This window comes from Tauraco erythrolophus, chromosome 6 (genome assembly GCF_009769465.1).
Source record: "Tauraco erythrolophus isolate bTauEry1 chromosome 6, bTauEry1.pri, whole genome shotgun sequence".
NCBI lineage: Eukaryota > Metazoa > Chordata > Aves > Musophagiformes > Musophagidae > Tauraco > Tauraco erythrolophus.
This window is the reverse complement of record NC_141470.1, coordinates 60052364-60183868: the sequence shown is the minus strand read 5'-3', so window position 1 is coordinate 60183868 and position 131505 is coordinate 60052364. Positions and strand designations below refer to the sequence as shown.

General features: G+C 40.8%; 3 protein-coding genes and 1 non-coding gene across 5 annotated transcripts; 1 reads left to right on the top strand and 3 right to left on the bottom strand.

The window, feature by feature from the left end:
* Nucleotides 1–9991: 9991 nt before the first annotated feature.
* On the bottom strand, nt 9992–75696 carry WDR25 (WD repeat domain 25). Of its 2 annotated transcripts, XM_086613362.1 has the most exons (7): nt 75668–75696; nt 74243–75018; nt 37369–37516; nt 27066–27196; nt 13094–13264; nt 10614–10754; nt 9992–10227 (listed from the first exon to the last, which is right to left on the bottom strand). In XM_086613362.1, the coding sequence occupies exons 2-7, from the start codon at nt 74957–74959 to the stop codon at nt 10006–10008; spliced, it is 1530 nt and encodes a 509-aa protein (XP_086469488.1). In that variant the 5' UTR covers nt 74960–75018; nt 75668–75696; the 3' UTR covers nt 9992–10005. The 2 variants fall into 2 exon arrangements, with proteins under 2 accessions (XP_086469488.1, XP_086469487.1); XM_086613361.1 differs by lacking the exon at nt 75668–75696 and having other exon boundaries at nt 74243–75109.
* Nucleotides 75697–81413: 5717 nt separating this feature from the next.
* On the top strand, nt 81414–107296 carry WARS1 (tryptophanyl-tRNA synthetase 1). Its single transcript, XM_009989042.2, has 11 exons — nt 81414–81465; nt 84244–84461; nt 85584–85791; nt 95109–95217; nt 96081–96200; nt 96812–96994; nt 98281–98381; nt 99577–99689; nt 100767–100940; nt 103939–104079; nt 106112–107296. Exons 2-11 carry the CDS (start codon nt 84348–84350, stop codon nt 106268–106270), a joined length of 1422 nt encoding a protein of 473 aa, XP_009987344.1. The 5' UTR covers nt 81414–81465; nt 84244–84347; the 3' UTR covers nt 106271–107296.
* A 4959-nt stretch (nt 107297–112255) lies between these two features.
* Nucleotides 112256–124978, bottom strand: SLC25A47 (solute carrier family 25 member 47). The gene is made up of 6 exons (XM_009989043.2): nt 124951–124978; nt 115520–115563; nt 115156–115227; nt 114701–114883; nt 113386–113659; nt 112256–112542 (listed from the first exon to the last, which is right to left on the bottom strand). Exons 1-6 carry the CDS (start codon nt 124976–124978, stop codon nt 112256–112258), a joined length of 888 nt encoding a protein of 295 aa, XP_009987345.2.
* LOC147528631 (5S ribosomal RNA) lies at nt 121317–121435 on the bottom strand. Its single transcript, XR_015222245.1, has one exon. It is a non-coding gene; the product is annotated as a 5S ribosomal RNA (ribosomal RNA).
* Nucleotides 124979–131505: the final 6527 nt, after the last annotated feature.

Below are 131505 nucleotides of genomic sequence, written 5' to 3'. Positions count from 1 at the left end.
CAGAATTGAGTCTCGGACTATAAGATTTTAGTCACTTGGAATTAGTCTTTATGATTTGAGATATACAAATGGTACCTGATTAAAAAAAAAAAAAAGAAAAAAAGCAGAAATTTCTGTATATATTCAGATCTGTGCATACCATGCATCCTATGGAGAATATGCAATGACTGAGATATCTTTTTACATTAGGGTGTGATTCACCTGAGTGCTCACCAACAGCCATTTAGTTTCTGAGGCGTTAACAATTAGAAAGAACCCAAACCGAAGAGAGCTTGAGATTAGTACCAGTGAACTGAACAGAGGTTTACTTCCTTTGTACTTGTAGAAGGAACCCATGTCTCTTTCCCTCACCGCTATTACAATCTCCTGGGAAATTAAAAAAAAAAAAAAACATAACTACTCTTATGTTTTATGTTTGAGAAAAGTAAAGATTTGTAGATGAGTTTTTGGATATGATTAAGATTTCACTTCATTGTTTTTGCCCAGAGTCAGAGGCCACATATTTGGTCAAAATACTATCTGTTTAAGGATATAACAAAAAGAACAACAACAAAAATTAGTTCATATCATGTCTACAGTTCACAGATTGCATGTTTCATATTAATGGCATAATATGAAATGATCACTGCATTTTAAATAATTGTATGTATTAAAAAAAAAACAGTAAAGATGTGCAAAGTAACCATCCAGACTGGCTGGGGCTAATCGATCTTTTATCCTTGGAAACAAGAAGAGCTTGCCTTAGCAAGGAACAAACAAAGCAAGGAAAGGGAAGGAATCAAAATATCTCATTTGCTCTATAAGGTATGATATTCTTTACCTAATATTCAACTTCAATCATTTCCTATGGACTATGAGGTGGAACGGTTCTGGAATTTACTTGTATCACTTAATGGGAAGGTAACAAAGGAGGTGGTTATGCAGTAAAACATAAAAAATTACATAGTTCACAAGTGAAGATATATCTAAATGATATTCTGAGGCAATTCTTTGCTGCTTGCTTATAAGAGAGTGGTAACAATCTGAACACGAGAAAATTGCTTTCTCAAGGTAACCAGGTCTGTACCAGGGATGGTGCAATTACTCACAAGTTGTTACATAAATTGTTCTTCTAAGGACACACTTCAAACAATTTGTTAGCATAAATCTTACTCACACTAGAAACGTTACATGAGTTTAGTGGCCCTTCTGATGAAAACTGGAGACAAATGGGTCTAGCTGAAGCTATCTGGACTGTAACTTCAGGCATTTTCGACCTTGATGAACTTGAGCCTTCTCTGAAGAGTTCCTTAAAGAGTTTTTAGATTGATTTTAAGAGGCACTTATCCAAAATCGTGAAAGTGCAGTGAGAATTTTATTTGGATGAAGTTTTATCATTTCTGTGCTGTACCTAGGTACTTTCTGGTAGGCTTCTAAATAAGCTTGTTCAGAAGGATATCCAGGGACTGGGAAAGGGAGGTGAAAACCTCATTGAGAGCCCTACTCCCATCTAGAGACTCACCATTCCCATTACAGATTAGGCTGCTCTGGCCCCACTTGGAGTTTTTCCGCACATGCAGCAGAATTCAGCAAGCTCTGGGCAGGGGACAGGCTGTCTTACCACTGGAGATCAGGTGCTTCTAAAATTGTTTTCTTTTTCCTTCATAAATTCATAGAACCATAGAATTATAGAATGGTTTGGGTTGGAATGGACCTCAAAGATCATCTAATTCCAACCCTCCTGCTGTGGGCAGGGACATCTTCCACTAGATCAGGTTGCTCAAAGCCTCATCCAATCTGGCCTTGAAAACTTCTAGGAATTGGGTATCCACAACTTCTCTGGGCAACCTGTTCCAGTGCCTCACCATCCTCAGAGTGAAGAAGTTCCTCCTTATCTCTAGTTGAAATCTACCCTCTTTCAGTTTAAATCCATTGCCCCTTGTCCTATAACTACACACCCTTGTCAAAAGCCCCTCTCCAGCTTTCTTGTAGCCCCCCTTTAAGTACTGGAAGGCTGCTATAAGATGTCCCCAGAGCCTTCTCTTCTCCAAGCTGAACAACCCCAACTCTCTCAGCCTGTCTTCATAGGAGAGGTGCTCCAGCCCTCGGATCATCTTCGTGGCACTCCTCTGGACTTGCTCCAGCAGCTCCATGTCCTTTTATACTGGAGACCCCAGAGCTGAACGCAGCTCCAACTTAGAGACAAGGATGTTGTGTCGGACAGTGTCAAATGCTTTGCAGAAGTCCAGGTAGATGACATCAGTTGCTCTTCCCTTATCCTCCAATGCTGCAACCTCATCATAGAAGGCCACCAAATTAGTCAGGCAGGATTTGCCCTTAGTGAAGCCATGTTGGCTGTCACCAACCACCTCCTTTTTATCCATGTGCCTTAGCATAGTTTCCAGGAGGATCTGCTCCATGATCTTGCTAGGTACAGAGGCGAGACTGACTGGCCTGTAGTTCCCTGGGTCTTCCTTTTTTCCTTTTTTAAAAATGGGGGCTATGTTTCCCCTTTTTCCAGTCAGTGGGAACTTCACTGGACTGCCACAACTTCTCAAATATGATGGATAGCGGCTCAGCAACTTCATCTGCCAGTTCCCTCATGACCCTTAGATGCACCTCATCAGGTCCCATGGACTTGTCCACCTTCAGGTTCCTTACATGGTCTCCAACCTGATCGTCTCCTACAGTGGGCAGTTCTTCATTCTCCCAGTCCCTGCCTTTGCCTTATGCACCTCAGGCAGTGCAGCTGGAGCTCTTGCCAGTGAAGACTGAGTCAAAAAAGTCATGGAGTACCTCAGCCTTCTCCATGTCCCTTCTTCATGTAACGAGGTCTCCCGTCTCCTTCTGGAGAGGGCTCACATTTTCCCTAGTCCTCTTTTTATCACTGACGTACCTATAGAAGCTTTTCTTGTTTTTCTTGTTAATTAAATTAATTTAATTTCCTGCATTTCCAGTCTTTGAAGTGTGAAAACATCAGACGTATGACCACTCTGCACAGAGTGGTGAGTCATGAAGAGACAGGTGAGAGACTTATTAAAGAAAAGGGAAAGTGCCAAAGACTCTTTGAAACTCCTGAGGCTATGTTTACGTTAGCAAGTAGTAAGGCCCAACAAGAGTAAATTTGTAGAGTTTGTCTCACTTCTGAAAATGCAGTATCTAACCTACATGCATTTGACGGGTAGAGGATGATCTGAACTATCTCCAACTAGTCCCACTAGTTGGGACACGTTAAGTATGCTCTTTGAGCACATTGTCTCATTTAGTTTCACTTGAAAGAAGCACAATTTGTGCACTCTGTGAACCAAAGCATTGTACGCGGCAGTAACTGGGAGATTTTTTGGTTATTATTATTTATTTCCCAGACAGTTTCCTGACAAACTAAAACATTGATGTAAGTACACCTTGTAGGAGCAGCTATAATAGGAAGGATCAGCAAGACAGTAAAGCAGTAATCAAAGGTAGAAGAAAGAGAAGCAGATAGAAGAGAGGCTAAGAAAGAGGGGAGAATCTCTGAAAGTAATAAGCTTCATTAAAACTGGAAAACTGAGAAAGGCATGAACAGAATGCAAAGTGCTGTGAGATTTCTGGCTATCTTTCTAATGACAGCTGGAATGAAAGCCTGAAAGCCACACGTCAGAGCACAGTAAAATGAAATTTATTGAAGAGAAGATGAACATAGTGTAAGCATATAGACATACATCTAAATGCAGAAGACATGGTGCTGAAACAAGGGCAGAAAAAGTGAAAATGAAATGGTGAAGATGTGGGCAGCGGCTAGGAGGAGATGGGATTAAGAGAATAAGATGGTTAGCTGAAGAAAGCAGAGCAAATATTTTCAGTTGAATGCAGTCCAAGCCCATATATCAGGATAATGGGAAATTTGAGATCCCCTGATTTGTTCCATTCTGTCATAGTCTTGTAGCTTTACATTTGACTGTCCCCTATGGAAAGAGTCACCCCGTTGTAATGCCATACCTTATTTTCACGATTTGGGCTATAGTTGAAATATAGAGTGACTCACCAACAGTATTTCAGCCGAGTGAACACAATGATTCTAATAACTGTCTGCTAATTAGCAGGTTTTTGAAATAGAGAGAGTTGAATAGCCTGCATCCTCTGACACCCCAAATTAATAACGCTCCAGTAGCAAATAATAAAGTGGTAGAGACTGGCATTATTACTTTTTGGTACAGTACAAAATAGATGAAAATTAATCTGGCTTGTTTATCTACATGGCCTAGACCGTTTCAAAATGTTGAAGATCTCTGCCTTGGCTTTAATATACAACACCCTAGAGAGCTCTTTATAAAGCTAGAGGAACTGCTCCTAAAGCAAGATTCAAACATTTCTAGATTACAATTTTATGAATAAAATTAATTAACCAACAATTCATTACATTCTAAAAGCTTCATCTGACCATAATAATCCTTGTTTGCAGCCCAAACAGTATTTGGTAATTGCAGAATGATGGAGCAATGTGGGTATTTTTTGATTACAGTTCATTACATAAGATTACAAGGAAGAATTTGTCTTTGAATCATAATGAAAACTTAATTGACATCACTACGCTAAAATATTTCCAATGATTACGTTTCAGTCTGTGTCTTAATTAGTTTTATATTAGAAAGAGATTTTAACAAGATAATGCTGTGAACATAATTTCATTGCATTGTAAAACCTTTGGCTGGATCTCACAAGTAATTAAAGCTCCAGCCATCTTGGAAATTTGACGCAAAGGCAATTCCAATTTTAATATTCTTTAAGATCATACAGTGTCAAGTTTCTTTTATTTTTCTCTACTGCCTGTAATCAAATTTAAGCTTTTCCCTCCTCCCCCTATAAATAGTCTAAAATTTATACTTGCAAGATAATTTCAGGAGGGATAAATGTCAGACACCAGAATCATGCCTCAGGACATAAGTTAAACTTAAGCAAAAACACGGGTAATATTACAAAATGCAGTTACTTTTCTATGCAATGATTCCCAAAGACTGCTCTCTTGGATCTTTCACTCTAGCCAGAGGTGCTCACTGCTGAGGCTGAACGTGCTTAGAGCTCATTCACATACAGAGCAGTCTTCACGTAGGCTGCAGCCTCGTCCAATACGGCATTTCTACCATGAGCTCACATTTATTTCAGAGGCCTTTCTCACCACTGCACTTCATAAAATAACAGACAGATACTCTCTTGTGGAGATAACAGGATGTATCGCATGGCTACTGTGCAATAGCACGTTTTGAATTAAAACACCCGGAGGGAAGGACATAGAGCCACTCTCTCAGAAAACGCCGTGCAGTTGTGATTCAACCTGCCCAATGATAAACAACTACTACTCCACTTTCAGCTGAACTCCTTCTGACATTTATGAAGATCAGCTTGAATCACCAGTAACTCATCAAATCACTGAACTGGTTGTCATTTAAAGGGTCCAGCTGGCTTCTATGCTAGAGGGACAGTCAACAGAAGTGCAAAATTCAGGCTCCTGTTGAACAGCTAATTCCCAAACAAGGAAGCAAGAAATTAAGAATGGTCTGAGGGAAAAAAAAAAAAAAGTTACTTGCATTACATTGCATGGTTCACTAAAATTTAATGTCTTGTGTTAAAACCCATCATAATTGTTGATAAAATGATTAAAACCATGCAGCCACAATATTTTGATCCAGATTTCAAACAATATAACTGTGGATTCACAATCTTGGTACAGGCTTATTTCTTACTACAAGCAATAAGAAACACAAACTACAAACCAATGGAATACATTTTGCTCATTACCTCATTAAAATCTGCCATTTGCAAGAGTGTTCTGAAATTTTTTCTCTGAAAAAGCTGTTTTAACTGAGTTCGTGAAAAATGGTTAAAAAACCCTTGCATTTGTGCCAATAAGGAAAAATCAGAAGAATAAAAAGATACTGCAGAGGAAAAGTTGCTATTCTACATGACTTCTGGATTCCACAACAGAGACAATTTTCTGAACACAATTATCCTGTGTGTGCTAAAATACTTTTATAGACTTATCAGACTAAACAGAAGGCAAGCTCACAGCACTCCCTGCAAGGCCGCACATACTTATATGGAGTTAAGGTTGGGAATACATATGGTTTATGTGACACATAGATTTTATGTGATATAAAATATATATATATAAAAATATATATTTTATCATTTTACATATGGTAAATTTTTTTCCTATTGTACATATATGTATACACACACACACATAAAATGGATCTTACAATAATTTCTAGAATCAAGAAATACAGGGAATGCAAATTTAAAACGTATTTACAAGAAATCTATACATATGTAAACAGAGTTATGGCCTAATGAATTTTCTCTTTGCTGCAGAACAGCCCAGCTCCTGTCTGAATGTCAAAGAACATCCCCTGCACTGAATAGCATGATGACAATTTTCTGTGTCTACGTGACATCAAGAAGTATGGAGAAATGCATGTGTGTTGGCAATAAATTAGGGTAGCGTATTAATTGTTTTTCCTCCCAACTATCAATTGCATGAGAGTCTTGAATACTAACTTGTTGAGGATAACAGGAATAAAACAGTGAAATACAGACACCATGTATATTAAAAAGTTTATTTTTTTCATTAAAAATATTTACACATAGTTTTGTTTATGTATAGTCATAAATGTAAGTTTAAAACTCAAGTTTAAACATCGGGATTTCAAGAACACAAATTTATTGACTTCAAAATTAGCATCAAATTACCTAGCTCACCTTTCCCTGAAACTCTCAGAAGTCATTTTACAATAAGCCGAGCTGATAACAGCTACGCATTTCCAACAGAAGCAGTCCCACCTGCACGGGGCTCTTCCTCCGTCTTCCATGTGGAAGCTGTTTTGCCTTGAACTACACTACTGCTTGTCTAACCCTTCAGTCACCAGGCCAGGGCGCTGAACTAGTGAAAACCGGTGTTGTGGCTTAGCCCAGCCCGCAGCCAAGCTCCCATGCAGCCACTCACTTACTCTTCCCCTACGGTGGGGTGGAGAGGAGAAAAATGAAACAAAAGGCCTGAGGGTGGAGATAAAAACAGGAAGAGATCACCCACCAGATCTTAAAAACACCTTTTAGTGGTTAGGGAGACCCCAGGGAATGGGGTTGCAGGTCAGTTTGTCAGACCTTGTTTCTGCTGCTCCTTCTTCCTCAAGGAGAGGACTCCTCGCACTCCTCCCCTGCTCCAACGTGGGGCCCTTTCCCACAGAAGGCAGCTCTCCATGAACTTCTCTGACGTGAGTCTTTCCTGCAGGATGCAATCCTTACCCATCAGACTGCTCCAGTGCGGGCTTTTCCCACAGAGTCACAGCTTCTTAGGGCACAGACGCCTGCGCCAGCGTGGACCCCCTTCCCATGGACTGCAGATCCATTTCTCCTCCACTGTCAATTTCCAGCAGTGTGGGGTCTTTTCCCATGGCAGACAGTCCTCTACAAACTCTTTTGGGCACAGGCATCTGTGCTCCAGCGTGGGGTCCTCCATGGGCTGCAGGTGGGTCTCTGCTTCACCGTTCATCTCCACGGGTAGCAGGGGGGCCGCTGCCATCTCACCACAGGCTGCAGGGGAATCCCAGCTCCAGCGCACCTCCTCCTGCTTCACCTTCACTGACCTTGCTGTCTGTATAGTCATTTCTCTCAGGTCTTGGTCCTCTCTCTATGGGCCCAATGAACCTCAGCAGTCCCGGCAGGACAAACTCCAGCAGGTGCCCTGGGAGCAGGGCATTTCAGAGCTCTTCAAGCCGCGACGCTGTGGCCATCTCCAGACCAGTGGTGGTGGCCCAGAGCGGGCAGCTGCCTGCACAGGAGGCTGCGCGGTCCCAGCTCCCCGCCTCCCACCTCTCTTCACTGCAGGGCTTGCCTGGCTCCGGTTCCTTTGTCCCTGTCTTAAATAGAGCATTCACAGAGGTGCTGGTTGGCTTGGCCCTGGCCAGAGTGGAGAGGGGTCCAACCCAGCCAGAGAGCGGTCCGACTGGTTTTGGAGCAGGGGAAGCCTCTCACAGCTCTCTACAGGGGCTACTCCTATAGCCCCTCCTCTGCTACCAACGCCCCATCACATAAACCCAGCACAATCTGGTTCAGGAGAGCTGCATTCAAAAGCCACAGAAAAAGAGCAATTATTTTCATAGAATCATAGAATCATAGAATGGTTAGGGCTGGAAGGGACCTTCAAAGGTCATCTAGTCCAACCCCCCTGCAAGGAACAGGGATATCTCCAACTAGATCAGGTTGCTCAGGGCCTTGTCCAACCTGGCCTTGAACGTCTCCAGGGATGGAGCATCCACCACCTCTCTGGGCAACCTGTTCCAGTGTTCTACCACTCTCATGGTAAAAAATTTTTTCCTAATATCCAACCTGAACCTACCTCCCTCTATTTTAAAACCGTTACCCCTTGTCCTATCATAACTGGCCCTCCTGAACAGCCTCTCCCCATCTTTCCTGTAGGCCCCCTTGAGGTACTGGAAGACCGCTATAAGGTCACCCCGGAGCCTCCTCTTCTCCAGGCTGAACAGCCCCAACTCTTTCAGCCTGTCCTCATAGGAAAGGTGCTCCAGCCCTCTTATCATCTTCGTGGCCCTCCTCTGGACCCTCTCCAACTGGTCCATGTCCTTCTTATGTTGGGGACTCCAGAACTGGACGCAGTACTCCAAGTGAGGTCTCACGAGGGCAGAGTAGAGGGGGAGAATCACCTCCCTCGACCTGCTGGCCACGCTCCTCTTGATGCAGCCCAGGACGCGGTTGGCCTTCTGGGCCGCAAGAGCACATTGCCGGCTCATATTGAGCTTCTCGTCCACCAGTACTCCCAAGTCCTTCTCCTCAGGGCTGCTGTCGATCCATTCACCACCCAGTCTGTATTTATGCCTGGGATTGCCACGACCCAGATGTAGGACCTTGCATTTGGCCTGGTTAAACTTCATGAGGTTGGTACGGGCCCACCTCTCCAGCCTGTCGAGGTCCCTCTGGATGGCATCCCTCCCTTCCAGCGTGTCGACGGCACCACACAGCTTGGTGTCATCGGCGAACTTGCTGAGGGTGCACTCCATGCCACTGTCCACGTCACCGACAAAGATGTTAAAGAGGGCCGGGCCCAACACGGACCCCTGAGGGACGCCACTCGTGACCGGTCTCCACTTGGACATTGAGCCGTTGACCACTACTCTCTGAGTGCGGCCATTGAGCCAATTCCTTATCCACCGAGTGGTCCATCCATCAAACCCATGACTCTCTAGTTTAGAGAGAAGAATGTCGTGCGGGACAGTGTCAAAAGCTTTGCACAAGTCCAAGTAGATGACATCCGTTGGTCGACCCTTGTCCACCGATGTTGTCACCCCATCGTAAAAGGCCACCAAGTTGGTCAGGCACGATCTGCCTTTGGTGAAGCCATGTTGGCTGTCACCCACCACCTCCTTGCTCTCCATGTGCCTTAGCATGGTTCCCAGGAGAATCTGCTCCATGACCTTGCCAGGCACAGAGGTGAGGCTGACCGGTCTGTAGTTGCCCGGGTCCTCCTTGTTCCCCTTTTTAAAAATGGGGGTTATGTTCCCTCTCTTCCAGTCATCGGGGACCTCGCCAGACCGCCACGACTTCTCGAATACAATAGCCAGTGGCTTGGCAACTTCATCCGCCAGTTCCTTCAGGACCCGCGGATGGATCTCATCAGGTCCCATGGACTTGTGCACCTTCAAGTTCCTCAGATGTTCTCGAACCTGTTTTTTTTTTTTTTCTTCAAGTTTAGCTACTCAAACTAGGGTGGGGCTAGATGAGCACCAGAAGATTGACACAAAAGGGGCAGAAATTTGTCACCAGGGCCGAGAGAAAGACCACTTCTTTGCTCAGCAGCCAACCATAAGACCATCTTAACTGCATGATGAAAGCATATGTTTAGAGGTCATAGAAGAAAAGACAACAGTCTTTCCTGCTTACAACACATCACAACAAAATTTCACATTGCATACCATGGTTTATTTCCTATGCCTTTGACAGAGTAACAGGAGACATCCTGAAAAGTTACTCTTTTTGTTATTGCCAGATCTTGATTTCTCCAGCCCAACTACATGTTGCAAGGAGCGATGGCAAGACTGGGTGAAATACTGCACTCACACAAGCTTCTTTATGTGCAGACAAAGTGCGAATAATCCCAGCAGTATGATAGTTGTAGAAAAACACTTTGCCATCTGAACTTCCTGTCACCAGAAGTGTTCCATCTGGAGAAAATTCACAGCCCACTGCAAAACCTTCCACCTGCAAAAATCAATAACAGTGTCACTCCTGATGCTGATTAGAAAAGTTCATTGTGATATACTAAGAATGAATACAGTACACACGAAAAAAAGTATCTTTAAATAAATATACACTAAGGACTTCTCCAGGTGTTTATTAAGACACAGCTATAACACAAACTTATTTAATCAAGCTATTAAGTATTCATAAAGTCTTCTAATAACTATTTTCTACAAAGTGCATATGATTCAAAATAGACTGGCACATGGGAAAGCAAATTAAGCCAATTAATATCTATCACTGATTTATAATCAAACACTATTAGCAGATATATTAAAAAGCACAAGTACTTTGCTAGCTATCTTTGTTCTAGACTTGGATACTAAGCTCCCGGTGAAGAAGGATACCTTGTGTCCTTCATATCTTTTCTTTTTGTTGATTCTGTAAGGTCGCTGGGCAGAAAACAAAGCCATGTAGTTCCCATTTGTCTGAGCAATGAACACAGATTCTTTTGGGTGCAGAGCCAGACTTGGACAAGTGTAACGCTCCTGAAAATAATTTTAAAGAAAGCTCTGTTGTATAAAACACTAGATTTATTCAAATGAATCAGGTTATCTTTTGACATATTTGAAAGACCATAAAAAGCAAGGTATACGTAAGTCATCTCCATAGTATACATTATATAAAGATACTTAACTCATTACAATCCGCTGAAAGTCTTACACCAAGACAAATACCAAATCAAATCTCTACTCCAATTTCTTAGATACTGACCAAAATCCCATCTCTCTCTGATCCATAATTACACTGCAGAACAACTGCAGAAAGGTAACTCCAACCTAATGGTACTCAATCATCCTCCTCCTGCCCAAGTAAACCTGAAGTTTGAATGTGAAAGTGCATCCTCTTCTCCCATATCCCTTCCTCCATAGCCATACCGTGCCTTCCTTCTACTTTGTACAGTTCTCAAATCCTCCCCCTCTCAGTTCTGGCCACAGTGACAGGAACAGAAATTAACCCATGTAAACAGACACCTTCCCCCACCCCTCTCTTATAAAAAAAAAAAAAGGGGGAAAAAAAAGGATCATTATTAGCCTAGTAAGTCAGAAGTTCCTTATGACAGTGATTTGCCATGTAGACTGCTGCTGACTGTAAATTCATACGCAAAAATTAATAACACTGGGCTTTACTCTAGTGTCCCTATTTAAGACTGAAATAAGATCACTTTCAAAACTCTGCATGGTGATTGCATCCGAAATCAACCACTCTCGCAAGGTTTCCACCAGGTCCAAACCTCTTCTAGCTTCAGCCTAACCTAAAGACACAGTGCTGAATTTTGATGCCATGAATACAAATTAAGAGAGATTTGGCTGTAGGATGCATAGGATGCATCTGCATGTGAAGGGCACCAGGCTGACATTGACCACTGGACACCACGGGCTATGTGGTAGTATGGGAATGGCTCAGGCTGTTTTTGTTACGTGGATTGAAAGTGACAAACTAGGAGAGAAGTTCTGAGTGTTGTAAGGTATCGGGCACAGAAACGAAAACAGGGTTAGGCAGTGTGCCTGATTAGGAGTGTGTGCCGTGGCAGAGCACTGGTTGTTTCTGGGGAGAAACTGGGTCTAACAGTAAGGGATCAGAAAGCACAATGCAATCTGCAGGAGCACTGTGCTGTTATGCTGGGTATACTGTAGCAATGCATTATTTTAGAGCTCTTAATTATTCATTTGTTAATGCATACAAGCAATAGATCAAGTCCTGGTGGGACCTAATCTGTTTGGAGAGTTCAGTGGTTCTCTTCCACCTTAAAGGGTTCAAAAGGGAGATTCAGAAAAGTGAAGCACAGTTTCCAAAATCACTAAGTTTTGTTCACTTGCAGTGCAGAAGAGGGGGAAAACTGCTCATTTCAGAGATGTTGAAGTGGTCCAAGGAGGTAGGCTGTGTGGGTTTTTTGTTTGTTTATATGGTGGGGGATAAGGAGAAAAAAGCTGTTTGTTTTTCACTCCTTGATACTGAATCTGACTAGTCTGTACTTTATATATTCACAGTTTGTTTTTTTTCTCTATTGCCTATCCAAGATGTTGATAGATCCAATAGTGGACAGGGAGAAAACTATCAAAATCAAACATGAAACAATCCCATTAGATCATCAACGACATATCCTTGTTAGTAGAGAACTGTTCATTTCAGCCAAAAAGCATCTGTATACAATCCAATCATATTATATTACAAAGCATATTAGACTTGGGTTTTCAAAAAAGACCCAGGGAGTTGGAATTTTCTATTAACTTCCTTGGTAATCTCCTTTGAAGCTGTCAGCCTTTCTAGACAATTTAGTCCATTAAACATCTTGCCTGGATAGATTACTGAAAGAAATACTGCACCTGCACTGACAAAAGCAAATTTTGTCTCAGTGATTATGCCGTACTAGATATCTATATGCATGTATCAGGTTGCTATAACTATGCAAATATTAAACTCAATTTGTCAATAGCCCTCATTGCAGCTGATGAAAAATGTATCATTTTGCTGTCCTAGGAAAAGTGTGGGAAAAGAAACGTGGCACTCTAGCAACTACTTCCATGCACCATTGGCAAGCTAGAATGACACTGCAGTGGCCCGGCCTAAATATAGCCTAGATGTCAGTGAATGAGCACTGAAATGTAAATCCTTTTAACACAAGGAGACCTATCAGTCTTCAAGGTCATTTTTAAGAATAAGTAAGTGTTTATAAAATATAAAAATAAAGAAAACCCTCAACTTACATTAAGAGCATTTTATACACCACACTGATCTTACAGAAAATCAAAAGCTTTTTTTTTGCAACATTGACAAGCATGAAATACTAAATCATGACCCAAAAAATACTAGTTGTTAATCTTACGTGAAAAATCTGATTGGAGATTTTCGCAGCACTTTGGAAGTCCCATGCAATAATTGTACGATCAGCTGAGTCCCGGCTTACTGCATCTGTGCTCGTAAGAAATTCTCTTCCTTCAGGGAGAAAGAGTATATCCAATGTCTGTTGTACTGCAGCTTTGTACACCCTTAACACCTAGTGGATAAAAAAGTTTGTTATTTTTTTAACAGATTAGAAGAACATGATAATCTGTTTTCTCTCCAACAACTATCTCCAACAAATTATATATTATTTTTAAACGTGAAAAAGTAACTGATTTTTAAATGTTGAAGTACTAGTGCATTAGATAGCTTGTTAATGTATGTAAAGAGTCCACACACGGGAAAATTAAACAAGATTTTAAAAAGCATCAGTTTGCACAATTTACATATTATATTTATACACACATAAGATTCTGTTATAAATTCCCAAGGAATTAGAGTTAGATCCAAAAAGAGCTTTAGACCACACAATGTTGTGGAGCTGGGTCTACACAAACTCCCTTCTGTTTTATGAACTCAGAGCACTCTGAGGATCAGTCTGAAGATATCTCCTTCCTCCTTCCAGGAAACTTCAGAAGTGTAAGTTTTTGGTCTGTTCTCAAAATCTTCAGCTAGTTACAGAGGCAGGGAAAGGAAAGTAAGTAGGCTAGTGGGGATTTGGGACTTACAGGTACGAAAAGGACATGACAGGAAGCGAATATTCTTGTTGATCATTCTGGACTTAATTATAAATCACTGTTTATGATTGGGGATGACTAAACTGGATAATTCAAGGCTCTCCTGGTCCCATGTTGCTGCATGACATTGCTTAACTTGCAAGTGGTGAGACCCCAGTGTCAGGGGACCACTGCAAGGGAGCAAAGTTTGCATGCTCAGACAGAAATTGCCTCCAGGCCAATGTGGACACCCTCAGCACAAGAGTGCCCCATTCAACCTGCAGAAGATACCTCAGTCCCATCAAGGATGCAGTCTGACACTCTCTCCTGAAAAAAGAAACCCAAGCAGAGTTTGATCTTTTGAAGTGCTGCCAGAAAGCAGGGGATAGAGGTGACAGGAGTGCTGCTGTCAAACAGTTCAGTGCTTTAAGGACTCAGCCAGGATCCTGCCTTTGTCTACGGAGATTCAATCCCATGACCTCCCAACCCATCTGCCTACAGACTGTCCTGGCAAGAGGTAGTCTCTGCTGCTTCTGTTGAAGCAGAAACTTTTTAAAACTGTTACTCTGCTGAAAATGCAGGGAAGCAGGGAAAGAAAGTCATCAATACTTCCAAGTACATAAATAAAAAGGAAATACCAAAGTTCCCAAATTTTCTTCCAAAATCAGAACGACCAGGGTTCCCAAATCTAGATCCTCTTTCAGCTCTTATACCACAGTGGGCTGGATCCATGCAGAAATGGGTCCTCAGCCACAGGATTCTGAATATTTTAGCAGCCTGGGAGTTGGATCTTAAAAAGTAAGAGATTTTGAACTATTCTTGAACTATTCTGAGGAATATATGAATAATTTGAATTTCCTTTTTTTTCCACTTTCTTCGTGAAATTCTGCATCTATATTGTCTACTTTAAATTTTGCAAATCAATACCTTTGCTTTCTTTTTCTCTGACTTGCCTTCAGTGAAGAGAAACCTCAAGGCAAGTGGCCAGATCAAAGCAATTTGTCTCTCTGAATATGGTGATCCTTAAAACTAGGACACTGGAAGACTCCGAGATACTAATATCTAAATCTCTCTCTCCAAGATAGCTAAAACATAGCAGCCTGCATTTCCTACAGAGTGTTCAGAGGTTAGTCCGTCTTCTAACCTCACTAGAAAAACCAACAGAGCAGAGAGAGTGGCTTGAAATATTATACTGAAACGGTTCCCAACTTTTAGGCATTTCAGTGTCTACCTTATACTCCTAACATAGCATATAACTATTGACTTCAGAGCTCAGATCTTTTACAGATACTGTAAGCACATGAATTTTTTAAAAAAAATAATTTTCAGGTGTCGCAGTGAAATATTCCAGATTATACCTCTGTTTTATACTTCAATCAATAAAATCAAAATCATTTCAAATATCACACACAACATGAGAACGTCTTGATTTCTTGCCTCAAGCTCAAAAATCTATGACTGTTTGGAAGTGTTCAGAACTAGCTGATCCTGCTTTAGGGTAGAGATATACTAGATGATCTCCTGAGGTCCCTTCCAGCTCTGCCTCCTGTGATCTCGGCATGTAGAAGGACGGCAGCAGCAGCTGCTCCGATTGCTTTTCACAGGCTCTGCAAAATGCACAGTTCAGAAACGTGATATTTGCATTCAGTGAAGAACATCGGTCATGCAAGCATCCTACACATCCTGTAATAACACCAAGATCTAAACCTGCAGACTCAAAAAAACCTGGCACACTTTCCAGCAAACTGACTGCATTTTTAAGATAGTGAACACATAAATGTGTTACTTGCTCTCATCAGATTTTTCAGCCTAAGACTCTGCATAATATACAAAACAATTAAACTTTGTAAAGCCAAAAGTGATATTTGCATATTTATAGCCTCCACTTTGTCTATGGAGGAATCACCATGCATAGCTATTTCTTCTCAGAGTTAGAAAAGGAAGCCCATAGCTCACTAGTAATGTAGAAAATTAATCTATTTTGTAGGAGCAAAAATAAAACAAAAATCCCAATCTAAAAAAACCACCCACAAAATACAATAGCTGTCTGGAATGAGAAATGGAAAACCACACAGAAACCTGACAGTTGTAGGAACTGCAGGAGAACTGAAATAAAGTTAAACTGAGAGGAGGGGACATAAAAAGCTCTACCACCCCGACAGACTGAAGGAGGCTGCTACTTAGCAACAGGCACCTTCACAGAAGTGACAAGTCCCAACCAGAGAGTCAGGAAGATCAGAGAAGCACAAACATGTAGAAACAGGGACAGAGAAGCAGAAATAAAGGCCAGTTACTGCCAGGAAATGAAGAACAACATATAGAGCAATAAAAGATAATGAATTCCCAAAGCATGATTCAAGGGAGTGATTCTTTAATATTTTCTTATTTTAAAGATGAAACAAACTCAGACATACTCAGCTTCTAAAAAAACCTTGTGAAATATATGTACATAGGTATCCATCCATACGTTGTGTCCAGCATTGTTAATTGGTTAGGTTTAGGTCTGAGACTTGGTTTTAACACGTTTTTGGAGCAACAGACATCTCTCAGTAAGGAAAAATCAGAGAGTGTGAAGTTAGTAATGTGAACATACTTTTAATTTTTGCTGAAATCCCATTGGGCTTTTACATAAACTGACACTATAAATTTAAACATTGCCACTGTTAATCATTAAATATATTTGCTTGTCTTATTTAGAGGATATCTAACTAAATTACTTGTGTATCTTAGTCCTGCAACAGGAAACTGTCTTTATAAAAATTAGTACAAAAGACCATCTTTTTATATATGTTTGATTCATACCTCAGAAAAACTATGCTGTTTAATCTTCAAACCACATAGTAAGAACTGACTCAGAGAACAATAAATTAACATTTTGAATAGCAGCTGGGAACTTGATATACATAGTATTTAAATTCCCCCATAAAGATAGCTTTCAAAAATAACTAATTGCAACACCCCTGCTCAGAAAACTACTCATAATTAAACCTGCTTTGTTCTACCTTGGACGATTAATTCATGACATGCCTGAGGAACTTGGTTAGGGAGAGCACCAGTTTCCCTACCCTGTTGCCTTTAGTTTGTTAATAACAGCTTTTGCTCTTTTTCTATTTGCAGATTTACTACCCATAAGCATTGGAAAACCACAGTCCACTTCTTCAATCTCAGCATTTTCTGGACATAAAAGAAATCATTTCAAAGGAAGGCATAAGAGGTGTCAACACAATCCAACATAATAATAAAGCGTCTTCACTCAGGCAAGAGTTCATGGCTGCAGGCATTCGACAAGAAAGGTAATTTAAGCAAATTAAATCAGTTTCAAACAGATTCTTATGGTTCTGGTGATTTGAAAAGCATGCTGTGATGCTGAATGCAAGGTATATATTTCAGATGGGTGTTCTATAATACTTCTGTGCATAAAGCACATGCAATTTCATTATTTGTTTGTCAAGAAAGCTCAAAGCCTCCACACAAGCAATTCAGAAAATGCTACTCACCCCAGCTCTGTGCTGGTCACCAGCAACCTGCAGGTGCAGTGCACTCTCCTAAAATCCCCTCAAGCTTTATGCAACCGATGTCAAAGAAATGTGCTTTTATAGTCATTGTCCTGAGCATTAGGAGATAAGATCTCATAACAAATCTAATAGGACTACAGGCAATCTGGATGGTCATGAAATAAACCCTTGATCAGTCAGTGCTGTGGTTTCCAACCTGTAAAATGGCCGGGTTTTTTCTTCCACTTCTTGCCTTACATTTTAGATTGAGTGCTTTGGCATGAAACTGCTTCTTCCTACTAGCATGTTGGGTAGCTAATGCAATAGGAGACTGATTTAAGTTTCCTCTGTGAAACAGTACTACACCTATACTAGTAATAAAAAGTGTGTTTCAACATAAAAGAAAGCTTATTTTGCACAAAACAGAAGCATTTTTATCTACTGCAGTGCAAGCCATTTGTGTTGATCTATTCTACAGGGTAAGGTGTTGAGGCAGATGACTACTATTTGCTTTTTAGCTACATGTTCACAACCACATGAAAAATCCAATTAATGTCTCTGATCTCCATCTGAAAGCTATAATGGCAGTTTTAATCAAAACACATGACAATATCATAGACAGGAAGGTCAGACATGCTACAGTTTTATGTTCTTTTAAATCATTTTAACATATGATTGCTGTATTTCTCTATGTTATTGGAAAAAAATTGCTTTTCTATTAAAGTTTTTTCCTGTTAGTAATTGCTCTATTTTCAGACACAGCTCAAGATTACTGAGGGGTCCTGTGAAAAGGAAAGGGAGACTGACTAAAATTAGTCAGCTGTTGAGTTTAATCTGGCGTTGATCTATAAGACTTCAGGTATGAAGAATGTACACTGTTTTTTTTAAAAGTCCCTTTCAGATTGCTTGAGAAGACACAAGAATCTTGTGAAGGAAAGCATCAACCATTTATTAGAAAGGAAAAAAATATTTTTGCATCGGATTTTTTTGTTTAAAATTACCTCCCCATCTCAAATAGGATAAGAAGTGAAATCTGTATATAGGAAACAAACAAGGAATATTGAGATAAAGAATGGCTCTTCTATGAGGAGCAATAATCAAGCAAGCAGTAAGTCCAGAAATAAGACTACCAAGGGAAATTTGAAAGAACTGGGAATAAAGTCCAATCAGCATAGAGAACGTGAGTGGTTTCCTCCATTATAAGAATTTAGACTCCAAACTAGCAGAAGGCAGCTTCAAGACATAGGGAGATGCTTCTTCACACGAGGCATATTTCAGTTGATGAATTCCTTACTACAGGTTGTTACAGATGTAAAAGAAAATAAATCAAGAACCGATTCCACAGCGTGAAAACTCAGAGAGAGCCATGAAAGACAAAGACGTCATCTGTGGTGCGGGAAGTCCCCAAATTGCAAGCCTGGGTAACCATTGCTGGGAATTGTGATAAAGTTTGCCGTGCTTTCATACTCGTGTTTTATAAATGCATCCTGGTCGCTGCTGGGGGTGTAAAATTTGTCTAGGAATGGGCTGAAACAGGAACCGCTATTCACCAACAGCTTCTCACTCGAATACTCACACTCCAGAAGGAGGCATGTTTTGTTCCTGGCTCATTTCAGTCTCTCCAGGAGCAGTTGCTACCAGAGAGACTGTATGCACGGACAGGTCTGTGCTTCTCCTCTGTGATACTACCATATGAGGTTTCCAAATAAACACAGCAGGACTGCTCACGTGTCTGTTACAGCCACATAAAATGTGCCTTCACACTCAGAAAGGATCCTTGAACGTTATTTTTTTTTTTTTAAAAAAAGCCATTACACAAGTACAAATGTACCCTCACCAGATTTCTTTGAACTTTTTGTCCATAGATTCAGTAAGGATTTCTCTGACTGTGAAAAGAATAACTTTAGTTTTCTAAAGCACTGAATAAATCATCTTATTTTAATTACATTGTTCTTCCTAATACCACCAGTACATGACAATGTATTGGCTGTTTCTTTAGAAACCAGAAGTGCAAGTAGCTCCACCAATTTCTACAGCCTTTTTTAATATTTATATGCTATCCAGAGACAAATTCATTAGATCTCCTAAACACATGCTACTTAAAATGACTGCATCTCATCTGAAAGAAATTGCAATAGAATGTTTCCAAGGAAACAAATGCACTGCACTTGCACTCTAAATTTATTAATTTTTTTTAACTGTGCTTTAATGGCTTAGGCTTATTTCTGTATAAACTCAAGTATGGAGAAATAGCTGAACAACATAAAGAGTATCTTTTTTTGTTTTAAGCATAAAGCTGTAAATGATAGTTGCAATTTTGTAGCTAAACAATGTTCAATAAAGAGTAATAAACAAAGACGGGGGAAAAAAACTATTGTTACTCTGCCTTGGCCTCCGTTTGTAATAAAGATTCTGCAGTGCATTTCTAGACTAATTTTAAAAGCTCAAAATAACTGCTTCCACTATTTTTCTAGTTAATTTGCTCTATAGCTTAAGACCACAATTTAAAAAATGGAAAAATTCTGTAAATCTTCAAATCTAAGTTTTCCTTAAATTTGCCTATCACTCCAACAGATTGACTTTGTAATCATCTTTTTTGAAACCTTCCTCATGTCCTGACAAAATTTTGATATTAATCCCAAAAGGCTGGAACTTTGTATTCATTTTTACTCTTCATTGATTGTGCTAGCACCATACTTTTTGTAAAAAACATTTTTCAAAAATAAAATGTTAAATGTTGTCTCCATTTGGAGCTGTTCCTGAAGCACTTCACTAAATTCCTCCCAGTTAGTCTCCCTTCTTGAGATTTCATCTTTACCTAGTTTTCTCATTTTACAACTCTTAGGTTAGTCCCCGCCTTCTGCAGCTTCTCTATCAAAGTCCAAAATCATAGAGCGACATTCAGTAGGCTTCACACAATGAACCTTTGCTTAACTCCTATTATTTATTTTTTTATAATGTCATTTATTCATATATCTCTAACTAATCTGTGGGAAAATGACTGAAATTGGAGGGGAATGGGAGAATATTGTTCCCCAGAATTCAGCTAATATTAGAGCAGCTCTGACATGAAGCACAGCTGCTGCTCCCAGGAACAAAAAAGGTCTCAATATCCTTGAAATGGGGAGTAGAGTGATACGAAGGTATCATGGCTCATCCCTGTTATCGGGGACAAGAAACAACGAACAAGGCCCACGCAGTACCCTTGAAATGGGGAGCAGAGTGGTACGGAGGTATCACGGCTCATCCCTGTTATCAGGGATGAGAGGCGCCTGGTAAAGATAACCATAAAAATGCCATCAAGGGAAGTGAATCACAACCGCTGCCTCAGCAGTGATGGCGAAATTGTGTCCTTCAGCTACTAAGTCACACCTCCATCCTCCTTCGAGCTGCGACCACCCCTCAAACAAGCAATTTACACCAATCCTAATTTGTGAACACCCGTCACGAGAGAAATTTACATCAATCCTAATAAAAGTTATGTATGACTAGAGTCACTCGAGCTCCACCTAAAAGATATGAAAAAAGTATAAAATGGCAGCAAACAAAGGGGATGTTAGGGAGAAGCCCCCCTGATCGGAACGTCTGGGATCAGTCGACGGGCTGAACCTCTCTTCTCCCCCCCCATAGGGACGCCTACTGGGTAAGAACTCTGTGTTATGTGCACTTACTTAATTACTTACTAACATCTTGCTAGCTATTTAATATTATCACTGATCAGTAATAGTCTTATATTATCACTGCAGTATTTCAATTAAAGTTGTTTTTGTAGTCAGTCACTATCACCGGCTATCCTCGAACCTGTATTCTGTCACAAATAAAATATATATGTATGTTTCTGGAAACTTTTGAATTATTATAAGGAGTTGGCCCATAGCACTACTAGTGACGATCTCTAATAAGTGGGCGAATCACCCTCCGATTCACTGAGCTGCCAAGAGAAGGCAGGGGGAGTCGGATCCAAGGGTCTCCCCTAACTTGGGAGCTGGCATACTGGCCAAATTACCTCCTATTCGTCTATTAGTGACGGGTCCCACGATAAGCCAGACGAACCACCCTCCGATTCACTGGGCTGCCAAGGGAAGGCAAGGGGAGTCGGAGCCAAGGGTCTCATCTGACTTGCGACGCTGACAGACTGGTCTTTTGACCTCAAAACGTGACACTAATATTTCCTTAAAGGTCTGTTCTATGGGTGTGTCAGGTCATACTACTGGGTCTCCACTGCCTGATGCTCTTCCTCTCTCTTCCTCCTTGTTCAATATAAGCAGTGGATTTGCATTTATGGAGGTCTAAGAGCTTCAAATATTGCTTAAAGATCAGAGCCACAGTCCTGCCCCCTTCCACTTAGTCCTTCTCCAGACTACTGCATGGTGCTTCGTCAGGACTCGCTGTTCTCACAGCTATAGCAGACAGCTCTTGCCAAAGCTCCAGCAGGCCTCAGTGGTTTATAAGACAGAATACATGAACATCAACAGACAAGAGATCGAAAACAGAGTACATCCAACAGCTGAATAAATTATTCCTCTATTTTTAACAGAGTCCAAAAAAATGTTAGTTATCTCCCTACCGTTAGAGTTCCTTGCATTTCTGAATGCATATGATAAAGAACCAGTTCCTGAATGCTTACAAAATGTTAAAGAGTTTCATCAAAGCAGAACGTAAATAAAAGGTAAAATATGCAAAACTCAAAAATAATTGTATGGATACATTTAGAAAATTTAAATTAATACATACAGACGCAAGTTCTTGAGAGTTGCATGTCCTTTCAGCAAAGCTAACAGCATCCCTTGCTGACATGTAAATAAATCTTTTCAATTCAGTTTGACAATTCACTCACAATATAGGGAACTTTAGCTCCTTTAAAAGTATTATCAGTACAAGACAGTTACAGTTGTAGTCTTGCTCTGATACTACAACTATGTAATCTTAGAAGCTCAAATTAAAAAGAATTAGCGGTAGTCATATTTTCTTCTGTCAATATAATCAAGTCTTTATTGCTGAGCTAAAGGATACAACTCTCAACCTTTTGTTCTCTCTGGTGTTTCAAGGAACATTAAAATTTCATGTAGAATAAGTAGTTGGAACAAATATTGTCTCCTGTCTGAAAAGCTAATGTAGATCAGTCAATACAAAGAATGACTGTGATTCAACTGGCTTGTGCCGAACATCTTAAGAAATTCTTCCACTGCTCAGAGAAAGGAAATACTTCTAAAATACATAATACTTTAAGGTCTCAGTGTTACTGCACAATTCTTTTTACAGAGCATTTTGCAGGGTTTTTCTAGGTTCAGCTCTGAGGTCCAAAGACCCCATGGAGGCTGTTCAACACGATGCTCTCTCCTTGGTCGACACTGCAGAGATTTCTTTTTTTTTTTTTTTCCTTAACATAGCAGCTCACTTCCAAGTTTTCTGGTCTTTTCATAAAGTCTCTAGAAACATTCTCCAAATGTTTCATAAATTTAATCAATCTGTTATACAGCAATATAAGATCTCCAGAATAATGTCTTTGCCAGAGAGACAAAACTAGGTTTAACACAAACAGAAAGAAATGCCACTATAATAAATCTCTACATGCTATTCAACGGCCTCTTTTATTCTTTTTTTTTCAGGCTTTGATTACTTGTCTCTGTAATTTTGAGATGCCTGTATACTTTACATTTCACTGAGCAGTTAACAAGCTGTTCTATCCACTCATTTCTCTGAAGTATATTGCTTAGCTTTATCTTGAAGATTTTAACTTCCTTATTGTTCTTTCATTCTTTATCTCGCGCAATACCCAATGCTACATTTGAAATCATTTTGCCTATTTGCTCAACAGAATAGGGATAGCAATAAATGTCTTTCAACATTCATCTTTTTTTTTATATCTGCCTCTCTGATTAATAGCCTACTGTACATTTCTCAATGTTTTAGCATCTGAAAGTCTGCCTCAACCTATGTTCATACATTTTCTCTGGGACTTAGAAATACAATTTTTATACCACATTCAATACATGAATAAATATTAGTAATTTATGCTCATACATTTATGCTCCTGTTAAAAATTAGTTGCCCATCAAAAACAAAGTGAGATTTCAGAAGTACTAATTTGGAAAAATACCATTATCAACTATTCTATGTCATTTTCCATCAGCAGAAAGCACCAATGTGGCACGCTGGCATAAAGCAGCCCATTTCAACCACTGCATATGTATGTGTAATTGGACAATATTTTTGTTATTAGTCATTCTCTCTGTCTCTGTGAGGCTTCATGCTTTGCTCTGAATTTCCACCAAAAATTCCCTCATTTCCTGATATAAATTATCATTTTGCCTCACATAGTTAAATTTAAGATGTACAAGTGAGTAGCCTGTTAAAACATAGGAGTACATCCTAAAGAATGACCTCTTGAAATTGAATTACCAGTGAATGCTGAAATTGAGTTTTCAATGTGCAATGAGTAACAAGATTCAAGCTCTTGATTTAGGGTGCTCACTCTATTGACATAAATACACTGCAAAGCCTGAAAAGGCTATCAGGAGTATGATGATGGGAACAAAAAGAATCATTAGTTCACCTACACATGTTTCCAAGCTGAATGATAGGTTAACACACTTGAAAGAATAGGAAAAAGAGGAAAAATCTTCCAATGAATTAGGATGAAAGGACTTGAAATATATTAAGATTGTTTGCATCAAAACTGAAATGAAGTGGCAAGAGGCCTCAGACATCTATTTCAGTTAAGAGCAAATGGCACTTGTTAGAACAGGACAAATTTCAAAATACTGGCCAGGACACTTTATCCAACCTTGAACATGGTCTTAACTGTGTAAGATGGAAAAGATAGAAAGCATATTGGTTTTATCTTTTGCATAAAGATAACAATATAAGATAAAAGCAGAAATACCTGAAGAATCCATTGAAATCCTCCAAACTAGGGAGGAGCAGACACGAGATACTAATGATATTGATGATTCATGCCTAACCAACGCTCTGTTCTGCGGCTGAGAGTTTGAAATGTAACTACGTTATTTTGTAATAACAATGCATAGGTGATACTCACCATTCTGCAAGAAGCAGCCATAAGCTGCCAGACATATCAATTGACAGTTTGGCTGTGGTTGAGCTGAGGTACCAGAATTTAAAACCTAACAGGAAGGAGCTGCTTTAAGAGGTGAACATATTTAGTGGCTTTATTGTTTGGAATAAAATACTGCTTGATACTTTATCTGGTACAAAGAGAAAATACTATTGACACCCTGAATTTTCACAATGGCGAAAAAAGACCAAGAACGGCATTTTCAAGCCGTTTGCCTTGGTGCAACCACAACACCGTTTAAAGATAAAACCAAAATATCAGGGATTGGCAGAGATACTGACAATAGGAGAGATCTCTCTCTGGTATCAGAATCGGTAGGAAAAAAAATTGTTCAAGTATAACCCTTGAACTGTAAATATCTGTTGTAAATTAATCTTCTGTTTCCTTGAAACTGAAGTGCCTTCTCCACTATCAATATTTGAGATTGTCTCCTACCATCTATGAAAGATTTCTAACCCTGTTCCTCCATAGCTGTATCCAACGGTGAGTTACCTTCCAGACAGACACAGTTTTGCAACACGCCGTTTCGGTCGTTTGTTACTATCGAACAGAATCAGTTACCATTTTCCATCTGTAGAGACTGGGCACCCTAGACATATGCAAGCTGGAGGTATTGCCATTTTTGGCATGAACATGCTCATCAATCACAGTTTATTTCAAATCTGGAGAAAAATCACCTTTACAGGATTCTCAGAGATCGTCACTCAAAGACACACACAGACATAAATAAATCCATCATAAAGAAACTACAGGGGGTGAAAAAAAGAACGGTTCTGCCTTTAATAACTAGACTATCATTTGACTTTGCGTATAACTGCAATATCATCTACAGGTAAGCTTATTGCACCAAGTCAGAAAACCTCAGAAAGAATGTTTTGCCACCTACATCTACCATCTTCTCCTTGACTAGGACCAAATATCTCAAATTTGACACTACAGTCAACAATCTTTAAGCCTTAAAAAGATGATGTTCATTTAGTTCCTGAAGCACTTTTTAAAGGAAGTTCAGCCTACCATGACATACAATGGCTTCTCTATGTTAAAAAGGACAGCTAAGTGTTCAATTACAGACCACACCTCCTCCCCACGATTCAGGTCTACTTTTATGAGAATCTTAAGAAAGAACAATGGTATTCCCTATTTCATTTGCATGCTATGAAACCACTGACCCTGCTGTTCAGTAGAGAAGACTTCTATTAGTCTTTCTTCTTCAGCTCCCTGCCAGAAAGAAAACAATGTTTTTGTTCTACAGTAAATTTGCAGAGTAACCTCTGATCATCTGGAATGAACACCCTTTGAACTGGTACTATTTCCTATTTGCATCACACATTTTGATGTTCTGTAAGTTGCCCACGCTAAAGACAGTATATCAAAATCACTTACTGACAACACCAGAATACTGTATACCAGTGCAAGGCAGGGAGGGGGAGGAAAGAGTACTATGGAAAATCTCCTAACTTTTAAAAAAGTTACATAGGTATTCTTTATCGTAAGTATTTACAATTTTTGCAATCTAAAACAGGAATCATCTTCCTTCATAGAACTGTGCTTTGAGTATCTCTTCATATCCTTATCAAGGAAAACCAGCCATCACACAAGCATGACAGATGGAACAAATCCCTTACAAAGGTTTTCACGCTGACACTGTAACTCTGAAACTCACAGTAAATTTCTTTTCAAAGTAGCCTCAGACTCTGCAGTCTCGAAACGTACTTACTAATGTTTCTCTTTTAAGAACTTATTCATGTGAGGGAAGCCTGTGGTATAGATCCTACAGAACCAAATTCTCTTCTCAAACATCAGTGACAAATCCAAAGGAACAACTGCAGCACAGGAATTAGATTGTTAATTGCACAATAATGCTGTGTTTCCTTAATAGAGCAACTCCCCTAACTATTTCAGAGCTCCCCTGTTAGAGCCCTCATACCTGAAATGCCTCTGCCTACATCTCTTACCTGTTATTCTTAGTACACCAAAGTCAGAGATAGAGTTTGAATCAGCAATCTTATCTTTTTCAGATCCCTTCTGTCACCCTCAAGAGCAAACAGACGGCTAACTATGATGAGTAGGATCTACCCACATAGAAATTAAAAGGAAAACAAAGAACTACTCACTTTACAGTCACTGCTGCACTTTGAGCTGCTCTGTGCATGAGGTGTTGGCTTGCCTTAAGCTTCCACTGGTAGAGTACAGCTCTGGTCTCCACTGGCAGAGCACAGCTCTGGTCTTAACTGAGCTCTGAACGGCAGCTGGGAGAACGCCGTTCTGCATGGCTCAGGATAAAGTAAAGGCAGAGGCTGCACATGCCTTTCTGTGCCCTTTCATGAATGTAAAAATTACTTCAGGCTTCTACACAGAAGGTACAGGCACACACATCCTGACCCACACTGAACAGCTTGAAGACCAACTTAGCTCTACTGCTTCCTAGTACACAACTGTCTTTTTCACAATCCTGAAATGAGCTATTGGTTTTATTTAATTCAACTATATGTTACTCATATTTACATAAACAAAAAAAATCATATTTTTTGTATACAATGTTCCTCTTGGTGCTTCAAAAATGTTACAGATGTTCATACCAACAAATGGTAATGCAATCGGTGACAAATGAAAAATACAAATGAATAACACTTCAATGAAAGACTAGCACATCCAGCAGCTTAGTAATGCACAGCACATCCAGCCTAGGTAACATCCTAAAAGAAAAGAGAAAAAGATTTCCATTACCTTAGAAGTCCTTATATCCCAAGCTTTAACTTCCGAACTGAACCCTCCACAAATGAAAATATTTGACTCTGTAGGGTGGAACTTCAGTGTGCTGATCCTAAAATCATTTTTGCTGCTAAATATCTGCTTCCCTAAAATAAAGTGAGAAGTGAAGATTAAAATTTGAGCAGAAAATGAAATATGTTATTCACTCCAACCTAGTTTCCAAACTATCAAGGTTGTCAAAGTTGAACGTTTACACTAATACATTTCAAGTATCTGGGGCTACTCTGATATAATGAAAATACAAGACTGAACTCACTAATTTCTATCCATGTGAAACTGCTGCTGCTCATGGGCCTCTGCACCACTGACTGCTTCCTACTGAAAGGAGTGAACAAGTGGTTTCCCACACTAAGGAGAGGAGCTCCACCAAGGTCCCAGTTCGGTCAACACGCAAAGACTAAACCTACAAATCTAATGGTTGCATGTTTCTCTACAGAAAAGCCATAGACTTTCTTTCAGTGGGATAAAAATAACTAGAACAAAATATTGTCTGTACAGAAATATCATTTCCCAAACTATACTACAACTCTTGAGTTGTTTACTTGTCTCTCTGTGAAGGCAGGAGTGAAGCTTCATCTTGAAAGTGGGAAATAATTTGCATACCATCATATGAAGGCAATAGCTGTTCCCATGGATACACTGTTCCCAGCATTTAATTGTGCACGCTAATCTCCACAGGATCCTGTGGTTAGTTATCAATTGGATTCTCAACACTTTCAAAGGCAACAGAACTCAGCTAGGTTAATTTACAGGACTTTTCCACAGTCCATTGCTTCCTTTCTTTCTAACAAATTCATGATATTAACCTATACTCATTGAAATATCATTTTTGGAACAGCAGCATGGACCAAGATAAATACATTTACTTAGTTTCATAATTTCAACTGTTCTTGATATTCTGCATATCACATATAAAGATCTAAGTTAAATAAAGTTACTGCTTTAAGCCACAGTGAAGAAGGCACTGCAGAAGTCAAAAAGAATCCTTAAAGTACTATGACAAAAGCTTCTTAAAATATTCATTAAGCTACATTACCAGCAAGTGAGAGTTGTTTTAAGATAGGCTTTCTTAAACAACTGAAAATACTTTGAGCTAAAAACATTAGTGATGAGTATAAATACTTATTATTAGGTGAACAATACTGAAAAACATTCATATAGATTTTTTATGCTTATTTTATGATTTGGTTAGCCAATTTACTTGATTTCATCATCAGTTCCATTTTCCCCATCTGCTGAACTCAGCTTCTACAGTCAAGAGGCTGAGGCTTGTCATATTATTTATTTCTTCATTTTAAAGAAAAGAGAGAAATTTTACTTCATTACAGGTGCTCTTCGAGCCAGCAGAGTCCGGGAAAATAGACTGCAAGGAGCATAAGGGAGAGATGAGTGTTGTTCTACATAAAAACAGTTTTTTGCAGGTTTCTTTTTGTTGTTTTTTTAATGGTTTCTCCACTGATTACCCATGCAAGATCTAAAGGGCCTCTCTGTCACTACTGAGTGAAAGATTTAATTTAGTCCATAAGTTCCTTACTCAAAAAGAGAAAAAAGTCACAAGGGCAGCAGAGGCCCTCTCTACAAGTCATTTGCAACAGTCACCATCTCTCACCGTGGGAGTTTTCAGTACCCCAACAGCTACAGAAGGGAAAAAAGACTCCACAGGGAAGGAAGAAAGTATTAAAATCATCAGTTATAGGAGCAACAAGATACCGCTTTTATGTATGGCACTACCCGGCATCACTTGCAGGCCACACGCACAGGCATCTTACCCTTGTCCTCAGCACTTGAGAAAAACACTGAATTTCCCCATGGAGGCTCACTAGTCAGTTTAATAGCACTTTGCTCCCAAGGAATCTGATTCCTACTAGTACCTAGTTTAATAAACACTCTGTGAGTACAATCAACAAGTTTTTAATGGTACTGCACTCAGAAATTAGCAAAACTGCAGCCTGCCTCTACTATTTCTGTCAAACAGCCTCACGAAGGACGCATCCAGGCAGTCATAGCTCTCCACACTAAATGGCATTACACGTATACGTAAGTGATCCAGTGGAACTCATCATCTAACCTTCCAACAAACATTAGTTGCTCAACTGACTTTACTGAGACTTGTTTTTACCTCAAGACTTCTGAAAACTGCTTCTTCTATAATGCATACATTTTTCTTGTCATTGTGCTCTCTACAAATTCTCTAAGAGCCTTAGACATCAGAAAGCCAGGTAAGACACTATGAAAAAAATGTGTGCACTAAATTTAAGATGCTTTTCATCTACTAACTACAAGATCTGTTACCTTTTACACAGAAAGAAGATTGATTTAACATAATTTGTGATTCATTAGTCCATCTTTCAATCTCATCCCCAGCTACTTCCAAGTAATTCAATCATTTGCTCAGTATTTTCTCCAGAAACTAAAATACTCTAATTCTCTACTCCATCTCCCCCTACTTTAAGATAGAAGTGAGCACTGTGTTTGCCATTTTCTTGTCTTCTAGAGTCTGTTATTTATCAAAAAGCCCTCATAGCACTGAGATCATTACAGTGTAGTTCTATGAATTCTACCTTGCAGCATAATACTAAATAAAATTAAGGCAAACGACTTGAGCATCTTATTCACCTCTATATTCTTTAACCCCTTTCCTTTTCCTGTTTTCACTTGTTTGATGCAGACATTAACCATGCTAGCTTTTTGACTGGACTGAGGAGCAATCAGGACGCATTAATCTTAAAAGCTCAGGCTTCCCAATTAGTACTGTGAAATACAACTCTCTCATTCTCTCATTCCCCCAAGTGAAAGTCAATCAAATGTTTCTTTTGCAGGGCTGAAAGGCTAAGGCACATTCTCTACACAGTTATGAAACCTCTCTCACCAGAAAGCTTTCAGAACCTCTGAAACTCAGAAAAAATATCCATGTAAGAGATGGAAAAGATCACTGCGGAAGATGATGCGGGGCAAAACAGCTCATGCAATTCACTATATTAAAACAAGTAATTCAACTCTTAGCCCCTTTCCATACAAAGCTTATTTAGTGTGCTTTACTACCATGAGCAGAATTTGCTGCTTCCCATGTTGTAACCATGCTGTGATGGAACCTAGTCCCATGCTTGGGGAAATCCAGCTTCAGTGTTTGCTGGAGATCCTGCTCCACCCTTCTGGCAGTTAAGTATACTTTTGTCTACAATTACTCAGTTTATTAACATCAAACATATTCAACTTTTCAGGCCTTATTTTATAAATTGCAAAACATTCTCTGAGCAGAAGACTCCCATATCAATAATAAAGTACAATGGGTGTAAATCAGTAAGCCCGTATGTGTCTTTTTTGTGTACATATTTATTGTATTTTAGTTCCTAAAGGCAGCATAACAAAGATTCAGCCAACTCACAGGCTATAGAAAAATCCATCTTCTGAAAATCTGTTTGGCTAATTGAGGCAAAATCCATACCACGTATCATTTTCCTGTATGAGACGTTGTTGTTACAAAGCAGAAAGCAAATGTTTCTCTCCATCTTTAACTTTCACAATTTCAGTAACAATATCAACTACATCTTTGCAGTGTGTTTTATATTCTTAAAGTGCTTTAATTCAATTCTTCATTCATTAAAGGCTCACCAGTAACACACACAGTATGAAAAAAAAAATCTTTAAAAAGATCTTGAACATATGTTTCTGCTCCATTATGCTGCAGCCTACTGTGAAACTGCTCAACTATGAAATCAGATATTTTAAAGGCTATTTAACATTGTGAAATCTTCCACAGAACATCAGCACAGTTATTGAGCACAGGATGCTTCTGTAACTGTGTTTAGTGGTCCACAGGTTCACACTCCTACCTGCATAATCCAAAAACCTTCACTTCCTTACACTAATCTGTAAAGAAAAGTGAAGCCTAAGACTTACAAGGACATGAGAGTAATGTTGCTAAGCAGAACAGATTTCCGTACTGGGTTTACAAAAAGACACGAGACAATATATTTAAAAAAAATCTCAGTACAGTCACAATCTTTCTCACACACAACAGTGAGAAGAAAATTAGATTGATCAGACATAATTTGTTCTTAACAAATCTATGTCGGCTGTTACTTATCCATTTTATCTTGTACTTAAAAATTGCTTTATTATTTTTCTAAGAACTAAAGTTATACTGACTATATGTGTTTCCTAAATATTTCCCCTATATAGTCACAAGTTTCTGGCATGCAAAGGTGTTATATTAAATCAAAGGTGAAATATTAAATCAATTTATCTTTTACCCAAAATAAACATTTTTCTCTCTTCTTATTGCAAGGACTCTTGAATAGTGAGTATAAAATGTAAAATGCTGTTACCTCCTAGCTGGAGAGTGACCACTACACTATGTTCAACATATTACTTAAAACTGCAGAATTTTGGGGGCAATCTTGTGACCTCACATCAAAGATGGATGTATGAATTCAAAAGACAAAAAAAAAGAAAATTAAAAAAAAAAAAAGAAAAATCAATCAACTGTTTTTTTTTCTGAGGCGTCATATAAAACCTTCTTGCATATTTGAGAACCTCGTGAAGTTCAACAAGGCCAAGTGCAAGGTCCTGCACGTGGGTCGGGGCAATCCCAAGCACAAGCACAGGCTGGGCGGAGAATGGTTTGAGAGCTGCCCTGAGGAAAAGGACTTGGGAGTGCTGGTGGATGAGAAGCTCAACATGAGCCAGCAATGTGCGCTGGCAGCCCAGAAAGCCAACCGTATCCTGGGCTGCATCAAAAGAAGTGTGGCCAGCAGTTCAAGGGAGGTGGTTCTGCCCCTCTGCTCTCGTGAGACCTGGAATACTGCATTCAGCTCTGGAGTCCCCCACACAAGAAGGACATGGAGCTGCTGGAGCGGGTCCAGAGGAGGGCCACGAAGATGATCCAAGGGCTGGAACACTTCTCCTATGAAGACAGGCTGAGAGAGTTTGGGTTGTTCAGCCTGGAGGAGAGAAGGCTCTGGGGTGATCTTATTGCAGCTTTCCAGTACTTAAAGGGGGCCTACAAGAAAGCTGGAGAGGGACTTTTGACAAGGGCATGTAGTGATAGGACAAGGTGTAATGGCTCTAAACTGAAAGAGGGGAGATTTAGATTAAATATAAGGAAGAAATTTTTCACTCAGAGGGTGGTGAGGTACTGGAACAGGTTGCCCAGAGAAGCTGTGGCTACCCCATCCCTGGAAGTGTTCAAGGCCAGGTTGGATGAGGCTTTGGGCAACCTGGTGTAGTGGAGGGTGTCCCTGCTCATGGCAGGGGGGTTGGAACTAGATGATCTTTGAGGTCCTTTCCAACCCAAACCATTCTATGATTCTATGATTAAAACAACATAGTGTCTACATAGGACTGGGAGAGGAGGGGATGAACAGGAGAAGAAAGTCACAGCTTTCCTGAGGCGATGTTTATGTATAAGCACTAATACTCCTATGTGAACAAATACAATTACAATAACAATAATAATGTTATATCGAAAGGACTATCAATTTAGAATATAAAAGAAAATATAGAAAAGCAAATTTAGACCATCCTCCTGAAAGTACAAAATGTTCCATTAAGAAACTCAAAATAATGCAAAATAAAACATATTAAAAAAAAAAAAAAACAAACCAGATTTAAGTGACCACATTACATATCATCTGAACTTTCCTTCAAAACCAACAGTTTAATTTCAGTATCTTCGCCACGGTAATGTGAAAACTTTCAAAATAATGGGGAATTTCAATTCCCCATTATAACTCTGAGGACGCTATATTCAAAATCAAACTCAGTCCATGAACTAAAATACAACTGCAGCATTTGGCAGCGTAGGAAATGTGCCAGAATTTCTTGGAACATTCCCTCTGTTATAATATTAAAGAAATGAAAAGTATCTACAATACGCAAATAGTATCAACTCAGCCAATGTTCTGCCTATGCTATTGCACCAATTATTTTGTGACTAATGAAAAAACCACTGATGAATAAAACTTACATTCCAAAAATAAATTTTTTATAAATAAATTTTAAAAATACAGTAAACCTTCGAAGTTGTCACAGCATGTCTGTTACATCTGGACACAGTAGAAGTTAAATGTCAAATGTACTTGACCTAGAATTGTTCTAAAAGCATTTTTTTCCCAGTGATTTCTGAATATACCACTACTTACTACTCTAAATAACAAAGTATCTGAACTATCACTAGTAGAAAATGACTGCGAGTGTGGTGTTATCAGGGAGTCTCACTGGATCAGACCGCTGCATTATTATCACATTTGTGAAACTTTTCAAAAAGCTTTATTTTTATAAAGAAATAACGTATATAAAATATGACAATATATAAAATATTAACTAGTAATCTTTACAGATAGCTCAGCTGCAGGTTTTGGATCTACTAATATTTATGAAACTCATATTACAGTACTGAACTTGCCTTGTAAAAATCGTAGCCACAGAACAACTCACATGAATGACGCATGAATAACTTTCAGTCCCTTAAACATTTTATGCATATTTTCAGTCAGATCCATACTCTTCAGAACAGGTACAACAGTTTTCAAGAAAACCATATTTCTGGAGAGTCTTAGTTTGACATCCTGCTGTTAGGACAATGGATGACCATTTAAGATAATAAAAACCGATCTATAAAAAATTAATATAGAAAAAGAAGACTTGTAAAACAGCATCTATTTTCACCAAACCAGGAACTCCTTGTACCTCAATTATTTTAATTCTTCTATTTCCCTGTTCTTCATCATAGCATCAAATCGTGTAGGTTGGACTTCCAGAAATCATCTAGTCCAAACCCCTACTCAAAGTAGGTCCAGCAGCAGCACATTACTCTGTCCACTGACGTTCTGAGTATCTCCAAGTATAGAGACTCCACAGCCTCTCTGGCAGCATGAGTTGAGCCAAAAAGTTGCCTGTGTTCCTACATTTGTCCTTCGCCTCTCAGCCTTTCACTGCACATCTCTGAGAAGAGCCTGGCATCATCTCTTCTATGTACTAGGTAAACACTTGCTAATCTGGATTGGGATGAAGTTGACCTTCTCTACTGCAAGAGAACACTACTGATTCGTACTCAGCACCAGGACTCCCAGGTACTTTTCTGCAAAGGTGCTTTTTAGCCAATTTAGCACCAGCCTGTTCTGTTGCATAGGATTACTCTATTCCAGATGCAAGACTTTGCATCTGTCCTTGTTGAACTTCACGAGGTTCCTATCAGTTCATTTTTCCTGTTTGCAGCATCTTAGATCTTCTTACATATAAGAAATTTCATTAAATCCCCTTGACAAGGAGAAGAGGTTTGATGGTGTAAAACCGCAGGATAAGATTCATGGATGCGTCTTCTACCCTTGCATCAGGGTTTCTATGTCAATACCAAGAAAAATTCTGCTTTGTGATTAATGAGATTTCAGTGTTTGCTTCTATTCTGATTTTGTTCAGATCATAAAGATTAAAAAAATGGAAATCACTCCAGAAAATGCAATATCCTAGGACTAAGGATACCAAAACTTTAGTCCAAGCCTAGAAACAAAACTTCTAGGAGAATTTGTCCGAGTACTGCTTGTTACAACAATGCTGGCACATTCCTTTGAAGAATCTCATCATTAGCTGTCATCAGACCAAGAATAAACCATTAGCTAGACTACAATTTCGATTTAACAGAGCAGAACCTATGTTCCTAACAGAAAAACAACACAAAATGACAAAAAAACACCAAACTGAGCAGCTCAATACCACGCATGTACTAAGCTGTATTTGCAACTTTTCCTAAACTTTTAAAAGTAATTATTTTCAGACTGTTAGGCTTCTTTTGGTAAAGGCCGTGTAGCAATTTTTTTTTCACAGATGTAATATATAAAATCTATACTGAAAATAAAGATAAGATCAGACTTTAGCAAAACATGACTAGAAAAATGTTGAACCAGAACCACATATACAGAGACAAGAGCGTAGAGCCTTAAAGACAGCATTATTATTTATAAAATCCCACTGACATGCATTTACTGCATTTAAACACACTGGTAGTTAGTTCAGTCTCGCAAAGGAAAGTAATTAAGATCGAAGTCTAAAAAAGTATCTGAAAGTTCTCTGTGAAGGAACAGTTCTAACATCTATCTGAAGTTAATCAAAGAAGAAACCATCTCAGCACTGATGAAGAGCGAGGAGGAATGAATGATTCAGTGAACTAATGTAAATCAAAATCTTATAGCTGCCTTAAAGTTTTTCAAATGGAAATGAGGCTTTTTATATCAAATTGATTTGGATTCCAGAAGCAAACTACTTACCCTGTTTCTCTGAAAAGAATTGACTGAAATGTATGAAAAAAAGAGTAACTTTAGAACAGGGAAGGAAACAAGAAACTGGCCTGCATGCGTAGGAAATCAGAATGAAATTCCAATCACTTGTATCACACTTTTCTAAATGAGGTGTGTGTCACTGAAAGTCAGGTCCAAACATCAACATTACAATGGCAGTTCACAGGAGCTACAAGGAATTCTGCATCCTTGAAATAAGGCAATAACGAATATCTGGTATTTTCAAGGATTATAAGCATTCATTTTGCCTTTACACATACAGTTTATTTAAGTAGTTAGAAATGCTACATAACTCACAATTCAGAAAGGAGAGAATAATTTATAAGCTTAGCTGTTCTGAAACTTGCTAAATATAATCTGTTACTGTTGTCATTGCCTAAAACACTACAAATACCTTCCCTCAAGTGACCCACTATAATCGACTTAATCCAGACTATTATCCCGTTACAGGATAGTTAAGTCAAAGAGACGTTAGAAACTAAAGTATATGATTAAAACTACCTATCTTTGGAATTTGTTCTTTGATTTTATAAAGAGATTCTCCCCACAGTGGTCCCTTCAGATGACTCAGGCACATAAAGTCTATTCTACTGCTATAAATCCTATTAACAGCAGTAGCCATTCTGTTTAGAATCTGTAAGCACTACAGTAAAAATTAAATTCACTGGATTAGTAAGATCCAGTTATGTATGAGACTGGAAATGAGAAGGTTGCTGCAATGAGACTGAAAATTAAAAAAAAGAGAAGTCGTCTAACAAAATTAATGACTTGGTATATTAACCTCATGTGCTACTACTACATCAGATACATAAAGCTCTTTTCCCCGTTACAAAACCTGAATATTCTCGAAACATCAATATGCCGTAACTGTGTCACATGTTTACAGTCCCAACAGCTCCCTGCCAGCCATCATTGAATTTAAATACTTCTAGTATGACAAACGTTGAAAAAAAAAATTCATAGAGCATGGAAAAGAATCTTCTTTTCATGTGAACAATATTCACAAATTTCCTTGGCTACTTTCCCAGTTCATCTGAATAGGACTTCTGCTCTCCAGATATTCACATACAATGTACTTCTTACTTTTACGTAAGAGAAAACCCTCCTAGACAAGAACTGTTCGTAATTTTTGTAAGGATTTCTTTTGTAATCTTACAAAAAGTACTGGATCTCTACAGGAGTTAAACATTTCAAAATAAATTAAGTGGAAAAATAAAATTGCATCTCTTCAGTTGAAAAGTTACTATTTTAGGCCTAACACTTCACTTATACACACATAGAGGTGCCCTGTTATGTACAGGCCCAGTGAATGCTGCCCTATGAATGCTGATAACACACGTAAAGGAGAGAAGAAATACAGCTGATAGAAGCACTTTAGTTTCCAAAGAAGACAACAGGAGAGACGGCATCCAGGAAATTAGTTGTTAAGGTCACAACAATCAAATCCCAAATCAAATTCACAACTGCATCAAAACAACACAGGTTCAGTCTCAAGGTTTCGTATCAGAATTTAAGTTTCTATACTCCTAGGTAAGGTCTTATTAAAAAAAAAAAAATCACCTAATTAACTTTAGGTACAAACTTAAAACCAATCCAATTGAGAATGAGGTACAAGTCTACGTTTAAATTAACCATATACATAGATGTTACTGAAGTCAGCCTTAAGAGGCTCTTTGAACACTAATGAATGATCATGACAGAGCATTAAAAATGCACGTTCATTCTGTTCATCTGTGCAGAATCTGACAACAGAAATTACATGTGATCATGAAGTCAAAGATATTTCCATTTCCTTAAATATCTCCAAATACCCTCAATTGCTGAGATTTTTTTTGTGAAGACACATTTCAAGAATTCTACAGATTTTTTCTATACTTTTAGAAGAAAGAATAAGGCTAAGAAAATCCAAAGTTATGTGTACTCAATAAAGACAGGGCTATAGTGCACCCTTACATGACCTTTACCTGTTTCTACATCTGTTAAATGCAACATGGAATCAAAGCCCCCGCTGAGGATCCTTCTTCCACAAGATGACCACCGGGCAGCTCGAACAGCACAGGAGTGACAGGAGTATGTTTGTATACAGCAGCCTGTATCTACAGCATCCCATACCTTAAAAAGAAGGATAAGGACAACTTTATCAAGAAGCACAATATTTTTTTCAATGTACTGATAAGTAACTACAGCAAATCATCGTGGCTGAAAAAGCTTTGCATTCTGAAGCCGAATCTGCTAAGCTGTGAAAGTCTGTTTGAAATAACTGCACATTTGATTAGAATTAGGGCATTTAATTAACAAGGAACAAATCAGTAATACATTTGTATTATTTCTTGAAACATCTACGTTGCTCTCAATGGTAATTCATGTTATACTCTCCTATTCATACTGCTGTCCTGCCTCCGTGCAGGGATGTATCCAAATACACTTTCCCTTTAACTCATTTTTCTTCAAAATTTTTATCTCTATCATATCTTGCTTTCCATCAAGTAAGAGGAATCCTAGCAGATTACAGCTTTCACATCTGCATACAGATAGGCTATTACCATATTTCTCACTCAGTTTGTAATTTTAAGTATAACTTTACCTTAACTTCATTGAGGAGGCAGATAAGAATATCATCATGCAGCTACACTGAGCTTTCTAAGGACTGGTCTAAGTCCTCTCAGTTTTTAGTTTCTTCTGGACAGAACTAGGTTGATGATAAGCACTTCTGAAAAGCCTATTCTAGTAGTTACCAAACTTTTTTAAAGTATGTAACAGCTAATATTTTCAGAACATAAATAGTCCTGCTCATATTTTTAAAATAATATTTAAAGAGAAAGGCAATTGTTGCCAAATAATATATTTTAGAAAGCAAAACTAGTCTGAACTATAATTTCAGTTACCAAATACAGTTCACAATAATCAAAAGCACATTCTTTTTCATGGTGCTTTTTTTCCTCATAGATTTAAGACAAAATTAGAAGTTTAGCAACAAATGATCCATATAAAGATCCAGTACACTCACTTCTGTGAGAGAAGGCTAAATATCAAAACTATTTTCCCTATGACTATTCTGCTTCAGTAAAAGCTAGATTATAAAATATCTTATGATTGCATGATTCAATATAATACCTGTGTAGTTGTCTAATAAAATGGATACCAAATGCTATAACCATACCAGTAAATCCTACATTTTATTACTTCTAATATTAGTAGTACAAATAAATCAACACTTTGACTTCATGATAAGTTTTCTTGTAGTTTCAGTAAACCCAAGGTAGTTTATTGCTTTGAAGTCACCATTTTACTTCATGGTACTTCTCTTTGCAATTAGTCATTTTCATCCTGCAAAAACTTGCAGAAGGAAAACACCACTGCCTATGAGCTTAGAAGGTTATTCTGAATTTTGTCTATTCTAATCAATTTCTCAATTCTAAGATTGTTTATATAATGCTGGGAACAGACTAGGCAATTAACAGAATACAAAAAAAAAAAAAGATTTTTTTTAAAGTGAGATCAAATTCAACCTTCAGGTATGTTGACGTTAAGAGTACTGAAGTGAGTACCAAAATAAAATTGACTGCATGTTTGTGCATTTTAAAGGATGTTAAAAACAAAACCAACTCAGTAAATCAGAAAACATAAGTAGATATTTGCTTTCTTGTGGCAACGGTATAATTTAATATGCAAGAGAATGTAAAGGGGCAGAAAAAAGCAAGACTTTTGGTAATGTATTTTTATCTTCAATTGCATTTTCTTCTTACTGGACAAAAAGGACTTGCTGACAATACCATTATTACATAGTCTATACTCAGACGACAACATTCCATTATAGAAAATTATTTCATCAAAGTATCTTCTAGCACAGTGCGCAGTTCTACAATGCAAAGCAACCAATTATCATTAATTACTTGAATAGTCAGTTACAACTGGAACCGTGATGGCCATACCCGAAATATTCTTCCTTACCCACAAGAAAAGAAATCAGACAAATTTTAATATTAAGCTGCTTTTGAAAGTAAGTTTCTCTGCCTTAATGAGTTTTAATGATCATTTCAAGCTTCACAGTATTAAAAAAGGGTTAATTGTGTCTTGAAGGGCTTTTAATATGAGGAAGCTAATGAATGAATCAAGATGAAAGGAAAAACAGGTGGCACATGCTTCAGATATTTTCCTGTCATGTTTTAGTGATTAAGTATGAAAACTCGATTTTCACAAGGATGAAGTAAAGCAAGTTCAACAGCAATTCTGAATTCTTGCTTGAATAAGAAAAAGCTTTATAAACGGAAAAAGCTCAGCCCTAAAGCTGCACAATTCTCTCCATTATGTGAAAAGGAACAAACTGTCAGCTCTCGTGGATGAGAACACTGGCCATGCGCAAGGGACAAGCCACCGAATACCACGTTTCTCTCCACCGTGACCCTTTCCATCAGCTCCTTTTGTTCAGGTAATGGTGGTGCTGCAATGCCTTCTGGAATTAGAGCTGCGTGGGCAAGACAGCTTTGACTGAGGAAATTCACTTCGTTTGTTGCCAATTAATATGAACTTTTAATCATAGATTCAAGCATTGAGGGAAAAAGACCAAGAGTGAAACAAGCACTTAGGAGAGCACCTTCCCTCTCCGAGCCCCATTTCAGCCCAGCACTTCTCCTCCCCTACTCCTTCCCCAGCTTCCTCCGTTCTCAGCAAGCATTCCGTCCAGTCCCTCCACATCCCTTTGACAAGCCCATGGCCACCGCGGGAGGCTACGGCCAGGGCCCAGAGGTTTCTTGTTGCCTCTCCTTGCGTCTTACTCTTTTTGTCCCCGGCTCTTTGCTTCTTACTGCTTTGCTGCTTCTTCTCTGTAGTTGTACATTTCTTCTCCTGTCACCTCCCATCGCCTTCTGTGTGTCCTCACATGCATCCTCATGTTTCCTCACATGTGTCTTTGTGTCCTCTGCCCTCAGCAGCTGCTTCTTTTCTTCAACATATGTGACCAGAGGCACCACACACTCCTCTGAAATCCTGGCCCACAGCGAGTGGTTTTCATCCATTTCAGAGGAAGCTGAAACGAGCTGCAGCAGTCCAGGACAGCTCCTCCCGCACAGCCCAGCCCGCAGCCCCGGCTACCAAACCCACCCCTTTATGCCCAATGCAAGCAGACAGTTCAGGCAGAAGGTTAAGACAGATCTCCATCAAGACATGGTCCAACACAAATTCACTGGAGCCCACAAATGTGCTTTTAAGTAATGCTAAGAGGTGCCACTTCTGCTGTGGCTTCACAGCTTAATGGACTGACAACTCAAACAAGGCAGCAGAAGAGGATGGCAGACCCTGTCCTGCTGTGCAGTGGCAATGCTCTGCCAGCTTCATTTGGGCATATTGAATCCCAGGTGTGGTTCTACATAACCCAACTGGGATTTTCCTTCAAGTCTCATGTCTGGTGAATTTAGCTCAGTGTAACTTTGACACATTAGTGTGTGCCCTGCTGTGAGGAGGATACTGGGCAGAGCATCCCCAGAAGAACAACTTCAGAGTTTTAAGTTTCAATATTCATCTTCCACAGGAAATGGGAAGCTCCGCTTGCTACTTTCAAGAAATTAGCTCTTCAGCAACCACATAAAAGATGCAGCCATGCCCACAGAAAGTCATAAAAGGTGAGACATTCAGTATCAGGAAACAAAATGGAGTGCAAAACTGAAAACAATGCAATTAAAGGACAAGCTATGCCCCTTACGTACAAATAGGAAATTATGAAAAGGTGGGAGCTATGAATGTTCAGCTGTAACAGAACCTGTTTGCCCCAAGTTATAAACACTGTTCTGCGTCTAGAAGTGACTGAGATGTTAACTGTGTTATGCTCACAAATGGAGAATCTCCTTGTATTTCGTTACCAAGGAAAGATGCTTCAAATCCCATCAAAGGATTGTCACAAAGTAGCCACCAAGTCTGCATTTTCTTAGAGAGTTTCTTAGGTAGTTCCCCATTCTTGTAGTATGGCACTTCTATTGCTTAATCACAATAAGGGGAAAACGTGGCTAGAGGGAGAGTTCCAACATACTCCATTCAAAGTTTCAGATGAATGTCTACTTAGTAGATGGTGCTTACTCCATACAAGCAGCCACTGTCATTAAAAAAAAAAAGGAGAGAATTGCAAAGGGATGAGTCCTTTGCATGTGAGTTTGCCTCTCTCTGCCAAACGCTCAGGTGCCAGATTCGCAGATTCTCCAAGATGAAGACATTTCAGGGTTTTTCTTTCAACTGAGATAGTCAAGTGCTTCAAGAATAACTTGTGGAAATTATTTTTTTCTAGTCTGTCTTCACTTTTCCTCATGCTGGCTCAAACCAGGATAGAACACTAAACATGAAAGACTGCATGGCTGTAACCAGCAGAGTCGATGAAATGATCTGCACCCACAAAGAGCATCCAACATGGTGCTTGAACCCAGAAGCATTTACCATGGTAAATAAAAACCAAACAGCCACCAATTAACTAGTTTAGAGCATGGCAATACTTCAAGGAATATAGAACTAGGTTACAATATAGCCACAGGACTTCAGCCTCAAAGAAAATTTTTTCAGCACCTGGTACAAAACAGGGAACAAGAGAGTCCCCCAGAAATAAAAGCCATTAAATATGTCCTATTTCAAGCGAGTGAAGTTGTTGATCATGCCTTCTCTGTCAAACAGGAACATGAACTACAGATTCTTTACCAGAATGAGGATCCCAGACTCACTCTTCTGAATGGCATCTACATATGAGCTCAGAAAAAGGATTTGTATCCAAGAACAGTCTAAGGCTGAAGGCAAAAGCCACAATGCTGTAATTTAAAAAGTCATGGTTGTAAAAACTACAGCTTTAATTTCAAAGTAATTTTTTTTAAGAAATTAAGTGTCTTTGAACTATTTAGAAAGTTGTATTTTAAATACAAAAGGCTGCTGAACTTTAAGCATATCTAGTAATACCTTTGAGTATTAACCTCAACGGTATTATTTGAGTTGATAAATACTCAAATAAATTTGAGTATTTATCAACCTTTAAAGGTTGATAAAATAAATTCATACACTTACATGAAATAAAGGCTTACATATTTAGTACCCAATAAATTATTCAAGCAGGGAGAACAGTTCACAATACATAGGCTGAGATATATATCTTCCTCACAGGCATTTAAACATGTATATCAAGTATTATAGGACTAGAAATAATCATGCATCTGTCAAAGGAAGACAGATTTATATTCAATTATTTTTACCAAGAGATCAACTGTTTTAAGTGTTGTTGCTTGACTTCAAAACTCAGCTCTTACAGACACTCAGTATTACTTCTAGATGAAATACTAAATTCTCATTAAACCTGAGGGTGCTCTTTTATCTTGTGATGTCAGATGTGATTTTAATTGCTGAGCTAAAAAGTTAAAAGCACACATTTCAGCCTGCTGCTCTGAAAATACTGCTTATTGCCACACATTCAAGCAATGTTTTACATTATAAACACTAACCAGTCCATCCTGTCCCCTTATAAAGAACTCCCAAAACAACGAAATATGTAACTGTTATTAGAAAAAAGGCACATATTACTGTATTGCCTCCCCTAAATCTAAAATTATAAACTAATGAATTCTCCAATACTTGAAAGAAATAAACAGCCAAGACTCAAAGCTTTGAAATTAGCTAGTTATTTTCAAAGAATTTCTCCAATGCCTTTCTGGCATTAAGGTATCGTGAACAATTTAATTGCATTTTTTCCAATTTTATTAAAACTGGCTTTAATGTGTCAAGCTGGTTCATATTCCACTACTAATTCATACTATTCTGTACTTCACTATTTATAACATTGCCTTTCCATTTCTTTTCCATCAACTGCTTTCATTTCATTTCCTCTCATATTATAGAGAGTATGGTGATTACATAGTTATCTGCCAGGATTAATGTATGGGGTCAAAACTGCAGGTACAAAAAGCCAAGTGACAAATTATACTAGAGATTTCTTTACAAAAGCTATTTTATTTTTACTTTCTCCAAGGCATGTTGTAATTCAATTGCTCTTTCACATTGTTCATAATATTTGGAAATAAAGGCTTTAGAAGTTGCTTGCTTTCCTGTATAGCTTAGGAACATTGTGAAAATACTGTAACTAGCATTTTAGGTGATATAACCAGACCTCCTCACCCTCAAGATCAAAAGTTCACAAACCACGTAAGCAACCAAACAATATAACAGATGAGATTTATTGTAGGTTATATGTTTCCAGATCCTATTTTCTGTCTGAAAGCTTTCAAGAAAACAGCCCCTGAAAATAAAATGCTTTGGGTGGAAGATAATGAAAACTCTCTTGGTAAGTCGCAAAAGAAAGCAGGAAAGGGTAACCATTTGATACTCAAGTAAATAGCAGCCACAGAAGAACGTTCAGGGATCTGCTATGCTATCAACTAGCTCATAGGACAGAAAATAAAGGCTTTTATCTTACTGACCATCCAAACTAGGCATTCAACCCTAGGAAAAAAAGAGTCACAGCAACACAGGCAAAGTAACCAAATTAAGGTGGGAACTCATCCAGCATAGGAAGACCGATAATTTAGGAATTGAGCACATCTATTCCATTGTCATTCTGTGATTATCTATAAAGCACTTGCCTCCAAGCAAATTAGATTGCAGAAAAAAAAAAAAATACAGCAGCCATACTTTTAGAAAGAGCAAGGTGCATCTATTCTATCAGACAGTCACTAATTGCACAGTGAACCCAAGAACAATGATTCAATTGTGATAAATTAGAGGTTGGAAGCAAGTATCAGGAATTAAGTTGTATGCATTTTGAATTTGCATGCATAAAGGAACTACAGTGGAGCCAATCAAGAATACTAAACAAGAAATTAATTTCTGGAGCATGCCTAACAAAATTAAGAACTTTTTTAACAGATTGATTCAAGTTAATTTCAACATAACATCCATACTAAAATAACAGAACTCTTCCCTCTTGATTTAACTAAGTTGTGTCATTTTTCTGTAATTACCAACTTCCTCTGTCAACAGCTCCTACTACAAGAACAGCAGCAAGAAATTGTTTCCAACTTCTTGATTAATCTAAATACAAAGATGGCATTTAAGAAACAGCTCTGTTCAAGGATAATGTGGGATAGTATGGAGTTACAGGAAGCATGAAGAATTACTATGCTTTGACTAGAACATATGCTGCTCCCTTGCAAAGCATGCTCAGGTTTCTCCGTAGAAGCTTAAGACATGACCCTCTTCTTTCCCTTTTTGGAATAACATTGCTCACTGGTGTGTCTAAAGGAGAAAAAAAAGCCACTGCATGATTGAAAAAATCTGATGTTGAAGGGGCATGTAATGTATTATGTATAAATTCCTAGAGTAACTACAGGAAGATTAAGAATGTTTCATTGTTGTTTCAATTACTGTCTCTTTAAAATAGTGAGCTAAATATTATAGTTTTAGTAGAAGGGAACATTTGTTGAAAGGAGAATTGCGAAAACAGATCACTGTCTTTGCACTCTTTTGTCTAAATGTAGTTAAACTGTGTAAAAACTAAGAGCTGAGGTCCAAGAAAAACTATGAGCTAAGGTCTAGCTTAGTGTATAACTTAATAAACCTATTTTGATACAATTACAAAGGATGTAAATAGCTGTTCAGATTGTTATATACGCTATGATTTATGACATTTTGGGCACACCAGCTTAATTTGTAAACCAAGTGTCCCAAAAAAAAGAGTTTTTCAGCAGGATTCTGTAAAGCTAGATAAAGCTAATGCATTTTCAGATGTGTTGAACACTTGCTCCAGAAATGTTTAAAAGTGTGCTAGGGAACATATTTTAAATTATATACATCTTCCTAATCTAAACACAGTTTAAGAAGTATATATCAACACTGTCATTTGAGTAAGCACTTATGATTTCCACTAACTTCTTGCAGCACATGTAACTCAAAACATTATTATCTTACTAATTCAAAGCATGGGACTAGTGGCTGATAAAAAAAAAAGGCCAACTTCATTATTGCTTTAATATCTGAATAAGAGTTTGTATTTGGATAGTTTACTACTAGACTACCCTCACTACTGCAGAAACAAGGAAAATAGAAAGTCGCAAAATATAATAAATTCAATTAGCTGAGACAGCTAGCATAAGGTCTCACTTAATCCTTTTTTCACCATAAATTTTAATATTAAAATGTTTTGAGTAAATTTATCAAATCAATGAGGTGGAAAATCTTCTCTTTTACAAATTTAACAGGACAATACATTAGATCTTAAGATAGATCTGTTTTTTCAGGGGGCTTTATTCAGGCAGAAGCATTTGAAGTTGTAATACTAGTAGTGTACTGCTAACCAAGAGCAGTACTACTAGAAACTAGTTGGTGGTATGAAAACTGATTTGCAAACATGTCAACAAGCTTTAATCCTGGTGAATCCAGCAAAGGCTGAGTTAAGTATAAGCACCACATTTAGCTTCAGGAGGCAGCAGTAACATACTAAGCATGCCTATGAAATACATTTCTAATTATTTGGTGTGTTTTATTTCAGTCTTCTCTCCCACAAACTCAGCAGCCCTTTCCATAACGAAGGCTCCATAACTGTTAATTGTGAAGCTTCATTTGGGTGGTTTTGCCATTAACAGGAAAATAAAAACCTAATTAAAAGTCTACTTTGAGCTGCCAGCATCCTATAAAATGATTTTAAGAAAACGTTAATAGACTAAGATAAAACATTGACATTTTCAGCTGGCAAAGGGAGAGACAAGAGAAGTAAAATAGAATTCTGTAAAAAGAAAACAAAAACCCCACACCGCTATGGCAAGAGCTATCCATCTGATTATATACAATAAGGGTATGTTCCTGGTATAGCTTTAATAACGAGAGATACTACACTCAACCTAAGCTTGTCTGTTGGCCATCTACTCTTGGAAATACACCTAACAATTCTATACTTCAAAACCTAACTTATAGCACAAGGAAAATCTAATCAGCCAATCAAAACTGAAAACAAATAATTTTCAAGTATACAAATTGGCTGAGGTTTTGCCAATATAAATAATGCAGCCTCCATGGAAGCCTTTCAAGTCAAAACTGGCAAAGAGAACTCTTAGGAAAGATGTAAATTATAAAAAAAAAAAAAAAGGGTAATGGTAAGAGACGGACTAAGACTGATGTAAACATTTCACAGACATTTCTATCGGAGAATTTGTAAATTACGTATTGCCATTGTATCAAAAGCTAAAGTTTTACCGAACATGCTGCATTTTTCTCAAGATGTACTAATCTCACCTGCAACTAACTTTTTATCCCTAATCCCTCGATTCTGAAATGGAAAAAGTAAACAAAACATGGACACTAGGGAATTCCTATTTCTTGGATGTTACTCATGTCTGGAATTACAGAAAGACAGACGAGATGGATAGCTGGGACAAGACATTATTTCCAGTTCGCGGTTTTCAATATTCTTCCCCTGTTAATCATATGCAGTTTCTGGACAATTCCGGGCAAAGTCAAATCTTCCAGTGTTTGCCAGCCCTCTCAGAGGGAGGCCTTTGCTTTCAGTTGTTTGATGGTACATACACACGCATATTCCACATCCAGATGAAATGTTGCTAAACATTGGCAAATCTTGCTAAACATCCACAAGCATGGATGTTGCAACATGAAGTATCAGAACAGTAATAATATATTTAAATGCTTGATTAAAGTAAATAAATGCTAGCCTATTACATCATTATTCAGAAATAGGCCCTGCTGCCTTTACAAACTGAACCTACAGATTAGAATTAGCTTGTTTATAAAGGATGTTTACCTAGAATTAACATCTCTGTGATGAGAACTGAAATAAAACTGTCAAAATATGAAGAAGCTCAGGGTGAAATCTTGGCCTGCCAGGTCATTTACATGAAAACACAGTTAAAAGTTTCAAAGTTATTCAACAGCAGTTATATCTGAATGCTTTCATGACACAGCAACTCAATGTAAAATCTTCTTTTTATTACGGCATATCTGTAGCTGTGCCTGTTGAGCTGAAGTTGTGCCAGATTTATAGTGAATTATTTTCATGCAACACCTGGGCTTCACAAAAATAACAAAGCTGAACAGGAACTTTCTTTCAGGCTGTTTGCATAGGATAACATAAGCACTGGATATGTAATAATCTACTTCATAAAACCTAGCTTCTGAGGCACACATACACATGAAATAAAGAGTGTATCATCAGAAATTCTTCTCTTGGATGGCGAATCAATTCAATATGAAGGCTATCATTATTATGCAATGCAGATAAAATGTTACAAAAATCAGACAAAATATTCAGGTGTGGAAGATATACCTAATACAACAATCAAAACCAAATCTAATACTCCCTTTATTTGATAGAATGGTAATTTAGAGGGTTTGTTATATTTAACAAACCAATGAAAAGATTAAGGAGGCCTTCAATTGTGCTGCTACAGTCCATTATGAAGTGCAATTATGAGAAGGTAAAATTATTTCAGTGCAAGTCCTCAGAGAGGCCATTAAGGTGCCATTAAAAGATCATTATAATGTCTAACTTCAACAGTAAAGCGACTTCATTACAAGTCATCCTATCATTTTAAAGAGAGGAATGCAATTCTCACCAAGAAGAGGTATTCTAATTCACAATAACTACATCATCCTCATTTTGGCTCTTTTTTTTTTCAATTTTAAACTTTGTTAACCTTGTGCTTGCTTATGGAAGAATTAAGAACCAAGTGGTCCAATTTCCAGATGTGTTGTCACAAGAGTCACACATGCCAATGGAAGTTGAGGGTGGGGCGTTAATAAACTTTAAGTTTTAGATTTAGTTTGAAAATTCAGATTTTAATCACTCAATGTTATAGCACCTACTATAACTTACTCTCTTAACTGAGGGAATGCTAACAACATTATTAATTTCTGATTAAACAATTAGCAGTTTAATACATATACTGCATAAATATGCGGTTAAGAACAATTAGACAATATATTTAGGACCACTTGATAAGCATTTGGGTCTGGAAAAATATTGCAAAATTACTTTTAAATTCATTAAATACATAGTGATTCTTCACTTTTAGGCACTGAAGATAGCTTCTCTTTTCAGTCCAGAGATTCCCTAACCTTTGCTTCACTTTCTACCAGGAAGCTCATTTCCCTCAAAATTGGAATAAATCATCCCTGCAGAAAGCTTGGGTTATTTCAGATGCACTTACAAGGCTAATCTAGCAGTTATTCCAACGCGGCTCTGCCCAGCGCAGTGACTGATGAATAGTTTCAAAGACGGGAGCTGTGTCGGAGCTGTCCGGGCCTCAGCATGCCGTGCCACCGCAGCACACGCCATGTTACGGAGCAGCACCCTCTCTCCATGCACCAGCACAGCCACCACCACGCGAGTGACTCGCTGCTGAAGGCGGACCAGACACATCTTCCTACGGATGAGCAAGGCAGAGCCTGACATAGGCACTGCTCGGGAGAGGGGTTCAGCGGAATAATAACCAGACATTTGTTACTAAATACAGTTTTAAAAGGGTACTGTTAGAGAACGTGCCATTAAGTGGTGATAATCAACACCATCTCCAAAAAAAAACCCAATAGTAAAGTGGTTTTCAATCTGTTTGAGTTTCCAGAACAGAAAGAAAATCCCAGTGGGGACACAGACCATGCAGCTACCTTAAACTGCCTGTCAAGTAACGCACTTTTCTTAATCACTTTTATGGATCCCTTAGAAGTAACCTATGTTCCTAAGGATCCAGTAATCACAGACTTAAGACATTTTACTACTAACTATTAAATGACATTGTTAGAGTATCATTACCTTACTGAAGTACTATCACTACTGTGCAAGCTTTGGCCTATCATTTGTCATAAAGGTACTTCAGCTTTGAATCTCTCACACAAAATAAATGAAAATTTATTAACTTCAGCAGTAGTTGATTTTTCAACTCTGATAATCACAGGCTGAAGGCGGGATGGGGGTGAAACTTGGAACTAGTGCATCTTCCTTGAAGAATAAATTATTCCACATCATTGAGAAGTAAAAAATTTTTCCCCAGTCAACTCAAAATACATGTTTCAGAGTCAGAGTTCTAAACATCTATATATACACACTGTTTAAACAATACATGAAATAACTAGAACCACTTATGCTCTTAAAATCAATTATTAGTTTGAATAGTAACAACAGTATAATAAAATAGCATAGACAGATCTAGATTCTAAACATGAAAGAGTATCCCACAATGTGTTGCACATGCCTGATGTTAAATACCACATTAAAGGGCAAGATAAAGCAGCATTCTATTTTTTTAAGTGTCATAATACTTTAAGGATCAATATCTGCTTTAATTCTTAACATCTTTGATCACTATTTAAACAAAAGGTTTTTAAATTTGAAATAGTCTTTCTAAAGATGTTTTTAAAATGAAATTTCAGATCAGTTTCAAATTATGAAGTATTCCTACACTCACTTGAAAATAAAACCTATCTACAGTATCTTATCTGAGGGGCTGTTGGGTGTTTTGTTTTGTTTTGGTTTTTTTAAATGGGTTTTGCAACACAATCATGGACCATCTGACTTCAGTTCATTGTTCTGAAGCATTTCCAGTAAACATCTAGTTAAGATACAGGATCGAGCTTTGAGATTTAGGGGCACAAAGTTTACTCATGTACAGTGCGTGTGGCAGAGAAGTTTATTTTTTAAGCAGGGCTGAGTGCTACAAGTTTCGAATATGCATTTATTTTTAGTATCACAGTGGAATACAAGGCACGTTTTAAAAGTGACAAAATCACTTGCAACAAATTAAATACAGTAGGAGCCATACATCTTACTTGTTTAATGAACAGTACTAGCAGCACAGGTTCCACCCCCACTAAAATAAAAAAGTATTAAAACAAACTCAGTTAAATGATCTTGCTGTTTGAAAATACTTCCAGGGAAGCGGGCAATGAAGAGAAGCCCTAACACAAATCAGTGGTCCTTAGACACCATCTGAACTTCTCTAAAGGAATGACTGCCATCCCAGGGGGGGATATCAACTAAAAATTGAGGAGAGACATGTTGAACAACCAGAAAACTATATCTTATCATCTATTTAAATGATAATCAAGGTGTGCAGGCACACAAAGTGGTGTGAAAAAGCAGCTTTGTTTCTCATAATACGTGTTAGAGCTTTAATTCCTATGTTGGTTAGAAACTATGGTACAAAACTGTCCAAAACACGATCCTTGTGCAGCTGCTAGTCTTTTTTATTGGTTAGATTTCTTTACAGCATTACAGTTGACAGAAAACTGACATGTTTATTTTTGTTACTTTTATGCATTTTTTTTCTACATTGCCAAGTGAAATCTTCACAGTTCCGGTTTCCTTCCTTTAAACCAAAACATCATTATTAGCAAAATTCTCCCGAAACCATTTTATCTTGCCTGCTCATTTAAATACTTCAGGGAAATTACACTGGTAGACTATCAAAACACATTGATTCCTTCTTGAAAAGCACATGTCTGTTTGTCAGAATGTTTTATATCTCATGTATCATTTTAAAAGACACTAGAAAACTGCAGTCATTAGCAGCATAAATTCTTCACATAATGAGATCAAGATCTCCAAATACACTGATTCTTCTTTCGCCTTTTATTTTGGCAGACAGCTAGAGTTTTTTCAGTTGTTCTTTGCTCTTAAAAAGGAGAGATTCCAAAAGAACAGAGATGCAATAGAGTTAAGAGCAGCATTCTTTCCCCTACTCCAAGATTTGGGAAAATACTTTGCTTTTCATTGATATCACACCACTCTTAGCCCTGTAGGCTAAGAGCCCTTTAAAGGCCAGCAAGACACTCGTGGCACAGCAGCGTAGCTGGCAGCAAATACCCTTGGACAGAGGTGCCAGCTCCTCAGATCAGTTCAGCATCCTCTGTATTACATCGCTGCCTCCACTGCTGGTTTCAGCATAAACTCTGGAGTACCAAGACCTCAAGCGAATCGGTCACTTTACACACAGCACTTGCTTGTCTCTAAAAGCAGGGAAGCTGCAACTTCTGAAAACTATACTAATCTAGACACATGGGGAACTGCAAAAAGTTGAACATATATTAAGGTATAGGATCCATGTTATCAGGGACTTGAAGATATTTGATTTTGGCTACATATTTTAATATCCAGATAAATAATTAATTCTGGACTGTCCACCACAGCTTGTAGTTGCATTTTACCGAAGCTGTATTACACAATTAGAAACAAGCCAGAGTGAAATTTACCTCCAGAGGAAGAAATATCAGAGCCACTTCTGGCAGCTGAGCAACTTCAACAGCTTGATTCATTCCCACAGAAATTGCCTTACCCGGCAGGAGCTCAGAAACAGGGGTGAAGAGAAGAGATGGCTGCAAGCCCACTGTTTGATTAAGTTCTTGCAGTAAAGGTCTTGAAGTAAGAGCATATTTTTTCATTTTTTCAGAGTGGAATACAGTTTGAGAAATACAAGGAGCAGTTTGATTACTTAAGTGAGAGTGAGGATAAGACTAAACTTCAGGTACAGCAGAGAGAACTTTGTACTAGAATTAGTTTAACCAGGACAACAAAAGAGCACTGAAAAAGGTAATGTATTTTGACAGCTTATTTAAAATTATACTGGATATTTTTAAACTGCTCTGAAGAATACATCTAGCCTGAAGGTTACAGGGATAAACTTTGGTTGAGGTTTTTTCAAGATTTTTCTCTGTAAAATGTTATTTAGCAGGATGGACGTACGATATAGGAGCCTCCACTTGTTCAAGTTATACCAGGATCACCCAGACAGAGAATCTTTCCTATTTTTCTTGTGGAAAACATCCTGATTTATAACAATTGTTTGTACCATTACTGAGCTATTACAATTTTCAGGCATCTCTAAGAACTAGGGAAAGTAATAGCGAAAACATACGAGGAATTTCTTGTCCAAGCGACAAAGGTACAAGATTTGGTCTCCTGCTTCCCCTGGAACAAGCTGCTATGTATATTGTGAGTGTTATGCCTTCTAACACACACATCAAATTGTTGCATGTGAATTGGAAGTATGTACCTCCAATGTAAACTAAAGAGCCTCCAGACAACATCTCTGAGCACAAAGATGCCTTCCATAATCCTCACTGACGATTCCTCTTAGGGAGATCAGCACAAGGTCCAAATCTCTCTGCCACAGGTATTCCTGCTCAGGTACGTCTCCACTGGAAGGCCAAAGGTAGATTTTATCCAGAATGAATTCTATGAAAAATACTGTTAAATACTGGAAGCTGAAGAGCATCACAGAATGAATAACATCGCGAGATACAAGTGATCATTACACTATGGATGTATGCATTTCCTGGCCACTCACAAGTGTCTCCAGTATTTGGAATCATAGGAGGAAGACAGCCTAAAGACCTTGGGATTTCTCAGAGGTTCACATTTTGGTCACAGGATATGCAGTGCCTCCTATAAGATCTGCTAACTCATAGAAAACAGGGAGGATGGCTGTCTTCCACAGAGCCTAGGTTTCCTTTAATGTGTGCAGCAGTACAGGCAAAAGGTATTCCCTCAGCATATTCTTGACATTTAAATGTAGAAGAGAATCCTGCTCTGCAGTGGCTATCTAGGAAACAAGCCAGCTGCAAAACAACCTGCCCATTTTTAAAAAAATTTTTGCAGTTTCCCTCCAAACACACCACAACTTGGATTTCTTCACTCCGTGCACGTATCACCACAAAACTTTTCCTTGGCCCACTGGTGGGGCACTGCACAGTTGCAGGGCTGGTAAGCACATTTAGAAGGTTACTGTGACCAACAGAAGTCTCACCTTCCCTTCCAGCTTCCCCCATGCTACAGACAAAAATATTTCGCTTCCACATGTGTCCCCAGCATGCTGGGACCAGTGCACTAATTCCTGCTCTTCACATCCATGTGTCTCTATGCTAAAGAGAGGGCTACATTTTGTTTTTTGTTTCCCCAGTTGGTAAAGCCCCCAGCAGCATTACTCCAACTGTCCCAGGTTAACTGAGACTTGATTAACTCACAGTAATTTTAGCACAGATGTACAACATCAACTGTGTCATCCTATTTTAAGTATATTCACTTTTCAAGTGAAGTGATTACAGCAGCTCCTCTTTTTCAAGCAATTTACACAACGTCAACATGCATCATTAGAATACTCAGACTGTATTTTTTTTTTGAGGGAACTCAAGTATCTACATATTAACAGCTTTACATAAAACAAAACTGATTAGCTTTTGTTATTTCTCCTTTGCATATCTATGCAATCCGTAAGACAGAAAGAGGCCTGGCATTCATATGACAAATAGCAGAAGATTGCAAATATGTTTAATATTCCTTTTTGTAATATAGTTCGGTTCTTATAACATCATTTAGATTGCCCTATGGAGTTTCTGTACTTTGTACTTTATAACGTTTAATCTCTCTCCTGAGAAATCTTGAAGAACAACCTATTACATAAGTCAACCCAACAGTAAGTTATTGACAATGATTTCATGAAGGCCTTTATCCCAAAGGGCACTGGTAGGTAATTTGCAAACCTAACGTACATCTAGTCAGCAGAGAGGGTTTTCTATGTTCGCTTGCATTCCCATAATGTCATACAGTGATACAGCCAACCTGAAGTTGAACAACAGATGTTTGATTGTATTTTCCAGAACAGTTCACATCAAATTTTAAGATTTGAAAAATAACAGCTAGTTATTTCTTTCATATCCTCCAAAAGACTTTGGTAAATAGCCTTTTCTTTATTAATACATCAGGGGGCTGTTTAATAATAGATTCAACATTAAACACAGCCTCAGTATTAATTTTTAAAAATATATTTATTTTTTTCTGAAGGCTGATAAGCATCTAAAAATTGCATATTTACTTTACCTGGCCATCACATGGTGAGAAAAATGACAGCAATTTATGATACAATAAGCTGTGCCTTAAAGAGGGATTATTATTATTACACAAGCACATGTAATGTGTGATGGGGTAAACAAGGAAACTATCATTGTTGAAGAATTACTTTTTTTTTTTAAGGGAAAAAACTTGAAGACAATCCTTTGACATTTCAATTAAGTTCCTACATGAAAAGCAGAGAAGATGAAAAAAAAAGATGGAAGAGGGAAGCTGGAAACTAGAACATAGGGAGAATTTTCGAGGATCTATGAGGGTTTTTTTCCTGTTGCAGTGCAAGCTATCTTGGGTTGTATAATGTTCTTTGCCAAGAAAAACCATCCTTACAGAGAGAAAAAAACATCCTAAGCATAGGTGCTCTGACTAAAAAAAAACCTTCTGGTATTATCATAAGCCATATTTCTTTAGCTGAAGATGTCAACACACCTTTGTAACACCTCATGATGTATCTAAACTGCCAGTCTAATTTGCTACTGCTTCTCTCTTATTCTGCCAAAAAAAAAAATCAACTGCTTGCTTTTTTTAAAAAAGAAACAAATATTACATACTGTGTGGTTTAGATGTTAAAAAACACTGCCCAGATGTAGCAGAGCAAAGGGAATGGAATAAGTGATTCTCCACTAAACAATGCTAGAGGTAAAAAGTACAGAGGGCCTAAGCAACAGTAACAATTTTAACAATAAGTTACACAAAATCTGTTTTTTATACTCCTAAACCTTTAGAAGCAAAGTACATTTTTCACAGTGGGTAAGAAATTCCATAAACATAAGTACTACCTTGAGTAATTATTGTTAATTAACTAGCAATGAGGCACTATTTCCAAGTGTGACATTTAAAGCACATAATGTGATTGTGAATATTCACAAAGATAATTAAGTTCATCTGCTTCAAGTCCTTGATTTCAGCACATCTGAAAACACCTCTTAAACTATCATTAGACCTGTAATCAAGTATTTTGTTGCTCAGGAAAATTGGATACCTTTGCTTACCTGCTAATATAGGGATATGTGTTCAAATGGAAGTACATGGCTTTTGTTAAGAAACTCTCCTTCAGGCAAAAGCTGAGAAAAATACCAAACCACTAACTCTGACTGTTTTCTCAGACAGTTAAAAATAAATTCCTCACACCATCAGATGGAAACAAAAACAAGACCACAAGACTGACATGAAGGATACTTGTTTGAAAGTATTCATCATCAAGCCAGGGGTACCCCTACAGTGCATACGAAGGATACTATCCATATTATGTTGTATACTTTATTCCATCATGTTTACAGCTAGGTGTCGTGGTTTTAGGCTGATCCAGCAACTAAAACTCACACAGTCTCTCCTTCTCCAGTAAAGTAGAGAGGAGAGGAAAAAAAAACAAAAAACAAAGGGACTGAGGGTTGAGACAAGAACAGAGGGAGCACCCACCAACCATGGTCCTGGGCAAAACAGGCAGAGCTTTTCTCAAAGCAAAACAGTTTATTAATGATTACTTAGAAGGACAAAGGGAAACAAAAAAAACGATTACTCGAGAGGACAGAAAGAAACAAAACCAGATCTTAAAACCGACACCTTCCCCCCCACCTTTCCTTTTCCTCCCGGCTCTACCTCCTCCCCCCAGCAGCACAGGGGGCAGGGACTGGGGGAGTGCAGGTCAGTTCATTCCGTGCTGTTACTGCTGCTTCTTTCTTAAAGGAGAAGGAGTCCTTACACCCTTTTCCCCTGCTCCAATGGATCCCCTACCCATGAGGAAAAATCCACAAACTTCTCCAGCGTGAGTCCAGCCCACTGGAAACAATCCTTCCCCACAGATTGCTCCGGTGTGGGCTTTACCACAGTCTCGGGTACTTAGGGAGCTGTAGCCACTCGCTCCGGCGTGGGTCGTCACGCAGACTCCAGATGCCTCTCTGCCTTGTCGTGCACCCCAACACGACCATCCTCAGGCTCAGGCATCTTCTCCCCACGGGCTGCGAGTGGGTCTCTGCTCCACCGAGGCCGTCCTGGTTGCAGGGGGGCCGCCTGCTATCTCACCATCAGCCGCAGGGGAAACTCGGCTCCGGCACACCTCCTCTCGCTCCATCCTCACTGACCTGCTGTCGATGCGGCTGTTTCTCTCAGATCTCAGTCCTCTCCAGGTGAACTCAGCCCAGTGGGCACCCCGGGAGTGGGGTGCCCCCGAGTTCCCCAGCTGGCTCCGCCGCCGCCATTCTCCGTGGGCGGCGCCGGCCCGATGCAGGCAGCTGCCTGGCCGGGAGCCAGGGAGCGGGGGCAGTGCCCTCCTCCCTTCTCTGCTCAATCCTGGGCGAAGCACCTTTTCCGGTTCCTTTGTCCTGACTTAAATAGGGCAATTCGCAGAGGCGCCCTATTGGCCCAATCCCGAGGGGGATGGCAGTCTGATCTGGTGGCCAGAACTAAGCCTAACCCGGTTCCAAAACCGGGGAGGTCACAGGGAGCAAAACCCCTCTCCTGCCACCAGAAGCACCCCCCCTCCACATCAAACCATGACACTAGGTCAAATTCGCTACAAAAAGAAAAATTCAATCAAATTACAGGGATGAAATACAATGTATAATGCAAAAATGTGAAAAAGCAGAAAATGCATTGACATGATTCTGCTGGGAAAAAAGTTAAAACTACCGCTGTCTTCAGAGAAGGAAGGAGGCTTTGATCATCACCACTGATGTGGGTCTTGATCAAGACTTCTTGGAGAAATAAACCCTGAAAACAGGGAAAAACTGACCCTAAGAACAGGGTGTCAAAACAGTCATGCCTTGGTATTTTATCCTTTATTCTTTTAAGAGTAAAGAAAGCCTCTTTCCACTAGAAAAGAGATTAATGAATAATGTGCTCCAGGATGGAGAAGAAACATTTAGGCAGCATCCTAAGGTAGAATAGATTGTTACTCTATTGCTCTCCAATTATTTGACACAGAGGATTTTTAATCAGTCAAAATAACAGTGTGAATAATTGTATGTTATAAGGACACCCTACTGGTCTGTATCTCTCCACCCAGTTTCACTAGCAGTTTTATTCTACACCTGAAGAGTCTCTCTTAATGAGTTTTGTCAAGAATTATGTTTGGAGAGAAAAATAAGGTGAAATTTTTCTAAAAAAAGAAAAATCAAATGTTCTGAAAAAGTGAGCAGTTCCAAGAAACTCCTGACCTTATCTAAAAGACAGTTCCTGCTGCTGTCTACCTGCCTAAGTGCACATTTAGTGTTCTGCTTCAAAGGTGCATAGTGAGGACTGGCAATACCAACTGCCCAGAGACCAGAGAAAGGCATGAGACACTCCATGCTGCAGGTCATTAACCCCCGAGTCTGTCCCCTGTTTATAACAGAAGCCAGCCAGACTTTGCTCAGGAGGATGTCTTCCTCCAAGAAAGCGTTTGTCCTCTTCTCATCAGTGAAAGGACAGTATGTGACCCCAAGCAGCACATACATCTCAGACTCCCAGTTCCAACTTTGGGAAGAACTTCCTCAAGAGATCTGTGTGCTACCTATCTTGCCTAACACCTGTTTCCTTAACCTGTAAATGGACTGAGAAAGCAAGAAAAAAAGCGTTTATCAAGTCTCTGGAGATGAACAGCGAGAATCAAGACCATGTTGCTGCACTCCTACTAAAGACACAAGTTCAGATAAAAATGAGCTTCAACAAAACTAGTCAATCAAATCACAACTGTAGTTTTCCAACAAGTGCTCACGGCATGTTTCAGAAAAAAAAAACAACAACCTACTCAGGTTAATCCAAAAAAAGAAATACAGTGGAGGAGTAAAACTTAGTATATATCTTCCTTGTCCCTCCCTCTATTCTGTGTAAGAACACCAAAAATACTGTTGCAATGCTTTCTTACAGTCAAAATTCAGTAATAGTCACTTCTGAAAAGTTTTGTGAGAACTACTTTTGTTCCCATATCAAGTGGTCAGCAGAATAAAATGGACAGAGGAAGGTTTCCTTACACTAACTTTACCAAATGTAAAAGGTGAGCCTTACAGCACACCAGGTCCACCTAACAGGCATTAACTGAAGGTCAACTGCTGTGGTCCATGTCCTCAAAGCTGCTGCAGGCTTTAACCCTCCCAGAGCAGCAGGGCATTCTTCAAGGGGTACTGCTTTTTAGAGCAATACAACCAGGGAATAGAAGGAATAATTAAGAATCAAAACTATGTTGCTAGTATTGTTCTCCTATTTGTGTGCAAGTATGACAAGATAACGCCTTTTGATGTTTCAGGGAATAAATGTGTGTATGTTTCTGATGCTCATCCCTGAATTTACAGCAAATTAAGAGGAAAGCAATATTTAAAAACATCTCTCAACTGAATTTGTGTGCTCTACAGAGATAGCATGATGGTATTAGACCACATACATCATAACTCAACACGTAGATTACACATGCTATTTTCTTGAACCATTTTAAAATCCAAATTAAGTATTCTTTTAATTACTGCAGAGATTTGTACTAAAGGAGCCTAGAATTTAACACCTTGTGTATTAGGCAGTCTAAACGAAACATCAGAAACTCTCAGCCAAAATATCAAATAAGAGTTACAAGAACAGTTGAGGCAAAGCAGACAAAACAGTAAGATTCATATAATCAGAGACTTCATCTGATATTTTAGTCATCTGTATCAATCTTTTTTTAGCTAATTCCCACTATTTGCAAAAGAGGCATGCTTACCAAATGCTGAATAATAAGGCAAGCTGCCAAGGGAAGGAAAAAAAGAAAAACAAAGAAAAACAAAAAGAGAATCACCTATAAAAAAAAAATATTTTTCACTCTGAAGACAGCAACATTTACATTATAATCTTTTAATGTAGCGTGTTCTTTTTTGCACAGAAAGATTCTGGGATAATGACACCTGGAGCAAATCACAATTCTCCATAAACCATTGGCTCTAAGGAACATGCTCATACAGATCGCATTTTCAGCCAGCTAAAACTTATGAGCGTGACTAGGTTTTTTGTACCTACAAAATAGTAATTGTACATTCAAGCTGGACAGACAGTGGAAGAGAAGTTACTTCCCACACATACGAAAATAAAGGGAAAAATTCTCACCTATTTTGCAGTTAACCTATAAATGTTTAGTGACTAATCATTGCAATATGGCTAACCTTGTGGATGTACCGCAAATGGTAAGTTCCTGGAAAATGAAGACATTAAAAGAAGTTAAAACATACTCATAAATCAGTATGTGATTTAAGCTATGGTTTGTTGTACAAAACGAAGAAACAGAATTATTTTAGCAGAAGGCGAAGCCAAGTATGGCAAAGATGCTTAAATCCCCACTGCAGTTGTACACTAGACATACTAAAATTTTGGGTTGAGAAAAAGAATACACAGAAATTTACTTCAGATAGATTATCTACTTCATACACAGTATTAGGCATACTTGGGATGACATGGTTAAAGCAGAGCAGTTTGATGCACGTATTCAAGTAATTCAAGAGAAACCAATATATAATGACAAGTAGTTATTAAGAATTACTCTAAAACCACTAAATTTTCTACTGCTGAACTTATACGGGAGAAGAACAACATGGCATAAATTTGGCAGTTTCTTATCAACTTCACAGTGCAATCGTAGTGTGTTAAGAATGATATAACCGTGTCCAGAACACCTAAAAGCACAGTCACAGTAGTGATTACTAGTAGTTGGCATTCGTGCCTGAAAAACGCTTAGGCAATCAATATCCTACCAGCAGGCAAAGGAGGGAAACTTCAAATGTATCAACTCCCCAGGAGATAATTAGCTAAATTACTATAGCCATTTATTAAATAATCTGATTTTCCCTTCACCTCTATGTATCATATTCATTAGCATCAATCACTTCCCCAGGTCACTTACATTTATGCTCTATTAAATGTAGAGGTTCCTCATCGAAGTGTTTAACACTTCAGAGGCCAATTGTTAAGCGTCCTCAACTACGACAGGTAACTAAGGATCGGATAGATTCCTTCTCAAAAACGTATCCCACAGATACTTGCATCCCACAGATTTTGAACATCCACTACTAGAGTAAGAAACACTGTTCTATACAGAACATAAGTACAGTCTTAGCAACTGTACGCCCCAGCTTCTGAAACACTCTGTATCTATTTGCCATTGACCTACGACTTATTTCTGAAAACACGAGGGAGAAAACCAACGCTGACCAACTCTTTTAAGATGCCTGAGGTTTCTTCCCTTAATCTTCAGCTAAACAGCGGCTATAAAAATTCAAACCATACCTATTTGTACTGCACTTCAATATTATAATATTTTTAATATAAAATTGTTCATCAGCCAAGGCCACTCGTGCTTTACAGCTTTATACTGATATATGTACATACGGAAAATCAGATAACCATCTCTTCTATTAATAGTCAATAAAACGAACAAGCACAAACACAATGAATTAAAAGGAGCAATTTAAGCTGTCTCATCCTGGCGCATTGTCCACTGGGAGAACTCAGCACAGCAGGGACAACGGCTACAGAAAAGCTCTGCCGACCCCACCGTCAGATGTGTGGTGGCTGTTCTGTAGCACAACGCAGCGGACACGGCATAAGCAGGTGCACAATTAGCAGCACTTGTGCCACGGCACGGAGTAACACGCTGCTGCCACCGTTCTAGAAATAATGGTAAACAGCTGTACGTAAGGACAAAATCCTATCTGTAAGAAATAACCTAATCCAAATTGATGGACAAATTCTGCCCCATTCCCAACATTAATCAGGTGTCTGTCTTATTTTAAGAAGCAGTCATTGCAGCCTTATTGCCTACACTGATTTGAAGTAGTATCTAACTATAAGGGGCAGTGTACAGTTAGTGATTTAGAGCAGCTTTCTGAAAATCTGAGCTTTAATGAATCTTGTATTCATTTATCCGTAAGCCTGGACAAGTAACATTTTCTTTACAATTCTTCATTCTTTCAACCAAAAAATAAATTATTATTCCCAAGTCTATTGAGAATGCTAGTAACTGGGGGGGGGTGGGGGAAGGATGAAAAATCCTAGGCTGTGGAAAATACAGATGCAATCCTAAACCCACTGATGTCAGTGACATAACCCAGTCTTAAACATGAGCAGAACTAGGTATTTAATTATGAAAATAAACTATTAATTATGTCAAGCAGCTATGTGTTTTGCTGGCGACAAGGACATTCATAACTAGTACTATTTCAGTAGTAGCAAGCAGAGTAAGATTGAACTACCTAACTAATTTTCATTTCTTTTGCATTGCTAACATAGTGCTAGCTGTAACGTATTCATCAAGCTTTAACATGTTTATAATGACTAGTCATCCCTAACCACCTGCATCCCTAACTGCCATACTTTCTATAGAGAACCAGCTGTGTCCCTTACTCAGTACATAACAATATACAATTCCAGCTGCTAGTCACAATGTTAAGAATGAGAAAATTCCTTTTCATGAGAAAAGTATAATCTGCAAAAATAGAAGATGACTAGAGAACAGGACGAATTCCAAAATTGGACTTCAGAAAGCGAGGTGTCACATAGTTGGCACGTGCAGTCTTTACTACCTGTCATGCCCATTATCTCTAATCCATTAACCAACTGAAACATTTGAGAAAGGTGGAAATTTTGATAACTACATTTTCAGATATGCCTTAGAAGAAAATCAGCAGTTTCATTTAAATTTAAAAATAAAGAAAGGGCCTCCACAAGCACATTGAACGTAAAGCTCAGTCATAATACCCTAACTAGCCGGGCAACCAGCACGTACATACTGGAAGACAAATCAAACGCAGTTCCAGACTAGCCACAGAATGCTTTTTCTTTGAAGAGAGATGATTACTGCAATGAAACATGATATGTATGATAAAGGACGACAAGTCATCAGTTCCATAGTGGTGAAGCAACTTCTCTAAAGAAAAAATGTTTTTTAAATATTTCTTTCCTCTTTAATCTAAAGGGAATTTATAACTAAGTTGTCTTTATAGCATAAATATATAGCAAAATGTCATTAAAGTTCTTTCAGGCTTCATCTAAAGATCAAATGTCAACAATCTTTGGTACATTCACTGCTATTATGACATTAAAGATGCAGCTATTTCACACATGCTAAAAACAAAATCTGCTTTAAAAAAGCAAGGTCATGAACATACGGAAAGAATACAAACTTCAGGCAAATTATTTCTACTCCTGATGCTGGATAAATCCTACAGAAGTAATCTCTCTACAGAACCTGAAAAAGTAGAGCAAAGCTTCTCAAAAATTTGTTTCCTTGACAACATCGACAGACCAAGAGAGGTAAGGAATCGAAGCCATAAGATGCCTTGTAGCTTTGTTAGCAGATATATATATAAAAAAAAAAAGCAGTATGTGAGATGCCTCTATAAAGCTAGACTTCTAGAAAAGCAGCAAAGTTAGACTGGTGTTATTTATATTTTTAAACAGCAAAAATATTCAGAATTTCTCAACTGTTAAAGAAAAACTGAGATACTCCCATAATGTATTACAGTCACTTAAGAACTTTAAAACTTCTCTAGCTCAATTTTTTCCAAGCACCAAAAGCTTGACTTTTTCACCAGCAATCTTACTGAAGCTCCCAGAAGGGGGATAACACCACCATACCTTTCTCCCATCTCAGACATTAGACTGCACAGCAGCTGCCCACAAAGGTCCTATGCAAAATTGGAGGGCTTCATTTATGATATTATCAGCTAAGGTGCATTCGAGACAGTACTTTATTGACATCTCTAGCCCTGCCTCTTTCTTTCCTAGTAGGCTGATTATGCTGGGGGAAGGACAAGGTTGCTCTTTCTCTGCTACAGGCTACTTCAGAGACACCTAGTAGACGGCTGGAAGAGTTCTCAGTAGAACGAAAGTGCAGATCTCAGCCATTCAGGACAGATGGGTTTCTAAGAAAAAAGTCAGATAAACATTTAATATTCTTGACTTTTATGTAAATAAAGACACAAGTAACCAAAACTCTTTTTAGGTAACATGAGGAAATAGAATCCTTTCTTCCACATCGTTGTTAAGGATATCCAAATGTCATTCTCCATCCTTTTTGATTTCCATGAAAAGGTACGTTTGTGAAATAACACTGTCACAACAGCCATGTCCCCCATGCATCTCAGTTGTGGCCACTTTGCACCTATTGGTCAAGCAAATTTCACAGAGGTCTCAGTACTCTTCCCCTCAAAACTTAATCAAGCTAAGTAGCTGAATAAAAAGGGAAAGACACTGCAGAAGCCCCAAAGGAGAGACAAACTGAAGAGGATCTACAGCCAGCCTCGAGATACAGCCAGGCTCCATTAACTCTACTGCTCTTGGAAAAACTTTATTTTCTGAATTTTTCTTTAAATAATTCCCAATTTGGGGGGGAATCACAGGCCTATTAGCTGTGCCACGAAACATCCATCATTCTCCGGCTCATCTGCCCCATAGCCACCTCCTCCAACATGGCCATAAAGCAGTCAAAAAAGTTTTGCAAGACCACTTGAGGTACTACACTAGCATTCTTTAAGGAGATCCTAGTTCAGGAGACATTTCCAAGTGCAAATTAAAACTAATGTCCTCACAGAACTGAAAACCTAACCCAGAAGCTGAGAGGTTCACTGACTATGCTAAGGCACACAGGTGATTGGTGACAGCCAGCATGGCTTCACTAAGGGCAAATCCCACTTGACTAATTTGGTGGCCTTCTATGATGAGGTTACAGCATTGATGGATAGGGGAAGAGCAACTGATGTCATCTACCTGGACTTATCCAAAGCATTTGATACTGTCCCACATGACATCCTTGTCTCTAAACTGGAAAGACATGGTTTTGATGGGTGGACCACTCGGTGGATAAGGAATTGGCTGGATGGTTGCGCTCAAAGAGTTGTGGTCAATGGTTCAATGTCCACATGGAGGCCAGTGACGAGTGGTGTTCCCCAGGGGTCAGTACTGGGGCCAGTGCTATTTAACATCTTTGTTGAAGACATCGACAGTGGGATTGACTGCACCCTCAGCAAGTTTGCTGTTGACACCAAGCTGTGTGGTGTTGTGGACGTGCTGGAGGGAAGGGATGCCATCCAGAGGGACCTTGACAGGCTGGAGAGATGGGCCTGTGAGAACCTCATGAATTTCAACAAAGCCAAGTGCAAGGTCCTGCAAGTGGGTTGGGGCAATCCCAAGCACAAGTACAGGCTGGGCGGAGAATGCATTGAGAGCAGCCCGGAGGAAAAGGACTTGGGAGTGCTGGTGGATGAGAAGCTCAACATGAGCCGGCAATGTGCGCTGGCAGCCCAGAAAGCCAACTGTATCCTGGGCTGCATCAAAAGAAGCGTGGCCAGCAGGTCGAGGGAAGTGATTCTGCCCCTCTACTCTGCTCTTGTGAGACTCCACCTGGAATACTGCGTTCAACTCTGGAGTCCCCAACTGTCATGGTTTGAAGTGGGGGGGGAGGTCCGGGTGGCAGAAGCTGCCCATCACACCGGACTCCCGTCCCCCTCGGGGCTTGAGCCAATCGGCGCCTCTGCGCATTGCCCTATTTACGTCGGGACAAAGGAACCGGAAAGGTGTGCCTTTGCCCAGGAGCGAAGAGAAGGGAGGGCAGCACAACCCCCGGTCCCTGGTGCCCAGCCGGGCGGCGGTCCATGCCGGGCCAGGGCCATCCGCTGGGAATGGTCCCGACTGAGCCACTTGGGGAACTCGGGGAGAGCTCCGCTCCCGGGGTGCCCACTGGGCCGAGTTCACCCAGAAAAGACTGAGATCTGAGACAAACGGCCACACAGATAAGAGGTCAGTGAAGATAGAACGGAACAACGTGTGCCACAGCTGAGTCCCCCTTGCAAGAGGCCCCTTGCAACCAGTCCTTGGTGGAGCAAGCAGAGACCCACCTGCAGCCCGTGAAGGATCCACGTCGAGAAGAGATGCCAGAGCCCGAGTACGGTACGCATCTAGAGTCTGTGGGATGACCCCCGCCGATGGGGAAGTGCTTTGTTAAAGGAGATGCCTGAGCCTGAGACTGTTGTGAATCATGGGCACAGGTCGAGGCGCATTTACGCATCTAAGTCTGTACGGAGACGCATTTAAGGTCGATATGGCGACCCAACACCGGAGCGCATTTAAAGTCTGTGTGATGACCCACGTCAGAGTGAGTGGCTACGACTCCCTAAGAGTCCGAGACTGGTAAAGCCCGCACTTGGGGCAACCCCTCCTGCGGGTAGGGCCTCACGCTTTCCCCGTGAGTAGGGGATCCACTGGAGCAAGGGACAATGGTGTAAGGACTCCTTCTACTTTAAGAGAAGTGGCAGTAACAACTTGGAATGAACTGACCTGCACTCCCCCATTCCCTGCTCCCTGTGCCGCTGGGGGGAGGAGGTAGAGCCAGGAAGAAAAGGCAAAGGGGGGGAGTGGTGTTGTTTTTAAGATCTGGCCTTGTTTTCTTGTTGTCCTCTCAAGTAACCGTTTTTCTGTGCTTTTCTCTTTGTAGGTAGCTGTTAATAGTTTTGCTTTAAGAAAACAGCCTCTTTCGCCCGGGACCGTGGTTGGTGGGTGCTCCTCTGTTCCTGTCTCAACCCTCAGCTCTTTTATTACATTTTTCTCCTCTCCATTTTACTGGAGTGGGAGAGCTGCGTGGGGTTTAGTTGCCGGATCAGCCTAACCCACAACATCAACAGAAGAAGGACATGGAGCTGCTGGAGCGGGTACAGAGGAGGGCCACAAAGATGATCCGAGGGCTGGAACACCTCTGCTATGAAGACAGGCTGAGAGAGTTGGGATTGTTCAGCCTGGAGAAGAGAAGGTGCCGGGGTGATCTTATTGCAGTTTTCCAGTACTTAAAGGGGGCCTACAGGAAAGCTGGAGAGGGACTTTTGACAAGGGCATGTAGTGATAGGACAAGAGGCAATGGCTTTAAATCGAAAAAGGGTAGATTTAGACTAGATATAAGGAAGAATTTTTTCACTCAGAGGGTGGTGAGGCACTGGAACACGTTGCCCAGAGAAGTTGTAGATGCCCCATCCCTGGAATTGTTCAAGGCCAGGTTGGATGAGGCTTTGGGCAACCTTGTGTAGTGGAGGGATTCCCTGCCCATGGCAGGGGGGTTGGATCTAGATGATCTTTGAGGTCCCTTCCCACCCTAACCATTCTATGATTCTATGATTTTTGCCCCCCTTTCTTTTTAATGTCATTTTTCATAGCAATGTTAAGATAAATTCTAATCCAAAGCAGCACTGAATTTACCTCTTGTTAGTGAAGAAGGAAAGAAAACAATCACCTATCAAACAGCGTAGATATCAGGATGGTGCTATTTATACTCAAAGAAAAATACTGCTTTGAAAAAACCCTTTGAAGCACAAGAGTGTGTCAACTACTAAGAACATAATAAAAACTACAGAAGTCATCTCCAGCTGTGGATTCTGAGAAAGCGAACAAAGGCATTAAAAAGATTTCTGTTTCCTTGACAACAGCATTGCTAGAAACAAGTAAATAATTAAAAAAATACATCTCTACGTAACGGTGATCTCTAAACATATCTAGGTATTATTAACATACCAAACGTGGAATAACCCTTACCCACACGTACTTTTGGGATGAAGTGACCAAAATCCACCACCTTCATGAACTGCTCTTTGCTGACTTGCTTTAATGTCTTTTGCAGAACAATTGTGCGAGAGCTGGCTATTACATCCTGACCTGTATTATCACCTAAGCATAAGCACCATCAGAAGCTTCTATTGATGGTCAAGCACATTCCTTCCTGCATGATGTTCCTTTTCTTACAAAATAAGCATTATGGAGAACACTTCTTACTGAAACGTATGAAATAATTTTGTTAGAAAAAGATCAAGGTATACAAAGAAACCCTTTCAGCACTCAGAAAACTGGTATTACTATGCACATATCTATCAACTAATAAGTGTATTTCCATCTTAATAATCAGTAAGCTTAAAGTCCTTGGAAAAAATACACATATTTCTAAATACACAAGTGATGAAGGTCAGAACAAGGCATCATAAAAAAAAAGTCAGCTTCAGTATTTCAGAGTAGCCTATTTAGCAGCCTCTTCAACAAGAAAGCGACAATGGTTTTTTTCATGCATTTAGGTAAGCAGCACACAATCTCCAGAATGAGTGTTTCCTTGCCACTTCCAAGATAATGGGTGGAACTTCTTGTTATTTTTAAAAACATTTTTTAAAGTGTACCAACATCGGAGAGATCTTTTTTTAAAACAATTCAATTAAAGTGAAATTAAATAGAATGACTCCTCAAATTCCCATCTTATGCATCAGCTACAGTTAAAGGAGCATTGCCACAACTAGATTTTTAAAGTGAATCTAAGAATTGCAATACTTGGGGTACTAGCAGCATGATATCTAATACTGTTCAGTGAACAGTTTGAATCCAGCCTAGCAGTGACAGGGCTATAGTCATCTGACAGCTACATATGAGTTTATAGAAAATATGCTGGCAGTTTAAATTTATTCCTTCATAAACAGACATGCATATGACATATCAACAAGAAACACTGCCTGTTTCAAGTGAATTGTGTGCAGAATGGCTGAAAACAAAACATTAGAGTTTGTTACTCTGAGGCACTGTAACAGCAGTATCTAGGAAACCTGTATTGCTACCATCAGTGCTACATATTATATGGATGAATGCAGGCTATCACATTCCATCGCTTTCAGTCCAATGCAACAGGATCAAGAATAACAAATTCCTGGAATATACTACTATGCTATCTTTCTCCTGATGAACACACAATCACAAAAGAATAAAAAGTTTCTAAATATGAATAAAAATGTTTTTTCTTGTAGTGCTTGATATGCTCTAGGAAGCAAAATCTGTATGTTAAATTTGACCAATATGATTAATATACCACTCTAGATCTGATGATCACAAGAGAGTCTCGTAAGACTGGAAAAGAGGTAGCAAGTTACAAAGATGAACTGGTTTGGAGCTCAGAAATCCCCTGACTTGAAAACAAGCAAAGACCAGAAAAGAACTTAAAGGCATCATTAACCTTTGACTCGTTCTTTTTCTCTAGGTTCTACTCACGGACCCTACTAGAGACTGACTACTGGGCTAGACACAGCCTTGTTCTGAACCAGTATGGCTGTTCTTCTGTTTTTAATCATGAGAAGTAGGCAATACATCTGTTCCACAGGATGGCATTATTAAACTAATTTTAAAACTTTTACTTTCCTACAAGGAAAGTAAAATGGAGATACAGTTCAACTAAATGGAGATACAGTTCAACTAGGCAAGTAGGGAACAAAATGCTTAAGAAAATCTTCCAGCACTGTGTTACAATACAAGTCATCCCATCAGAGATATATTAATATACATTTTGCATACCAAAGAATCACAGTACTTTCTTTCCGTAATCCTGTTCATCAATGGAGGGGTGAAAGTGCTGAAAATGAAGAAATACTTTGCAACAAATAGAATACCTGCTGTGATGCTCTAAATAAAAAAGCAAGAACACAGAATTAAAATTTTACAGATTATTATATAAAGATGTTATAGAATCATAGAATGGTTTGGGTTGGAAGGGACCTCAAAGATCATCTAGATCCAACCCCCCTGCCATGGGCAGGGAATCCCTCCACTACACAAGGTTGCCCAAAGCCTCATCCAACCTGGCCTTGAACAATTCCAGGGATGGGACATCCACAACTTCTCTGGGCAACCTGTTCCAGTGCCTCATCACCCTCAACGTAAAAAAAATTCTTCCTTATATCTGATCTAAATCTACCCCTATCTTGAGTTAATTTTAAGACAAAATACGAAATACAGAATAATGGTATGGGAGGCTTGAAGTTATGAACAATTGTTAAAAAGCTAAATCCAGCATCAGTAACTAGTGAAAACATTTACATCTCTGTGGCTCTATGCAATTACAAAGTCTTCCAAATAAAAGACATTAATGATGTGAATGCAGTACAGTGGTTTCTGCAATTGGTAAAAATGTCTTTCAAGAGACAACTCTATCTACTCCGCTACCTAAGGCAAACAGCTGTATTCAATGGTAACTTGTGGTTTTGGATTCTATATTTGGGGTTCTAAACCAGAAATACCTAAACAAGGCTTGATGTTCAGAAAGTGTTGAATATGTCCACTATGGAAACTAGGCACCTTTAATAACAGTGCCAAGTCTCAAAATTTATGCAAAAAATATAGACGAGAGACTAAAATCACAAACACTATTTCAGTGTTTAAGTAGGCAAAACTGAAAATGGCAGTAGTAGCCTAAATTTCATTTACAGTAGCTTTTTAAACAGAAGGTAGAGAAGAAGTGTTATGCAAGGAAAACAAATTTAATCAGTTCAGACAATCATGTCTGATTGCCACAGCATTGCCACAGTAAGAGCTCCCGACAGTACTTTCCCTAACTTGAATCAGGTTTCCTGTCCCCTTCTCCAGCTACCTAGGCTGGAAGTACTATCAGTAAATTCTAAAAAAAAAAAAATAGAAGGTAAGAGACTTGCCAAAGTCTTTTAAATCATCCAAGCTTTTTTTTTTTCCCCTTTCATTCCTTACAGATTTAAAATTTAGCATGAAACACTCTTCTATTAAAGCTCCAGATTTGAAGAACCGTGGGTAACTAACCTGCAATACATGTCACTTCCTGTATGAAGTTCCATCTCACTTTCAGGTCTCTATGAAGTTTTCTTATACGTTTTGCAACACACGCATAAACTTTTAATTTTGGTCTTTCAACGCACAACATGGGTGCAAACGCTAAAGCCTCCCAGTCTTCAGAGGCTCAGTTTAGTTACTGTCCCTTTCTAAGATGCTGAGGAGCCCCATCTGCTGGTAGAAGTCTTACTCCAGGGAATTACACCCCTAAGATCACTGATTTTTATCAAGTGGTACAGTTGAAAAAAAATCAGTTAACTGTTTGGAGGTTTTTTTTTTTTTTAAACGCAGCCATACACAAAAAGTTAAGAGCAAATTGTTTCCATGAAAAATATAAAATCTTCTAAAACAGTGCATTCCTTCTTAAATATGTAAGATATGTATACAAGCTGCTTCAGATGATCTTTCCTGACAATAGGCTTTTCTTCAGTTAACACAAACTGAAAACATCAACTCACCTATAGCAAACATTTTAGTACAACATTCACTGAGTCACAGAGAAGATGGTAAAGTGCATGTTGGTTAATCTGAGAGAACATAAATGGAAGACTGTTCTTTTATCCTGATTCGAACAGGATACGCACACACACTTAAAACGTAAGAAACCACATAAACAGTTCTATATATACACATTTTAGATGCAACCCTGCGTGATATAGACGATTTAGTCATAGTAATTTAGATGAGAATAAAGAAATTAAGATTGTTAAAAAAAGATACCCAAACCAAGTATTTCCTTCTTCTCCATAACAAAAGAAAGAAAAAAAAAAAAAATCTTTTCCCAGAAAGGGAAATTCTTAGTTTGTGCCGAAAAATTTAAGAGGAAAATACTTAAGCACATAAGAACAGATATAAAATGCAAACCTGTTTGGCTGAATACTGAAAAAACTGCACACAACTTTAGATCTTTTGATTTAAGCATAACTTAAACTTCCACAGTCAGTCAGATCTGCTTAGACAGAGCTCTCAATTTTGAGAAATCTCCGCTAACATTGGACTCTTCAAAAGACGTATGTCTTAACACATCAGCTGAACATAAGGGCTAAATCCAAGATATTTACACATAAAAATATTCACAGCTATTCACATGACTAACTGAAAGCACAGAGTTCTAAGGCTCTGGATTGCCTACTCTCTCTGATCATACAAGGATTTTAGGCTTCTAACTTTGCTTTGAGTTTTATCCGAATCAGCTGTTGAAAGTAAACAGTGCAAACATCCTGAGTCTCTGTGTATTCCCATTACAGGGAAAGAAGATGCGCTTCCACTGCCTGGATTTACACGAGCAATTCGAGGCAGGTGTTTTTGGAAGAAAACAACAGAAAAGGTAAGTTGTGGGAAGACACAGGATCAGAGAAAAAAAGAAATAGTATATCTGCATTTTCAACCCGTTGTTTTATGCCTATACCTCAAAATGGAGAACTTCAGGCAATGGTAGACAGGTAAAAATCCCCAGAAAATAAACTCCTGCTGTCATAGACATTAGAGGTTTAGGGGCTTGTGACCCTAGAAAGATAGTGAAATTAGTTTCATGACATCAAGTCAATACTTAATCTAATTGTGCCCTCTACTGGCCTGGAAGGTCCTTGTGTAAAATTGCAAACTTCAAAGATGCTACTGCTCACACCATTACAGTCTTCGATTTCATCAAGAAATAACTGTAAGAAGCATTCATAGGTATTTCTCTACAGGCTACCTTCCAAAATATAGAAGTATGTTTTAATATACATTGTAACAGTGACATTATTATTTTATTAAATGTTTTAAACTCACATGCCCTGAAGTGTTGCCAGCATGAACGTATTCTACTTATATTGAATTTCCATGGTTTTGGGCACCTAAAGCAATTAGATTTCTTCAAAAAACAGCTTTACTGTTAAAGATTGCTTCCAATCAGAGGTGGTAACACTACTTTACAAAAATAAAGTAATCTTTCTTTCTGCTTAGAAGACAAAACCCAGAGGCTACTATTTCCATTTTTTAATAATTTTACATTGCAATAACAACTTTGATTTTGATTGTTTTACCAAACTTAACACATTCATAATTTCATTCATCAGTAAAATGAGGCTCTGGGATAGTAAAACAAACATTAAGCATATGGTGTGACAGTTTAAGACAAAAAAAGTCAAATTCAGATATATTGAAGTCAAAAGTGCACATAGTTTTGTACAATCCAAATTTAAATTGCTGCTTACCAAAAAGATCCATCAGCACTTTTTCCTTATCTTAGTCTTTTTCTTCTAAGTCTATCCTTCAAGTTGCAGGCAAGATTTAACTTATTCAATATATTAAAGAACACTTGCAAAGAAAAACAAAGGTACTTTTTTCCTCCGTTTAGACAAAGATGTAAAAAAAAGCTTGGGAAAGAAGATAAAGGAGGAATTACAGTTCAAAGTATTCAGTCTTTGATGGTGTGATAGGTTATGCTGACTACAGAAGCAGTGAAGTTGTTATAGGTTAAGAGAATAAAAGATAAGCAATTGAGAGGAATAAATTTTATTCATGCTATAGTTCTGGGGTTTTCTCTTCTGTGAGCATCAGTACTTTTAACAGATTTCAAGAGAAAGAGAAAAAGAAAAAAAAAAACACCACACACAAAACTCCGTCCAACACTCAAGAACATCATTGCTTCAAAGATACAGAGTCAGCACATATTTCACAAGGCCCCATGGCAAAACTGCGGAAAGAAGAAAGGAAGAAAAATTCTAAGGTAAGAAAAATCATACAAAAGCTAAACTAAATGAAACTCAATTCTCCACTACAAATTAAACAGCAAAAGAGTAAAAAAAAAAAATCTCAATTTTAATGAGAGAATTTAAGAATATTTTGTGCTACATTAAATAAGAATTTAAATTCGGTTTTAAAATTCCCTCCTCTTCTTTGGTTATAGGGGTATGCTGATACTAAGGGTGTTCTTGCCTCTTTACTTGGTAAGATTTACTTAAAGCCCTAAATTTTAGAACCAAGTTTTAAAATAACTGTACCTGCTATGGTAAATACATGTTAGAAACAATAAAGCACGCCTTCCACCAAAAAGGACACTTTCTGTGCACCCTTATGAAAACTATGTTTCTGTGTAAACCCACTTCAGAAGACTGTTACTGAACCTAAAGGTGGCATTAGCCCTGTATCTGGGAAAGCACACAGATAAAATATTTTTATTACCCACTGTTAAAACAAAAGTAAGGTTCATTGAACTGACTAAACTAACAAAGACCTGAAGCTAAATTCACTAAAGCTAGGAGGAAAACACACTAAGTATTGAACAATTAATCCCTCAGGATTAGATCAGGACACCTTTCTGGGATGCAAGACCTGCCACATAAGTTCAGATGAAAAATCCATCTGACCTGACATATCTCCTCCAGCAGTGGTCACTTAAGGCCACCAGAAAGGTAACGTTCCTCAAAACGTTCCTCAGTGTTGGCAGCTAGTTGTTTAATGACTTAAGGCAGAATTGGTATCCAGACCATAGTGCTTACAGCCATTGTGACATTAAAGTAGGAAATAATGAAAACCTAACGTTAGTACAGATTATGAGAAATTACTGTCATGGTTTAACCCCCATCTGGCAACTAAGCACCACTGGTGGGATGGGGGAGAGTATCAGAAGAGTAAAAGTGAGAAAATTCATGGGTTGGGATAAAGACAGTTTAATAGGGAAAGCAGAAGCCGCGCGCACAAGCAAAGCAAAGCAAAGCAAGGAATTCATTCATGACATCCCATCAGCAGGCAGGTGTTCAGCCATCTCCAGGAAAGCAGGGCTCCATCACACATTTAACAGTTACTTGGGAAGATAAACACCACCATTCCAAATGTTCCCCCCCTTTCCTTCTTCCCCCAGCTTTATATGCCGAGCATGATGTCATATGGTATGGAATATCCCTTTGGTCAGTTGGGGTCAGCTGTCCCAGCTGTGTCCCCTCCCAACTCCTTGTGCACCCCCAGCCTACTCTCTGGTGGGGTGAGAAGCAGAAAAAGCCTTGACTCTGTGTAAGCACTGCTCAGCAATAAGGAAAACATCCCTGTGTTATCAACACTGTTTCCAGCATAAATCCAAAACACAGCCCATACTGGCTACTATGAAGAAAATTAACTCCACCCCAGACAGAACCAGCACAATGACCTAGTAGAGGTCTAACTTCTTAAGATCTAAAACACTAACACGTCTAATACAAAAAAAAAAAAATCCAAAATATTGGAACTGACTGTAGGTATAGTGAAGGATTAGGCTGAAAGTTCATAATAGGGTCTTGTACTTCAAATCATCTCCTCAAATTCTGAATACATTGGAACTCTTTAGCACGCACAAACAAGGATGTTATTCCCAGAAGATCATTATTTAATACGGTATTATTAAGTTTGATGATTGGTCCACAAAGCATCTTGTTTTACATTACCTTGACTGTTTTGTCCATAGAAGCTGAGAGAAGCATGTGACTTTGTTCTCGTACAGGACACCACTGGATTTCATTGACAGGGCCGCTGTGTTGAGGCATGTAAAATATTAAGTTTTTGGGGACTTCAGTTAACTTATATTTTGATCCCAAATATGGCTTAATTAATTCAGAGATCTTTCTCGAAGTTTGTGAAGTTAAGCTAGGCATATCAGGAGAGCAATCAGAGCTCTCTCTCTGATCTGATTCTTTTTTTTCAGGCATACTGGAATTTTCTTTACGCAATCTTTTAGGGATATATGGTCTAATTCCTTTTATGGCAGTAGTACTGTCTTTATGTATTCTTTTCTGGGAAATGCCATTTCCAGAGTTTGTTGAAGAGCTTGATGCCTGTTCATAGTTTTTGTAGGATGTACATAATGCAGTATGGCCAGAGTATGCTTTCCTACAATAAGGTGATGTCAAATCATTGTTATTATTCTGTGCATAACGCTCAGAGGGATCTTCACAAACAGTCCTTGTGCCAAAACTGTCAGCGTTCTCAGTAGGCTGAATTTCATATGTAGATTTTGTACCCAAACTACCAGGTGTAAAGTACTGAACAGGATCCACAGAAGAACTCAGAAGGCTTGTTTGTCTGCTGGAAGTACTGGGGACTTCAGTCTTTTCAGGTTCTGCCTCAGAGTCTGAATCATCATAAGCAACCAGTGACAAACTCATTATGGCTAGACACAGCAGACTCCAGAAATCTCAGTACTGGAATCCTCCAAAATGACGATCTACAAAAAAGAATTGATTATTCAGAGCACAATTTATTATAGAGTCTACAATCTGAGTAACTTCAGGATATAAATGTGCTTTTCTTTAAAAAAAAAAATCCATAATTTTTATTCCTGTTTATTAATGAAATTTGTTCCTCTATTATAACACATCTGTACATTCAATTATGCAACACCGTTTGCCTCCAAGCACTTTCCATACATTTTTAATGCACTGCAGAGATGCATTCACATACCACAAAACAACAAAAATGAGCATGAAAAGGAAAACAGAATTGCGACATAAGTACTGCAAGTCACTTTAACCTTACTTGCAGTAGCACTTCCCCCCTACACACACACACACGAAAGAGGGCAATTAGTTATGCAGTGTTTTGGTATGTACATTTATAGGAATATAAATACTATCACTATTTTTGAGTCAGTCTAACAAAATATATTTATTAACAGTATAGGTGACTTGAAAGACTTATGAAGCGGTTCAACTGGCAACTAAAAAAGTAAATGCACTTTTGACCCTCTCAATAGTCTTGCAATATGACGAAATTTTGCAACTATACCCACAAGAGCAAGTTCCACACGGCCTTTACTTTTACAGAACAGGCTTATGCCAGAAGCTACAACGAATTCACTATTTGCATTTACTTACAGAAAAATAAGAGCACGGATGCCTTGTTTACTGTGGAATACTTTTTCAAACTGACTGTGAGAAAGAAATCTCATGCTGAGTCTGCATATGAAAACATGCTGAATAACTCACCACAACAATCCCACTAAGCTTCTTCCAAAAATCTGGACAGAGCATGTGGGCTACAGGGTTCAAACAATTGATGTATCTGCAAATACAATCTTTCAACCGTTGCTGTTTACAGTCAAAAAGTACTGCTACCCTTCAATTGCCAAGATTGACTAAATGGGGCATTTTATTTCTGCTTTATTTCCTTGCCCAGCTGTTAGCACTCATCATGCTAAAGTGGTTTAACCCACAACACTTTCAGATCAGCTGCAGAAATTCTGGGTTTAGGTCAGTGAAGAAGCTGCCCTCATAAGCACCTGGATCAAAAAGAGAATGCTGCAGGAAAGTCAGTAGCTATAAAAGCATTTGCAGAATTGATGACACAAAGGTAGGTCCTACAAATACTACTGCAGGAGTACTACACTGGAACTTGTAAAGATTATTCATTTAACTTCAGAATTAGATCTCTTTGAATTCAAACAAGCATGTTTCATGTAATCTACAGAAGCGTTACATCACAGGCTATGGCCTGTAATGAAAATTCCAAGATCCAGAAGATATGTTCCTATTAAGATATACACATTCACCATCACAGATCCTTTCCAAGATAAGTGATCAAGACATTTAACTGGAACAAGGACTTAACATTTTAGCACACAAAAGCATCAACATCTCCCTCTAGAGGGCATTTTGCTTTTTCTGAAGCTTACGACAGCTATAACTGACAGCAACTAAGAACAAGGAAAAATTCTTTTTTTAATAATACAGCTTCGTTTATTAAAACAGCATTTCACTTGAACAGTGTCAAGAAAATAATTAAGTAGTGTTTCAGGAGAAAAACTAAAAATTCAATTCAAAAACAGTAAATTGAAGCATTTAGCAGTAAACTGAAACCTCTTATCAAATAAATAACTTTAAAGGACTGCACTTCATTGCATCAAGTTACTATCCGTATTGCAGTGCTGGAAACAGACCCCAGTCAAAATGCATCATGTTTAAAGAACAAACACAGTAAGAAGCTGGTCTCTGGCTGAAAGCTATAAACGAAGACACACAAGTGGACTGGGTTAGACTTTCAAAGTTACTTTACTGTCTTTTAATACACATTAAAAAAAAAAAAAAAGAAGCTGAGATTCTGAGGTAAGTGCAGGACAGTGCCTTGCACACCCCAGGTTAAAAAAAGTTCCCTATGGGATATTGGAAAGAAACTGTCCCATTACATTTGGTCAGCATAAATCCATCCTGCCACACACATCACCCGGAAGCCTCACCGCTTTTGTAAAAGCAAAGCATCTGTGTCATCTTAAGACCTCCCCCCTTCAACTTCTGTTTTTAAAGAAACACCACCTCAAAGTTTCTCATGCCGTAACTAAAGAAAAACGGAGGAGGAAACGGAACATACTTCATTGGAAAGGAACTGTAACGAGATTACGAACTTATTAACGATGCGATTTACAGCGTACTAAGCTAACGGGGAAACTTACAGAACTTTTGCTTTTCTTTCGTTTTCACACGGCAGATTTACCTGCGGCCATTACACCAAGGAGCACGGAATTTGACTCGCACCACACGGCCCGCCCGCCCAGTGACAGTCAGCGTCAATCACGGTGCCACACAAACGCTGAGAGGGGTCTCCGGAGGGCCCTGACACCGAGGCCGCCGCCCTCCCCAGTCCCCCGGCACCGCAGCCGCTCCCCACACGCGCGTACCCTCCACCCCCTCCCCGGGCACCGAGGCCACTCGCGGGGCCACCTCCACCGCCACCTCCGCCCCGGCGCCGCCGCCGCCGCCTTCCCCTCCCGGAGCCTCCCGCCAGCGCCGCCCCCGCCCCCGCCCCGCCCCACGGGTACCTGCGCCGCGCAGCCCCCACCGGCAGCGCAGCCCGGAGCTCACCGGCCGGCCCGCGGCGGCTCCGGCTTTAAAAGCGCGCCGGGTGGAAACAAAACTCCGTGCAGGAACGGTTCCGTGCGCCACCGTCCTCCCGCAGGGACGGCGTGTTGGGAAGGGCAGGGTCGGGCGGCAGCTCGCTGGAGCCCTTCTCCCACCGCTGCCGACGGTGGGGAGAGCTTCGCTGGGCTGGTGGTTGTGGGCGGAGGGAGGACAGGGGGAAGCGATGGTTCCGAGTGTTTGCGTTTCCCAGCCGGGAGTCGGGAGTGCCGTACCGGGTGGGGGGTGATGCAATGGCAGCGGCAGAGCAGTAGTGAGGAGAGTTGAGGTGAGCTGGGTTGGCCGGGGTAGGGTCTCGGCGGGCGGGTGAGGGTCGGGATGGGGGATCGTGCCCCGGTGAGAGGCTTCGGTGGTGGGAGAGGGGATCTCTGGGCAGTCATTGCTGCTGCTGCTGCTGCCGCTGCCGCCGGGAGCGCGGGTCTCCGCGGGGCGCGTTTCCTCCGTCCCTTCGCGAGACGTCGATGCTCTTCAGGCTTTTTCCTTCACTTCTTGCGGGTCTGGAGCCTCTGTGGCTACATCGCTAACGCGTCGGGAGAGAAAGCCCTTTTCCCTGGGCAATGGTGGAGGCGGGGGAGTCCTGGCCTCTGGAAAATGCGGCCCAGCCCAGGGCGGGCAGAGCTGGCGAGTGGCAGGGAAGTGTCGCAGGGCGCCAGGGCTGGAAGCATTAGCTCGCAGGTTAATTTCAGGCATAACCGTGATACCTGAAAAGGAAACTGAACTTTCCAAGACTTGTTTTAAAGTTTTAGAAAGCAGGTATTCTTTATTGCAGCGCTGGGTGCACGGGGGATTTCTCCTCCTAGCGTGCACACCGGCTTCTGGACAGAAAATTAGTTATACACTACAGTCATGCATAATTCATAACATGTTTACATATTCTGAAACAATTGGTTAATTTTCTCTCGCTTTTCATGTAAATTACTTCGCATGCTCAGTTTTCCTCCTCCGCCCCTTTCTTTTGGGTCTGGGGTGTAATTAGGGTAGGTGGTCTGTGAGTCAGTGGTCGTGATCTCCCCCTGCCAGAATTACCTTTTCCCCCAAGTCACTGCATGTTCACAGTTTAGAAAAACATGATAACAAAGTTTCTGCAGTTTCTGGGATGTTCCCTCCAAGGGCAGACAGTTCTTGATAAAGAGTCTCTGTTTTAATCACTCCTGGCAGCTTCAAGGATGGACGTCTTGTTAGTTTCTTTAGGTATGTGTAAATCACCTACTGCCACTGAACCCTTCATGAAACTGTTACACAAAACTTTAACCCCTTTATTGTTGGGTAACAACCGTTCCTGCACAGGAGCTTAGCTCTTAGCAGCTGTCGTGTAGTAAAGATCCATGTTGGACTTTCTTCAGGTGAGCATGGTTGAGTGGTCATGTTGTCATCTCGGGGAATCATCTTGCATGCTTTTATTGTATTTTCATAGATAAGTTGGTTACCGTGACGGGGAAGGCAAGTCTGCTATAAAATGCAGCCTGTGTTGGAGAACTTCTCAAGCCATGTTTCACCTGGCCTCTGTGTGCATACTACCTGCTTTAATTTCACTTCTCATTTTTTGTTTTATTTCCAGGAGACAAAACAGGAACATAAGTGCTGTTATTTTTAAATCCACATTCTTTCATTCATTCATTCATGAACATTTTTTCAGGACTTTTGTGTTGGTGTTGGCTTTGGAGATCTTGATGTACCTTCATGCAATGCTTGTCATGAAAGAGCTCTTCTTAACATAATGTGAAACCCTGTTCTTTGATTCTCAGGTCTCTAACTTAGCAAATCAGATAGCAAATAGTGAAAATGCTCGTAAATCTGTGATTGCCATCCAACTGGAAAGAGAGGAGAATGCGGTTGTTTTCTGATACATACGCCAAGGATTATTTTTGAGCTTTGTCTCATGACGATTTAGTTTTCTGAGTCAGTCACAAGAGCAGTACCCATTACAAGTTACCATGCATTGCATAGATAGAAAAGGCACACAATTCTTGGCTTTCAAGTTCACGCTGTGAAACTGAGGCTTTTAAGTTCACCTTATGCTCTGATCCTAGATGTCCTAGTAGTCCTTTCTCAAGTTCCCATGTATCATTTTTGTCCTCCAAATCTGTTCACATAACAGTCCCTAATGTGTCTGGGACTGTTAGTTTTCATAATGCTAATAACAAAGCAAGAAAAAAGACCTGATAATATCTAGAATATCCAGTCATTTATTTTAAACAGTTCACAATTGCATTTATTAATTTCAAAAGATAAAGACTTGTGTTCCATATTATTGAATTCTTGGCTTCAATTCCACCAGCAAATAAGAACAATACTGAGATAGAGATATGTTTTAGGTAACAGTTGATATCTTTTGCATTTTATAATTGTAATATCATAGAATCATAGAATGGTTAGGGTTGGAAGGGACCTTAAAGATCATCTAGCTCCAACCCCCCTGCCATGGGCAGGGACACCCTCCACTACACCAGGTTGCACAAAGCCTCATCCAGCCTGGCCTTGAACACTTCCAGGGATGGAGCATCCTCAACTTTAGGAAACCTGTTCCAGTGTTTCACCACCCTCATTGTAAGAAATGTCTTCCTTATATCTAATCTAAATCTGCCCTCTTTCAGTTTAAATCCATTACCCCTTGTCTTATAACTACATGCCCTCGTAAAAAGTCCCTCTCCAGCTTTCCTGTAGGCCCCCTTTAGGTACTGGAAGGCTGCTAGATGATCACCCCAGAGCCTTCTCTCCTTCAGGCTGAGCAACCCCAACTCTCAGTCTGTCTTTATAGCAGAGGTGTTCCGGCCCTTGGATCATCTTCGTGGCCCTCCTCTGGGCTTGTTCTTCAGCTCCATGTCCTTCTTGTGTTGGGGACTCCAGAGCTGAACGCAGTATTCCAGGTGGGGTCTCGCGAGAGCAGAGTAGAGGGGCAGAATCACCTCCCTCGACCCGCTGGCCACGCTTCTTTGGATGCAGCCCAGGATACAGTTGGCTTTCTGGGCTGCCAGCGCACATTGCCGGCTCATGTTGAGCTTCTCATCCACCAGCACTCCCAAGTCCTTTTCCTCAGGGCTGCTCTCAATGCATGCTCCGCCCAGCCTGTACTTGTGCTTGGGATTGCCCTGACCCACATGCAGGACCTTGCACTTGGCCTTGTTGAACTTCATGAGGTTCTCACAGGCCCATCTCTCCAGCCTGTCAAGGTCCCTCTGGATGGCATCCCTTCCCTCCAGCATGTCAACCACTCCACACAGCTTGGTGTCGACAGCAAACTTGCTGAGGGTGCAGTCAATCCCACTGTCGATGTCTTCAACAAAGATGTTAAACAGCACCAGCCCCAACACCGAACCCTGAGAGTCTCCTCATCTCTTGTTGCAGTGACTAGATTACTTTTGCTACTTCTTAATGAGAATGCACCTTCATTTGGGATTCTTTGCTCAGCTTAAATCCATAACATTTCAAATTTTTTAGAATCTTTCTGTTTCACAGCTCTACAGTATATGTTGTCAGTCTCAGCTGTGGCATTTCAGCCTTTCTGAATGAAGGCAATCTGTCAGTGAGAACCTACGTTCAGGAATTCAGTTAAAGCACCGAGTCACTCTACACCAAAGAATAATTCCTGTTTACCTTTTTCTGTTTTGTAAAATTTGAAGCCAGTAAGTATAACTGGCATATTTCTACAGAAAGGCGGTGTGTTAATCTTCATAAACATTTTCTAATATGAATTACTTTCTTTTCCAGTTAAATATCTTGTGCCCATGAAAAAGAGGAAAATGCTAGTATCCAAATAAAAGAATGTAATTGTAGGAATACATCAGAGAATTATTTGAAATGGTTCAAATTACTTCTTCAAAATAACACTGTCAAACTGCAAATAATCAAGCTTGAAAGGATCAAACAGGTTAAAAACCCAAGTATTACTGATAATACGTTAGTCTTATTTTTTAGTCAATTATGTAATCTAAGTATGGAATCAGTGTTAATAGATTAAGAGAATTAAATTAGCAAGTGAATGCATAAACTTCTCAGCTTTCTCAGGATATTCAGCTGAAGCTGAAATCTGGGAATATTGCAGCTGTCTGACAAACAAAGCCCTAATGATAGATACGTTTTGGCAACCAGCAAGTTACCAAAGCAACCTTCCTAAGTTTTCTAGGCAGGTGAAGGCTTTTTACAGTGACAGTTTAAATATATACTATGTAAGTATAACCAAGGTTGTGATTAGGCTCATTGTTTTGTAGAAGGCTTTGAAATACCGCTGAACAGCTAATGCAATTATTATATGCTTTTCTTCTTTTTTACTTCTGGAAAGGGAACCAAATGAACATGGTTTCTCTATTAACAGCTTTTATTCCTTGAGTTACACTTGTAACGCTTCAGTTACATATGTGTCTTGTAATCTCAATCTTTTCATGTTCCACGCATAGCAATGGATCATTAAGGTTGGTTGTAGTGAGTCTCTCTGGAGAGACATAATCCTTTGCAAGTCAGTAGGATTTTACATGGGCACAGAGTTCTTCCTTTGTGGACATGGGCACAGCATGACAGAGAATGCTTAGGGTGAATGCTGTGTTTCCAACACACCACTGTTTGCAACTCAGTACCAAGTAAATTTACTCTTTCAACCTGCGTTGCATTTGTCACTGTCACATCTGACTACAGGGCGTGTAAAATAAGCGTCAGTTTATGAATTAAGATGACATCACTTTCCTCAAGGGAAAAAGCTGTGTAATAGCTTGGGTGACTGCATAAAGCGACCACATCAGATTGTGAGGCACCACTTCACAACCCTGGCCGAGTTGCAATGATAGTTTTCATGAAAAATTTACTTTTCCGTCAGTTCACTTTTGTTATTAGGATCCGCACTGTTTTCTCATTTTAACAGCTTCAGGTTTTATGACATTCTTTTTTAATTCTCTATATTTTTCTCTGAGTACCTTGTTGTTGTGGTATGTTCAGCCCAAATGGATTTGAGATAGTTGCAGTTTCACTTACAATGTTGTTTTTCTGACAGATGATGTCCTCACCCATTTTTAATACTTATTTTTGTCTATGTAAATACGGCAAGCTCACTATAACCAGAACCATAATGGTTTTAAAACTCTCTCCCCATGTCAAGTTAATGCTTGTTTATTCTCAGCTCTGAATATTTAAACAGCATGATGCTTGAATTTTTACCCAAAAAAAAGTGATTGAGAGCACATGTACTTCTAAAGACCTAATCGTTTTATACAGAGAGCTGCTAAGCATGAATAATTTCTGAAAAAAAGGATTTCTTAAAATAAGGAATTCTGCCTTTGCGATTGAAATTTTTCACTCATAGCAGGTTGATAACAGATTCACCATATTTCTTAGACATAAATAAAACTCTTATCAGAGATTATCTGAAGGCAATTTATAAAATAATTTTAGAAAAATGAGAGGAAGAAATTGCTGGAATACTATGAATTTCTATGCCACCTTTTATGGGAGGAATATGTAGTAAAGTATGAGTTAATTCAGTGCAGTCCATGTAACAGGAGTTTCCTGTTTGGGAACTTAATAAGATGTATTCAATGTGTTCATTAAAATTAAGTACAGCAGAACTTGATTATGATGAGACAAAGATCAAGATACTTCTGATGTAGAGTGAAAATTATTTTAATGCATTTGATAATAGAAACTCTATGCTTACTTAACATTTTAACAGCATTGTATAACTTTCTGTACTTTCTGTGTTGGTGTACTGTAAACTATGCAGTTGTAGATTTCCAAAATCTTAGTTGCTGTTAATTAATAGACTGCTAAGAAACTTTCAGATGATGTTGTTAATATATGCAACGTTATAGATGTTAGCCTGGGAGAGAAGCCCATTTGTGGAAGCGTGGGAGCATGTGCTAGGAAGCTCCAGTGATCAAGGTGTATGTTGGACATAGGAAGACTGCTGTGTTATCATTCTCGGCCATGTCATCATCTTAAGCCATCTCCTAGGGTTATTTTTACTAAGTACTGCTGAGAAACAAATAATTCCTTAAATTTACAGCCTGTTGCTTACCCAAGGATTGATTGTTTTTTAGAAAGCAGCATTTCTGACTAATCATCAATGTGTTTTGTAACCTCTGGACGAAAGCAGTAAAGATTACTAAGCTTTTCCCTTGTATATCTTTCTTTGTGCTGAAGTACTGTATTACATATATTAAGACAAAATTCCATATGATAGTTATAAAAATCTCATTGAGAATTTGACAGGGTATCAAATAGTACAAGAACATGAACTAATCGGGAAGTAGTTCTGAGATGGTCTGAATCATATGTATATGTGATTATTTTTACTTTTGTCAGAAGTTTGACTTTGAAAAGGTGTTCTAGTGTTAAATATGTAGACAAACAATGTTAAGAGTGATTCTCAATTTATTTGGTACTCGTCAATCTCAGTTCATTTCTGTATGAAACTGACACTCACTGTCTTCATATTTGTCAATCTGAAATGAATAGAATTAGGTATTGTATCAGTATAGTTTTTATATTCTTATTCTTTTCATCTAATCTTCAAGATATACATGAAAGAATAAAACACACTATTTTTTGCCCTACAGTTCTTGTTGTTGCTGCTGTTTTGAATCTACAAGTCGAAGAATTGGAAGACGTTAAATTTAGTTGAATAACATCTGAATAAACAGATCTTTTGCAGTCCGGGAAAATGGCTGATAATCCGAACTGTGATTTGAAATCTCTGAGTCCACTTCAGCTGTTTGAAAGAGTAACTGAACAAGGAGAGAAAGTCAGAGCACTGAAAGCAGGAAAAGCACCAAAGGTATTTCTATTTCGTGTTTTGAACCCATCCTTCTTCAAATTAGGTCTGTCTTTAAGAGTGCTGAAGAATATGGTTGTTCTGAGATGTATTTTGTATTGTAGTAAGAAAAAAATCTTGTTAAAAAATATTTGTGTCCATTTTGTGAACTGTGAACATGCCTGAAGCAAGGTAGTCACTAGCAAGAGCAAAGCTGTTACTCGTGAAGTAAGAACAGAAAGTCGTAGGCCTAGAAGCCTGCTTCAGCTGGTTGCCATGCTGTGCATTGGGATCCAAGGTATTTGGTTTTCAAGTGAAATTTATATCACTTTTATTCTGCCCTGGTTTTAGATTCTTTGTTAAAATCTCTTCATGCATTATTGTACAGCATTAACAGATATGTCTTCCTGTAACTGTACTGGCAGTCCTTGCTTCATCTCCCTTAAAAAATTAGTAGAATCGTTGAATCATGATAATTTGCCATTAATTCCAAGTTCCCTATTCTGTCATCACTATGTTGGCAAAGAGAGCTCAGTTTTAATATGGGCTCTCTTAGCTTATTGTCTACAGGAGTAATCCCTGAAAACTGGGAGTCGAAATGTTGATCTATTTATTACTTGCATAAGATATTACAATAGCTTTGTATTAAAAAGGTCATAGCAATGAAAGCTGTGAAGAACTACTTGTTCTAGTTTGTCTTCAAGTCTGTCAATGAATAGTAATGAATAAATTATTTTAAGGTGGGCCACTCAAAGCATTGTAAAGTAAATTAGATAATAATTTATGTTGTATTTATATATCTCAGAAATTTGTGCTTAAAAACGTTAAGCTTGCTATACCTCTGAAAAGCAGGCAAGCTTCTTTTTTTTTCTCTCAGGGAGAAATTGAAAAGTGAGACAGAGGTGCTTTAGGTATCTCAGCAATGGTGATGCTCTAAATTCTGCCAGTTAGGAAACAGTCACCTGCTATTTGCTTTTCTTTTACCTTTGGCAGTGATGGTGCAAACATGTAAATAAAGGCTTAGAGTTTATGAATAATGCAGTTCAAGTCAAAGCATGGATGACGGATTTTGAAAGATTGGGACATTAATGTAATTGTTTGTCTTAAGTATGTGAAGTCAAACAGCTCTTTTTTTCCTTTATTCAGGATGAAATCGATGCCGCAGTGAGGATGCTATTATCATTAAAACTGTCATATAAAACAACAACAGGGCAAGATTATCAGGCAGGCTTGCCTCCAAAAGATCTTTTATTAATAAACAACGGTACGACTAAAGAAGAGGACGAGGATTTTGTGGACCCCTGGACTGTGCAGACATCAAATGCTAAAGGCGTGGATTATGACAAACTCATAGGTATAACTCTTTCTTGACTGCTACTAAGAAATTTATGTCCAGTGATCCTAGTGACCACAAAAACAGCAAGGGATCATAACAAATCCTTATGAAAACCATCATAGGTGTCATTTAATTTATACCTAATCTTAGCATTCACATGTCTAAAGAATTTGCTGTAGGAATTTAAAATGTCCCAGGCAGGGATCTCCTATGGAAGACTGAAATATTTTGCAAAGAACTTTTCAGTTTAAAATAAAAGTTTTTACTTGTAGCTTGTTTTTTGGCATAAGAACTCTTACTAGAAGTTATGTTAATGAAGATGTGTCTGAATATCTGCATCTACTTTGGCTGTGATGCAGAGCAGCTAGAGCCTAGAGCATTCTGACCAGGCTGTAGGATTCTGCATCCCATCTCTCCACATCCGCCTTGACTTCCAAATTAGGGAGAGCAGGGATGATCCAAAACTAATGCAGAAATCTGTAAGTGTAATGACTCCTTCGCAAGACACACTATCAAGCAGCCAAGTGCTGGCTGGGATGAAAAGATGCAGCTTGTTCAAAAAATGTGCGTGTAATGGAAGATATTTTAGACAGGGATGTTACAAAACTTGCTATGTTTTGTAATTTAAGAAACAGGGGTTTAGTTAGTTTCCTTGTTTGTTTTACAGTCCACTTTTCATAGCTTGCTTGAGTCTAACAGAAACAGGTGAGAGAACTGTTCTTTAATTTTTACCATTTTTTCTTTTTTAAGTTATTGCCAAGCTTCAATCCGTATTTAGTACCTCAGTGAACGTTCTTTTGGCAGTTGTACATTGCTGACGTCTGCTTAGCAGCTTGTTTCTCACAATAGAGCGTACACCCTTATGTGTCAGTAACCGTATATTTGCTTTTGGGAGATCAGTTGCTAGCGTCAGTGTTCTTTTGGTTCAGTATGATGTGATGGTAAGATCATATCCAATGTATGTGCATGTTGGCTTAGTCTGCAGAAAGTAGTAGGAGAAAATGTTGGAATGGGAGAAGTGTGCAAAGAGATATGTTAGCAAGGGAGAAGGAATAAAGATAATTATCAAAATCTAGAAATGCACAAGATCTCTCATGATCTTGTTACTTTGTGTAGGAGGTATGGAGAAGTTTTTTTGTTTTCTTCAACAGGGGGTTCTAAGTCTTGTAGAAAAGTGGTAAGAGTAGAATACTTATGTTGGCACAATCTCAAGGTCTTTCTGAGAATGACTAGCATGACTTCACTGTAAATCAATTTTCTAAAGCCATGGTAAAGCCTAACAGTAATGTCCTTTTTTCCAGTTACTGCTTGTGTATGTGTGTATATGTATGGCCTTTTGATCTACCCTACAGTGGTGGGTTAGCCTGAAGGGTTTTTACTTATTTATGCTGCTAGCAGATTGGGGAATTTGGTGGATGAGTCATTTTGCTTGTTCTAAGTGATGTTAGAGATTTTCCAAGAAGAATGCTAGCCTAGTCACTTCAGGAAGTGAAAAAGTTACTGCTTGTTATTGATGAACTTCCTCCTCTTCCTCCCTCTTTTAAAAATAATAATAAAAAGTATTGTCCAAGAACTTGACATCTGATAGCTCTTACCATAAAGGAAATAATGAAAGTGTCAAAAGCACTATGTAGTTGAAAGAGATATTCTCAAACAGCTGTCGTGCACTTAAGTGTATGATTACACAACGAAACAGGCTGAAGATATTCTGGGAAGAAAGGTTCTGTTAGCTAAGTACTAGCTGTGAACAGCTCTAGAGAAATTTTTTTTTTGAGCATGAGCAAGGAGCAGAGGGATGAGTGAGAAAGAGCTTCTTTATGAAGTATCAACTATGCTGATACTTCAGTGAGCTGAATATTGCAAGTGATACAAAATGGTTGACGTTGGCGAGGATCTTTGGAGATCATCTAGTCAACCCTCTTACTCAAAGCAGAGTCAACTAGAGCAGGTTGCTCAGGATCTTGTCCAGTAAGATTATTATTATCTCTGAGGATGGAGATCCCATGACCTCCTTGGGCAACTTGTTCCAATATTTGACCCTGTGCACAATATGAAGGTTTTTCTTATGTTTAAATGGAATTTCCTTTATTTCAAATTATGCCTGTCGCCTCTTGGCCTTTCACGGGACATCACTGAAAGCTCTGGTGCTGTTTTCTTTACTCCTTCTCACCTCCCCTGATCAGGTATTTATACACATTGGTAAGATCCCTCCTGAGCCTTCTCTTCCCCAAGCTCAGCAATCCCAGTGCTCTCAACCTCTTCTTGTATGACAGATGCTCTAAGCCCTTCATCTTCATGGCCCTTTTCTGGATTCACTTTAGTATGTCCATGTCCTACTTACACTGGAGCCCAGAACTGGACCGAGTGCTTCAGATGAGCCTCATCAGTGCTGAGTAGAGGGGAAGGATCACCATCCTCGATATCCTGGCAGTGCTGTTCCCAATGCAGCCCATAAGGCTGTTGACCTTCCAATGCCACAGAAATGCATTGCTGGCTTGTGTTCAATTACTTGTCTACCAGGACCCTAAGACCCCAAGATCCTTCTCTGCTAAGTAGCTTTCCAGCCAGTTGGCCCCATGCCGGCTAGTGTACGGAGTTATTCCTCCCCAGATTCAGGATTTTGCGTTCCCTTTTGCTGAACTTCATGAGATTCTTGTCAGCCCGTTTCTCCAGCCTGCTGAGGTCGATTTGAATGGCAACACAACTATCTGTTGTATCAGCTACCCCTCCCAGTACTGTTTCATCTGCAAACTTGCTGAGGATGTACTCTGTCCACATTATCAATGATGATGTTGAACAGTGTTGGCCCCAGTATCAACTCCCTGGGGTGCACAAATAACATTGGGCTCCAGCCGGACTTTGTGCTGCTACTGGTCATAACCTTCTGAGCTTGGCAGTTCAGCCAGTTTCCAGTTTACCTTACTGTCTACTTATCTAGTCCAGATTTCATCAGTTGTCTATGAGAATGATGTGGGAGACGATGTCAAAAGCCTTACTAAAGTTGAGATAAATATCAACTGTTCGTGCCTCATCTGTGAGGCTAGTCATATCATCGTAGAAGGCTATTAAGTTGGTCTGACATGATTTCCCATTCATAAATCCATGCTGACTACTCGCAGTCACCTTCATGTCTTTAATAATGTTTGGGAATGGTTTCCAAGATTATTTGCTTCATCACATGCCCGGAGACTGAGTTGAGGTTGCCCATCTTGTAGTTCCACTGTTTCTTCTTGCCCTTCTTCAAGATAGGAATGGTGTTTGCTTTCTTCCAGTCCCCAGGAACCTCTCCCAATTGCCATGACTGTTCAAAGATTATTGAGACTGACCTGGTGTCATGGTTTAGCCCAGCCAGCAGCTAAGCCACCACGACCTGCTCGCTCACTCACCTCAGTGAAGTGGAGACAAGAAAAATGTAACAAAAGCCCTGAGGGTTGAGGTAGGAACAGGGAGGGACCATCAATCATGGCCCCGGGCAACACAGACTCAGCCTGGGGACAAAACAATTTAATTAGTTAATGTTTCGTTCAGAGAGAATAACAAGAAACAAAGCCAGATCTTAAAAACACTTTTCCCCCACCTCTCCCTTCTTCCCAGCTCTATCTCCTCCCCAAGCGACACAGGGGGACAGGGAATGGGGGGGGTCACATGTCAGTTCATCACACATTGTTTCTGCTGCTCCTTTCTTAAAAAAGGAGGACTCCTTACACTCTTCTTCCCCTGCTCCAATGGATGTTCTCCTCACAGGACAGTCCACAGCCTTCTTCAATGTGAGTCCTTCCCAAAGGATGCAGTCCTTACCCATCAGGTTACACCAGCGCAGGCTTCTTCCCCATAGAGTCACGGCTTATTAGGGAGCTGCCAACCACTCCGGTGTGGGGTTCTACATGGGCTTCAGATGCCTCTGTGCCTCATCATCAGTCTCCAACAGCAATTGGAGACCATTCTTTACGAATTCCTTCAGGTAAAGGCATCTCTGCTCCAGCGTGGGGTTCTCTGCAGCCTGTGGGTGGATCTCTGGTCCACTGTCAGTCTCCACGGGCAGCAGAGGAGCCACTGCTGTCTCACCATGGGCTGCAGGTGAATCCCAGCTCCGCCACACCACCTCCTGCTCCATCTTTGCTGTCCTTTGTGTATGTGCAAACGTTTCCCACAGGTCTCAGCCCTCTCTCCACTGCAGCCGTGCTGGGCCTGACGAACCTCGGCAGTCCCAGAAGGACGAACTCCACTCAGCAAGTGCCCCAGGAACAGGGCACTTCGGAGCTCTTCAAGATGCAGCTGTCTCCAGTCAGGTTGCAGTGGCCCAGCACAGGCAGCTACCTGGCCAGGGGCAGCCCCTGCCTCCCCCTTCTCAGCAGTGTGGGTCCAGCCCAGCTCAGACTCCTGTGTCCCCATCTTAAATAGGGCATTCACAGAGGCGCTGATTGCCTCGGAGGAGTCTGAATTGGCTAGAGGCTGGTCCGACTGGTTTTGGAGGCAAAGAAACTTTTAACAGCTACTTACAGGGGCCACTTCCACAGCCCCTCCCGTGCTACCAACACCCCATCACGTAAACTCATCACACCTGGTCAGTCAAGTTACTCTATAACAAACAGTAGATTATTAGTTTTCTGTATGCAAATATAATATGGCAATAGCAAAGAAGAAAAGTAAACAAAAACTTTTCAACAAAAGCAAATATACTTTTGAAAATGACAGCTCTTGGGACTTCTTATGTATAGCAAGTTGAAAGCTGTCTTCGGTAAAAGCTAGAACACTAGACATCAAAATCACGCTGGGAATTTTTTAAAAGCTTGTTAAGGAATGGAAACTGTGTCCTTGTCAGAAGCCGTTTAGGAAGGCAGATTCTTTGTGGATAGAGAGCTTGAAATGTTTTGAACCTCCTCATAAGAGGAAAAAGAGGAATTAGGTAGGGAAAAATTATTCAGTCTTTTAACAGGAAAGACGGAGATGGATGAAGAAAAGGGAGTTGTGCAATCTGTAAGTGTTTAGTAAAGATATTTAGGCATTTCTAGTGAAGTGTTCTATGTACCAGAGAGATTTTAGCCACTTTCTGTGACAGTATATAAGTATTTCTATGGTGGCTAGCCCCAGTTAGTCTGGGGCATTCTCATGTTTTCTGTGTCTGTAAGATTAGCCTCTTACCAGTTGCTATTGTTCTGCTAAATCAAACATTGTCATGTTCCGTTGGACTCTCTTTAGCATTCATCCAGATTATAATTACTTTTCCATTTTGTAATGCATTTTTTTTGCTAGGAAGAAATTAATTCAGTAATTAGGCTTTGCTCAGAACAAGCAGATGTAGTAACGCTTGGAAAACATACGAATTAAAGCAGTGGTTGCTGAATCGTGTACCAGCATTCATTGTTTTTGGTGACGTTTCTTTAATGGGTGAGTGGATGAGCCCAGTGCTTCCCTTGTATGATGTCCGGCTTGATTCAACTGGGGTGAATGAGCCGTTATAAGCAGGAACTTGTCTCCCGTTGGATAATGGTGCATATACCAAGCTGAGTTCTGTGGTTGACATGCATGAGGGATGGGATGCCGTCCAGAGGGACCTGGACAAGCTCAATAAGTGGGCCCATGTGAACCTCATGAGGTTCAATAAGGCCAAGTGCAAGGTCCTGCACCTGGGTTGAGGCAACCCCCCGTATCAAGATAGGCTGGGGCATGAAGGAATAGAGAGCAGCCCTGAGGAGAAGGACTTGGGGTTACTGGTGGATGAAAAGCTGGACACGAGCCAGCAATGTGGGCTCCCAGCCCAGAAAGCCAACTGTATCCTGGGCTGCATCAAAAGAAGCATGGCCAGCAGGTCGAGGGAGGTGATTCTGCCCCTCTACTCCACTCTGGCGAGAACTCACCTGTAGTACTGCATCCAGCTTGGAGGGAGGAAGTCTAGAGGAGGGCCACAGAAATGATCAGAGGGATGGAACATCTCTTCTATGACGAAAGGCTGCAAGAGATGGGTTTGTTCAGCCTGGAGAAGAGAAGGGTCCAGGCACACCTTATTGTGGCCTGTCAGTACTTAAAAGAGAGCTTATAAGAAGGATGAGGACAGACTTTTTAGTAGAACCTGTTGCACTAGGACAAGGGGTGATGGTTTTAAAAAGAGGGTAGATTCAGACTAGATAAAAGGAAGAAACTTTTTACAATGATGGTAGTGAAACACCGGAACAGGTTGCCTAGAGAGGTGGTAGATGCTCAGTCTCTGGAAACATTTAAGGTCAGGTTGGATGGGGCTCTGAGAAACCTGATCTAGTTGAAGATGTGCATGCTTATTGCAGGGGTATTGGACTTGTTGACCTTTAAAGGTCTCTTCCCACCCGAACTGTTCTACGATAATATGCCTAGTTTTCTTTTCCATTTAGTAATGAATTTCTACAAACTTCAAGTTTAATGACTATATACAAAGTCTTGTAGTAATGCTATGCATTACTAGTAATTCTAGAAGAAAATAAAATGGGTTTAAGAGTCTGGAACAGCAGAAATGCTTACCTCCAAGTTGATGCTCAAATTGGATATGTTACCACTCTTATTTCCTGTTAAGAGTGAGTCTTTCCGTCAGTGGGGGTTCCTGATTTTTGTGAAAGGCTGTTCAGTGAATAGTTTGTATAACAAAATGAAAAAACAGTTCATATAACAAACACGCATCCCCATTTTCAGCCCGAGTGTAGGAGAGGAATTCCCTGTTCTCAGGGCTTCTCAGCATCCTGGTGCTCCAAGGTACAAGTTGAACTGACTCTTCTGTCCCATCCTTCATAAATCCCTTGGGAGCATTGCAGTCTCAATGACTATGGTAGCCACGGTTTTAAACAATCTTTTTTTTGCGATGTATGAAATAAAAATAGCCTCCATGATGTGCTTTGAGAACCTGTGCTGTAAATGGATAGAAGGCCTCTTTCCCTTTTCTGGGGAAGAAGTTAGTCTAGTCTGGTATAATAACCCCAGTGTCTGAATATTTGGCTTTTCAAATTACCCCAGTGTGCTTAATACTCCTTGCTGCCCCTGCAGGTTAATTCTCTTTGTAAAATGAGTTGCATACCCAAGGCAGTACACAGGGTAGCAAGCACAGGCAGAGAGCTCTGCCTCCAGCTGGAGCCAGTCTGTCTGTTGTCCAGTGATGTAAACTGTTACGCTGTCCAGCTAAGGATCGTTACCGTATGCTGGGATGTAACGGTAGAATCCTACCTGTTCTCACAGAAAGTCGTAGTCTTTGGAAGTACATTTTGGTTAATTACAATATTCCTGCAGGAAGGCTTTTAATGTTACTTGCTTTTGGCTTAAAAAAGAAATGGAACATTTAGAAGCAGGAACGTGCATAAGGAGGGAATTCGAAGTAAAGCTGATTCTATGTGGGGCATTCAAAATGATTGTACTTGTATTTTCCACAAGGCGGAAGTATAGTAGTCATATAAGTCATAGTTTACTAGCTGCATAATGAATGGCTTAAAATTAATTTCTTTGTTTCTAGTTTCCTTAGGAAACTCTCAAGATACTTGAAATTTGTCAAGTGTCAAGGATATATTCCTGTGGAATTATTTCCTGTTACAGCTAGGAAGACCCTAAGTGCTTCTCCCATGTGAACATGTGTACTTATAACCAGGGAATTGGCCAGCATAGTCTCTTTTTAATAAGACAGTTACAATAGATGGATCTAGAAATTTTGTACATATAAAATGTATTTTTACATCCGGAGTCCCTGTTGTGTTCTCTTGAATGGGTATCAGGATAGGAGAGCTAAAGCCCTGATAGAATTTAATCCAGCCGGGGACATCATGGATGGCAATAAAAGCTTCTATAGGTATGTCAGTGGTAAAAGCAGGACTAGGGAAAATGTGAGCCCTCTCCAGAAGGAAACGGGAGACTCGGTTACCCGGGATATGGAGAAGACTGAGGTATTAAATGGCTTTTTTGCCTCAGTCTTCTCTGGCAAGTGCTCTAGCCGCACCATCCAAGTCACAGAAGGCAAAGGCAGGGACTGGGAGAATGAAGAACTACCCACTGTAGGAGAAGATCAGGATGGAGACCATCTAAGGAACCTGAAGGAGCACAAGTCTATGGGACCTGATGAGATGCATCCAAGGGTCATGAGGGAACTGGCAGATGAAGTTGCTGAGCCGCTATCCGTCATATTTGAGAAGTCGTGGCAGTCCAGTGAAGTTCCCACTGACTGGAAAAGGGGAAACATAGCCCCCATTGTTAAAAAAGGAAAAAAGGAAGACCCAGGGAACTACAGGCCAGTCAGTCTCACCTCTCTACCTGGCAAGATCATGGAGCAGATCCTCCTGGAAACTATGCTAAGGCACATGGATAAAAAGGAGGTGGTTGGTGACAGCCAACATGGCTTCACTAAGGGCAAATTTCGTGGGTCCAGAGGAGGGCCATGAAGATGATCTGAGGGCTGGAGCACTTCTCCTATGAAGACAGGCTGAGAGAGTTGGGATTATTCAGCCTGGAGAAGAGAAGGCTCCAGGGAGACCTTCTAGCAGCCTTCCAGTATCTAAAGGGGGCCTATAAGAAAGCTGGAGAGGGACTTTTGACAAGGGTATGTAATGATAGGACAAAGGGCAATGGCTTTAAACTGAAAGAAGATAGATTTAGATTAGATTTAAGGGAGAACTTCTTCACTCTGAGGGTGGTGAGGCACTGGAACAGGTTTCCTGGAAAAGTTGTGGATCACTCTGTTTCACTCTGTCAAAACCTTTTTTGAATAAAATGACTACATCCGAAAATGTTGTTTTATTAATCAGCTGATTTCCTAAGCCACCAAGTCATAAGTCTTATTTGATTGCAATGGAGAGTATTATGTATTACCTTTTCAAGCCTCTTGAGGGGAGCAGTGTCTGTAATCATGTCCATATAAAAGAAGAATGAAGTTTAGAGAAGAGTATTTGGAGTTGGAAAGGGGAAAAACCATGTGATCTGAGGGCAGAAATTTTAGACATCGAGAGAGGAATGTTCAGAGCCTTACAGCCATTTTTATCCCATGGCTTACAGAGGCCAAATTATTGACCTAAATATGTTTCTTTGGCATGTTTTTTGTTCTCAATACCAATACTCCTGTCATAAGAAGGCTGCAATTATAATCAGTCATGGATGGAGCAATACTGCAGGTTGTGAGTAGACTGGGTCTCCTAGCATAGAGCTAGGATCAGAGGCGACTGCTGGGACTCCTGGCAAGAATCAGGAAAATCTTGCCATTTTACATTTTACCTGAGACTTTAAGGAGATGTCCTTTTGCATCTAGGCTACATTGGCATGTTCTTGGAAAATAGATCTGGTTGTTGCTATGCTATGCTTAATTTTTTATTATTTTTTTTTATGTTTTATTATTATAGTTCGGTTTGGCAGCAGTAAAATTGACACAGATCTGATCAATCGAATAGAAAGAGCTATTGGGCAAAAACCTCACCGCTTTCTACGTAGAGGAATCTTTTTTTCTCACAGGTGAGTTTTTCTTGGTTTAAAATTCAAAACTGTCCCATTAGGTAGGCTTTCTGTGAGCGTTATTGGGAGAAGCCTGTGACCAGTAAAAAACCACCAAGATAAACCGTGTCATTTGAAACTGGCAACTACTGCAAATTTCCCCTGGCAACATTTGAAACACCTGGTTGCATCAGTTTCTGACGTGCACTCACTAATCCCAAATTGAAGAAATGTGCAGAGAATCTTTGCTTTTAACAGATTCCATTGTGAGACTGCGTTTGCAGCCAGACAGAGGAATTGGCCTGGCAGAGAACCAGGGCCCCTATGGCATCACTGCTGATTTCAGCAAGGGTCCACGTGGCCTGTGGACCTATGCATCTGTATTGTTACATAAAAAAGGCTCAGGGAATAATCTTAAGCACCAGCCTACCAGTTAATTGTTAACATGCATGTGCTTTTGGACTGTGGCAACCTGCATATTTCAACAAAGTGCCTGAGTGTGATTCAGGGCATAACCTCCACCAGAGACCATTCCAAGATGGTTGTTTGAACCTATTTGGGAAATGATTCCCAGCTGTGTTTTACTGGGCCTTAGAAATTATTGTCCAATTGAGTAATTTTAAAGCTTGCATGTTATATTATTGTACTTTAAATATTAAATTTTAAGTTAATCTTTCATTTAATTTTCCTTTGAGGTTTTTTTCATGGAGACTGAAGGAGATGCTTTTCTTAAAAAAAAAAGAACAAACAAACCCTTTTATTTCTAGGACACCTAACATACTATATTTTATTTATAAATACGTTTGGCTTTAAAAGCACTCAAATTTTGAATAGAAAAGTTTTGCTGTAGATGTTGCATCATGTTTTCTCTGTTTTATCTTTAGAGATATGGACCAAATCCTTGACGCTTATGAAAATAAGAAGTCCTTTTACCTTTATACAGGCAGAGGGCCATCCTCTCAGGCATTGCATGTTGGTCATCTTATCCCATTTATATTCACAAAGTAAGTTATTTCTACTGTTTGTATTAATCAAAACATTTTTTTCTAAGGAAATGTTGAAGATGGTTTATGGAAATGCCAAAATGATACATTGCAAGAAGTTTTGTTTATTTGAGGTGAATATTATTGAACTTAAACAATGCAATCTTACGTTTTCACTAAAATTATCATAATCCCTGCATCACCACTATAAAGCCCTCTTCCTTGGATGCTTAGCCCTGTGGCACTCCTTAGAACTTTTGTTCTCTTTGAAAAACAAGTTTGTGATGAGACTTAGCAACATTACTCTATAATGCGATGCCTGCAGCGGCAGGACACACAGACATTGGACTCAGAGCAAAAAGTCTCTTTGAATTTTGTTTCCGTTGCAAATAGTGACTACTGTCATATGTACAGGAAACAATAAGTGTGAGTCTTTCATCCAAGTAAGTTGTCATTATAATCTGTGTAAAATGTTTATTCTGTTCGCATAAACATAACTGCATATGCATACAAAGAAAAGAGAAGCAGACCTCCTTATATCCTTTTGTTTAAATCTGTAAAAATATTTTAGCTGTGTGACTTATGTCTTCATTTTAACTTACTTTGAGATAAAATCTTTCTGCTTTTCTTAGGTGGCTGCAAGAAGTATTTGATGTCCCCTTAGTTATACAGTTAACTGATGACGAGAAATACCTTTGGAAGGACCTGACAACTGAGAAGGCATATGAATATGCTAAAGAAAACGCAAAAGACATCATTGCATGTGGTTTTGATGTCAATAAAACCTTTATATTTTCTGATTTAGACTATTTGGGGTAAGTATAAATTTCTTTAGAGTATTCTGATGAAAAAAAAAAAAGGATCTGTGTTTCCTCTCTAGCTTTGACAGCCAGCAGTGTTTTAATAAATGTGTCTAAGTTTGAAAGGTTCAAGACAAGTTTTACGACACTTAAAATAGAAACTTATATATAAAATGTTAGTAGAAAAATTAATATCCTGTTGTCATATGAACAAATACTTGTCTGTGCAATGCTTAGATGTAAATTATGAAAAATATATTAAACCAGCTGAACTGTAAAAAATACTTTAACCACCAAGAAACCTCCAGATTGATTTGTTTAAGATGGTATCAAAATCTTTGAGATGTGTTTACACTTTACCTGCATTAATGAAAGGCATTTCAGCAAATTGTTATGGTCAATTAATTTACAGCATGAAAGATTATTGTTTGCATTTTAGTAAAGTTTGAAGAAGATTTAAGAAAAAGAAACTGCTATTGGAGCTGCCTTCTCAGAAGGAAGAAGTGTTATGGCAGAGTTCATAACTGAAGTTGTGGGCTTTGCTCTTCCATGTGAGGTGATGAGCTTCCTTGAAGACTTGGATGAGACAATGAATGTTTTAGAGACACACTGTATAACATACAGCCCCCAGAATGTGGAGCCTAAAAAGCAGTTTTTCTTCTTTTTGTTCCTCTGACTTTCCTGCCTTAGAAAAGTTGCATTAACATATATCTGCCCTGTGGCTGAACGAGGGCAGGTCAAAACTTGCTGTTTCTTTTGCTTCAGCTCTTCAGCAGAAATAAAAAAGGAAGAAGTTGCTCAGCTATTTCTGATTTGGAAATGCTGCTGCTGTATTTGGTGACAAAGTCCAACCAGGAAACTTAGCCTGTAGAAAATGAGAATTTGGAGGATTTAGGCTACTATTCCTTTGGTGAACTGCAGTGTCATTTATGGGATACACACTGGGGATACCAAGCAACACAGAAGACATGATCCATTCAGGTTTCCTGAGTTCAGAGAAGCCTAACAATAAGTAAACTTCAAGCTCATTTCCAAATCAAAATATTTGGGTTTAGACAGTTAATTGTGACAAAAAACGTTTGCAGTAGATGCTGGAGAGAGAGAAGACTAAATTAAACTTTCAAGACATAAAATTCTTGTTTGTAAATAATTCTCTAATTATCGTCTCAATATGCCACAAAACGTCCAAAATGGTGCGATTTAATCCTACGGGTTTTTTGACATTCTCAGCTTTTGGACTGAAAGTTTCTACCTACACTTTTCTGCTCTTGACTTCTCTTTTTCCACCTTCTTTCTTACAGGACAAGCCCCGGATTCTACAAAAACATTGTCAAAGTTCAGAAGCATGTTACGTTTAACCAAGTGAAAGGAATCTTTGGCTTTACAGACAGTGATTGCATTGGTAGGAAATAATATGAGTTACTAGAAGTGATGCTTGCTTTCACTCTCTGTGGTACTATTTAAGTAATTATTTAAAAAGATTAGTGTATGCCATTCATGAAGCGGATAGAAAGAGTAAGAAGATCCATGTTTCTAGGCTGGTTCTAAAAGGGTGTTATTATGGTTCCCTCAGTGAAGAAAACACTTTACAGTGAAATTTCTAGCACGATACCTACCTTTTTGGCCTTGGTAACAGCAAAGTACAAAACACTAATGTTGAAGTGCCCAGAATAGAGAACTTTTTTTTTTTTTTTTCCAATGGTGATTGCAGCTATAGTCAATTATGCCTCCCAAAAATTATGCATATACATATATGAAAAAGTTAAGGAGCACTCAAAAGCTTAATTATCAAGGTGCTGGGTAACTGTCTTCCATTTACTTCACTGTTGTTGCAGATTTCGATCACATTAGCCAAAAAAAAAATTCTGTGTCAAAGACGGCATTAAAACCTTGATGTTCCTGAACACTAACATCATTCTTTGACCAGTAATTGGGCCACTGACAGCTTTTCAGCCTTCGTTGTAGCCAAGGAACAGGTTCCTACTTCCATCTTAACAGTGCTCTAACAAAAGTTGATATTGTGATAATGACTTCATTACCTGTTTGGAAAAATCTGCTATTTTCTTTCTATTCTGAGAGGATTTTGATCAGGGAAGCAGGTTGCTCACTCTGTGATTAAAAAAGAAAACTAGACACATCCGAGGTGCTTCATAAGTACAGCATGCAGATAGCAATGATTCTATTATCTGTTTAAGATCTTGGAGGGGAACTTGCCTGCAAGTAGCTCTATAGTCATTCTCTCACAAAGAGAAAAAAAATTAGCAGCTCACAGTGATGCTATAGTTGATTGTGTTTCTAGGAAGGGTAGATAGTGCAGTGATGAAGAGAATATGCACTGATGAACCTTTTCCAGGACCTTTGTGGTCACAGCCTGCCTTTTTTCATTAGCTTCTATGTTAGTTGAGGCTTTGTTGACATCATAGAAGATAAAGATGAAAAAGCTTCCTCAGATTAGGCAACACTGCTTGATGAAGGTAGATGTTGGTCTTCAACTGAGTATCTGAACGATGCACTTGTGCATTTTACGTATTTCAAAAAGTTCTATTTATCATTGCTTATATTGGCTTCTCAGCTTTTCCAAACGCGTTGTTTTATAGGGAAGATCAGCTTTCCTGCTATTCAAGCTGCTCCATCCTTCAGTTCATCATTTCCACAGATCTTCAATGGCAAGGAGAACATTCAGTGTCTTATCCCATGTGCTATTGATCAGGTAAAATAATCATATTACTTAATTTGATATTCATGGGTTTGTTTTTGTAATGTACCATTCAAGCTTTATGGTGGTATATTGAAACATCTGTAAAACATTCCTGCAAGCACGTTTCTTGGGCAGAAGCTGGAAGAGATAAAAGGGTGTTGTACAGTGTCCTGACAAAGATGAAGGCTTAACCCAGCAATCATGTATTCATGCGTTACTCATTCTTGCCAGTCTTGGATCTGTCTTGATCTCAACCCAGTTGACAGTGAACTGGCATGTATGGTAGCAAAGACAGTAAAATCTATGCAAAAAAGTATACTGACAGGGGGCTAGGAAGAAACTTTTGGCCATCTCCATGGTAACTAGGACAAGATGTAGTGAGCTTAACTTGCAGCACAAGAGATTTACATTGAACCATAGGGAAAAACCTTCTTTCTATCAGTAAGAATAAAGAAGCATTGAAATAGTTTGCCAGAAAGGCTGCAGAACCTTAGCAATTCAGATCTGTGTAGACAGGATGCAAGAACATCAGCTACAAACAACAGTGGTACTGTCGTTACTTCAAATAAGTATTGGTTTTAGGAATCAAATTCTGTACTGTCTGAATCTTTGGTTTTTTTAGTCACAGGGACAGTCATTGGAAGATGATGTAATTAATTCATCAGCCGTAATATTATGGAGTAATATTATTGCAGGTGGTTTAAGTCGGATCAGCAGCACAGCACTTGAGCTTGATCACTGATTTAATTGAGATTCTGTGTTCGTTGTTAAATGCTTTGGGAGGAAGCTTGCATCTTAATGGGCATCCATCTCCAGGCCTACTAAGCGTAGTTTTCACTTTGAAATCTTTGTAAATATGCCTATTAATTGAAGGAAGCAGAGTGTACAGCAAAACTATGGAAATAAAAAAAAAGATTTTGTTTGTTGCTCTGGATGAACTGGATTGGAAGTAGATTCTGGAATATTTTGTGGTTTGTTTTTTTCTTTTTTTTTGAGACCACTTGTTAAGGCATGTATGAATCAGCACTAACCAGCTTTTAAATCATGTTTTTTAACTTTATTCTGTGCTTTTATTGATGATTGTTTTAGGATCCTTATTTTAGAATGACCCGAGATGTAGCACCCAGAATTGGACAGCCCAAACCAGCCTTACTGCACTCAGTCTTCTTCCCTGCCTTGCAAGGAGCACAGACAAAAATGAGTGCTAGTGACCCGAACTCCTCCATCTTCCTCACTGATACGCCCAAACAAATCAAGACAAAGGTAAGGACCTGCAGAACTGGAGAGCGCAAAGCTTTATAACAGAGTGGTTGTCCTCATGGTTACAATGGTATTTTTTTTTTATTTTTGCTTTAAACATATCTGCATCCTTTTTTCCCTTTCATTGCAAAGCATCTTCAGGAATTGACCAAGTTAAGCAAATTTAGCTAGACTATCAAATATAATCTTTGCCTTGCCAACTAGTCTAACTGTACAAACACCAGCTAGAATAATGTACAAAACATCGTGTTTGTTTGTGATATCTGCAGAGTAGTGGTGTAAGAATAAAAGCTGTGGAGGCTCACACTCTAAAAATAAATACTATGCTGCCATAGTTTTGAAATCTGACAGTCTGTGATGTGAATCAAATAAACAGCTCTTTGTCTTGACTGCCTCTCCATGCTGGGAGCACCAAGCATTGCAGTGTCAGTTACAACACAGGTCAGACTTCTCCTGCTGCTTGGGGATCTGCTGCTACCAGGCACTCCTCCCTCCAATTCACAAATAAATATTATGTTGAGTTTCATCTACATTTTAGAAAGGATATTTTCTGCTATCTGAGTATGTTTCTAGTGCCCTTTTTAGCTCAGAGGAAAATCGCTCTTGTCCAGTGTCACATGATTTAGTTTGGCAAAAGTTCACCTGTGTTTGTGGTATTTAAAAAAAAATAAATAAAAATCAGTCTTTGCGAAAGGGTTTATAGGCATGATAACCAGACATGAAATAACTATGTCAAAATAAGAAAAAATATGTTTATGTTGTTTTTGCTGGGTGGACTTGGATTGATTCTCTAATGGTTAACAAACCCATGTATAGGTCAGATTCTTCTGCAGTAATCTCATAATCATTCATTATCTTGTGTAGAAACTGATTAAACAGTACTGTTTTGAAGAATTAGCATTCTTCATGTGTTTGGATTAGAATAATTCCAATTTATATGCACAGTTACACAGTTGATTTTTTTTAAAAAAAAACCACTATAATTTCAGAATAGAGGGTACATGGTTAGTGGTAATGTTGGTACCATTATTCCTTTTTTTCCTGGCAAATAGTTAGTAATCTGCAAAGAGATCCAAGATGCCTTATGTCCAGTTAATAAGTCCTGTTTCTGCTATCCTTAAACTAGTTGGAAAAATAACAAAATAATTCTAGCTGCTTGGAATATAAAAGCTATAAGAGAAACTTCTGAACATAATATAAAGCATTGAGTAATGGAGGACAAACTGAGATACAGTTTGTAGAGTTTACGAATCTCTCAGTAACTGAGATTTACTTCAGGTTCTGAAGCCCATCAGAAAGAGTGAAAGACCAGATATTGTTATGGCGAATAAATAAAAAATTAGAGTAGGAAAGGTGACTTCTGGTGATGGATGAATGTTAAAAAGAGTGCCACTGCTGCAGAAAAAAAAATTACTGCTTTCAGCATTTTCCAGATCACTAGTGCATTGCTAAGTAAATTACCAGATATTGGGAAAGGCTAAGAAACTTCTGGGAAATGTAAGGAGACAAATGGCAACATTATAATAAACTATTCGTATTTCACCTATCAGCACCAAATTACAGCTCAATTATTTGCTTATTTTCCTAGAAACTGTAAATTAGATTCTAAATCTGTACTAACTTAGGGAAAAGATCAGTGCATCACTATAGATAAATCATGGAAGCCTTCAGTCAACAAGTAGATGCCAGAATATGTAAAAAATGAACTTGAGATTAATATAGGAAACGTTTTGTATAAGACAGTAATGGGCCTTCATCTGGCATATTGTATTTAATCCCTCTCACCTTAGTAAGAAGACAAACTGTAGAGGGACATAGAAATTTCATATAAAGACTTTCAAAATCTAGTAAGGAGACAGGTTAGGAGAAGTGCAAAGCAATATGTAAAAATTTAGTTTTACAAATACTGAGACAGCTATTAAAGCTGACCTACAAAATAAGAATATCTGTATTGTGACAGATGGCAGTTTATTTTCTTAAGATATTCATCAGTGCATCGTTTTGGTATGTAATCCGATGCCACAAAATGTCATCTGTAACACGGTGGTTAGAAAGATTCAAAAAAGCACTAGACAGTCATACAGACGATAAAAATGTTCAGAAATTGTAAATACATAACAGTTCTTAGGTACCAGAACTAAAAAAGGTCTACTTTATATGCATGTGTGTCTCTTGGCTGGTTGATGATGATATCTGAAAAGACAGAAGAACCAAATGAAAGCTCAGCTTACGATTGAGAAACACTTTTTTCTTCTTCCTGGCAATCTATTTTCATTACATTCGTAAGTAGATTAGCGTCCTCTGAGAATTCTGCACATATAAAATTTTCCAAATTGGCCAGTGGTTTCTAAATTTACTGGTAGTGGGATTAGCATCTCCACATAGGAAGCTATGCTTAAGAAGAGCAGGGGAGAGTCACCAAGTATTCAATTTTTAAACTGAACAATTGAGCATTTGTCTAATTTTAACCATTCTATCCAAGGGTTTGTAATCTTTAACTTTGCTTTGTCTTGTTTTCCTTTTCCCTGAGAAAAGGAGGAGACTAGATATTCTCTAGGATTTCTTCAAAAATTCTCTATGCCTTCTTCATGTCTTTCAAAATTGATTTCTTGATGAAGTGACTATCTTGTATTTCTTAAATAAAGTACGTTTCTTGTAACCACATATTCTATCCCAACAGGCAACAGCTTCAGCAAAAGGAACTTAAAACATTTTTGGCTGAATCTTGGGTGGATTACTTTTTATTTTTTGCTTCATTTTTGGTCTGGTTATGCAGTCCGGGGAGTATGTGTATATTCGTTTTTCCCTTTTGGCGTCTAATGACCTCCTTCTGCATCCTTGCTTCAGTCCTGAGGCTCTACATTAACTTGCCCCACTCACCCTTCAGCTAGTCCTTATTATAGAATTTGAAGGATCGTGATACACCTCTGATTACAATATAGTAATCCAGAATTTAGTAGAAATTATATTATAAAACATATCATAAAATATGTTGTTTCAGATTAACAAGCATGCCTTCTCAGGAGGCAGAGATACTATTGAAGAGCACAGGAAGTACGGAGGTAACTGTGATGTTGACGTATCTTTCATGTACCTGACTTTCTTCCTAGAAGATGATGATAGGCTTGAACAACTGAAGCAGGTAAGTAGCCAAGTTGAAGATGATATTATTCATTCCTTATTGTGAGGAAAAAACTGTAACTAAGTCCTTCTGTGAACCTTCTTCAGGAAGGTAATTGTGGTGTTATTCTTGCTCTCTCCATCCCCTACAAGTTTCAATATTAAGACCTCTGTATTTGTTTGCAGTGTTCTTCTCTCTCACAATCTAGTCAATCTACACAACCTAGTATTTTCATAAGGATCTCTGACACTATGTAGAACAATATCTCCCCTACCTTTCAAGTCAGGCCACCATGAGATTAATGTTGTTTTAATTGTATAATACACTCTGCTTGTTCCTTATGTGCCAGGTACCTAAATATTCTGCAAAATTGCAAAAGCTCATGTCTAAAGCTTGCCAGTTTTTTTGTTTTTTCTTATCACGAGAAATGTAACAGCTGCGAGGAATTGATTCACTGTTCACAAGCAAAAGCTGCTTCATACAAGTTGAATTTTCCTTAAATCTGTCTGGCAGACTGCTGTCCCTGGGGGTGGTAGCAAGACACTTCACTTCCTCAGCTATAAGATCATCACCGATGCTAGGCAGTATGCATTCTCTGGACGGCAGTATCTGTAGCTGATGGTACCCATGTCACGTTGGTTTATCTGCTTTCTCCTACTGGGAACAACTGCCAGGAAGTCAAGAGCTACAGTTTCTTCTCCAACCCCCTACTCTCCCACACAAGAGCAGGGTTAGATAGCTACTAAGCCCCATGCAAACGGTTGTATTTCCTTATGGAAATCTGGAGCACATTTGACATAGTGGGCAGTTTTCCGTTAGTCTCCAACCACTGCCACAATATCAGCATAACGCTACTACAGAGCTGAAATCCTCGACCACAGCCGGCAGCATGCTGCAGTGTTGCCTCGGAACCAGGTTAGAGGACATGAAGTCACTGCTTGTAACGGCATTAGCGGAGCTGTTTCAGTGATGGTGCCAGAGGGAGAAGCTTTCAGAAATGGATACTCAGAGCAATATCAGTGTTTTTACTACAAACAAACAAAATGCAAAAAACCTACCCCCAAAAAACTACCACTGGAATTACCACAATTCAGTTCATTCTTGTTGTTGCTGAGTGAGCATCAGCAACAGTTGCACCTTGAATTGGTATTAGGAATGACTCAATGACAAAGGGAGGTAAGATTATCATGCTTATTGCCATTTCAAATGATAGAGTGGCCCCAGGCATGTTATCTAACCAGGGCTGAACCAGTCAGCTGTTAGCTAAAGCGTTTTCAGTATCAGAGCAATTGTACAGATTGCCAGCTGTGGATATGACTAGAAGTGTGAACACAGATTCTGAGTGTCTTTGTTATAAAAAGGATACTTTAATCACATCTAATCCATTACCCAAGTGCAATGAGAGAAGAATATGATAATCTCTTCCTCTTACTGCAAAAAACAGCTTAGGGTGACTGTTTATTTGAACTGGAATTCTGGGGAGAAAAATATGCACTTTCCTGCAAATAATTACAGGATTCCCAGTGAAATTCCTGTGAATGTAGCTTCTTCAGTCCATATAACTTGTCACATATAAAATTGCCCATCTGCTTTAATCTTTTAAAAGGCAACAAGCAATTCTGCAAGTTATCTTTTCGGAGGGATACTACATGATTCATAGATTCATAGATTTCTAGGTTGGAAAAGACCTTAGAGATCATCGAGTCCAACCATCCCTAATCCCCATTAAACCATATCCTCAAGTAGATCATCCACCCTATTCTTAAACACATCCAGGGATGGGGACTCAACCACCTCCCTGGCAGCCTATTCCAGTGGCTGACAACCCTTTCCGAGAAGAAATACTTCCTAACATCCAACCTGAATCTCCCCTGACTAAGCTTATACCCATTTCCTCTTTTTCTATCACCCAACACTATGATCTTGTAAGTCACGTGCTTATTTTTAAGACATCCAAATCAGTATTTGCCAGGGCCAGACTATTAAAGAAATACTTGTCACTGAGTCTTTTTCCATATAGCACCATATTTAGCAATCAACACTGTCTTGACAGGCATACACAAGTGGGGAATTGCTCACGGGAGAGCTGAAGAAGGTTCTTATTGAAACATTGCAGCCCTTGATAGCAGCTCATCAAGAGAGACGGAAGCAGGTTACAGATGAAATGGTGAAGCAGTTCATGACTCCACGGAAGCTGGCTTTTGAATTTTGAAGAAATACTTATGTAACTTAGCACTTGATAAACCAAAACCAAGTAATTGTTGTCTTCTGCTGTAAGTCATCACTTCCTAGTTATGTACAGCCTGCAGTTGGTGCTTTATAAATATTGCTTTTAATGAGTTAGTTACCATGAACATCAGAATACAGGAAAAGTTTAAAATAGGACTCGTATCTATTTAAAATCCAAATATACAAGATAGAATCGCCCGATCTTGCAGAAAAGCATGTCTGTCAGCACAACACTGTGTTTGACTGTATTTTATGTTGAAAATATAAATAAAACTTGCATTTGGATGATAAAGCCTGACTTGTAAATTGTTTTAGATACGTTGCTAAGAGGTCATATCTCAAACTAGTAACTAGTAGCTCCGTTTTCTTTTGTCCTGTGTACCTTGGTTTACTAGACTGCGTGTCCTTTTGAGCTACTGGGAACATGCTGCACACAAAAATACAGTGAATGTTACGAAGTAGATTACACAGTGACTTAGGCCTGGGATCAATACAGACAGAGTAGAGATGTGTGAGTTACCACGGGAGAAAGAATATCAGGCTGGTTTTGCTATCATCTCCCTCTGACCTGAGGCAAGTCACAGAAATCTCACTGTACTTTTGTTTCTGCAGCCATTTAACTGGTCTGACAGCCTCTGGAGGGAGGAGGTTATCACAAGGTTGTAAGCTTCCTTCATATTCTCTGGTGGAAGACAGTACAGAAATGCAAATTTTAGTTTCTAGTTTATCAAAAATACCAAGTGTTAAATGATGCTGTGAAAATGAAGTTGCTGCTGGACATAGGGATCCTTCTAGTACTGTCTGTTCTGTTTTACTGCAACAGATCACTTAAACTAGAGGTACTTATTTTAAGATGTATTCCAGTGAGAAAATACACTTTGTTAAAATACCTCATGTAATATTTAATTATCTCCTTTCTTAAAAGGAACTTCAATGTCTTTGCTATGATTTATGGAAGAAAAATTCAAATTAGAGCCAATTTGTTTTAATATGTGCAGTGCTGAATGCAAACTGTTAGCTCTGTCTTGTATTTTTATAGAATAGAAAATTGCTAGCCCAAACATAGCCTTATCTACATCAAATAAAAATACCTTTGATAACACAGGTGAGTATTGAGTATGGTGTTTGCAAATCATTTTAAAAAATAGAAGGAAGGCACTTGAATGAGGTGTGAAAGATTTAAACTTTAACAGGTTCTGTACTGTGGGGCCTAGTGGACATTTATCAACTGTAGCATTCTTTAAAAAAAAAATAAATAAAAAGGCACTTAAAAAAAAAAAGCACTCTCTTAATTTGACGATAAACCTTTGAAGTCAGCTGATTACATTTGGATTGAGGGAGAAGTTTCAAGGATGAGACTTCTCACTGACTTCAGAAGACCTTGCATCAGCCTGTTAGCACATGAGAACACGCTGGGCTGTTTGTGCTGCCTGAAGCTGGTGCCACTGCCTTCCCACCAGTAGTGCTCTGCAACAGCGAACACGTCCTCTCCAGCGGTGACCTTGTGTTTCTGAGATGGAAATGCCTGTGTGCCAAGTTGTGTACAAAGTGCCTCCGTTAGTTTGTGTTTGTGCAAGTACCCAAGGAAAGACTGAGATGCCAGGCAAGCTTAGTCCTACTGCATGCCTTTCCAACTTGTGCTGAAAACAGCAACGCGTGGCTCTTGTGGTTTTCTTCACAGCTGACGTGAGCCAGCATTGCTAATCTAACGCCATTGTCTTTCATGTATGGAAATAAATGTTTACCAGCAGCTGTCTCTCTATAACCCATAGACTCAGTGCTAACAAGTGTTTAACAATCAGTACAAAAGCTTTTTTTTTTTTTTTAATGAAGTGGTGGATCGATTCTTAGAAAAGAAAACCGACTTCTTAAATTAAATAAGCTAATTCTTAGTTACCGTAGACTTTAATGATGACCTTCCTGTTCTTGCAGTCCACCCTGTCTTTAGCTATACATAAAATATAAGACTTAAATTGACTTCTGAAGGGCTTTTACAACATCATAATGCAAATTTCTTCTTTTAAATAGTATATGGAGATCTGTCCTGCAAGATTTATTTCATTTATTCAGGAAAGGAAAATATGCTGTAGGAGAAACAGTAGTGTGTTTTATTCTAACTAAGCGTATGGATTAATTTTATACCACAGCAATTAAAATCTGTTTTGAAAGTTCTAAAAGGGAAAGTGGTAGAAAAATTTAGTGTTTGTTTACTGAGCAAGCATCTTACTCAAGTACTCTGTCAGATTCTGACAAACGTGCTTCTGATATCATAGTTTCTCAAAGGAGTCTTGGCAAATTCCAAAATCTGTCGTAATTACGATTCATGTCCCGGAGGTATTTAAAAGTCAAGACAAAGTCTTCAAAAGCATATGTGAAATGTTTAAGAATGTTATCTGGCAATGTTTATTACATTTCCTCAATTTGTTCATATTTTGTTCATCTCACTGTAATAAAAATGTAGATAAAAGTCTGTATCAAACTTCTTTTTTTAAGAAAGTTTAAAGTTTTAAGCTCTTTTTTAAGCTTTTACTCTTTTTTTTTAATTTTTAAAAGGCTTAATTTACACTTGCTCTATTTTTGACCTCTCTCCCTACCCTTTTAGATGTTGATTTAGTCATCTGATGGAGCTGGTCCTTGTTTTGTTGTCCAGTGCCTTTCAAGTAGTGAAATAGGGTGCCTTATAAGCCACTCTATCCAGTCCTGCCAGGTAGACTTCAGATTGCTCCCAGAGCAAGCTAACAAGGGTCAGTCTTCCAAAGATAACTGGTCACAAGCAAGACTGGATGTTGAATTTCCCAGTGTACAGCAGCCAGCTCAGAAACAGGGGAAGGTCAACGTGACCCATTTACGTCAAATCTACTGAAGCATCATTGTAAAGGCTGGTACTTAAGTAGAAACATGATACTCCACAATCACTGTTGTTTGAAGAGCACAGATTCTGCATAGCTTCACATAGCTCTTCCACAGTCACCAAGAGGCATGCTGAAATCTTCTTGGATATTCATAAATATTGTCAGAGTAAACAGGAACTACCATCAACGTGAAAACATGAAGCAGAATGTGCCTTCTAAAGAAAATTTTCTTTTTTTCATGGCCAGCAACTTTGTTACTGAAAGAAGTCACCTGTACATCTATACAACAAGCTGCAATCCATGTAGCAACAGCAAACGTGGTGTCTTCATTCTGTTAGCTGGCCTTCAGCTAGCTGATTTATCAGAATAAATAGTTCTGCGATTATCGGAGTAGCTGAAGGTCAAGGTAATACAAAGAAATCAGAAAGTAAAGCAGTCAAATTCCAAAAGCCAAAAGCCAAACACCCAGCGTGGCACATGTGTAGCGAAGTACGTAATATGTACAATGTGTTACGTCATTAAACAAAGATCGGTTCATGCATATATGCCTGTGTTTACAGTACTTACACAGGCAATTCCTGTACCTGTTGGCAGTTCGTATCAGTGTGAATTATCCATGAGTTCTCACTCCAAAGCAGGTTGTCACCCATACACTGTGTATGTATTTTTTCCCAGTAGAGGCTTTTTAACAGGATGGATTGCAAAGCAGTTCCCTTCCTGAAATAAGCTGCCTGAAGCTACAACTTACCTCTCATGGAGCATTTATTCAGGCCACATGAGAACCTGCTTTCATATGGTGCTGAATACCCTGAGGCTTACAGTTCTCTGCCCCTCACACTGGCTTCCGCAGTTGTTCCCACTCATTTTTGCAATTCATCTGTAATTCCTGTTTCTTGAAACCAGCTGCATCTCAGTTACACCCACAGGAGGAGACGTTTTTAGTCATCTGAATGTATGAGCCTATTAGGAAAGCTGAGCTACTTTATTTTGAAACCTTGGGCTAACTATAGATAGTATCAACACTGCCTAACAATAAATGGCTGTTTAGTCTGATTTGCAGGCATTTTTTACAGTTTCTATTCAGAGGATGTAATGCCTGAGAACAAGGTTGGCAGAGAATAATACAGCATCAAGGAGTTTGACTTCAGAAAACATCTGGGCAGAGCCAGGATAAATTACTACCCAGCTGGGACAGCACTCAGTCAAATGTGTCCCTTGTAGAAAGAGGTGAGGGTAGTAGACTCTTAAGAACTATGTTAAGAGGAATTCCAGATCTTGAGGACTTAATTAAATCTTCTGTTTATAACAGAACTAAAGGAAGTTTGGTGCTCATGCACCAAAGATGATCTTGGTTCACTCCAAGAAGAAACTGGGAGTGGTAAGTCGCTGAAGCCAGAAGCACTTGGGGAGAGATTCAACACTGGGGATTTCATTTCACTCCTCTTGAAGGTGACATACTCTGCATCTGCCTGGTCTTTTAACCCTGCTCTTGGATCAACTGCCAGAGCTGAACAGACTCTTGAGAGAAAAATTGTGATGGTGGTTTGATAGCATGGCTGTGAACATGTTCGAAAAGCCAATAGAAGGCTTAGATTTCAGGAGGACAGTTCAGGAGCTTTTTACCATGCTCTCTCTGCAGTGGAAGAGATCCCTTTTATTCTTTTCTAGTAGCACCCAAAGTTTTTAAACTTGTCCTTTTGGTACAAAATCCTTTTTTATATGTCTAAAGTAGCTGACAAGTCCTGTCTGCTGCAAAATTACTGTCAGTGTAAAGGCCATGCTATCAACCAGTAAAGGTGGCTGTGGACCAAAAGGGCATCAACCCTGAAAACGAGAAATCCTTTAAAAGTATAGTCTTCCTCTTTCCCTCAAAAAAATGCCCTTTCAACAGAATCTGACAGGGGCTCGATCTCGTCTGCTCCGGATGTCATCATCCAGGGATTAAAATGGAGATGGAAAACATTTATGCTGTTCTTGAGACAGGATGAGCAAATTAAGGTATTTCTGATTTTAGAGATGTTCCTTCTGAAGCAATAGTGTGGGTGTTGTTTGGGTTTTTTTTTAAAATTACGTGACGAAACTTTATACCTTCATGAAAAAGAAATAGTTGATAGGAAAGTCAGAAATTCTATTAAAATTTTCCTTTGACAAAAAAAAATTTTGGCTGCTTCTACCACTGTAGTTTAAAGTAAGAAGATTATGCACGTTTTAGAAGTCGTAAATCTTAATTATACTCTACAACTTTGCAATTCACCGCCCAGCGCACAGATTTTTACAGCAGCCTCTCCTTTGAGAGGCAAAGAGGTTTTTGCATCTATTCCTACTCTCCTTCCAGGATGAGAACAGATTGCCTCCAAAGCTGTGCCAAGCTCCAGAGAGGCGCAGTGCTGTCAGGCTCTGGGAGGGAACTGATGCCGTAGGGCTCAGGGCTGCACAGGGAGAAAAATCACACGATTTACGGGAACCCGCGCCTGGTTTCATTTTCGATGAGGCCATTAGTGCAACTATGTAAACAGACCATGTCTGCCACTCATTAAAGAATGGCAGGAAAAACACAGAGATTCATATCTCAGCTGCTACCAAAGGGATATAATTGTAGAGGACTGTGGGAAAATTACAGCTGGGAAGGAAAAATTGCAGCCTGAAGCACAAATACGTGAGTTAGTGAATGCAATGCAGGCATTGCATGTAAGGAGCACACACTGGATAGTGCTGAATCTCACACAAACTCTTCCCTACCCTTGCCTTGGTTGTGAAGATCATTTTCTGTGCAAGTGGGAAACAAAATGAATCCTTCGCCAAAAATCTCTGATCAGACTAGAAGCTTTTTAGAACATAAATATTTGCAAATGTTTCAAGGGCCTAAGCAGCAGCTACAGTCTAAATCCATTAATGAGATAAAAGGAAGGTTGTATATCAGTCCAAGACTCCCTGATGAGTTTGTAATCCTGTAAGAATAAAACAAAGCCATCAGTCATCCAGCTTTGTGCTGGAATGTCCATGCTTCTTATGCTGACCCTCAAAGGAGACGGCGTTCAGCAGTTGTGTGTGGACATTGTGTTACAAAAAAAAAAAAAAAAGAACAAAAAATGCACCTTTGAACAGAGTGGCACAAGCTATTTTTTGTTTGTATAACGGTCTGTAAACCTCAGTACTGCTTCATATGTTACAAACACCACCATGTTCACAGGAAAGGCACGAATGCAGTTCAAGCCCAGTCCTTTGAAAAGCACTCGTGCACCCTCCTTTCGCACGCTTTCTCTGGCACAGTGGACGAGGCCTTTGTACTTGTGCTGGTCCGATTCATCTATTTGCATCCGTGATTTGATGACGTCCATGGGAGTAGCTAATCCCCAGGCCAGGACACCAGCGAAACCCCCAGAAAGCAGCACAACGAGGAAACCTGCGGGGGCGAAGGCAGAAGTGGTTAACTCAAGCGTTGCACTTACACGGCTACAAGCACCTCGGATCTGTTCACTAACTTCGTTAACTTCCATATTTTCAGTTATTTTGTCCAGCTCTTGCAGTTGTGAGTTTTCGGCGGTCGCACACAGGCTGTGCTGCCTCTCGGTTTCACAGCAGACTGGTTTCCGCATGCATCGTGCTGGCTCGTGCGGAGACGGCATCTACTTTAACACCGCACAGACTGGATGTGATGCAGCCTGAGAGCGCTCACACCCTCTCCAGCTGGGTTCTACTTATTTCTATAATTCTCAGGAAGATGTTCTTTGCTGAATGTCACCAGTTTGATCTTTTCTCAAAGTGGATAGTTGTTTTCTCGAGCCAAATTACAACCAGGAAATTTCAGTGTCTTCACATTCTGCACCCGGACTTTATTTTCAAGCTCTGGACTGACCCAGCTGTACTCCATGATGGCTCCTGGGTGGCTTGCCCATGTTTCATTTCTAGTTACACATCCTATTTCTTCATTGAGAGCATTTCATATCTGCATACTAGGCACCCAAGTGTGCCATCAACACCCCTTCCACAGGGAGAGGCGTAGCTGCTGCAGGATAGAGTTGTGCCAGCGAAGCCCTCGCACGCCGGCTGCAGGCACCCGCGCTGGGAGGGCACAATCGGCCCCGTGGTGCCAGCGAGCAAACACACAGCAACCCCATGCGAGGACTGGGTCTGGGTGAGGTTTTATAGGTACTGGGTGATGTTTGCTGACAGTCTGATCTCCCTCTTAGCATAGTACAAAATAAGCCACTTTTGCAGTTAAGGCCAGATGCTTTCCAACACCTACCTGGTTTGTTTTTCCCAGCTGGTGTGAGCCAGTCACACAGAGCAGAATAGGTGAGGAAATATATTGCAGAAGAGGAGCAATCCCTGCAGAGTAACGCAGAGCAGCCCTTGTAGAGACCTCCAAAACCTTCCTCCTTGGCGATCACCTTCAGACAGTGCAGAGACCCTCGGTACCTGGGCTCGGAAAGAGGCTGGGGAGATGTGACAGAGGGATGTGGGTTCCTCTGAGTCTGCATGCGAACTTTGGCCACTTCACTAGGGGTCATCAACACAACCTGTAACATCAGAGGATGGTATTTTAACCCTTCACTTTTAGACAGTGTTTTGATCCCTCTCCTGCTAATTCCTTATCTCCCACCTTTTCAGGCAATAATATTGCCTGAAGCCAGCAAGTTCCAGCCTCCTCCCTTCTCTCTGTGCTAAATCCCACCCGGCAACAGCAGGACACGTGTGTGAGCTGCGTAGAGTGGAAGGCAAGGCAGAAATCAACAGGATATATTAAATACCTGTAACAACTTGTTAAACCAGATGGGCATGGAAAGGGGATGTCCTCAGCTACAGGGTAGCATATATCAAGGCTCTTATATATATCTGTTTGGAACCAAGGCCAGAAAGACTTTAAAATAATTAACCAATGTTAAGCAGAGTCGTTGCCTGCTAGGAAACACTCAGAAACCCGACCATCTGGACTGCTCTGTAAGAGGATTGCCTGTGACCGGAGGCTGGGGTGAGCTCTGCTGCTTTCATGGGCTCTCGCAGACATCCATCTGCTTATGGGAAACAGCTCCTGGATTCAGCCTTGCCTCCCTGTACCGTGATCACGCACCTTCGCCAGGCAGCATCACTCGTCAGCGATGCCGTGTTGAGTTTTGAGTCCTGACAAGGCAACGCCACGTACCGTTGATCTCTACAGCAATACTGGCCGGGCTCGTGCAGCCACTGTCAGAACGCCAGCCGTGCTTTAACACGCTGAGTTATGTCTTTCTTACATAAACATACCGTCAGAACCACTTGGGAAGTTTGTAGCCCAGATTGTTTTTTCTCCCTTTTCTGCATTTGCTGCCAAGGTCCACGTCATTCTTAATTGCTTATTCTTAGGCGTTTTGGCACTCTAAACCAGCTCCAACACGAGCTGCTCAGCGGGGCTCGGCCACGCCATGGAGCCGACTGGCAAGGAGCCAGCACGGGCAGAGTGCGACCCCCCCTGTGAAAACAAACTCTGTGGCCTCCCAGCCAGAAAACATGCACTGCTTTTCCAGCCTCCTATGTTTGTGAACAAGATCTCATTATGCTTTCCCTTTCGGCTGTTTACCTACCCGGACGGCACCGGCGGCACCTCCGGCAAGAGAAACATCCAGCTTGGACGGCTTCACGTCTGCAGCCCCGTATCGCAGCTTGCAGATGGTACAAAGGAAGTTCTTGTACGCGCCAAATGAAACAGAAGAAATCACCGATACCATGAGGACTGATGCAGACACACCTTTGTAAAATCCCCAAACCTAGTTGGAAATAAAGAAAAAAAAAAGAACGCTTTGAAGAGGGAATGGCACGGGAAAGCATCTGCCTGAAAGCACTGTCCCAACGTTGCTGAGCCAAAACTTATTCCCGTCTTACAGCTCATGGGCAAAGCCAAATTTCATCCTGACCCTTCTCCCAACAAATGGTGGTAGAAAACTGCTGCCCATCCTCCCCAAACTGAAGGAGGCAGCTCTGCTTCTCTGAAGCAAGTCATCTGTACCTGGTATCAGCAATTCTGACGAGAGGTACCTACTTTTTCCGTCCTGTATGTTTCCCGAATGCAGTGCCAAATCCCATTGTAACGCCTCTCAGTCTGAATTCTCACCTAGGAGTACAGGGGCAACTTTAAAATGCAGATATCAGATTAAAAAAATATAAATCAACAAATGCCATAGTGGGAAATCAGATAATTAGCCATAAAATAGCATCACCAAACAATTTACCTTTTTTTTTCTAAAAGAGAAACAACACAACCAAATAAAGTGAAATACGTTGATTTTAACAAAGAGGAAAGCATTTTTATAGGGCTAGTTTTTCTAATAAAGGGAGGGAGGGGGGAAGCAAAAGGGCCTGTTTGGTTTCAATCTGTAGTCAAGAAATAAAGCTCCAACCCGTACCTTTACTGTGTCCAGCGGATAACCCACTGCTGTGCTTAGACCACCTGAAACAGAGCGTATTGGAGACAGTTAACAGCACACATCGCAACAGACACTTTTCCCTCATCATGGGGAGTCATTAGGGGAACAGCAGAAAAATGCAGCTTCAGAGTCCTGCCACGCTTGGCCCCAAACCCTGCTCGAGCTCCAGCCACAACATTTGAGCCAAGAATGACAGAGCAAAATGCGCAGACTTCTCTGCATGACCAAGGCACACTCAGAGGAGGAATCCAAGAGTCACGGGAAACTTATCAGGAGGAATAACATCATGGCTCAAGCCACGACTGGAGGAAACACATAAAGTGCTGCTGCAGGAAGGCTGAAGGAATGACTTGTATGATATTCGACTATTTTTGTTCCCCCTCTCAGTTTAGGCAGTAAAGCATCTTTGGACTGTGACCAAGCACCCTCACATGAGATGCAGAGCATCCCCACTCACACAAGGGAGTCTCTGGAGCAACTTTGGCTCTCCGTGCTTAACTTGGAAATATTAAGGAATAAAAGCAGTGGTCACATGGACATCTATAAAAGAGGGGTGGTCCTCACACGTTACAGATCCTCAGCAATCTGTCTTGAGGACAGGAGAGGCCCTTCTGCTGCCTTCTGCATGCCAGGGACTGGACATGTCCTCGCTGAGGCTTACAAAGCACATCTAGAGGAATTCATTGGGCATTAGGGACCACGGCACCATGCTGGACTAAGCCTCTGAAACACGTCTCCTACGTGGACCAAAAGCAGAGCAAGGAGAAGCGAAGGCTGCTGGGAGCCCTGCCTGGCTGGCATGACACTGGGGCACAGCACAGCCAGCAGCACCGCTCTGCGGTTACACCGCGCAGGGCTCAGTGGGATGAAGGGGCAGCAAGGGATTAGCGATGGGCACGCAGAAAGCCAGCATGCTCAGCAGCACTCCCCGCACGCCAGTTGACCACAACGCCCCGCCTGCAGCAGTGACGGCATGTCCAGAGTGCTGGGGGGTTTGTCTCTCCTCTGTCAACATCCTAACTCATTTCAAGACCTTAAAATAGCTGCTGCAGTTGGAAATGCATTAATCCTATGAGACAAAGCTATTGCCCTTATGGCAGATAAGGACAGTGAAAGAACTCTGACATGGATTTCTCTTGGTCGCAGTAACAGATGGATCACCCACTGTCCCTGCCTTTACCTCTGCTGCATTTCCCAGCTCTAATCTAAACGCATCTGTTGGCAGATACAAAAGATGATAAAGGGGCTGACTGGATAACTTCATCCCAGTACATCCACTGCCAAGTCATCTGAGAAGATATCAGGCTGGGGGATGATGGAGCTGTATCCATGTGAGTTATTTAGACGGACATCAAGTTCATAAACGTGGTGGATGAGCCCTTCAGGTAGTCAAGCAATCATAGCATGTCTGGTGGCTCATGGGTTGGAAACTGCTTTTCACTGATTTCTTGAAAAAAAAAAAAGATACTTAAAAATGTATTAGTTACTGTGAGCATTTCACTAGGCATGTTCACCTGTGATGACATGGCTGCTTGGGAGCTCTGGAAAGCTCTACCGCATTTTGGAAAAAAGCAGCAGCTGCTAGCGTGAGTCACCAGGAGACAATCCTGAGGTGCGTTATGCAGAAGAAAACAACCAGCGGCACTTCGCTTGAAGAAAAACGAGGTTTGTGCTGCAAAAATCTCTACCAAATCTGCCACCAGATAAATAGTGATGAAGATTAAAAACTGGCCAAGAAGCCACCTTCTGTGTTTCAAAACCAAAATGAGAGCAGGCTGGAAGAGAGACAGTGAGGGGGAACACACAGGGGAGTCAAGAGAGACACACAAGAGAGACAGTGAGGGGGAACAGCAATAGGACTGGAAGGAGCAATGCCTCTGGTCCGAACGGAGTGACAACGCACAAAGTCACCCAGGGACACCTGCACTGTCCCAGATTCTCGGCCATCGGCCAGAGGCAAGCTGTAAACATGGACCCGGCCAGCCAGGGAAGAGCAGTACATAAGTCAATGTCAGCATGACTGTGCTGACCTCTGAGGTACAGTCCCCTGGCCCAAGAACCCATTCCAGCTGGGAGGATTTGGCATTGCATCCATTTCAGACTTCCTGAACCCCAGAGGCAGCAGACGAGGACTGACCAGACACTGGTGATTCAGGGGCACCATGTGCCTTGCACAGCTAAGCCCTGGCTTGCTCCACCAGCTCGGGAAGGCAGGAGCCTTGTCTCATGCATGTCAGGTAGCAAGGCTGGTTTGGGTCACTGTTTGATAAGAAGTATCCACCCTTCCAGAAAAATTGCCCTGTTCACACATTAAGATACAGAGACAGTGGCAACATAGACAAAATGAGCCAGGTTTGCCCCAAACCAGCCTATTTCCCACTGCTTCTTAGTCCTAAGGGCTCCCGCTCACCTTGAGTCCAGCAAGGACCAAACGTCTCCACTTGGGAGGAGACCATAAGGGTAAATATTTCACTGCTCCCACCCCAAACCTCCGAACGACCACAGCCTGTGGTGAACCGCACTCCTTGAGAGTCAAAGCCCTCAGGGCAGTTAAGCCATGAGTGCTGCAGAGCTCAGCCAAGTCCGCCAAAGGCTGAGGAAGAAATGCTCTGCACAATGTCACGCAACATAAATAGCCTGGGACAAAGATAGCATGACCCACACATGCCCTGTTTGCACAGTGGAATCGGACACGGCCAGCAATGTATAGCATGCATAGGGGAGGGGGATCCTGTGGGACTCCCGCTGAGTAACACTGCACCAGCTGTGAGGAAAATAAGTGGCAAAACCAGGTGAATGATCTTCGTGGAGTTGTAGTTAGGCATTTTTCATGCCTACTTTATCTGACGTGTTCTCAGGTATCGTGCAGAGGTTGAAGCATCCCCTACACACACAGTGCAGGGACAAAACTGGATTAGTCACAGTCTCTTCACGAGTCAGGCCACTTCGACCAGGCAATTCAATTAAAGAGGGAACCTGGCAGGGTGGTCACCACAATGGCAATCAGCAGAGAGCAAGTGGCAGCCGTGCGGAGCCCACCAGGCTGTAACAGCTCCAAGCTGTTGGCAAACCCCTGGCCGAGAGACCCAGGGAGAAGCAGGGATTGTGTTTCATGTGCTGGATGGGTAGACAGCAACTTCTTCACTTTGTGAAGAGCTGGGAATATAAAGTGCCCTGTACCCTGAACAAGCTGAATTCCATCCGGCAATATGACCCCGGCAGTGGCCAGCAGGAGCTGCTTTGTCTGTAAGGACAAGGACATGGCGTGTTCCCTCCTTAGGTGGACTGCTTTATCTAACCTTGGACTGCATGTCACTGGCGTGTAACCTTGCAGCAAGATGTGGAGAAGCCCAGGTGCGCTGCAGACTCTGCTGCTCTGCCACCACTGGATGAACCTCAGCTTCCCATTCTCAAATCTTTATGCCTGCCGTAAGAGTCAAGTCATCCCCCAGTCATCGATAGCCCTGATCATCAATACCCATCCCCTGCCATGGCCCAGGCTGCTGCCACAGCAGGGCTAGAAACAATGCATGGGATCATAGGAAAATTCAAGTTGGAAGGAACCTCAGAAGGTCTCTAGTCCAACCTCCTGCTCAGTTCTATTGGCCAGGAAGAACATCCTTATAGATGAGATACTTTCAAGGATATCCAACCCCATTTCATGGGGGGTTATTGAAAGTTTCCACAGTCAGTAAGCATGTTTTTCTCACGTTCTTTCCATCTGGCGTCACAGCAGGTCACTGGCTCCTGGGCTGAAGATGCTGAGCTTGTCTCATGGCCACAAAAGCAATAGCTCAGAGGAGATTCACAATTGTCGTGGTTTTTGGACTGAAGGTCGAGACAAGAACCGAAAAGGGAGCACCCACCAAACATGGTCTCGGGCAAAACATGACTCAGGCTTACTTCTTAAAACGAAATAATTTATTAACAGTTACAAGAGACACAAGGGAACAAGAAAACCGGTTACTTGAGAGGAGAAAAGAGAAAACAAGGCCCGATCTTAAAACACCACCTCCCCACCCCCTATTTTCCTTTCGTTCCTGGCTCTGCCTTCCCCCCAGCGGCGCAGGGAGACAGGGAATGGGGGAGTACAGGTCAGTTCATCCATGTTGTTCACTGCCGCTCCTTTCTTAAAGGAGGAGGAGTCTTTACACCATTTTTCCCTTGCTTCGGTGGATCCCCTACTCACAAAGAAAAAGTCCCCAAACTTTTCCAAAGTAAGTCCTGCCCGCAGGATTGCAATCCTCCCCATGGATCGCACCAGTTCGGGCTTTACCAGTCTCGGTCTCTTAGGGAGCTGCTGCCACTCGCGTCGGCGTGGGTCGTCCCACGGTCTCCAGATGCCTCCACGACCTCGTCGTGCATTCCATGCCCCATTATCAACAGTACCTGGTCGCGCATCCCCTGCTCCACGACCTCTCCTGGGCTCAGGCATCTCCTTCCCGACGTGGGTTTCTCCACGGGCCAAGAGTGGGTCGCTGCTCCGCCGAGTACACCCTGGCTGCAGGGGGGCCGCCTGCCATCTCACACCGATTTGCAAGGGAAGCCTCAGCTCCAGTACACCTCCTCCTGCTCCATCTTTGCTGACCCGGTCGTTGTGGTTGTCTTCTCTTAGATATTAATCCTCTCTGGGGGAGCTCGGCCCGGCGGGCACCCCGGGAGTGGGGCGCTTACCGAGTCCCCCATGCGGCTCCCCCGGCGCCATCTTGAGCACATGGCGCCGGCCCGGGCCCGAGCGGCCGCTCGGCCGGGAGCCGGGAGCGAGGGCCGCGCCCTCCTGCTCTCTCCTCGCTCCTGAGCAAAAAGCCCTTTCCCGCCCCTTTGTCCCAACTTAAATAGGGCAATTCGCAGAGGCGCCGCCTTGGCTCAACCTCCCCCGGGGGGGGGATGGGACTCAGATCTGGTGGCACAGGGAGCAAATCCCCTCCCCTGCCACCAGAACACCCCCCCACACATCAAACTATCACATTCCACCCCTAGTCCCTTCACCAAACACAACAATCAAAGTTTCCCAAGGTCCCTCTGTTTTCACTACTCTGGAGTCCATGTTTTGCCCGTTACCTCTCCCAATCACTATTCTTATCTCGAATTCCTCAGCCCCACGTTGGGCGCCAAAATTGTCGTGGTTTTTTTTTTTTTGGACTGAGGGTCGAGACAAGAACCGAAAGGGAGCACCCACCAACCATGGTCTCGGGCAAAACATGACTCAGGCTTACTTCTTAAAACGAAATAATTTATTAACAATTACAAGAGACACAAGGGAACAAGAAAACCGGTTACTTGAGAGGAAGAAGAGAAAACGAGGCCCGATCTTAAAACAACACCTCCCCACCCCCTATTTTCCTTTCGTTCCTGGCTCTGCCTTCCCCCCAGCGGCGCAGGGGGACAGGGAATAAGGGAGTACAGGTCAGTTCATCCATGTTGTTCACTGCCGCCTCTTTCTTAAAGGAGGAGGAGTCTTTACACCATTTTTCCCTTGCTTCGGTGGATCCCCTACTCACAAAGAAAAAGTCCCCAAACTTTTCCAAAGTAAGTCCTGCCCGCAGGATTGCAATCCTCCCCATGGATCGCACCAGTTCGGGCTTTACCAGTCTCGGCCTCTTAGGGAGCTGCTGCCACTCGCGTCGGCGTGGGTCGTCCCACGGTCTCCAGATGCCTCCACGACCTCGTCGTGCATTCCATGCCCCATTATCAACAGTACCTGGTCGCGCATCCCCTGCTCCACGACCTCTCCTGGGCTCAGGCATCTCCTTCCCGACGTGGGTTTCTCCAAAACAGCCTACAGCACCCGGTATTCCCAGGCAGTCTCCCATCCAAGTACTAACCGGGCCCGACCCTGCTTAGCTTCCGAGATCAGACGAGATCGGGCGTTCTCAGGGTGGTATGGCCGTACGACAATTTTGGCGCCCAACGTGGGGCAGAGGAATTCGAGATAAGAATAGTGATTGGGAGAGGTAACGGGCAAAACATGGACTCCAGAGTGGTGAAAACAGAGGGACCTTGGGAAACTTTGATTGTTGTGTTTGGTGAAGGGACTAGGGGTGGATTGTTTGTGAAATGTGTGTTCTTGTTCAATGTTTTAACTGAACTTGTGCCTAAATAGGGAATTCGCAGAGGCGAGGGGTGGAATGTGATAGTTTGATGTGTGGGGGGGTGTTCTGGTGTCAGGGGAGGGGATTTGCTCCCTGTGCCACCAGATCTGAGTCCCATCCCCCCCCGGGGGAGGTTGAGCCAAGGCGGCGCCTCTGCGAATTGCCCTATTTAAGTTGGGACAAAGGGGCGGGAAAGGGCTTTTTGCTCAGGAGCGAGGAGAGAGCAGGAGGGCGCTGCCCTCGCTCCCGGCTCCCGGCCGAGCGGCCGCTCGGGCCCGGGGCCGGCGCCATGTGCTCAAGATGGCGCCGGGGAAGCCGCATGGGGGACTCGGTAAGCGCCCCACTCCCGGGGTGCCCGCCGGGCCGAGCTTCCCCAGAGAGGATTAATATCTAAGAGAAGACAATTACAACGACCGGGTCAGCAAAGATGGAGCAGGAGGAGGTGTACTGGAGCTGAGGCTTCCCTTGCAAATCGGTGTGAGATGGCAGGCGGCCCCCCTGCAGCCAGGGTGTACTCGGCGGAGCAGCGGCCCACTCGTGGCCTGTGGAGAAACCCACGTCGGGAAGGAGATGCCTGAGCCCAGGAGAGGTCGTGGAGCAGGGGATGCGCGACCAGGTACTGTTGATAATGGGGCATGGAATGCACGACGAGGTCGTGGAGGCATCTGGAGACCGTGGGACGACCCACGCCGACGCGAGTGGCAGCAGCTCCCTAAGAGGCCGAGACTGGTAAAGCCCGAACTGGTGCGATCCATGGGGAGGATTGCAATCCTGCGGGCAGGACTTACTTTGGAAAAGTTTGGGGACTTTTTCTTTGTGAGTAGGGGATCCACCGAAGCAAGGGAAAAATGGTGTAAAGACTCCTCCTCCTTTAAGAAAGAGGCGGCAGTGAACAACATGGATGAACTGACCTGTACTCCCTTATTCCCTGTCCCCCTGCGCCGCTGGGGGGAAGGCAGAGCCAGGAACGAAAGGAAAATAGGGGGTGGGGAGGTGTTGTTTTAAGATCGGGCCTCGTTTTCTCTTCTTCCTCTCAAGTAACCGGTTTTCTTGTTCCCTTGTGTCTCTTGTAATTGTTAATAAATTATTTCGTTTTAAGAAGTAAGCCTGAGTCATGTTTTGCCCGAGACCATGGTTGGTGGGTGCTCCCTTTCGGTTCTTGTCTCGACCCTCAGTCCAAAAAAAAAAAAAACCACGACAACAATGTTTGTGCAGGTGCTTGAGCCAGGCTGGATCACTACATGGGATTTAAAAGGGCACCATGTCTGCTGTTTTTCAGAGGTGCTTAAGCCATGCTTTCTCCAAAACACTCTGAAAACAGATCAGGGTCACAAGAACGTAATTTACTAAACAGAAACTCTGTTATTATCTGTGTTGCCTCTCGAGCTGCTTGATGCACTTGAGCTGGGTTTGCAGGCTCCTTGGGAATGCAAAAACTGCTTCAGCTCTAACAAATATGAGCCATGAAACAAGCTCAGGACCAAAAGCATCCCAGTTCTCACAGAAAATCTGTCCCACCACAGAATCTGTCCCACATCGGGGTAGGAACCATGGCCCAGGATGGTCCTGCCCAGACTTCAGTCCTGCCCAGGTACCTTGCACTTGTCTATGTGCAAACATCTAATAGGGAACAACGTGCCAGAAAACACCCCTGTCTGCCAGGGAAAAATGCATTATCCCTCTTAGAAAATCCCCAAGCTGGACACAGACAGGATGGAAAATCCTGGTCTCTGACACCCTGGGGTTAGTGAAGTGCGTTAAAATAAGCAAAGCCATTTCCAATCCTAGCTGGGGATCCCCAGCCTGCATCCTTGCAGGCCGAGCCTGTTTCCAGGGAGATGCTTGCTGCATGGCCGGGTGGCACATGATGCTGGCGCCCGGAAAGGGAGGTTTCACACAAATCGTGGCCTCACACAGGGATGGGGGCAGAATGTCGAAGTGAATGGCCACCCCGAAACTGTGTTTTCAACTATTCACATTCCCTTGCAAAAGAAGTCTATCCTTAAGTTGTTCAACTACAACTGTGCCAACAAAACCAAAGGAGTCCAAGCAGCCAACGCAGCCATCGCTGCCCTGCTGAACTGAGCCCAGTCGTTAACGTGACGTCTCTCCACGTTTGGTGTATCCTTCTGGGGTGGATGTCCTGTTGCCAGCCCCAGCACAGGGCTCCCATCTCCACTGGGTGCTTTAAAGTCAGCAAGGAAAGAGGAGGAGAAAGGCAAGCTGTCATGGAGGGCTTGGTTATATCCCCCTCTCCCATGAAGGGTCCTTCCTGAACAGCGTCCCCCAGCATCCCAGGAAGGCCAACACCCTGAGCAACAGGCACCTCCAGGGCTGGAAGCTGCTGAGATACCAAACCTCGTCCCACTTGCACATTTTGGGTGATGAGCAACAAGAGACTGCAGGATAAAATTAATCATGGTCTTTCCCAGGAAATGCACATCTGCACCAGGACCACAGGCTGCTCGTAGTGAAGGAAACTGCCAAATTTCAGGAGATCTCAAAGTGCAACCTGACATGCAGGCTTGGGCTGGGTGTCTCAGCCATCTGGCAGGTTTTCCTGGCCTTTCTGGCAGCAGCGACCAAAAGGCTCTTGTCTTGGTATTCGATACTCCATCAAATCTTACAAGATTTCAGAAAAGAAATTAGACCAGTGGCTGCATTTTGTTGTTTAAAACAAAGCAAAGTTTGAGCAGTACATGCTGTAAAAATATCTAGAGTTAAATCACGCTTTTCTCCTTTTATTTTTTTTATATACAGCTAATCTACTTTCTCCCAGATCAAAGCCTGCTCTGTAGCACTCCTGCACTGAAATTACCATCACAGCTGTAAATACATCTTAACCTAAAACAACGCAAGGGTCATTTGTTCAGACCTTCATCACTGCAAAAAGCTGTGCCTCCACCCCTCCATCTCACAAATCACATCCTCAGACCTCCAGAGCCGCGACCCCAACAGCCTGCCAGGACCCTCAGGCACCAGACACGTGAGGTTTTGCTGCATTACTCGCCAGTTTGTATCTGCCAGCAACATACTCCGCTTTTGTCTCTTCCCAGCAGTTTTGCCCCGTCCGGCTGCAATGAGACCGGACGAGATCGCAGGGCAATGACCTCAGCTGACCAAATTGCAGCGCTGCCTCTCCAGCAGCTCTGTGAACCTGCTCTGGTGACATTTTCCATTTACTAAAGAAGAACGCACTTCTAACACGCAGCCCCCGCCGAAAGACTCTCAGCTCTGCCACTGAGACCTGCCCATTTTTGGCTGCGAGGGAAACCCAGCGATCTGCTTTCATCGACAAGCAATACTTTGTGTATTTACCTCCGATGGCCCCGGCAATGAAATCCATCCAGACTGAGGCTGCTGTCTTAACGACCCTGATTAAGCTTTAGGGAAGCAGAAGAAGGGAGGATACCGGTTCAGCTTTCCAGAGCCCTGCAGGTCCTTCGGAGACAGCGTGATTTGCAATATGAATCGCCTTCCTACTGTCTTCTCTTGCCTCTGGGGATTGTGAGCCTTATGGATACTTGATGAATTTGTACACTGGAGGCAGAGACGGAAAGCCTGGAGCTGTTCCAGGAACACAGTGAATAAGTAATCCCATGAAGCCCTGCAACGCTGTGCCAGAGCTGCTGTTCCCAGTGCCTTTCTGCTTGGAAAATCACGAGGGGTGGTGCCTTGCAGGGTAACGCTGGCTGGGAAGGGGCCATTCCCCGTGGTACTTATTAACCGCAGAAGACAGCCTTGCACACTGGTTTGTCAGAGGATGCTCTTGCCCTGCACCATGGAGAAGCGGCACAGGTGGCTGTGTATGAGACACCTCCTCCCCCCATCCTAGCCCAGCCTTCTGATGGAGCAGACCCCTGTCCCATCCAGAAAAATTCCTTGTGCCTTTCCCAAGAAATTTTCCTTGGCTTTCCTAACCCACACAGCTGACCCTAAAGCTCTACCCAAATCCCCACGAATTATTACCTACTCTATTGTGTATACACATGGTAAAAACCCAGAAATAAAACCAACCACAAAGCGTTTGTTTCACTTCCAGACCGCAGAGTAGTTTTCCCAGTTCCTGGAGGAGCTCCGCTTCTTTGCTTCTTGCTCAGTCTCCCAACTCCCTTTCTGATGTCAGCTCCTTTCTGAGTTCAGCGACAGAGTAGGAATCGCTATTGCTCCTGCCTGTACTCAGTGTTTCATCCCACAGGGGAGATGGGAGATGGATTTTGCCAGGAGACTGGTCCAGCACCTAATTTTTGTCTTCCTAATTTACACCCAGCACAGGGTGGTGAGCTCAGCTGAGGAAGAAGAAAGCCACAGAGAGAGACTCTCTGGTCAAGGAGAACCAAGAGCACTAGAAAATGCTGTATTGCCTATTCTTGCACAACAGCCCCACACCATTGGGCTGCCACATCTACATAGGAGAGGTTGTTTTGCCCAGAATAAACCTGGAAACCAAAATCCTGATGCAGTGAAGAGCTTGCCAAGTCATGACCTGAATTGTACTCCCCTGGAAGAGGTTTTCCCAGGTCAGAGCCAAGGCACATTGGCAGCAAAACAAAAAGAAAATTTCACGGCTGCTGCCTCCCTGGGTTGGCTTCACAGAGGAGTCGAGGACTTTAGTCCCCAGTGCCAAGTCTCCCACACATTTCAGAAGAATCTATTTCTCGCTGAAATGCCTATTTTGGATGGGCTGATGTACCAGTGACATATAGCGGAGCTCAATGTGAGAGCTCAGAGTGTCTAGGAACTGAAGATTGAAGGATTTTTGACAACTTGTTTTGCATAATTTCATAGATTTCATAGATTTCTAGGTTGGAAAAGACCTTAGAGATCATCCAGTCCAACCGTTCCTAATCTCCCATTAAACCATATCCTTAAGTAGTTCATCCACCTTTTTCTTAAACACATCCAGGGATGGGGACTCAACCACCTCCCCGGGCAGCCTATTCCAGTGGCTGACAACCCTTTCAGAGAAGAAATACTTTCTAACATCCAACCTGAATCTCCCCTGACTAAGCTTATACCCATTTCCTCTTGTCCTATACCCATCACTAATGTAAAGAGCCCTTCCCCTACCTCCCCACCATCCCTTCTCAAGTATTTGTAGGCCGTAAGCAGGTCTCCCCTCAGCCTCCTCTTCTCCAGGCTAAACAGCCCCAACTCCCTCAGCTGCTTCCCATAAGTTTTATTTTCCAGCCCCTTGACCAGTTTAGTCGCCAAAATGTGTATTTAGTCGAAATGTGTATTTCTTACACATCCTTCCCTGAACGCTTTGTGTGCTGGAGAGAACAGTTTATTCCAGTGTTAACATCATGCAAGGACAGCAAAAGTTTAAAACCAGAAGTAAAATATTATCTAGAGAGATAGCAATGTAGCTGCTAAAACACACTGGGTTATTCAGTAGCCCTTCCTTGTTACACCTGGTGACCATACAGGAGTTATTAACGGTTCATCAACAGCCTGGATGTGCCAAGTGCGGGGAAAGGTGCTGCTTCCACTTCTCCCACCAGCCATCCCTGTCCTTGTGGACTACCTCCAGGAGTGGAACTGGGTGCGGGACTTGTGGCCTCAGTGTCATGGGGGACAAGGACACAGTCCCCTGCGGAGGGGCAGCCCGGGACCTAACAGCCTCCAGGTCCCTGCAGGGACTGGGCAACCCGCCAAGCTGCTCCAGCAGCCACCACCGCCTTCGGGACCGCTGCTTAGACACCGCTGTTTAATATTGCTTTTCTGGGAGCTGCTTCCAGGCAAAGAGAAGAAAACTAATTATATTCCCAATAGGAAAGTGTGGCCACGCATTCCCTCCCATCAGGGGCTGGGACTGTTGCGTGGATGGGGAGTTTTCTATGTGTTGCAGTGACTGGTGTAATATCAGGAAGAAAACAGAGACTAGCTGGCATGTCGCGCTGGCTGGCTGCAGTGTCGGGGCTAATAAGCATTTCTGATGAAACAGCACATGACTAAGCAAAATTTCTACTTTCTTTGGCTGAGCTGGACAGTTCAAAGGGAATCCGCCTCATGAAACCTCCCGCAATTTTCTTTTTTTTTTTAAAAAAAAAACACAACACAAAAACCTTCCTTTTGCAACAGAAAATTAATCCTTTTTATTTTTTCAACCTTCATCCACATCAACGCTTCTGTCAAAATGTTAGTTTGCTTTTTCATATAGCACAAAGCTGACTCCAGATTCAAGCATTTTGATAACCTTCTGATAATGTTTTGGGTCACTGTGATGAGGAATGCTGGGAGAAGTCATGTTTTCCACTTGACTGGAATTGCTCTGCAAACAGAAGCCATTCAGAAGGTGGCCATCTGAAAGAAGAATATTTTGGTGCTTGAGACATTTCACCTTGTACTGTGAAGGTGTCAGTGGGGGCAGCTGGCTCCGGACACATGCACCCAGCTCCTTCGGGGACATTTGTCTTGACAGGGGCTTAGCAGGGTAACATGAGCCCCAAGCAAACACAGTTGCCGCTACTGTAGTCTCCAGACCTTTGCTCCTGATGTCCAGCCAGGACTTAGAGGCAAATGGCACCCACTGCTGTGCTCGTCAGCTGTGTGTGACCCACTCAGCCCAGCCACCCTGCGACGGCGGCAAGGGCAGAGCCTTCGGGAAAAGGAGCGCCAAGCGAGTGTTGAAGTGTTCATAAATGAGCAAGTACGGAGGAAGGCGTAATTTGGCATGAAGGAAACCCCACCTGAGAAACGAAACCTGTTTTACTCCGTCTGCTGTTACTTGCTGGCACACCCTGAACAGTACAGACCAAACCCCTGCTAAAGAGAGAGATCCCCACGGCAGCGATTCAGCCTGCCTTACCAGGAGTCCTCCTAGAGACATACAGCCCTTAAGGTCTTGCTGTCCTTCATGTCTTTCTGAAGGAGCTTCCTCCTTCATCCTCTCTTCCCCAGGTTTCAGAGATGCACCAGCTCTCAGATAGAAACACCTATCCAAATCCAGCCTTCCCAATGCCACAGGTGAGGAGAGACAGCCCAAATAAAACTCGAGTTATCAGGAAGATCTTCAAGTTTCTCTTTCAGCAGATCAAATACAAGTCATTCCTTTGACACAATGCCCAAGGACTGTCAGAGACCACTGCTAGTCCAGCTTGCAAAGAAACACCATGGTCCACGTCTATGCACAGATAAGTGAAAATGCCTTGTCTCAACCTAGATTGTCTTCTCAAAGCATGCCCTAGGAAAGCTGACATACGAAATGTCTGCTTTGAGCCTCCCCAAGGCTCCGCTAGAAATAACTCACAAGTCCCTCCCTCCAGTAGGCAACTGTTTAAGAGCAATTTGTTCAAAATGAGTGAGTTTCACAGGGGATTTAAGGAAAGCAGAGCGTGGAAGGTGCTGTCAGTCGAAAAGACAGACCTGACGATATGAAGCAATCTGCACAAAATTATGAAACTAAGTGACAGAAAAGCAAGGAAGGCCTTAATTTTGCACAGTGCATGATGGATGAAACACTCTATTTGCTTCACAGGAGGAGGCAGCTGTCTGCCCACCCAGGCAGAGGAACTGCTCCACCGCTAAAGCGGCAGCGAGTTGGAGGACTGGTACAAGCGCATGGAGCAAAGGTGGAGAGGGAGACTTTAGGTAGGTAATCAATGTTAAGTAACATCTTTTAGGTGAGACAGAAAAGCAGGGCATCTCTTTACCTCTCTCCTTCTGCAGCTCACTCCCAAGATGTTACCAGCTCCATCCGTCCTGCAAAGTGAGACGAGCCTGTCGTCTTTCGCCTCTGCAACCACCTGCTAGCTCCTCAAGCCAGATTTGCTGAGAAAATGTTCCTGCCTCTTTTCCTGCCATAACATGCTGCATTTTCTATTCCCCTCGCACTACGCAATATCACACTCATATGCATATCCATTAATTCCCATCCAATTTATTTTAGAAAAATCCTTGACTGAAGAGGCTGTTCAAAGAGCGTCACCCCACTACACCATCGGGCTGTTTGCACATTGCGGAAGATGAAAGAGCAACACCAGCAATGCTGAGCTGGCAGAGCCCGGCGCTTGGCTTGCATGGTGGTGGGTGGAGAGGGGGGTGGAACCTCCTGGCTCCAGCTGTGTTATGGATTTTCAAATCAAAGTGTCTCATTTGTCCTTTATCTCAGGTATTAATGAAAAAAAGCCCCACAATAATTCAAGGACTCAAACATTCACAGCAGGAATTTCACAGCAAAACAAACAAAACCAGTAAGGAAACCACTCCAAGCATTGTCAACTGCATCGCTTTTAGCCATCAGTGATTTCAGTTCTGGAAATTTGATACTGGTTTGCGATGTTTCTACACATGTTTTCAAAGGAAGGCAAAACATTAGATTTATGAGGGGATTGAAGATGATTGCAGTAATTTAAGAAATGACACAGATCTTCTGTGTGGCTTTGGGCAAGTCGATCAATCTCCTTATACCTAATCTCATCAGCACAACCGGCGTGCTGTAAGTCCACTGCCATGAAGTCGCCGGAAGGATTCAGGCACTTCTCAGAAAGCCACAAGTCTCCAGGAGTAAATCATGGGAAAAGGTGGGATTAGCACCATTAACACCCACCCTACACAAACACCCATGTGAAAAAAAAAAAAAGTATATATATTAAAAATGGCATTACTCTGATGGTTCTTTTAAAGTGTTATATAAATCTTCCCCTCAAATCCTAATCTTTACGGTAGGAAAGAGAAAACGTGACAACGCACCACCTCAGTCAACTCCTGTAAAGGATTTTGTGTGTCAGCCGACATAGAATCATAGAATCAAAGAATGATTAGGGTTGGAAGGGAACGGAAAGATCATCTAGTTCCAACCCCCCTGCAATGGGCAGGGACACCCTCCACTACACCAGGTTGCTCAACACCTCATACAATCTGGCCTTGAACACTTCCAGGGATGGGGAAACCATAACTTCTCTGGGCAATCTGTTCCAGTGCCTCACCACCCTCAGAGTGAAAAATTTCTTCCTTATATCTAATAGAAATCTACTCTCTTTCAGTTTAAAGCCATTGCCCCTTGTCCTATCACTATATACCCTTGTAAAAAGTCTAGACATTGCTAATGCTTTGGAAGGACTCCTGGCTGTGATAGAGGGAGGGGATGTCAGAACTGTTATTGACTTTCTAATTGCAATTTGAGCCTCCTTCCAAACTCTTGCACGTTTTCTGTACTTTAATGAACAGAAGATGTAGTCAGTGACCTGGCGGCAGTCTTGGAAAGCCAGGAGCAGAGGGAGGCACTCACCTTCCTCACCTCCTCTTCCTCACCAAGCAATAACTTACTCTTTATTTGTCACGATGATATTAATGTACAACCCTCAAACTTTTCAGCAGGGGTAGTTGAGACATTAGGCAGTAAAACATAGCTGTCGTGGTAGGAACAGTGACAAGCTCCAAATCCATTGACGATGCTGTTGCAGTACCAGTGCTCTCTCCGGAGTCTACGGCTCTGTATCTTTTTCTCCAATATTCTCAAACTATGTCTCCCTCAGATCTCTGCTGCATACCAGTGAAAAATGTATGAGAAGCTACAGCATTTTGACTAACCGACAGTCTTTCTTCCCTTTGAAACTATCTGATTTGATGTGATTTAACAACCTCAGAGCTATCTGGAAATTTGGAAGAAAACTCAGCTCTAGAACTATAAAGCATTATTATTTAGGATTTTGATATCAGCTGCTAAAATCACATGGGAAAGATTGTTATAAATATACTTAACTGGCAAACCTGGCACCAATGAGTTCAGAAAAGAGAACTTTTTCTAAATACCAGCATCATTATGAGCTTATGTTAAGAAGGGATATATACAAAAGAATTTAAGACTTTTTATCTTGCAGAAGTGAAAAACAAGTGAAACTACACTGAGTTACTTAACGCATTCAAGCA

Excerpts from the sequence above, each read along its gene's own strand:
- WARS1 (XM_009989042.2), top strand. The coding sequence starts at position 84,348 with ATGGCTGATAATCCGAACTGTGATTTGAAATCTCTGAGTCCACTTCAG. Across the intron at positions 84,462-85,583 it reads AAGCAGGAAAAGCACCAAAG|GATGAAATCGATGCCGCAGT; the intron begins GTATTTCTATTT and ends TCCTTTATTCAG. Across the intron at positions 96,201-96,811 it reads ATCCCATTTATATTCACAAA|GTGGCTGCAAGAAGTATTTG; the intron begins GTAAGTTATTTC and ends TGCTTTTCTTAG.
- WDR25 (XM_086613362.1), bottom strand. The coding sequence starts at position 74,959 with ATGAGTTTGTCACTGGTTGCTTATGATGATTCAGACTCTGAGGCAGAA. Across the intron at positions 37,517-74,242 it reads CTATGGACAAAACAGTCAAG|GTATGGGATGCTGTAGATAC; the intron begins GTAATGTAAAAC and ends CTTCTTTTTAAG. Across the intron at positions 13,265-27,065 it reads GGGATATAAGGACTTCTAAG|GTGTTAAGGGTGTACAAAGC; the intron begins GTAATGGAAATC and ends TTTATCCACTAG.
- SLC25A47 (XM_009989043.2), bottom strand. The coding sequence starts at position 124,978 with ATGGATTTCATTGCCGGGGCCATCGGAG. Across the intron at positions 115,564-124,950 it reads CATTGCCGGGGCCATCGGAG|GTGGTCTAAGCACAGCAGTG; the intron begins GTAAATACACAA and ends GCTCTGTTTCAG. Across the intron at positions 114,884-115,155 it reads AAACATACAGGACGGAAAAA|GTTTGGGGATTTTACAAAGG; the intron begins GTAGGTACCTCT and ends ATTTCCAACTAG.